Source organism: Equus asinus, chromosome 17 (genome assembly GCF_041296235.1).
Source record: "Equus asinus isolate D_3611 breed Donkey chromosome 17, EquAss-T2T_v2, whole genome shotgun sequence".
In the NCBI taxonomy this organism is placed as follows: domain Eukaryota; kingdom Metazoa; phylum Chordata; class Mammalia; order Perissodactyla; family Equidae; genus Equus; species Equus asinus.
In genome coordinates this window covers 1257709-1401887 of record NC_091806.1, presented here as the reverse complement: position 1 = coordinate 1401887, position 144179 = coordinate 1257709, and the positions used below count along the sequence as shown (strand labels likewise).

At 46.6% G+C, this 144179-nt stretch overlaps 2 protein-coding genes across 8 annotated transcripts; one reads left to right on the top strand and one right to left on the bottom strand.

Annotated features, from left to right (window-relative positions):
* Positions 1-42532: 42532 nt before the first annotated feature.
* ELF5 (E74 like ETS transcription factor 5) lies at positions 42533-85841 on the top strand. Of its 5 annotated transcripts, none has more exons than XM_044750124.2 (7): positions 42538-43225; positions 60273-60397; positions 72157-72390; positions 75432-75482; positions 82488-82556; positions 83805-84000; positions 84438-85841. In XM_044750124.2, the coding sequence occupies exons 1-7, from the start codon at positions 42720-42722 to the stop codon at positions 84532-84534; spliced, it is 1278 nt and encodes a 425-aa protein (XP_044606059.2). In that variant the 5' UTR covers positions 42538-42719; the 3' UTR covers positions 84535-85841. The 5 variants fall into 5 exon arrangements, with proteins under 5 accessions (XP_070343615.1, XP_044606060.2, XP_044606059.2 ...); XM_044750126.2 differs by lacking the exon at positions 42538-43225 and adding an exon at positions 53344-53579; XM_044750127.2 differs by lacking the exon at positions 42538-43225 and adding an exon at positions 55437-55603.
* A 6838-nt stretch (positions 85842-92679) lies between these two features.
* On the bottom strand, positions 92680-138130 carry CAT (catalase). Of its 3 annotated transcripts, XM_070487512.1 has the most exons (14): positions 138016-138130; positions 136135-136278; positions 113985-114156; positions 112837-112947; positions 111748-111878; positions 111186-111290; positions 110460-110585; positions 107296-107487; positions 106702-106854; positions 102569-102707; positions 99396-99526; positions 95322-95429; positions 93751-93834; positions 92680-93422 (listed from the first exon to the last, which is right to left on the bottom strand). In XM_070487512.1, exons 2-14 carry the CDS (start codon positions 136198-136200, stop codon positions 93357-93359), a joined length of 1584 nt encoding a protein of 527 aa, XP_070343613.1. In that variant the 5' UTR covers positions 136201-136278; positions 138016-138130; the 3' UTR covers positions 92680-93356. The 3 variants fall into 3 exon arrangements, with proteins under 3 accessions (XP_070343613.1, XP_044605743.2, XP_070343614.1); XM_044749808.2 differs by lacking the exon at positions 138016-138130 and having other exon boundaries at positions 136135-136293; XM_070487513.1 differs by lacking the exon at positions 138016-138130 and having other exon boundaries at positions 113985-114153; positions 136135-136277.
* Positions 138131-144179: the final 6049 nt, after the last annotated feature.

The following is a 144179-nucleotide window of genomic DNA, read 5'->3' as shown; positions in this document are numbered from 1 at the left end:
GAACTTCTCAGTAATTCGGTAGAGCTCTGGGGGTTATGGAAGCTGATAGTGCAACCTATTCTGACCAAAATCCAAGCTAAGATCACAATGAAAAATGATGGTGATAACAATCCAGTGTGCTGTCACGGTTAAGGCATTTTCACAAACATGACTATCTCAGGGCCGTGGTGTGTCAGAGGGAAGAGATGGCAGGGATCACCCAGGTCAGAGGGTTTCAGAGGTTCACTTTAACAGCTGAACCCCTTCTCCCAAACTCGCTGTTTCCTGGGATGCTCCGGTTTAAACAAGGGTGGAGAGTCCAGAGGCTTTTCCCCAATTCCTTCTCACCTCCTCTGACCCTTGAGACAACTGTGGAGACACAGGGCTTCACATAGGGCCTCGTCCATACACCCTGTGGCTGGCTCCCTGTGCACACCCCTAAGGGCAGCGAGTGGGAACCTTCGCAGACACCTAGTGAGCACGCACAGAAGGCTAGCCCAACTCTGCAGGACCTGGAGAAAGCTGAGCATTCAACACTGTCCTTGGACAAGCAAACAGGAGGCTGTTGGCGCTAGGTTAGGCTTTGCAGGATCGAGAGGAGGCATAGAATCTTAAGAATCCCCCCCTACCAGGAGGGAACAAGAAGCATGGAGCAGTCGTATCCATAGAAAAGGTCTGAAAAGCCTCCAAATCCCTAGCAGGGTTGACAGAAGGTATTTCTCTCCCAAAGCGAGTCAGTAAAGACTGGAAGAGGTGACTCCTTCTTCAAATGCAAAGACAGTGGCGTAAAGCTTTAAGGAACATGAAAAACAAAGAAACGTGACACCATCAAAGGAACAACGCAATAACCAACCCTGAAGAAATGGAGATCTGTGATCTGCCTGATAAAGAATTCAAAATAGTTGTTTTAAGGAAGGGTCAGTGAGCTATAAGAAAACACAGAGAAGAATTCAGTGAAATCAGGAAAATAATTCATGAACAAAATGAGAAGTTTAATAGAGAAATACAAATCATAAAGGAGAACCAAGCAGAAATTCTGAAGCTGAAGAATATAATGAACAGAAGGAAAAGTGAAATAGAGAGCGTCAAGAGCAGACTTGATCAAGCAGAAGAAAGAATCTGTGAAATCAAAGACAAGTCCCTTGAAATTATCCAGTCAGAGGAGAACAAAGAATAAAGAATGAAACAGAGTGAGGAAAGCTTACGTGAATTATGGGATACTAACAAGCAAAACAATCTACATATTATTGGAGTCCCAGAAAGAGACGAGAAGGAGAAAGAGGGAGTAAGCTTACTTCGAGAAACAATGGCTTGGAGTGTGTCAATTGCCAACAATAGAATTTGTACCATCAACTTACTTTGATGGTACTCTGAACGGTATTCTCCCATTTTATGCCTTTCTTTATGTTTTTTCTTATGCTTCCTTTTTGCTTTTAGCAGAGATCCATCTTTTACATTTACAGTATCATTTTCCTCTTCAGCAGAGACTTCTAAATTGTAAAATTAAATATAAAGTTAAGAAAAAAAGACATAAGTTAAGAATTAAGAAAATCTTATTTATTGAATCCTAAACTTAAACTTAGAAATAGCTTTATTTTCTTTGGAAACTTCTGAAGCTTCCTTTTTAATGTCATCTTTCTGAACCATTTTCTTTACTTTTCATCTGGAAGTTAGGCATTCTGCATCTTCAGAGCAACGTCTCTTCCTCTTCCCAGTTCTGACTAAAGGTAAGATGGATGCTTCAGCTCTTTCTCACTTTTTCTTCTTCTTTAAGGGCGGTTTTTTGGATTCAGTAATCTCTACTTTGGAGCCTTCAGATGTGGTCCTGGATCTTTTCGTTTAACAGACACTCTCCTTGCTCGTGTCCACATTTGACTCCCTGGTCTGGATATTGTCTTCCTTCTTCACTTGGCCTTTCTTCTTCTTTTTCTTTTCCTTTTCTTCTGTAACATGTTATCATTGGTTTTCATTTCACTTCTGCTGCATCTAGTTAAATATTAACATTGAATAGCTCACCAGCTACTTCAAGGGCAGGAAGGGGCTTATTTTTACTATCTTGTGCAATACACCAGGCTTTCTTCGAGCTTCTTCTGGTGGGTTGTTAAGAAACTGAAGTGAAATCAGCAAAAAGGTTTTGTTACTATTTAAAATGTCTGCTAATTTTCTTTGCTTTTTGTTACTATTTAAAACGCTTGCTAATTTTCTTTGCTTTTCTTTCTTTTTTAGGTTCCAGACCTAACTCAGCTTTTGCTGTTTGTTCTTTTGTTTCAAATTCTACAAAGGCAAATCCCTTTGGATCTCAAGTAGACTTATAATGTGATAAACTTGTATAAACAACATTACCGCATTTCAGAAATACTCTTTCAATCCAGCTGTGATTAACATTTTTGGGAAGTAACTGCTATGATAAATTAGAAGCAGTATTAAATATGTAAGAATTTTTACTCAGAAGATCAATAAATTTTTACTTGAATATTAAAAAAGAAAGAAAGAAAGGCTGAGAACTTTCCAAATGTGGGGAGAGATTTGGACATTTGAGCTCATAAAGGCCATGTGTCCCCAAAAAGATTCAACCCAGAAAGGTGTTCTCCAAGACACATTATAATAAACTGTCTAAAATCAAAGACAAAGAGAGAATTTTTAAAGCAGCAAGAAAAGAAATATTCCTCACATACACATATAGGGAACTCCTATACAGCTATCAGCAGATCTCTCAGCAGAAACCTTGCAATCCAGGAGAGAGTGGGATGATACATTTAATGTGCTGAAAGTAAAAAACTGCCAACCAAGTACGCATTACCCAGCAAAGCTCTCTTTCAGAAATTAATGAGAGGTAAAAGCTTCCCAGACAAACAAAAGCTGAAGGAGTTCATCACCGCTAGACCTGCCCTACAAGAAATGCTGAAAGGACTTCTTCAAGCCCAAATGAAAGGATGCTAATTAGTAACATAAAAACACATGAAAGTATAAAACACACTGGTAAAGGTAAGTATATAATCAAACTCAGAATACTCTAATACTGAAATATGGTGATGTGTTAGTCACTTAACTCTAGTATAAAGGTTAAAGGACAAAAGTATTAAAAATAATTATACCTATGATAATTTGTTGATGGATGCACAATATAAAAAGATGTAAATTGTGACCTCAGGAACAAAATAAAGGGGGAGTAAAAGGGTAGAGTTTTTGTATGTGCTTGAAGTTAAGTTGTTATCGGCCCAGAATAGACTATTATAACTACAGTTGGCCCTCCATATCCCATGTTCTGCATCCACAGATTCAACCAACCACAGATCAAAGGCCGAGGATGGCTGCACCTGCACTGAACACGTACCGACTTTTTCTCGCCATTATTCTCTAAACAATACTGTATAACAACTATTCACATAGCATTTACCTATATTAGGTATTATAAGTAATCTAGAGATGATTTAAACTATATAGGAGGATGTGCACAGGTTTTACGCAAATACTACACCATTTTAAATAAGGGACTTGAGCATTCCTGGATTTCGGTATCCATGGAGGGTCCTGGAACCAATCTCCCACAGGTATTGAGGGATGACCGTATAAGATGTTTTTGCTTTGTAGGTTTTGCTACAGTAGATACACACAAGATAAAGAGAAGGGAATCAAAGCTTACCACTATGAAAAATGATTAATTCACAAAGGAAGACAGCAAGAAAGGAACAAAGGAACTACGAAACAGCCAGAAAACTCTAAGATATGGTATTAGTAAGTCCTTACCTATCAAAAATTACTTTAAATCTAAACAGATTAAACTCTCCAATCAAAAAGCATAGAGTGGCAGAATGGATTAAAAAAAAAAAAAAGACGCAACTACATGCTGCCTACAAGAGATTCACTTCAACTTTAAGGACACACATAGGTTCAAACCGAAGGGATGGAAAAAGATATTCCATGCAAACGGAAACCAAAACAGAGCAGGGGTGCTATACACTCATGTGTCACTTAATGGCAGGGATACATTCTGAGAAACGTGTCATCAGACAATTTCGTCATCGTGCAAACATCATAGAATGTATTTACCTAGCTGGTATAACCTACCACACACCCAGGCTATACAGTACTAATGTTGTGGGACCATTATTATATATGCAGTACGTCATTGACTGAAACATCATGTGGCACATGACTGTACATATTATCAGATAAATAGGTTTTAAGCCAAAAACGGAAGCGAGAGACAAAGAAGATCATTACATAATGATAAAGAAGTTGATTCATCAGGAGAATATAGTAATTGTAGATATATATGCACCCAACATCAGAGCACCTACAAAAGCAAGTTCTAACAGATTTGAAGCGAGCAATAGACAGTATAATAATAGGAGAGGACTTCCATATCCCACTTCAACAACGTAAAGATCATCCAGACAAAACGTCAATAAGGAAACGTTGAACTTGAACTAAACTTTAGACCAAATGGACCTGACCCATATACACAAAATATTCCATCCAAAAGCAACAGAATACACATTCTTCTCTAGTGCACATGGAACATTATCCAGAACAGATCTTATGTTAGGTCACAAAACAAGTCTTAACAAATTTAAGAAGATTTAAATCATACAAGTATCTTTTCCAACCACAATGATGTGAAACGAGAAAGCAATAACAGGAGAAAATTGGAAAATTCACAAATATGTGGAAATTAAACAATACACTTCTGAATACCCAATGGGTCAAAGAAGAAATCAAAAGGGAAACTTTTTAAATCTTGAAACAAACGAAAAGGGAAACATGACATACTAAAACTTATAGGGTGCTGCAAAAACAGTTCTGAGAGGGAAGTTTATAGCAATAGATGCCTGCATTAATAAAAAAGATCTCAAATAAACGATCGAAGCTTATACCTTGAGGAGCTGGAAAAATAAGAATAAACTAAGCCCGAAGTTAGTAGAACGAAGGAAATAACAAAGATCAGAGCAGAAATAAATGAAATAGACCAGAAAAACAATTTAAAAAATCAACAAAACTAAGAGCTGGTTTTTTGAAGGATAAACAAAAATTGAAAAAACCTTAGCTAGAGCAAAAACAAAAAGAGAGGGGCCAGGACAGTGGCATAGTGGTTAAGTCTGTGTGCTCCACTTCAGCGACCCGGGGTTCACTGGTTCAGATCCTGGGTGTGGACCTACACATCAATCATCAAGCCATGCTGGGGCAGTGACCCACATACAAAATAGAGCAAGATTGGCACTGATGTTAGCTCAGGGCCAATCTTCCTTACCAAAAATGAAAGAGATGACTCAAATAAATAAAATCAGAAATGAAATGAGAGACATTACAACCGATACTACAGAAATAAAAAGGATCATAAGAGACTTCTATGAACAATTATACACCAAAAAACTGGATGACCTAGAAGAAATGGATAAGTTCCTGAAAACCTGCAACCTACCAGAACCGAATCATGAAGAAATAGAAAATCTTAACAGACCAATAATGAGTAAGAAGATTGACTCAAGAATCAAAAATTCCCAACAAACAAAAGCCCAGAACCTGATGAATTTGCTGGTGAATTTTATCAAACATTTAAAAATGAATTAATACCGATTATTCTCAAACCCTTCCAAAAAACTGAACAGGAAGGAACACTTCCAAATTCATTTTCTGAGGCCAGCATTACCCTGATACCAGAGTCAGACAAGCACAATACAGGAAAGTAAAATTACAGTCCAATATCCCCGATGAATATGAATGTAAAAATCCTCAAGAAATACTAGCAAACAGAGTTTAACAGCACATTAAAAGGATCATACACCATGACCAAGCTGGGTTTATCCCTGGGATGCAAGGATGATTCAACATATATAAATCAGTAAATGTGATACCCTGCATTAACAGAATGAAAGATGAAAATCATATGATCATCTCAATAGATGCAGAAAAAGCATTTGACAAAATTCAATATCTTTTCATGATAAAAACTCTCAACAAATAAGGTATAGAAGGAATGTACCTCAACATAATAAGGGTCATATACAAGAAGCCCACAGCTAACATACTCAGTGGTGAAAAGCTCAAAGCTGTTCCTCTAAGATCAGGAAGAAGGAAGGGATGCCCCCTCTTGCCACTTCTGTTCAACATAGTGCTGGAAGTCCCAGCCAGAAAATTAGGCCAGAAAAAGAAATAAAAAGTATATGAATCAGAAAGGAAGAAGCAAAATTGTCTCTATTTACAGATGGCATGATCTTATACACAGAAAATTCAAAGGCTCCACCAAAAAACTGTTGGAACTAATAAATGATTTCAGTAAGGTTGCTGAATACAAAACCAATATACAGACCAGTTGTGTTTCTATATGCTAACAATGAACTATCAGAAAGAGAAAGTTAGGCAGCAATCCCATTTACAATAGCATCGAAAACAACAAAATACTTAGGAATAAATTTAACCAAGGAGGTGAAATCTGTACACTGAAAACTGAAAGAAACTGAGAAAGACACACATAAATGGAAAGATATCTTGTGCTCACGGATTAAAAGAATTAATATTGTTGAAATGTCTATACTGCCCAAAGCAATCTACAGATTCAATGAAATCTCTATCAACATTCCGTTGATACTTTTCACTGAAATAAAAAAAATCTTAAAATTTGTATGGAACTACCAAAGACCCCAAATAGCCAAAGAATCTTAAGAAAGGAGAACAAAGCTAGAGGCATCACACTTCCTGGTTTCAAACTATATTACAAAACTACTATAGTAAGCAAAATAACATGGTACTGGCATAAGAACAGACACATACACCAATGCAACAGAATAGAGAGCCCGGACGTAAACCCATGCATATATGGTCAACTAATCTTTGACCATGGCACCAAAAATACACAAGGGGAACAGGACAGTCTCTTCAACAAATGGTGTTGGGAAAACTGGATATCCAAGTGCAAGACAATGTAAATGGACCCCTACCACTCATATGTACACCACTCACAAAGATTAACTCAAAATGGACTAAAGACTTAAATGTAAGACCTGAAACCATAGAACTCCCAGAAGAAAACATAGGGGGTAAGCTATTTGCAATGATTTCTTGGATACGACACGGAAAGTTCAAGCAACAAAAGCAAAAACAAACGAGTGGGACTACATCAAATCTAAAGGCTTCTGCACAGCAAAGGAAACCATCCACAAAATGAAAAGGGAACACTTGGAATGGGAGAAAATATCTGCAAACCAGATGTCTAACAAGGGTTAATATCCAAAATATATGAGCAACTCCTATTACTTCATAGCAAAAAAAAAGGTCTAATTAAAAAATGAGAAGCCAGCCCCATGGCCGAGTGGCTGAGTTCGCGCACTCCACGTCAGCGGCCGAGGATTTCACCGGTTTGGATCCTGGGCGCAGACCTAGCACTGCCCGTCAAACCATGCTGAGGCGGCGTCCCACATGGCAGAGCCAGAAGGACCTACAACTAGAATATACAACTATGTACTGGGGGCCCTTGGGGAGAGGAACAAAAAAAAGTGAGCAAAGAACCTGAACAGACATTTTTCCAAAGAAGACAGACAAATGACCAACAGGCACATGAAAATGTGCTCAACATCACTGGTTATCAGGGAAATGTAAATCAAAACCACAATGAGACATCACCTCACACTTGTTAAGATGTCTTTTATCAAAAAGACAACAGATAAGAGTTGGAAAAGATGTGGGAAAAGGGAATACTTGTGCACAGTTGGTAGGAGAGTAAATTGGTACAGACATCATAAAAAAGAATGTGGAGGTTCCTCAAAAAACTAAAAATAGAACTACCATATGATCCAGCAATCCCATTTCTAGGTACATATCCGAAGGAAAAATGAAATCAGCATCTCAAAGAGATATCTATCTTCCATACTCATTGCAGCATTATTCATAGTAGTCAAGATATGGAAACAACCTAAGCGTCTGTTGACGGATGAATGGAATACAAAGATGTGGTACATATATATAATGGAATATTACTCAGTCATGAGAAAGAATGAAATCCTGCCATTTGCAACAACATGGATGAACTCAGAGGACTTTATACTGAGTGGAATTAGCCAGACAGAGGAAATGCTGTATGATCTCGTTTATGTGTGGAATCTGAAAAAAAAAGTCAAACTCAGACAAAAGCGAGAATAGAATGGTGGTTAGCAGGGGTTTGGGGGATAGAGGAGATGAGAGAGGCTGGGCAAAGGGTGCAGGCCCTCGCTTACAAGATGAATAGGCTCTGGGAATCGAGCACACAGCATGGCGGCTGGAGTTAACCACACCATGTTGTGAACTGGAAACCTGCCGAGAGATTAGACCCTAAGCATTCTCGCCACAAAATAATGGTAACTTTGTGAGACGATGGATGCTTAATTAACAAGATTGTGGTAATCATTTCACAAAGTGTATGTATGGCAACTCTTCGTGGTGTACACTTTAAATACACACAATTTTATTTGTCAACTGTACCTCAATAAAACTGGAAAAAAAACAAATTGAGGTTCCCTGAGACTCTGACCAGCGTTGCTCTGTGGCATCATGCCTTGTAGAGAAGGTTTGTCTTCCTGAGCCATCAGGGGCCCCCCTGAGTATCACAGAGTACAGTGTGTGGAACTGGCTGCTCGGAGCAGGGGAGTGTCTGCACGGCTCACAGCATTTAAGATGTGAGAGACATGCTTGAAATGAAATCTAATGATTGGTATTTGCTTTTATGGCATGGTTTATAAAAATACACAGTTCTCATCAAGAGTATCCATTGCTAACCAAAAGCCTGTTAAGTGCCTAGAGATTTTATTTCAGAGCCAGCAACCTGAGTTCCTCACATGTCTCTATTAATGATGCCCTGTGTGAACTTGAGCCTCTAGCTTAAATGTCTGTGCCTCATTTTCTCTGTCTGTAAAAGGAGATAATGACACTAGCTGCTAGATCGTGTTGGCAACCTGCTTAGCGATCCCCAGATCAAAGGTGCTCTTCCTGGACCAAACAAGATGATGGCGGTGCTTGCCATCATTAGTGTTGTTATTATTGTTGTCGTTGGGGGTGGCCATGTTGCAGCCAGGAAGCAGGCGTGACTCCCACGGCTGATTCAGCACCAGGGCAGAATGAAGAAGCATTTTAACGCTGCGGAAGCCGTTGATATAGAGACCACCCATTTCATTGGCATCACATGTTGGCACATCCCTGAGCTCCCACGTGGTGTGAGGCATCGTCCTGTCTCAAAGTAGGACCCTGACTAGAGCATCTCCAAGGGGCAAATATCTGTCTTTGGAGCAGGGAGGCCAGTGAGGAAGACCCACCATCTCTCTGGTTATATGGCCCCCACCATCCCCCAGCCAACTCCAGAGCCCAGGGATTATGGCTAGGAGGCTTTAGGTTCGAGACCCAGCTCTACCATCTAGAATCTTGTGGCCTTGAGCCTAAGCCATAATTTCTTAGAATTATCATTCCCTGATTGTGTGTGTCACTAAAGTGACCCCTTGGTCTCCTAGTTCTGATATTTACAGTTACCCTAAAAATCACAACAGGGGATTCTGCCCAGAGAAGGCCTTGGTGGCACATTTCTGCATAGTTTAACGACCGTATCAGTCACTGATCTTCCAACAGGCTGCTGGCCCCTTGCCCACACTTCAGCAGGAATGTCCTAAGTCTGGGACAAGGAAACGTACTGAACTGGTTTTGAAATTTACCAGCAAACTGAGGACTCAAAATAGAAAGCCAAATTCTAAGTCCTGGTAAACACTTACTGTCATGTCAAAGCACACTCCCGCAGGACCATCACCTGTGTACAAAAGGAGCCCTATCTGGGTGAGTCAGTTTCAAAGGAAAGCTCCTCTGGGTGCGCTCTGCTCTGCGGACACACAGCTAACAAGCAGACTGCACTTTATGCAAAGAAAAAGCCATCCCTATCCCCAGGTGGAGACAGGCCTGTCCCAGAGCCCGAGACTTCACGAGCCGAACGTGGGCTGCATTTCAACTCCCAAGAGGTCCCTTGGTCAACACTTTTGTGCAGTGTGCACACTGCATAACCAGACATGGAAGCCCTGGATCTGTTGACTCCTAGGGGTTCCATAGAGCTCTCCCATGAACCCCGGAGGGTAGATGGGAAGCATCGTCCCCCACCACACTAACTGATCTTTACTGCTTTACATGATATTGGCCATCATGAAAATTTTCATTTGAAGAAAATGGGATTTTAAAAAGTTTGATCACCACTGTGCATACATAACATAGAAACAAATAAAAGGAGCTTTGGTTTGGAGATATGTAAACATTCAAATCTGGAATGTATATTTTCTTAGGCCATGGTAATTTAGAGAACTAAGTATAATTGATATGAATTTTCAGTCAGTGTGAACTCAGGACTGCAAAAATTCCTTTCTTTTTTTCCCCCTCTTTCTCTAATTGGATGTACTTTCTACCTGGAATCCCTATTCAGGCCAATGTAGAATAATTAATCTAGTTACCTTCAAGTAAACTAAGTTAAAATTAGGGGTTTTTTTGTTGTTTTTTTTAAAGATTGGCACCTGGGCTAACAACTGTTGCCAATCTTTTTTTTTTTTTTTTTCTGCTTTATCTCCCCAAACCGCCCCCATACATAGTTGTATATCTTAGTTGCAGGTCCTTCTAGTTGTGGGATGTGGGACGCCGCCGCAACATGGCCTGACGAGCGGTGCCATGTCCGCACCCAGGATCCGAATCCCGGGCCGCCGCAGTGGAGCACACGAACTTAACCACTTGGCCACGGAGCCGGCCCCGGAAATTAGTATTTTTAGTCACCATTTTAGTTCAGCTTGTGTGCACACGTGTGTGTGTGTGCTCATGCATGTGTGTGATAGGAATGTCACCCTATGTTACCTCGTGGTCTGCATCTGTCTTGATCCCATGCTGGCCTCCGGCTTCAAATGCAATTCATCTCATCTGGTCCTTAGTTGTGTCCCATGCTGGTAAATGCTCTGAGATGCAACCAAGTCCTCATCAGATGGTTGGAAGGATGACCCACCCACCACCCTCTGCCATGGGCTCCACAAGCATTCAGGCAAGGAGCCCTTGCAGGCCTCCCAACTCTCATTTCTCATTGCCTCTCTCTTCTCTTCTCTCCTCGCCTCTCCTCTCCTCTCCTCTCCTTCTTCCTCTTTCTCCTCCTTCTCTATACAACAACTTGATGACACAGGGACATTCAGATGCCTAACCCTTGGGACTCTGAGGCCTTGGGAAAATTAGAAGGCTGCCCTACACCTCTTTCTTCCCACTGGACATGCCATAATACCATTTCCACTCTATTGCAGCCCTTCTATGATGAATGGAGAACTCACCTGAAGCATCCCCAACTGCACAGTGGGAAGCATGCCACAGGCAGGTCCTCTTGACTTCAAGGAAGGTCCTGTCATGCCCACCCCCCAAGATTCATCTCAGGAGGTGGAGGGAGGGACGCACAAGGTAGGGCCACTCACACTCAAGTCTAGTCCTCTTACTTCGTCTCTATTTCTCGTCTGCCCCAAGGGTCAGAGGTCAGTGATGAGAGAAGGACATAGCTGATCACATCTACTTCCAAAATCTTCCATTTGAACCCTCAGCATTTGAACTTAAATGCAAATACTTGCCATTTCAGTTTGGAAGTTCCACCATGTTGAATGGAAAAAAACCCTCCGGATGTACACAAGTGGAATATGGAGGGCGTCACAACATGTGCATTAATTTGTCACATGTCATCCTGCCACGAGCTAGCACAAGTGGACAAAGAGAAGCAGAGGGCAGGCCACAGGCTGGACACCATTAGTGCTCAGTGAATGAGAAAGCTCTGGAGCAGAACAAGAGCTAAGCAGTGGCCTGGGCTCCTACAACTAGAAGCAGGACGGGAAGGCTATGTAAAGACGTGTAGCAAAAGCTCTTTTTAAGAAAATGTGTGTTCCCTACAGCCCAGCACTCCCACTCCTAGAGGGTTATCTCAAGATAACCAGACAAGTGTGCAGTGATTATCTGTAAAGATGTTCCACACAGAATTGTTTACAGTGGAAAAAATGGAAAACAATCTACGTGTTCAACAATAGGGAACAGATATGCAAATAACCATGCTCTTGCAATGGAATATTATGTAACCATTAAAAAGTGATGATCTGAACTGTGCTTATTGAAGTAGAAAGATACTGAGATATCTGGTTAAGTAAAGAAGCAGATCACTAAGAACAAGTACCACAGGGTCGCATCTTCATCATAAATATATATATAGTATGTAAATATGTATATGGTATGTAAATATGTACATGGTGTGTAAATATGTACATGGTGTGTAAATATGTACATGGTATGTAAATATGTATATGGTGTGTAAATATGTACATGGTATGTAAATATGTACATGGTATGTAAATATGTATATGGCATGTAAATATGTACATGGTATGTAAATATGTATATGGTGTGTAAATATGTACATGGTATGTAAATATGTATATGGTATGTAAATATGTACATGGTATGTAAATATGTATATGGTATGTAAATATGTACATGGTATGTAAATATGTATATGGTATGTAAATATGTACATGGTATGTAAATATGTATATGGTATGTAAATATGTATACAGTGTGTAAACATAGCAGTAGCTACTCTGGTGTGACAGCCTCTGTGTTTTACTTATATATTTTTTCTAAATTTTCTACAAAGAATAAGTATTCCTTTTTTAATAAAAAAAAGTTTCCGCTTGTGTTCAGCAGACAAGCTGCGTGGTTTGGAGAACACAGAGGAAAACCACTCATCGGCACAGCAGAGGGCTACCAATCCTCGAAAGTTGTTGATAAGACCAGCATACCCACTTCAAGGACAGCTCCGCTGTGCCCTGGCCGTTCTCAGAGGAATAATGTATCCATCAGCGTTCTTCTTTGAAAACCATACAGCCCACATGGCCAGTTTCAGCAGAAGGGGAATTTATTAAAGGATTTGGGGACGTCCACTTTGGGGAAGACACAATAGACATTCTTCTCCCCATTCCTCCAACTAAGTACAACTAAAAACCATAGACGTTATGTAGAAAACAATCATAAGAAGATAGTAAAAGGTGGAGACAGGAAGGCAGACGGGCTAGAGACTTGGGACCCAAGGAATGACTTGCAGGTGAGTTTTCTGGGTTTTCCTTTTGTCTCATATATCCCATCCTGGGAGGTAAAGAAGCCAGTAACCCAGAAATGCAAATGAGCACAGACATTAAAAGCCAGCTTTCTTTAGCCAAAAACCGGGAAAGGGGCAGGGTAACAAAACAGGAAACTTTTAGACAATAACTGCTTTACTCCAGCCAAATATCACAGAAAAAATTGTGCCTACCCTCACTCAAGCCAGTAAAGATAAAATGAGGAACTGGATTTCTACCCTGGCCAGGCTGTAACGAGGCTCTCCAGCCCCGCGCCAGTGTTGTGTCAGAGAAGGCCAAGTAGGGAGCTGGGACCTTCATCCCACCAAATGCTCACAAGCACCTGCCCCACCTCGGTGTCAGTGGAGCTGTCATGGGGAAGCTGGGCTGCCACCCCACCTAGCAGTATCGAGGCGCCCTGTACTCTCACCATGGAGGTGGTGTTGGGGGTGGCTTAGGAAAGAGTCAGGACTTCATCATCACCCAGAGGCAATGAGGCCACCTTCCTTTACTGCAGTGTCAGGGGAGGATATGTGGTAAGGAGTAACAAGGCACTCCCACCCCTTCCAGCCAGGGTGGGATCGGCAAAGGCCTAATGGGGAACCAGAACTCCCACCTCCACCCTAGTGATGAGAAACCCCTCCCCACTCGGTGTCAACAAAGTGGGGAACCTGGAGTGTCACCCCACCTCTTCAAGGGGGAGTACCTCCCCCTTCCCCTGGCAGAGCAGCGTCCAAACAAGTCAGCACAAACAGAAGGGAGAAATAAGATCCAGAGTTTCATAACACAAGAGCTGAAAGATCTAGTTCCAAGAGAAAATAACCCTTCATGCCAAGAACCAAGAAAATTTCAACTTGAATGTAAAATAGATGATCAAGAGAGGCCAACACCAAAATGACAGAGACATTAGAGTTAACTGACAAGAAGTTTCCCTGCAGATATCATTTGAATGCTTCAACATGCAGTTATGAATATGCTTGAAACAAGTGAAAAAACAGGAAGTTTCATCAAAGAAATAGACTATACCAGCAAATAAATAGAATATATAAAAGAGAACAAAATGGAATTTTACAATTGAAAAATGTAATAACTGAAATTAAAAACTCACTAGGTGGACTCAACAATGGAATAGAGGGACAAAGAAAATAATCAGTGAACACGAAGATAGAATGATGGAAATAACCTGGTCTGAACAACAGAGAGAAAGCGACTGTAGTGAAAAAAATCAAGAGAGTCTCAGGGACCTGCGGGACAAAAAAATCTAACATTCACATCAACCGAGTTCCAGAAAGAGAGAAGAAAGAGGACAGGGATGGAAAAGCATTCAGACAAAGAATGTCTGAAAACTTCCCAAATTTGGCAAAAGACATAAACCTCAGATTTAAAAAGCTGAGTAGCAAGCTCCAAACAGGATAAACCCAAAGAAATCCACTCTAAGACACAACACAGTCACACTTCTGAAAACGAAAGTCACCTGAGACAAACAACAGCTCACCCATAAAGGAAACACAATTAAATTACCGTGGATTTCTCATCAGAAGCTGTGGAGGCCAGGAGGGAGTGGCATAACATTGTTCAAGTGCTAAAGAAAAGAACTGTCAACTCAGAATCCAGCAGAAATATCCTTCAGGAATGAATGAGAAATCAAGACATACTCAGATGAAGAGAATTTGTTACCAGCAGGCCTACCCTAAAAGAATGACTAAAGAAATTTCTTTAAACAGAAAGAAATGACAAAAGAAGGAATCTTGGAAGTAAATACAAAATACAATGGTCTTTCCTTCTCCTCTTCAGTTTCCTAAATTATGTTTTGTGGTTGAAGTAAAAGTTATAACATTGTCTGATGTGGTATGAAATGTATTTGGAGAAAAATATTTAAGGCAACTGTATTATAAATGGAGGAGGATAAAGGGACTTAGAGAGAGATGCGTGTCTGCACTTCACTTGGTCTAGTAAATGCCAATCCCAATAAACTGTGACAAGTTACGCACATATGTTGTAATATCTAGAGCAACCACCAGAAGAGCTATCAAAGAGATACAGTCAAAAGCACGACAAATAAATCAAAATACACTTCTAAAGAAATGTTTAAGTCTCCCACAGGAAGGCAGATAAAATAAAACACAGAAACAAAAAATAGAGAACAAACAGAAAATAAAAAATAAACGGCATACTTATGGCCTATCATACCAATAATTACATTAAATGTAAATGGTCTAAATACAGAGATTAAAAGAAAGAGATTGTGAGAGTGGATTTAAAAACAAGACCCAACTACATGCTGTCTCACTTCAAATAAAATGAAACAAGTAGATTGAAAGTAAAAAAGGATGGAAAAATATATGTCAAGCAAACTTTAATCGAAAGAAAGCAGGGTGGCTATATTAATATCTGACAAAGCAAATTTCAGAGCAGAGAAAATTACCAGAGGCAGAGAAGGACATTACTTGATAATTTTAAAAAGCCAATCCACACAAAAGACATGGCTATTCTGAAAGTGTATCCACCAAACAACAGATCTGGAAAACACGTGAAGAAAAATCACCAATACAACTTGAAAGGAGAACTAAGACAAAGAACTAGATAACTAAAACTAGACAAATCCACAATTAGAGGTGGAGAGTTCAACACTCCTCTCTCAACAACTGATACAACAACTAGACAGACTATCAAGAAGAATCCAGAAGAACCCAACATGACCACCAACATCTGTAGGATGCTCCACCCAGCAACAGCAGAATACACATTCTTTTCAAGCACCCATGGAACATATACAAAGATAGACCATATCCTGGGCCATCAAACAAAGTGCACTCGATTTAAAGGCTGTCGAGTGGCTCACAAATCTCCTGGAGGGTCAGAGAGTCAGATGTGAAAGCTCCGCCACCAAGAAGAAGAAGAATACCATCCAAGCCCTGCCACAGGTCTGCTCCTGCAGAGATGCCCCTGCCACCACCATCAGCCACAGACATCACAGCTGGCCTGTGCCACACACTGACTCTGCCAGGACCCCAACCACTGCTGCTCCTGAAAATGGATCCTTCGCAGTGCCACTTTCCTCACATTACCCCCTTCGAGATCAAAGTCTGCTTTGGGGCATCTCCTTGAAGGAGTCTAAGTCATGAGTCCCCACTCAGTTGCAAATGGGTGCTGAGAAGGCAGGAGTCCCCTCTGCTGTCGGGAAATCAAGACTCAGAATCCAGACACAAACCCTAGAAAGGTATCCCCAAGGGCAAATGCTATCTGCATGGGAAGTGCCCACTACGGAACGAATGGCCCCCAGAAGCCCACGCCAGCAACCACAGCCCACCATCTGCTCCTGGCCGGGGCCTGGGCTCCTGAGAATTCGCAGGCGAAGGCCTCAGCTCTCCTGGAGAGCTCAGTGCTTTCCCAGCTTCCCGCACACCCCCGCAGAGCTGGGCGCGCTGCCCACCCATGAGAACTCTTGGGTGGAATCAGTCACCAGTTGGAATGAACTCTTTGCTAGCTCCCAGCATCTCAGCCTCCAGTCTTGCTTGAGTGAATCCTTATCTTCGGGCCGGGGTTGTTTTTCACTAGAAATGTATCGAACTCAGGCAGAGGACCAGCTCTCCGTCAGGAGGACAAGTAAGGGCGGGACACACACATGTACACACACTCACACATGACAGAGCTGCTCCTGCCAAGCCAAGAGACAAAGACAAATGACTTCTTTACACTCTGCCCCAGACACACTGTACGAGACGCCCCTGGTCCCAGGTGTAAGAAATTGCAGGCGCCCAGTGTGGGCAGGGAGAAAATAGCAACTGGAATAGCTCCCTTTGACACCAAATCATCCAAGTTCCCGCCCATCCATGGGACACATTGGACTTCAGGACGAAAAGAAACAAGGGTGAGGAGAGAAGCGGGAAGCTGCCTGGAGAGCGGGTGAGAGCTTCGCTGCCAGGCAGACGGGTGCTCAGTTCCAGCTGGGCTGCTTACTGTGTGCCTTTGAAAAGTTAATCTCTCCACACTGTTTGTTCAACCACAAAAACAGGATAATCAAAGCCTTCTCCTCAAAACTGTTAAGAGGGTTAAATTGAGATGATGTTGTCAAGTGCCGACACGTGGCAAATGATTGATAAGTCACTGTTGCTCATCTTATTAAGGCAGAGTTTGTTTCCTGGTGTTTGGTTTGGTTTTCAAGTAGAGACTATGAAGCCCAGAAAGAATGCTACTATACTTGCACCCTCTCAAAAGCGAGGGGACTGGGTTAAAGTCTTCAGAGGAAAACGAGATTGTCCCCTCCCTGAAACACAAGGCCCGGGAGCACAGCAGTCGACCGACACCGCGCCGAGCCCGGGCTGGAGTGCCGTGCCCACTGCGGCAAGCTCTCCCAGGCCGGAGCTGGGCTGCTGGCTAGTCGGCCAGAGACACCCCAGCGTTCTCCAGCCACCCGGGGCGGGATTTGGGTTTAGCTCCTGGATCCAAGGTTTGGGGACACAAAGGTGGCTGCAGAGGACAGTGTGGCTGAGAGCACGGTGCAAAGGCACAGGAGAGCCACCTCCTGCAGAGGGAGCCCCGCCATTAAAGGGGGCAGGGAAGCAGCAGGTGGGCCTGACTGCCCAGCGAGCGAGCGGGTCAGGGCCATGGGAGACGAAGCCCACGTCCGTGGGAACCTCCAGGCAGAGAAGAGCGAGAGCCCTCTCAAACTCACTCTGAGACTATGCACACCAGGAACAGCCGCTCCTCAGAAGGAAGCGGCCCCCGTGAATGCTCCCCATGGAACACCTCTCGTGGGAGCTGCCAATCAGAAGCCAGTCAGGAGGTGCAAAGACCATAGCTCCTGCTTCCAGCGAGTTCTGCCAAGTGGCTTCTGGGTCTGGCGGCTCGGTTCAAATCCTGGCTCCACAGTGACTAGCTGTGTGACCTTAGGCGAGCTGCTGAACTGATTTGTACCAGTTTCCCATCTTCAAAAACAGGGAGAGTAATCATCTCAGCCGTACAGGAGTGTTGTGAGAATTAAATGAGATAACGTCTGTTGAGCTCTTGCGACAGTGCCCAGGACGTATTGAGCACTTGGAACACAGTGTTCAATGTTCGTTAGAATTATCTTTATTATTATTAATATTAATATCAGGGCTGCTCTCCTCCCAACGTGGCTGCCAAGGAACCAGCTTAGGACACCGCCCTTTCTGTTTGTTGCGGGACCTGGAACATAGGGACGAAATCCATGAGGAGGTGAGAGAGTGAGCTGAAATCACAGAGGTGACCTCATTTCTCAGGGTCAACAGGACACAGTCAGACCCAACAAGAGCAAGAGGGCAGATGCTTCCTGGGCTAACCAGACTTGCTTCAAAGTCCAACTTAAATGCTCACTCTGTGACATGGGGCACATGGCTTAACTTCTCTGAGCTTCTGAATCCTCACTCCCAAAATAGAGAGAAAAATCCATAACACCTCCACGGGAGACTGACCCCTGTGGATTAACTAAGGCGCAAATGCACACAAAAGAGGTTTGCCCAGTGCCTAGCACATAGCTGGTCCCGGTGAAAGTTGGTTCCCACCCCCAGCTCCCAGCAGAAGCCAGCAGCTTCCGGCTTAAGTGAGTCAGGGCGATGAGCACAACATCCGCGGCAAGAGGCAAGGTCTCCCCCTCCGCGGGTCGTCTCTCCTCTCCTCCCGGCTGAATTCTGAGCAACACCAGGTAAAATCTAGTAGCTTACCCCTGTTGACCTCTCCCCGTGGGAGGCCTGAGCTCAGCGTCCAGCTCCTTCGAGGACTGTGTAACATTGGACACATTTCTTCACTTCTCTGGGCTTCAGGATCCTCATTTATAAATTGAGGATAATGACCCACAACAGCCAGTTTGCTGATTGAGTTCTATGGGTTCAATTACGTATGATACATAAAAGGGCCTTCACTTAGCGCTTGGCACATAAGCGTGGGTGCCTCACATTTTGCATGATCACATCACTTAATCCTCACAACAATCCTATACCCCCAATGTTTCAGCCTGAAACTAAGGTTCAGAGATTTTATGCCACTAACTCAAAGTCACACAGCTACTGTGCCCAGTTTAAACAGCGGTTGCCAGACTCAGGTTTTGGGTCAGCCTCACAGAGAAAACTGCTTTGGCTGCCCCTCATGGACAGCAACTCCAGGAGACCCCCGTGCGGGCTCGGAGCACTGCCTGCGGCTCCCCCTGCCAGCATGAGAGCAGCCCCTGGCTCTCAGGGAGCCCCACTCACCACACGGGGCTTCTCTGGGCGTCTGGGCCCACGGTTCACTTTCAGAAGCCGGGTGTGTGCCAGTTTCACAAGGAGATTGCTGGCAGGCCCCCGATCTCTGTTACTAGAGACTGAATTGCGGGTGAAAGAGGCCCATTGTGCGTCTCTGAATGAAGAATACCCCATTTAGAGAAAGAAGACAGCGCTGGTGAAAAGAGAGAACAATGCAGACCATTCACCAGATCAAAGCCAGGTGACCAACCGGGTGAAGGGCCGCACAACTGGACAGGGCTGAGGCCACGCTGGTGAGCGGGAAGAGGGACCATCGGCTGAGCCGTCGAGATGCAGAGGCGCGAGGCCAAGCCCTCACTGTCCACCGCGGCCAGCTTACCTCCTGCCCATCGTGGCTAAGTCGAGGGCGTGGGCTGGCCCCAGCTTCTGCTGTTGGCTCAGTGGAAATACTTTTTGCACTAGATCATCTGTACTCAGCTGGGTCTCAACGTGGCTGTGCACGGAAATCATCTGGAGAGTTTTGTAAAATGCCAATACTTGGTCCCATTGCCAGGGATTCCGATTTCACTGGTGTGGGGCGCGGCGTGGGCACTGGGAATTTTTCAGAGCTCCCCAGGTGATTGGAAGGTGCAGCCAAGATTGAGAACCAGTAAGCCCCAGGGGCAGAAATGGCTTTGTCCACAGCGAGAGCCAGAGCCGAGCACAGGGCCTGCTGCACACTTGGTGCCCAATAAATACTTGTGGGATGAATGGGTGCATGGGCTGCTCCAGGACACCGGGGAGAAGCCACTCTGCCCCAGCTTCAGTGACGGCAGCGCTGTGTTTGTCACTCCCTCATCTCTGGGGATTTGGTACGAGGTTTCATTTTTTCCAAAGGTTGTCTGCTTTAAACACTTGAAAAAAAACCACTGGATCATAAAATGTCTAGGATTCTTTCCAACCCCAAAGCAACCTGATTCCAGCACCAGAAATCCCTTCTTGCCCTTTGAGAGCAGAAATGCTTTTCGGATGAATTCTCTGGGCGGGCGGGCAAGTCCTGGGAGGGGGCACCTCTGAAGACGGCCCTGCATCCCGTCTGCCAAGGCCAAGGACCCATCCCACAGCAGCCCCTCCTTGTCCTGGGCTGGCCCCTTCCTCAGCCTGCCCCTGTAGTCCGTGCTCCCCAGCGTTCCATGCTTGTTCCTCTCCCACTGCACGTCCATCCTCTCAGTGAACTCCACTGCTCCCCAAGTTTTAACTCTCGTTTATGTAAGTCAGCAACTCCGAATGAGTACCTCCAGCCAGCCCTTTCATTCTGAGCCCCAGACTCAGTTATCCAACTGCCTGCTGGGTGTCTCCACCGCAGCTTCCCTGAGGCACCTCAAATTCAACCCCAGGAATTAAGTAATGATCTTCCCCTCCCAAACCTGCTCCCCCTCCCGCCTCCCTATCTTGATGAAGAGCGCCACATCCACCCAGTTGCCCAAACCAGGAAAGGGGACTCATCTTCGACCTCTCCCTCTTCCTCTCCCCTGCTTCACACCCCACCCTCTGAATTTTATCTCTAAAACAGCCACTGACCGATTCCTTCTCTTCTCCTTCTAATTTCTTTGTCCTCTACAGCACTGCCAGAGCATCTTTCGAAAACTCAGATCCAAAGATACCCTTAGGAATGAAGTTCTGGTTCCTTAGGAGGAGGACAAGATGGGTAGTCCACCCCACGGCATAGGCCACTTTCCATTCCCTCTCCCGTCATTCCCTGTCACCTCCCTCCTATCCTCACACCCTGACCACACTGGCTGACCTGAGACACTGCTAGTAAGAACATATTTGCCGTTGATCGTGCCTCTCATGCATGCTAGGTCCTGGTCAGGGGTGAACACATGATCGTTCACCCTCGTTCTTCCAACTAAAATGCCCTGCCACTCTCTACACGGCAAACACCTACTCACCCTTCAAGGCTCAGATAGCACCAGCTTTCAAAGCTTTACCTGGCCTCTTACAGGGCATGCCAGATCGAGGGGCTTCTTAATAACAAATAGCAAACACTTGGATAGATGTGTTCTATGCCTGGCACTTTTCTAAGCACCCGACATATTTTAACTAATTTAATTCTCACAACAGCTCAGTGAGACAGTGACGATAATTACCTCTATTTAACAAATGAGTAAACTCGGATACAGAGAGATGAAACCCAGGAGCTAGGACGTGAACTCCCTCAGAAGATGCTTTGAATCACTGCCTCCTATATCTGGATGCCTGCTTTACCTGCCATAAAGCAACAGCCAAGACTCGGAAGTAACTCAAGCACTTGTCAATGGATGAATGGATGAAGAAGACGTGGTATATATGTGTACACACACACACACAACAGAATATTACTTAGCCATAAAAAAGACAAAATCATGCCATTTGTGACAACATAGATGGACCTTGAGGGTATTGTGCTTAGCAAAATAACTCAGACAGAGAAAGACAAATACTGTATGATTTCACTCATATGTGGAAGATAAACAAACAAACACATAGATAAGGAGAACAGATTAGTGGTTACCAGAGAGGAAAGGGGTGGGGAGAGGGGAAAAAGGGGTGAAGGGGCACACGTGTATGGTGACAGATGGAAACTAGCCTATTGATGACCAAAAAGATGCAGTCTGTACAGAAGCTGAAATATAATAATGTACACCTGAAATTTACACAATATTATATACCAGTGACCTCAATAAAATAATCTTTAAAAAAAAAAACTCTTACCACATTTTTTAGCTGAATACTCTTCTCTTCAATCAAAATCCTACACTGACGCTCAACCTGTTGCACAGAAAATAAGGGGCTAAAGACAGTAAGTGGAGAGAATGCAGCTCCCACACTCCCCCACCCCAGCATCTGTATTTGAAAGAATACCAAGGAATGCCCAGGCTCCAAAGAGAAGTGTTTGAAAAGCACTGTCCTAAGACACGTTTTGTTTGTCATTCTGTTGTTCGTTGGCAAGATACCCTCCATATCCAAAAGTGGTTATGAGATTTCAGGACTGTCTCCAGACCAGCAACACAGTTTCTGTGTCAAAACGTCCCGGGAGCACCTTCCTGAATGAAGAATCCTGTGCTGTTCCAGGTGGCTGAAGCTATTCCATTAAAAGCCAACAGGTTTCAAAGCTTTGTTTTCTTAGAGGATGCAGGTATAGTTTACCCTCCTAGTAGCCGGCGCTCCTTTTGAGCGCCAGCTGTTGGCATGTGCAGGAGCACCCGGCTCCCTGAAGCCCTTCCGCCACACTCTGAGCGTACACGTCCTTGAGCACCAACGGTGCGCTTCGTTACTCTCCTGTCCCTGTGCCTATCGGAGGGCCAGGTATTAATTCTGTTTTCAGTAGTCTTATCTATAACAGCTTCTTCCCCACCCGTTCTAAACTGCTCTTTCTAAAAGGCTATGGATTTTCCAAAAATCAAACTTATAATTGTGCCTAAAGTAGAAACACGTGTCTGGAAAGAAATAGGGACAGAGAGGTTTCCTCTTAGTAACAGGATTGCCCTTTGGTGTAATGACTTTGAGACTTCTCTCCTGATTCTTATGAGGTCTTTTCCCATCCTCTTCATTCACTTAATACTTACTAGGCACACATTATGGACCCAAAAACTGGGCTGGATGCTGAGGACAAAAATAATAAGGCGTAGTCCCTGTCATCAAGGGCTCACCAGTTTAGAAAGAGAGACAAGTAAACAGAAATGATGATACCACCATAGTATAAGCCCCACGACCGCAGTATCTACAAAGCGCAAAAAATCACTTGACTCTGCCTTGGGGAGTGGTGGTGGTTAAGGAAGTCTTCCTGGAGGAGGTGGCATGTGAGCCAATTTCTGAAGCATCTATTAATAAGAGATCCACCTGTCCCACCACCACCAAAGGCAAAGACAATAGACTGGGGAAAGGGCATGCTAGCCAAGTGCAGAGACGAGGAGGTTGAGAAAGCCCACCGAGTCTGGGAGCTCCACATAGCCAGGCTGAAGCGTGTGTGTCTGTAGGCAGGAATAGGAACAGGAGCTGAGTGAAAGCAGAAACCTTGGCAAGTAAATCGCTCATGACTTGAAGTGCTAGAAGGAAAGATAATGCAAACCTTCCAGGGCAGATTAACAATTGACTTTATCACACCCATATGCATACAATGAGCCAAGTCAACTTGCTGCAGGGACAAAAAGAAATACTGCCTAACATTGAGCAATTCCCATTTGCCAGACACTGCCGCAGAATTTTACGTGTATAATCTCTTTGAATCGTTCCAACAACCCTGCGGGGTGGGAATGCATTTTACATTTATAAATGAGGAAACTGAGGCAGGGAGAGGTTAAGCCACTTTCTCAAGGACCCAGAGTAAGAAAGCGGCAGTCTGGCCTCGGTGATGAGGCCTGAGCATTTTGGTTTCCTTGGAGTTGAAACAGATGAGCTGTTAGGCCTAGAGAGCTGACAGTGAAGAAGGAAAGAAGATCGGAGAAGGAGAGAGAGAAGAGAGAAAGAAAGAGCAAGAGAGAGAGCCGGAGAGCACACAAGGGCAGAAGAGGAGGAGGAAGAGGAGTTGTGGCCGTAGTTTCCCACGGGAGACCCTCTGAGCTAAGGTCTAGGGCTGGAGGCCCCACCCCCCAGAAGACCCTTTGGCTCAGGCCAAGGGAGAGTGGACGGAGCCCCGACTCCCATGGGTGGCGTCCAGGGGGAGAGCTGAGCCGCAGGCGGAACAGTGGGCATGGAGTGGAAACAGGGACAAGCCACAGCCCGGGGATGGTCAGAGCAGATGCCACCAAAGGACTCTGGACTGGGAGAGCCCTGGAGAGCCAGCCGACGCCAGCCCCTAGGTTTTAGCTAATGAAACTGGGAGAAGCTGGTTGATTCCTTCACAGGGCCCAGAACTAGGGCGTGCTTTTTCTCTCTTTGCCTAAAATGGCCCATCTGGTCAAGGAAGAGGCAGGACCAAAATCCAAGTCTTTTCATCTCCTGGAGTTCAAAGATTTGTCACCACCCCTCCCTTCCCACGGGGTCAACTGCTCAGCCAAGGAGACTTGAAGTCTAGAAGTCTCCCTGAAGAAAGGGGAGGGCTTCCAGGCAGGGGCGGAGGGGGTGGGGGCGCTGCTTGTGCAGTGAGCCTTGGCCAGCCTCGGAGGACCGGGCGTTCGTCTGCGAGGTGCATCCACGCACTGCAAGAAGAGCCCCCATGTCCTTGCTCACTCTTTTCTTGAACATCTCGACTGTCATTGAACGAACAGAATAGAGGCTTCTGGGAAAATAAACAGTGAAGCCTGGGAGCAGGAGGCGAACCTTTTGTGCAGAAACTTCAACGTTTGGTCATGAACGACGACTAGCTCTCGGGCGTGCTGAAGCGCTCTGCACAGTGACCCCCCAATGACGTGCAGCAGCATCTCCTAGTACTGCCTTGCTGGCTGTTAAAATTCAGTTGACAAACAGATGCTGTCCCCCATTGTCCCCTGCCTCCCTGACTCCTGTTCTTGGGACGCCCCCATACTTCCCCACAAGCCAACGACTGAAGACTGCTGTTCAGCAAGGGGCCTCCAGACGCTCCAGGATAAGTGCTTATTGGTCAGCACTTGCGCAAGTTCAAATTGTTAAATATTTTGAATATTGCCCTTGCTTGCCAAAAAACTCTGCAGTTCAGTTTGACTAAGTTATGCAAAATTAATGTCTTACTACATAGTCTTTCCGTCAGCTTGGTGCAGATATCTATTAAGAATCCACTAAGGGTCTAGCCCTGTCCCAAGCACCAAAAAACAACAGTGAATACAACCTGACATGGTCTGTGCAGGGTTCATGGAGCCTCTGGTCTCAAGGGGCAAGCTCCACGCTCATCTCCACACCATCGTCCATCCGATTAGATGCCCTGCCAGAGACACGCTGTATGATCTCGCAGTTCTCAAAGAGGGTGGGGCGGTCCCCCTATGGGGCTTTTGGAAATGGGAGGAGGCATTTTCAGTTGTAATAACTGGAGAGTGTGACCGGCTTCAAGTGGGAATGCAATGGACAGTCCCGCAAAAAGAGTAATCATTCTACCCAAAATGCTAGCAGCCCCTAGATTTGGTAAAGAATTATGAGCAATCAACCTTGAGCTGCTGGCAGATGGAATGGTCTGCATGCTGAATCACAGCCTGCCAGAGCGTTATATGAGCTTGCCATTGAACGATTGGCCGGACTCTAAGCGGCAAACAGAATTTAAGGGGGGAAGTTCTGTTTACAGAATCCTATCCCACAGTCAGAGTGTTGCGTGTAACCAATGTTCCTCCACCTAGAGTCAGGCAAAGGGTTTAAGATTCTGAACACAATACCTGCAGGACCAATATATATATATTATATAAATATACATATTTACTGAACACTATACTGCCACTAGCCAAAGACTGTGGATTATGAATACAGAACTTCAGCCCAATACACAAAGAGTTAAGTCCCTTTCTTGTTCCTGTTTAAAAAAAAAAAAAGTGCAGTGTGTACCTCCTAATCCTTGTGGTTTCATTCCTCACCGGCCAGAAAGCATTGTCTGAACCCACACGCTTCTTTCTTAAGCTTCCTTTAGCGTCCCTCTGTTTAAGAAATAGCAGAAACAGGAGTATTATTTTCATCCTCAGCATTCACCTAAAGGAAAGCAAAGATCTCTTGTCCCTGACCACAGGGCTGGGAGCTGGCGAAATAAATTCTAGTGAAAAAATAAGTAGTTTAGAATGCTAATCCATCATTCAGCCAAAGCTGCAAAACATTTTCCTGGCATTACTCCTGTTCCCACCACATGACTGTGGGAGCCATAACTCATGTATGGTAGACACGGAGTAGACAGGCAGTGAATATCTGTTGAGTGAACGAATCAAATGACCAAAAAGAAACTTACAGAGGGTCACAGCAAGGTCCAAGTACTGCCTCATGTCACCAAGAAGTCAATTCCACGTGAGGCTCAGAGGCTGAAACCTGAAACTCTACTCTATCTCCTGTTAGATATTCAATAGATTTTTACTGATTTATCATAGTAATGACAGCTCATTGTTACTGAGTTCTTCTTATGAGCCAAGCACTGTTCTAAATGCTATACCTGGATCATTTTATTTACTCTTCTCAGCAATGCTGAGCGGTAGGTTCCTCGTTATCCCCATGGTACGGATGAGGAAAGTGAGGCAAGGAGAAATTAAGCTACGTGCTCAAGATCACACAGCTCGAAAGGGCTGGAGCAGGTTTCCAACCCTCGTGTCTTATCTCCAGAGTTCAGCCATCCTGCTCTCCCGAAGAGGGACGGTGAGTCACTGACTTTCCATTAGCCGGAGCCCTTAGGATCCCAACGTGTTCTGCTGGGCAGTTTTTAAAAGTTGTCTCAGAGAAATGGGAGTTGAGAAAGCTGCTTCTGAATCCTGGAGCATCACCATCAAATACCTCCGGAGCACTGTGCCCGACACCGTGCCAAACGCTCACCACTAAAGCCTGTATGAAGGTCCCGAAGCCGCCAGGCTATAGAGATTCCAAGGCCTGAGTGAGGGAGTCGGGTCAGGGCTGGTGGCACTGACGGCCTTGGAAGGACACCAGGACTTGGAGAAAGAGGAAAGGCACGGAGGAGAGACAACATCACGTCTTCCTGCCAACAGAAAGGAGAGTGACCTGCCTCGAAGAAAGAACTTAATCCTTCTGGCAACTCGTTCCTGCTGTTAAGAACCAGGGGCCGGGTCGAAACCCAGGAAAAGCAATCGGCACAGCCCAGAACAAAGTCTCTGGGGGAATTCTTAAGAAGGCATTCCCAGGGTGACAGGAAAGAGCCTGGGGCTGGCCGCCATGATGAGAGGGGCTTTGCTAATGCCAAGAACCCAAGGGGCAAGAGTGGGTGTGCACAGGTGCTCGCACGGAAAGAGGCTACTCCTCTGCCCCTTTGAACTTAGAGGATTATACAACAGAAGCGTATACATCTCTCCAGAGGTTCAGCTTTCATGGGATCCTTTAATCGCTCCAATTGGCACCGAATCCCAACTTATTTATTCATGTGTTTTCTAGAGTTTCTCACACAACTCCCCTGAAGTCCCCAGGCAAACCTGGAGCTCTGTTCAAGATGAGTCACTCGGGAGCCCCAAGGGGTTCCCCTGGGTTGAGCCACTTCTGCCCCCAGCGAGGGATGCTAAGAACAGGTGTAGGGTGTGTATCCTTGAGTCAGGGCCTGGGCAACTTCAGAGGTCATGGAGGAAGAGGGCGGAAACACTGATGAGGGTGACTAGATCATCAAAGGGCCAGCATTTTGAACGTGCTCATTAATAGTAATTGATGAACAAGTCTCCTCAAGGATGTTCTTAGGGATGTAGGGTTAGCACTATTGGTGTTCTGCAACAATGAAGTTTTGAAGACTAGGTTTGTAGATTCTGTGCTGCCAAGAATACTGTCCATTATATGGGTCATGACTCTTTGATGCACATAACAGAAACCCAACTCAAACCAGCTTAAAACAAAAAAGAAAGGGGGAATTATTGGCTCATCTAACTGAAAACTGTATGGGAGGTTCAGGCACGGCTGGATCAAAGAGTTCAAACAAGCATCAGGATTTGGTCTCTCGCTGGCAGCTCTGCTTCCTGTGTGTGGGTCTCACTCTTGAGCAGTCTTCTACCATGTGACAGACACTCAGCAGCTCCAGGCTTGTAAAGCCAGGTAAAAGAGAAATTCTTTTCAATTGCTCCAAGAAAGACCCTGAAATTAAGTCTCTCAACAGCATGATGGCTGATTTCCAAAGCAAACATTTCAAAAAGTCACTACAATAGTCATAGGCCCATCTAGACTCAAGGGGAGAGAATCTGACCCCAGGTGTCAATGGGAGAACGTCAAAGTTACAGTGTAACAAGAGCATGTGGGCTGGATATTTTGTCGAGCCATCTCTAGAAAATATGGTGTGCAGGTGACAGGTATGCACACTCAAATTTGAGAGCCATATCCTACACCAATTTTAGGCTCACTACTTATTTGATACTTTGTTTTCCAAAGTTCCTAGTATGTACGATGAACAAAGAGTCAAGACATTTATATTGAATACATAGCAAGAGGAAAACGTGGGGTATTTTCTAAGTAATGTCCTATTTTCACTCATCCTTTCACCCAGGAAATATTCACAGAGTGTCTCTTACGGTCAAGGCACGGTCCTAGGCGATAGAGCCGTAAACGAGATGGAACGGCCCCTGGTTTTGTGAAGCTTCAGTCCAGCAGAGAAGACAGTTCTTGTGAAGCAATTGCGGCTATAATGCATGTAATGACAAAGGAAACAAAGGAGCCATGGGGACCTAAAACAGGGAGCACTCACCCAGTCCAGGGGGTCAGGGCGGGCCTGGAGGACGAGCAGGAGTTAGGTGGTCAGCTGTCACTTTGTCTTTAAAATTTGTGACAACAGACCCCCCCCACACACACACCCCTATTCCCCCTCTCAGCATTATTTTTCTCTATAGCTCTTTTCTTCACCTGACATAACGTGTATTGTATGCACATATTTTCCTTTATTATCTGTCTCCCTTGACTAGGATGTAAGCTCCATTGTCTGTTTGTTCACTGTGCTGCCCCCAGCACCTGTACAAGTGCCTGACACATACTTAGCACTCAATAAATATTTGTTGGATAAATGCACAGTCTTCCAGGCAGTGGGACCAGCATGTGCAAAAGAACCTGAGGAGAGGGAGAGTGTAGAGCATCCCAGGAACTGAAGGAGAAGGCAGCATAGCCGGGACACTGGGGGAGAAGGGTCCACGCCAGCGCTTCATTCATTTCCTCACCAAGAAGGATTGAGTGCCTCCAGAGTGCCAGGCACTGTTCTAGGCATAAAAAACAAACCTATTTTGAGTACTCAGTAAGAGGCAGAATTCATCAATAGTCCTCAATCAGTAACTAGGATTCATATGAACCTGTAGTCAAGACACTGTCACAGTTATGTCTCTAAGCTCGCAGATGCTCACCGTGTGCTCCTGTGTCCTGGTCCACGTCAGTTTTAGAGCCTAATTCTCCCCCAAGAGCTCTTGGAGCACAGCAGCTGGATGGCTGAAATGCAGCCATGATGTATGCATCACTTCCTCAAGCCTCCTGGCAGAAAGTGGACAACCGTCAAGGCAGCTCTACAATTCACTGCGTACTGGATGCTCCCACACGATCCAGTTGCTGAGTAATACATTTTTGAAGGAGTCCAGTTCTTCTTCAATAACCTTGTACGTTAACAAGTCACCTTTAGACTCGAAGTTTAAATGGAAATATATATTAGCTTATTAGCAGAAGACATTCAGAGGTGATTGGACTCTAGACAAACTGGAGTTCCATCTACATATGAGTATTTGCACATAGTTGGGTGAAGGTCAGTAGAATGAAATCTAGAACCCAGAGCTTTTCGTGATCCCTTAGGATGAGAAAAACAGCTAAATCGTCCCTGAGGCGGACATGCCAAGAGTACTAGAAATGAAGCTTGAGCATAAATGCCAAGAAGACCTAGCTCCTTGACACCTCAAGAGAAAGGGGATGCCTCTCCCCAGCCATTCCAAGGGTCCTGGAGCTTTCCCAACTCAGACCCCCGGAATTCTCCACTGAATTTGAGAAAGGAGAGCACTGCCTTCCTACACTTCTGAGGTTCCTCACGGGGCTAGCCCTGTTCCACAGAGAGGACTGTGGGCAAAACAGAAGACCCAGATATCTGTCACAGACCGACGAGCACATCTGAGTGGAAGTCACAGACAGAAGCCCATCCTGGTGTGGAGTTGCACTGGAGGTCTTTCCTGTCCTCTGTGACCCACTGAGCTGTGACGGACACCACCGTCCCACCACAACAACCATCACTACGCTCTTGAATATTCTTACCCAGGAGCTGCTTCACTTTGGGAAAGGCAGGCACCTGAAGACAACGACTAGGTCAGGACTCGTCCAGATGCTCGTGGTCGACCCCAACACAAACTAGTGTAAGAAAAACTCATATGTCGGTTTTCATAACTTAAATGTCCATGGGTACCTGGATTCGGGAATGCTGGATCTTCGAGCTCAGATACAATCTCACTATCTTCAGATCTCTCTCTCTCTCTCCTATCTCGCTCCATCCATCTCCACCACTCTCCAACTCTCAGAGTTCTTCTGTTGGCACGGTAGCCTCCTTCCCTCATCTCAAAGAGGGCTTCCTCCATGCAGCCAGGAAAAACGGCCCCACGAAGCACCAGGTTCACTGCCCTTGGTGTTGCTCATCTCAGAGGAACAGAGGTCCCCCATCTCAGGTCCATACCCACACCCCGGGAGATGCTGACTGGCCCCGTTCTGGGAGATGCCCCCTCCTGGACCCATCACAAGGCCCAGGAGGCTGGAGCCCTCTAACTGGCCAACCCGGGGAAGGGCAGAGCCGTGATTGGAGCAGAGGACGGATGACTTTACCAAAGGAAAACTGAGAAGCTATTACCAAGAGAAGAGGACAAGAAAAGGAATGCTGGGCAGACAAAATAATAAGAATCCCCCATATCACTCAATGACTACTTGCTCTCAAGCCAGAAGGAAAAACCTAAGGACTAGGGCTGTATCTTTTCTGGGACCATGATTTCATTACAAATGAGAGTTCCATGAATTCATCCTCCTACCACTCCTCCCAGTGCCCACACTCTGCCCAGCCTTTGTGCCTTTATCCTATTACTACCATGTCTGTGAGGCCTTGCCTGCTGGCCCCAGATCAAGGGTGGGCATCCTACTGACAATTATCCAGCACTTGCTATGTGCCAAGAACTGCAATAAGCACTTTGCCTATATTATCTCATCTAACCCGCACATCTCCACAGGATAGGTCCTATTATTGCCCCCGTTTTAGTTTGCTAAAGCTGCTGGAACAAAGCACCACAAACTAAGTGGCTTCAATGACAGAAATTTGTTGTCTCACAGATCTGGAGGCCAGAAGTCTGAAACCAAGATGTTGGACAAATTGGCTCATTCTGAGGGCTAAGGCGGAGCATCTGCTGCAGGGCTCTCCTCTAGCTGCTGGTAGCCCCAGGCATTCCCTGGCTTGTCGACCGCATTCTCCTTGTGTGTCCACATTGTTTCCCCTCTGTACATGTCTGTCTGTGTCTCCAAATTTCCCTTTTTTTTATAAGGACACGAATCATATTGGATTAGGATCCACCCTAAGGACCTCATCTTCTTGATCATCATCAAAACTTTATTTTCAAATAAGGTCACATTCATAGGTACTCGGGCTGAGGACGTCAACATCTTTTGTGGGGAACACAATTCAACTCACATCTGCCTTTTTTTTTTTTTTTGCATTTAAAGTACCACTCTTTTTTATTTTTATTTATTTTTTATTAAGATTATGATAATTTACAACCTTGTGAAATTTCAGTTGTACATTATTGTTCGTCATGATGTAGGTGCACCCCTTCATCCTTTGTGCCCACCCCCCACCCCCCTTTCCCCTGGAAACCACTAATCTGTTCTCTTTGTCTACGTGTTTAACTTCCACCTATGAGTGGAGTCATACAGAGTTCATCTTTCTCTATCTGGCTTATTTCACTTAACATAATACCCTCAAGGTCCATCCGTGTTGTTGTCAATGGGACGATTTTATCCTTTTTTATGGCTGAGTAGTATTCCATTGTATATATATACTATATCTTTGTTATCCAATCATCAGTTGATGGGCACTTAGGTTGCTTCCACGTCTTGCCTATTGTGAATAATGCTCCAATGAACACAGGGGTGCATGGGACTTTTGGAATTGCTGATTTCAAGCTCTTTGGATAGATACCCAGTAGTGGGATGGCTGCGTCATATGGTATTTCTATTTTTAATTTTTTGAGAAATCTCCATACTGTTTTTCATAGTGGCCGCATCAGTTTGCATTCCCACCAGCAGTGTATGAGGGTTCCTTTTTCTCCACAACCTCTCCGACATTTGTTACTTTTTGTTTTGGTTATTTTTGCCATTCTAATTGGTGTAAGGTGATATCTTAGTGTAGTTTTGATTTGCATTTCCCTGATGATCAGCGATAATGAGCATCTTTTCATGTGCCTATTGGCCATCCATATATCTTCTTTGGAGAAATGTCTGTTAATGTCCCCTGCCCATTTTTTGATTGGGTTTTTTGATTTTTTATTGTTGAGTTGTGTGAGTTCTTTATATAGTATGGAGATTAACCCTTTATCGGATATATGACTTGCAAATATTTTTTCCCAATTGGTAGGTTTTTTTGTTTCAATCCTGTTTTCCCTTGCCTTTAAGAAGCTCTTTAGTCTGATGAAGGCCCTTTTGTTTATTCTTTCCATTGTTTCCCTTGTCTGAGAAGACATGGTGTTCTAAAACATCCTTTTGATACTGAAGTCAAAGAGTGTACTGCCTATATTTTCTTCTAGAATCCTTATGGTTTCAGGTCTTACCTTTAGGTCTTTGATCCATTTTGAGTTTATTTTGGTGAATGGTGAAAAAGAATGGTCAATTTTCATTCTTTTACATGTGGCTATCCAGTTTTCCCAGCACCATTTGTTGAAGAGACTTTCTTTTCTCCATTGTATGCCCTCAGCTCCTTTGTCAAAGATTAGCTGTCCATAGATGTGTGGTTTTATTTCTGGGCTTTCAATTCTGTTCCATTGATCTGTGCACCTGTTTTTGTACCAGTACCATGCTGTTTTGATCACTGTAGCTTTGTAGTATGTTTTGAAGTCAGGGATTGTGATGCCTCCAGCTGTGTTCTTTTTTCTCAGGATTGCTTTAGCAATTCGGGGTCTTTTGTTGCCCCATACGAATTTTAGGAGTCTTTGTCCTATTTCTGTAAAGAACATCATTGGGATTCTGATTGGGATAGTGTTGAATCTGTAGATTGCTTTAGGTAATAAGGACATTTTAACTATGTTTACTCTTCCAATCCATGTGCATGGAATGTCTTTCCATCTATATCGTCACCAATTTCTTTCAGGAAAGTCTTGTAGTTTTCATTGTATAGATCTTTCACTTCCTTGGTTAAATTTTATCCCAAGGTATTTTATTCTTTTTGTTGCGATTGTGAATGGGATTGAGTTCTTGAGTTCTTATTCTGTTAGTTCGTTGTTAGAGTATAGAAATGCTACTGATTTAGGTATGTTGATTTTATACCCTGCAACTTTGCTGTAGCTGTTGATTGTTTCTAATAGTTTTCCAGTGGATTCTTTGCGGTTTTCTATATATAAGATCATGTCATCTGCAAACAGTGAGAGTTTCACTTCTTCATTGCCTGTGTGGATTCCTTTTATTTCTTTTTCCTGCTGGATTGCTCTGGCCAGGACCTCCACTGCTATGTTGAATAAGAGTGGTGACAGTGAACACCCTTGTCTTGTTCCTGTTCTCAGAGGGATGGCACTCAGTTTTTGACCATTGAGTGTGATGTTGGCTGTGGGTTTGTCATATATGGCCTTTATTATGTTGAGGTACTTTCCTTCTATATCCATTTCATTGAGAGTTTTTATCATAAATGGATGTTGGAGCTTGTCGAATGCTTTCCCTGCATCTATTGAGATGATCATGTGGTTTTTGTTTCTCATTTTGTTAATGTGGTATATCACATTGATTGACTTGCTGATATTGAACCATCCCTGTGTCCCTGGTATAAATCCCACTTGATCATGGTGTATGATCTTTTTAACATATTACTGTATTCACTTTGCCAGAATTTTGTTGAGGATTTTTGCGTCTATGTTCATCAGTGACATTGGCCTGTAGTTTTCCTTCTTTTTGTTGTCCTTGTCAGGTTTGGGGATCAGGGTGATATTGGATTCATAGAATGTGTTAGGAAGTGCTCCATCTTCCTCAGTTTTCTGGAATAGTTTGAGAAGGATAGGTATTAAATCTTCTTTGAATGTTTGGTAGAATTCTCCAGAGAAGCTGTCTGGTCCTGGACTTTTGTTTTTGGGGAGATTTTGGATTACTGTTTCAATTTCTTTACTTGTGATTGGTCTATTCAGATTCTCTATTTCTTCCTGCTTCAGTTTTAGGAGGTTGTAAGAGTCTAAAAATTTATCCATTTCTTCTAGGTTGTCCAATTTGTTGGCAGAAAGTTTTTCATAGTATTCTTTTATAATCTTTTGTATTTCTGTGGTATCTATTTTGATTTCTCCTCTTTCATTTCTAATTTCATTTATTTGAGTCTTCTCTCTTTTTTCCTTAGTGAACGTGGCTAAGGGTTTGTCAATTTTGTTTATTTTCTCAAAGAACCAACTCTTTGTTTCATTGATCCTTTCTACTGTCTTTTTTGTTTCAGTTTCATTTATTCCTGCTCTAATTTTTATTGTTTCCCTCCTTCTACTGACTTTGGGCTTTGTTTGTTCTTCTTTTTCTAATTCTGTTAGGTGTTGTTTGAGATTGCTTCTCTGAGATTTTTCTTGTTTATTGAGGTGAGCCTGTATTGCAATGAATTTCCCTCTTCAGACCACTTTTGCTGCATCTCAAATGAGTTGGTATGGTGTGTTTTCATTTTCATTTGTCTCCAGCTAATATTTAATTTCTTCAATGATCCATTGGTTGTTCAGTGGCATGTTGTTTAATCTCCACATTTTTGCCCCTTTCCCAGCTTTATTCTTGTAGTTGATTTCTAGTTTCATAGCATTATGGTTGGAAAAGATACCTGATATTATTTCAACCCTCTTGAATTTGTTGAGGCTTGCTTTGTTTCCCCAGATATGGTCTATCCTCAAGAATGTTCCATGCGCACTTGAGAAGAATGTGTAACTTGCTGTTTTTGGATGGAGTGTTCTATATATCTATTAAGTCCATCTGGTCTAGGTTTTCATTTAATTCTACAATTTTCTTGTTGACTTTCTGTCTGGATGATCTATCCATTGGTGTTAGTGGGGTGTTGAGGTCCCCTACTATTATTGTATTGTTGTTGATATCTCCTTTCAGTTTTGTTAATAGTTGCTTTCTGTACTTTGGTGCTCCTGTGTTGGGTGCGTATATATTTATAAGTGTTATGTCTTCCTGGTGGAGTGTCCCTTTTACCATTATAAACTGCCCCTCTTTATCTCTCTTTATCTGTTTGGCTTTGAAGTCTACTTTGTCTGATATAAGTATGGTGACAACTGCTTTCTTATGTTCATTATTAGCTTGGAGTATTGTCTTACATCCCTTCACTCTGAGTCTGTGTTTGTCTTTGGGGCTGAGGTGTGTCTCCTGGAGGCGGCATATTGTTGGGTCTTGTTCTTTAATCTATCCTGACACTCTGCGTCTTTTGATTGGAGAGTTCAATCCATTTACGTTTAGTGTGATGATTGAAATGTGGGTGCCTAATGCTACCATTTTATCACTTGTTTTCTGGTTCTCTTGCATTTCCTTTGTTTCTCGTCCCATGATTTTTGGACTACTAATTCAGGGAGATAGTTTTCTATATTGGCTTTCTTCTTATTGGTAATTTGTGTCTTTATTCCTGTGATTTGTTTAGTGGTTACCATGTGGTTTGTATAAAACATTTCATATATGAGATAGTCCATTTTCTGATAGCCTCTTATTTCCTTAGATTAAGCCATTCCATCCTTTTCCTCTTCCCCTTCTAGGTTGTTATTGTCAGATCTTTTTTTTTCTTCCTTCTTGTGTTGTGAGTTTGTGGTTAAAAGGACAAGATTATATTTATTCTTGGTGTTTCCCTTCCTTTTATCTTTAATGTTATACTTAGCATTTGCTAAGCTGTTCTGATGGAGAGCTGCAACATTCTGATTTTGTCTTTCTACTTACCTCCTTTGCTCTGGGTTTTGTAACCCCTTTCCTTTTTTCTTTTTTTTTTTCAAGTATGTGGGTCTTCCTGAACATTTCTTGTAGGGGTGGTCTTGTAACATCTGCCATTTTTTTAACATGAGGAAACTGAGTCTCAGAGGATTTATGTAATTTGCCTGGGTTACAGAGTGAGTAAGCAGCCTAGACACTAAGGTCTTCACAACTTAACTAGGTCTCTATTCTGGTCCTTCTCCAGAACTCTCATCTCTCTTCAGGACACTCACCACTCCACCTTGTCACCACTACTCCAGGATCTGTGAGTAATTTTGTGCCACCCTTCTAGACTATAAGCTCCTTAAGTCAGGGGCTTATCATGTCTATTTCTGTTGTCCCAACGCACCTAGCAAGGACTCCATTGATACCCCTCAGATGAATGGGGGTGAACACCAAGGCTGGGGGCAAATCTGACTGTTGTTCTTCATAGATCATTTTACTTATGAACCAGATAAGGCTTATAATGGAGAGTTAATTAAATAAAACAAAAACTTTCATTGGCCTCTCTGGCTTAATTCATTCATTCTTTCAACAAATATTTAATGAGTCCCTCCTCTGAATGGAGCACAGTGCTGGGTACTGAGGAAACAGATAAATCAGATAGAGTCCACACCCTCCTGGAGCCCATAATCTGGTGGACAAGACAGATGAGTCAAACACAGAGTCGCAGAGTAAAGACTGTCTTGGTGTCAGTAGTTCTTAGAAAAGTAATGAAGACAGGAAAGCTAGGACCCACACAACTTCTAAGAAGCTGGAGAAGAGACTCTACCAGCCAAAGAGCATCTTAAAATACTGAACTTGAATATAAGAGAACACCAGCAGTAATTGCCCCCTCCTGATGTGGCCGAGAGCCGAACTGACAGGAGAATGGATAAGAACCTCTGACCCGGAGCTTGGCTGAAGCCAATAAGCCGTAGGAAAACCTCACATGAGCTACAAATCCAGGTCAAATTGGGGCTCTGCTCCTCATCAGCTGTGCACAGTTAGGCAAACCTCTTAACTTGTTAGTTTCCTTGTCTATAAAATGGAATAATAATAATAACAAATTGACCAGGTTGTTATGTAGATTGAGTGAAACAAATATGTAAAGCACATGCTGTAGTCGTCGAGTCTCCAGAAGTGTAATGAAAGCGGATTCTGGGCTGCCAGACCTGGGTTTGAATTCCAGCTCTGCTCTCATGCCACCTTGCAAAGCTACCAGACCTCACTGAACCTCAGTTCCTGCCTCTGTAAAGTAGGGAAAGTCGTCGTCTACCTCCTAGAGTTGCTGCGGCGATTCGTGAGACGGGTGTACAGGACGCTTAATCAAGCCCTGATGCGTCAGGGTGGGTAGTCGTTCTGTTAGTTCTGTTCACAAGGCCCTTGGTCTCCCTCTCACCCTCTGTTCTTGTCTAGGACTCCTAAAAGAGCTCTTTTGTTTGAAATACATATAACAGAAAATTTACCTTTTTAGCCATTTTTACTTGTACAGTTCAGTGGCATTCAGCACCTTCACATTGTTGTGCAACCGTCACCACCATCCATCTCCAAAACTTTTTCATCTTCCTAATCTCAAACTCCAGCCCCGTTAAACAAGAACTCCTCGTTCCCTGTCCCCCTACGGCCCCTGGCAACCACCACTTTCCTTTCTGTCTCTATGAGTTCGACTGCCCTAGGTACTGCCCGTGAGTGGAATCATACAGCCTTTGTCCTTCTGTGACTGGCTTATTTCCCGGAGCATCATGTCAGCAAGGTTCATTGTCATGTTTCATGGTTGGAGCATGGGTCAGAATTTCACTCTCTGTCCCTCTTTAAACTCAAATGCGTCTGCGGTTCCCACCTCAGTTTAGGTCACTGTCCCCCAGGTGGAAATATGGAGACGTGCTATTGCATGAGACAGTGTCTAGATGTGAAAGAAACACACAATGGGTTTTTCCTGATTACAAATGCCAGGGATATTCTTCCCTGTAGGACAGTTGGTGATCGCTGTAAATTCTTCTGAAGGCCACATCACCTTCCACGGCCTTTTTGAGGAGAGATGTGTTTCATGCAGGAAATAGCTTCACTGAGCTTTGCATCCCATAGGGTGGGGCAGGGCTGAAGCAACAGGCAGCCTCCAGCCAATGCTTACTCTGCAAACCCCATTGCACGGCCGTAAATCTGCATTTGCCCCGGTCACCAGTCTTTCTCTGAATCCAAAGTTGAAAACATCCTCCTGCTCTTCTCAGTTGGGTCATAAATCTTTCCTTAATCTTATTCATTAAAAAAAGAAAAAACAAAGTGTTATTGTGGGTTTTAAAGCCGCTCCCTCATGCTAATGAAGTTGGCTTGTCAAGGCCTCCCCTGCCAGTCAACGGCTCGCTGGCTCACCCCACTCCAGGCGGTGGAGAGGTGCCCTGCCCCGTTTGCTACTATCACAAAGATCTGCAATGGTGTTTGTAACAGTGGAAAACCGGAGACAACCAAAACATCGATCACAGGGACATTAAATAAATTACAGCACATGCATGAGACAGAATAGGATGAAAGCCATTAAAATCATGTTGAAAAGCAACAAGTCACAGAAAGGTGTTCAGGATCGTGAACACACAGACATTGCGTTTGTGTATGTGTGTGTGTCTTAACTGCAGCATTACTAAGTGTGCACTCTCTGTGACTTCTCTTTTTTTCGGCTTTGTCTGCATTCCGCTGAGAATACCTGTTACTCTGAGCATCACTTCCTGCGGATGTCTTGACAAGTGACCACAAACTGGCTGCTGTACAACAACAGAAACGTGTGTTCTCCCAGTTCTGCAGACCAGAAGTCTGGACGAAGGTGTCAGCAGGGCTATGCTCCCCGCAGAGCTCCACAGGAGGTCCATTCCTGCCTCTGCCAGCTCCAGGTGGCTGCCAGCACCCCTGGACTTGAGCCCGCACCACCCCAATCTCTGCCTCCATCTTCACATCTCTTCTCCTCCTCTGTGTGTCTGTCTTGAAAGGCCCTTTGCCTCCCTCTTATAAGGATACATGCGATGGTACGTAGGGCTAATCTGGATAATCCAGGATAAGCTCCTCCTTAACTTAATTACATCTTATTTGCTCTTCAACGTATAACATAATAGTCACAGCTTCCCGGAACGAGGACGTGGACATGGCTTTTGGGAAGCTACCTTTAGGCCCATTACACTTGATAATCAACAAAAAGAAATCTTATGTTTTCACATACTCACCACTCTGTGAATTATTTTAGCCCAGGGCCTAGTGCCTGACTCATGATAGACACAAAGTAAATATTTGTTGAAGAGGTGAATAACCTGCCCAGTAGGATAAGGAATTATAAATGATTTCTTTCCTTTTTATTTTTCCTTTGTTGTTTTTTGTTACTATAGCTTTCAGATGCCACTGAAAAGGTATTTCCTTCTTTTTTTTACCCATCTTCAAATAATTGTCCCTCTAAAGCTAGGAAGCTAAAACCGTCCCATCGTCCAATATTATGGCACGGAAGGAGGTGGAGTTTTCTTGGCTTGGGCTCCACCCCCAGGGGCTAAATGAAGGATGGACTCCCACTCCCTGGTGCCCTCCTGCAGCAGCTTCTTTTCTGCAGCCACCCCAAGGCAACATGGAGCCAGAGACTGACACCTTAAGAAAGGCTCTTTCCTATCGTCTTCCCTTCTCCTTTCTGGCACGGGGAACATTCACGGGAACCATGCTCAGAGGCTGGGCACCCGAGAGTGGGCTATATTACCCAGCATTCTACTGGAGAACTCCTTCAGTCCTAGACATCACTTAGCCCCATCGGAGCTAGGAATGTGGAACCGCTGCAAGGTCTAGCTCAGGAATGGCAAGTAGATGCGCCTATGCTCTGCCTGCCACACACACACACACACACACAAGGAAAACATTGCCAATAGATTGTGACAATCTTTACACACAGCATCAGGATCCTTCTAAATATAGCTCCTCAGGCAGCAATAGCCATCTGTCTAATTTGGCATGTGAAATAGCCATTTTCCATTCCTTATCTAGTCTGTGTTGGAAAATAATCCTCGTCATCGACAAACATCTATTGAGCTCCTAATGTATACAAGGGATTTTGGTCTAGGTGTGGCTTTAGGAAAGGAACAAAGAAGAGATACAAGGCAATGCCAGGTAGCCTGTGCTGAGGGCCAAACACGTGATGGATCCACGTGTTGGAGGAGCTTAGACATCGGTGGAGACCCAGGAGGGCTCCAAGAAGACTGTTGGAGGAAATTAGACTGGAGGAGACCATTGAAGGAAAACCTGATTTAGATAAATGGAGAAAAATGGAGAGGAAAATCCAGACTTAAAGGAGAGTGTGATCTAAAGTCCGGGGACAGACAGGAATGCATGGAATGTCTTTGGGGAACGGAGAGCCAACCCAGTTGGCTAACCCAAAGGGCATTCAGGTGACATCCAGCTCCAACGTCACCTCCTCAGAGAGGCCCTCCCTGACCAGTCCAGCTAAAATAAGGATCTTTCTTCACGTTTATCTAGACGTGAGCTCTACTAGGACAGGGACCCTGCTGGCTTGGTTCACCTTCGTTCCCAGCACCTGGAACAGGGCCTGGCATATAGTAGGTGATCAGAAAATATTTACTGGAGGAACCAATGGACCAGGGTTCCTGTAGGGGAACTTGCGGGGAGCTCAACATGGAGAAATATGTGGGCTCAGTAGTTACTGCCTTTGAACCTCAAGCACAGGGCTGTGGCCTCCTGAGGAGTATTCCCAAGCGCTTCCCAACCACCTCCATCAGATGTACCAGGTCAAAACCAGGAATTTCAGGTTCAAATGCATTTTTGGATCACGGGGCTAAGCAAAGTTTAGCAAATTACTTTACTGTAATTTTTTCTTTTATCTCTGCCACATCCAAATGTTCCCCAAGCATTAAGCCACGACATTCTTCTTTATTTTCTTTAAATACGTCACATTGGATTTAGTGTTTCCTTGAAGACAATTTGGAAAATGGACCTGCAGAATCTTCAAAGGTGCTGGAATGGGAGGTTTATGCACATGCAGTGATGTTTTAGGAGGATTGATCTGGTAAGATGGACTAGGAGGCGGTGAGGCTTGAAACAGGAACCCCGTTTGGGAATCAGAGGAGGAGTCATTCCTGCAAACCTTATGCCACAAATATAGTGTGCCAGACACTGTCCTAGCCAACAGGGAGAAAGCAACAAACAAAACAAAGTCTACCCACACGGACACAGGAACCTTATGCTCTGGTTGTCCAGGACAGTCCCAATTTTGGTCTGTTGTCTCCACACAATTATTAAATAGTGCCAATATTTATTCTCAAAATTGCCTGGCTTGGGTAATAAATTAAATGGCCACCCAATTCACGGAGCGCACATTCTACAGAACAGGCCATGAAGGCACGTTTTTGTAGATGAGACAAAGTGTCGCCCGCTGGGTGGAGGAGCCCACAGGTGCACAGCTGGACAAGCAGTTATCCCTCATGCAAACTGAAGACAGCATCCTTCTGCGGAGATGCAGGCCCTTCCAGGACTCAGCTTGGAAGGCAGAGCTCAGGCTGTTTTTCCCCCTCCTCCCCTGCCATGGGCGCGGGTTTCAGTGTCAGTGTGGGTCCAGGAATCACACAAAAAGACACACATAATGCCTGGCCAGCCCTCTGGGGCAATGAGCAACCTGCACAGCAGTTAGTTGATGCCCTGGAGATGATCAATAAGCAAATAAATATCTAAGGAAATACAACGTTAAGTAGCGGAGAGTCCTGCGAAGAAAACTAAGGTGAAATAGGGCCTGAGAGTGCAGGCAGCCACACCGCGTAATCCCAGCAGGCTCCATGAGTGCTGCCGTCTGTGGAAGGGGCGCCCCCCGGGGTGCAGCAACCCCCCGGGGTGCAGCAACATGGCCACCCCCGTAGGAGGTGCTATTGTAAAAAGGGTGGTCAGGAAAGGCCTCTCTGCAAGGTGGTCCGTCATTTGACACTGACTGTAAGAAAAGAGGACAGACAGGAGAGAAAGGTGGCAGAGGGGGCAGTCAACAAGGCACGGTGGCTGGCTTCGGGCAAGGGCCCTGAGGAAGGAAGACTCGAGACGCCCGCAGGCTTTCACGCTCCATTCCGCCAGCCCACCGAGCCCGCCGTGAGCGCGGCTGCAGGGACAGCCAGCGAAAGAGGCACAGACCCTTCTCCTGAGGAGCTGACCGTCTCCATCAGGACTTCCCAACCAACGCATGGCTGGTGGGACACCAGCTGGGTGGAATGCTAATGGGTGTTACTAGAAAAGTTGCTCAGTAAGTTTGGGAACTTCTGGGTTAAGCACAATTCAATAAGTTTCTTTCCTGGCAGACTGCTCAGAGCTTCAACAGGCGAACATGGTCTGTGAATCCGGGCAAGGAATACAGAGGACAGCCTGTCCTAACTCAGCAGCCCGAGAACCTTTTTGTTCACACAGTATTTCAGGAGACTGCTGTTGCCCCAGGGGGACACTGTGCTCTAAACAAATGCCAAACGGGCCAGAATAGAAAGCAGAGTCAGATAGGGCCACGGCGAGGCAGAGGTGGCCGAGATAAGGTGGCCCCGAGGAGGACAGAGGCTCCTTGGGGCCCACCACTGCCCTGGGGCAGGCCAGCTGTGCTGTCCCCACAGGCTGGGCTTCACCCAAGCTCCAGGGGTAACCTCTGAGTCACCCCCTAAGGGCCAAGTTTAGCCTCTGAAGGACTGGCTAAAGCAGTTGTCTGGCCTCCCTGGGCCTCCACTTGCCCTTCTATAAAACGGGGATGAAAATATGGCCCTCCCTCTCCCGGGTGGCACGCGGCGCCGTAATTACTGCTTGGCACAGTGCGGAGGCGCAGACAAGCCACGTCGGACACGCTTCTCCGGGCTCCTCCAGACACGGGCTCACCTCCGAGGAGGCCGGGACCGGGCCCCGCCACGCCGACCCCGCCACCACGTGCGACGAGCGAGCAGGTGGCCCTCCCGGCTCTCTCCGTCTCTTCTGCTTCGCCCCTGGCAAGACAGGAGACTCGCCGAACCTGAGGCTGCCCCCCGGGCATCACGGAGGTGGGCAAGGCCCTGCCGGCGGCCAGCCCGGGCCCCTGCAGCAGCCGGGCAGCCGCGCGGGGCTGGCGGGCCCGCAGGAGGAGGCCGCGCCGGCCCGGAGGCAGCCATGCGGCGGCCTCGCCGACAAGCAGGGGCCCGGCCTGCCCGGGCCTTCTCTGGTCAGGGTGATGAGCACGTCGGAGGACCCGAGCCCAGCCCAGCCTGGCCGGCCGGGCGAGCTGAGGTGGGTGCTGCGAGTCTGCGCGTGCCGGGGAGCAAAGGCTGGCATCCGGGGCACAGAGCTGGCCCCAGCCTCCCAGAGCGGGGCAGGGGTGCCTTCTCTCCGGTGCCCAGGACGTGTGAGGTCCCAGACACACACTGAGCCAGCCGCCAGCCTCCTCGGGGAGCACGGTGGTCTTCCCCAGCTGCCTCTCCCCTCCGGTCTGTCTGTGAGATCCACTTGGCCCAGTTTCCTCCAGATGGGGAACACTGGGGAGCCCGCAGAGCAGCACATGGCGCCTCGAGTCTGGGCTGGAGGCCCTTGGGACGGCTCTGCAGGTGACTAAAGTCACGCCTGGCCCTGAGCAGAGGGAGGGCAGAGGAGCGCTGTTGGATCTCCCCGTGCGATTCTGAAACACCCGTGTGCTCATGTGCAGACCGGAATCATCGTAGCCTTAAGCCCACTGGGTTGGCGGGTGTGAGAACTCGTTCTGTGTATGGAACGTTTTCCTGTGATCCGGCTGTCCCTTATTTCTGCACAACCTGCTTATTTGTGCCTTTTGCTCAGCCTGAAAGCATCCCCTTAGAGAGCAGGCTTCTGCTTTCATCCTTGGCTGAATTCAGCTGCTATAAAACTCAAGAGAGAGCTGAGACCACACAGATGCCAGTCCACATCTCCAGGCCTGTGGCATCGAATGCCTGTTTAAACTCAAGATCTTTTAATTCCTGGAGGTGAGGGAGCTGGTCCTAGGGCCCGGACTGGATTAGGGGATGACAGCAGGGGCCCGGCTAGCTCAATCTCCAGCCCCTGCCTTCTCGAGAAGCCATTGCTGTCTTTACCCAGCGTGTTACCAAGTGACCTGTCTGTCGATGTCAGAGGAGCCGCGCAAACAATCTGTGGCATGTTGTTAACCTCATTCCAACATGTAATTAGCCTAAAAGGCTCCTCGCTGCCTCCATCCAGCGTTACATCATAGAGAATCAGCTATTTTACTATTTGCAGGGCACTGTGAAGACTCTAGAGTTAATTATGGCTCACTGGAGCCTGTCTCCAAGAGCCCAAGATCCGGGAATTAAACTGCTTATTTTCAAGTGTCAGGCTTGAAGACAGCAACACATCTGTCTTCCTGGAGGCTGAGTGTGACGTGGGTTTGAAAGTGGACCCACTGTGCTTTGCAAGCGTGGGTGGAGGAGTGGTTTGATTTGGGCCTTCCTCCTACTTTGGGCCATGTGTTTTCGGAGATAGCATCTGTACAGCACTGCAGAGAAAAGAGAACCAAGGAGAGCTGGAATTCTGCTTACCCTCTGGTTCCGTGGGGCGAATCCAGCTAAAGCCACTTGTAATCTCTGAGCTGGAGAGACCAGCAGTGCGGCCAGAGTTCAAAGCGAGTTCAGGCCTAATCTGGATGTTTCAATCTGAGCCAATCTAACCATGCAGGCTCGGAGGACATTATTATCAGTCAAGTGTAATTATAGATAAAATAGTTTTACTAATCAGCTTCCTAAGGAGACTGTGTTTATCAGATGGCTGTGTGTATAATGTGTGCATGGCGTGGGGAGAGTCTGTGCTGTGTGCGGTTGGTCTGTGGGGAGGGCAGGGCGTCTCGGGGAGAGCATGGTGGGTATAAGAGGGAGGTTGTGTCTAGGTGTCACGTGGGCTTGTCCACGAGGGATGTGAGGACATGCGGTGGCACTGATGGCCAGTGTGTGTGTGTTTGCTCAGGTTTACACAACTGGACTTGAAATTGCTCCTGTTTCTCTGCTATACTGTGAATTTGTCATAACTCTTTCCTGTAAAAATAGACTTTTCACTATTTGTACTTAGCTGGAGCCTAGAGAGTTCCTAATTACAGATTTCACCTGCAGGTGCCCTCTTTACCCACTAATTGTCAGCCAAATTTTCAGCCAAATTTTCAACACCTGTGTTGGCTTGTCTTGAATGTCCATGACCTTAAACCACTTTGTCAGCGGCAAGGGATCTGAAAAGAGTAGCCATCCTCCTGAATGTCGTTTGGCCTGATCTGAAGTCAAGTCCACTAAGCTCTGGACAGGAGAAATGAACTCTGTGGGGCCCAGCCACTAACTGTCCCCATAAAGTCTTCAGTTCTGATTTAAAACGGTTAAACATCAGTGATCAGATGGGTGTCAGGTGACACTCCGAGGCTAGGTTCCCCCTACAACAATGGGGGAGCAACTGCCCAGAGACCATAGGACAGGAACAGTGCCAGCCTGGCCATCTCTGCCCTCCCCCCATCTGCTCGCAACATTACGCCCCTGGACTGGCCCTCTCTTGGCACAGCCATGTCTGCCAGCCGATTGTGCAACTTGTCACTGCTTTAGCTGGAACACTTGACCCCAGTTGAATATCTGCTCCCTCAGAAGGCCTTGTGCAGAGTCTGCTCTCTGCCTTAACGCAGAGGTGCCGCCGGAGCTGTGCCCAAAGCTGTATCCCGGGGAGGATACAACCCGAACGCGGAGCCCTTCCCCGGGAGGCAGCTGGTATCCCTCTCCCCCGGGAACGCGGAAAGGTGAACTCGTGCAAGCTCTGCACAGAGCGCGTGGGTGGAAAGGTGTGAAGCGGGCTAGCTGGGACCTTCACGGCCGCGTGGCAGATCTGCTGGGCACTCTGTGAAGTGCGCTATTGGGATTCCTGGAGTTTGTTTGCTCCCAGAAGGGCACAGCGGTGCTCGGAAAAAAAGTTTGAGTGAGGGAATACACATCTTATAAAAGTATTGCTCTGTTTAAGATAATTAAGGACCATTGGCCATATAGAATGGCCTTCTCCTAACCCCCGAGGCTGATAGACTTTTGCTGGACACCAGACAAGAGGCTGAAAACAATAAGCGATGGATGGATTTCTTCTCCGTGCCAGATGCACACACTGTATTATTTCAATTAACCTAGTTAGTAGCTATTATTATCCTCATTTCGCTGGTTAGAAGACTAAGGCTTAGATAAGTTGTTTAATAATGATAGTAGTTAGTAGTAGCAGTGGCATAGCCATCGCTTACTGAGTGTTAATATGTGCCAGGCATTGTGCTAAGCACTTCTTAAATTATATTGTCTCATTCAATCCTCACCAGAACTCAATGAAGTAACTATTTATTTACCCAGGCTTTGAGACAAGGAAGCTGAGGCTCCAGGAGATAAGCACCTGGCTCCCACGCGGGAGCACTGAGCTCCAAACACACATCCCTCAGCCTCGGAGCCTGGTGCTCTTTCTAGTCCTGGCTTTTCCTCAGGCACCTTCTCGCCTGGCTTTTGCTCTCAGCAGCACCATGTTATCTCTGTGGTTATTGCACCACCTGAAAACGTCCAGCCGTGTCCCATAGCTCACTGGCTCTTTGGAGCCAGAAGGATTGCTGTTGATTCAAAATAAAAGTGAATCCTGGAGCCAGCCCCAGGGCGTAGTGCTTAAGTTCAGTGCACTCCACTTCAACAGCCCGGGTTCACAGGTTCGGATCCCAAGCACAGACCTACACTACTATCAGCCATGCTGTGGAGGCATACCACATACGAAATAGAGGAAGATTGGCACAGATGTTAGCTCAGGGCCACTCTTCCTCATAAAAAAAAAATCATTTCATAAAAAGAAATGCAGGCAAGAGTAATGTCCAGAACTGAAGAAGACACTTGCCTTCTCTCAACTCCAATAGCTCACAGACAGTGTCCCACAACGTTGGCCCTGGACGCGCACTGTGGGGAGGGATGTGTTCCTGATCCGAACCTTCTCAGGTTTGCAAGTTCACAGATGGGTCCATGTTGATGTGATCGCTTGGTGAGGCTGGGCAGCCTCTCCAATTTGAGAGCTCCCTCCTTACATCTGTAAGTCCCAGGAATCGTTGGGTTTCAGTTAGGATATGATGGAAAACTCTGCAATAGTGATAAATCAGAAAGCTTCATAATAGCGATAGACTGGAGTTTTGTACGAAGCACAATGTATAAATCCTTATGCTAATTCTGTGTTTACAACTGAGACTGTTTCTCTGAATTAATTCCTGAACACAACCAAACTCAGGACATTTGAGTATGTAATTCAGACCTCTGTACTTTTTAGTGGCAAATTAAATTGTGAGAGATAGTAAAAGAATACAAGGAAACAATGGCAAAGAAAACAAGATTATTTCAGAATTGGTGGAAGAGAAAAACCCAGCAACAACCTCTGTAAGAAATAGCAATATGATCCCGGAAAAATACATGAGCAAGGAGTAAGAGGAAAATCGAGGGTTTTGACCATGTCTCACCTTGCTGTCCTGCACAGATGTGCCCCTGCAGAGCAGACAGGGTCCCGGGCCTCCTCGGCCTCACGGTCCCCGTCCACGTGCCCACGGGGGCTGGTACCCTGGACGCCACGAGTCAGACTCCAGGGCTGCGGTGTGGGGACAGATGTAAGACTTGAGCCAGCCTTCACATAAGCCTTGGGCTGTCCCACACGCATTCGCACTCCTGTCCCCCTCCAGGGGCCTCTGGTTTGAAAGAGTCTCTCCTGGTCATCCCAGGGCTTTGAGTCAGACAATCCTCACATCGAACCCTGGCTCTGCTACTTATTAGCTGTGTGACCTTGGGCAAATTACTGAAGCTCTTTGAGCCTCAGTTTCCCCTTCTGTAAAATGGGGATAATAATGGCCCCTGCTCCCACAGTTGCTGTGGGACACATTCCAGTTTTTCATGGCCCAGTTCAAATGTCACATCCCACAGGATGCTTTTTCTGGCTGTTCCAGCTCTTACTGACCTCCCTACCACTGAAGTCCTGCAGCCACTAGCTCGAAATTTGGCTTAGGATCGTATACTACCTTTAGCTGTTTGCTCTTGAATTCTGTGTTGTGGTGTCTACTACTTGAAGGTCACAACCAGGTCTTACTCTTTTTTATGTTCCTGACAGTACTGGCCTGTTATATACATATGTTTTCTTAATTACTATATTTACCAAATTCACATTTTAACATTTCTGAAATCCAGATAAGCTTTATAATCCATCTGCACATTTAACATAGTGTCTTCTCTCCAAAGTAATTATATAAATCAGTGATACATATTATGACCACAGCATCTTAGGAATGAGACTTGGTTGGTTGATGAGGATGGATCTGCATGGATCCAGTCGCAGATTTCCCCTGGCATCCTTCCTCAGCCTCATTCAAGCTGACCCAAAGCGTGGAGCCTTTGGTTCGGTCGACGTCCAGTATCTTTATGGGAAGAAGGGAGACTAGAAATATAGCCAGGCAGTTGTGTCAGCTGTTTCATAAACATTATCATAATTCAATCTTATATTGACAAAATCAGTATTGTTATCCTCATTTTCATTATGTTTCTGCCAACCGTTGACTTTGCCATTGTTTACCCTCCACGCTGTCTTCTGTGTTGGAAATCACACAAAGATCCGTTGCTTCCTCGAGGCTCATAGTCAAGGGGGATTGTCAGGGGAGCTACCTCACTGTTGCTATGGACTGAGTTGGGGCTCCCGGTCAGGAGGATGGACAGCGTGAAGCCAAAGGGTGAGTTCAGTACAGAAGGCTGGGAAAGACACCTGAAGAAGAAGTAAACAGAAACCGCTTGAACACTAACTGTGCTGACGTCCACCCTGAGTGTTTTAGGGGACAATATGGTCCTTGTCCTTGCTCTCAAGGATTCCACCAGCCATCTGGGATGCCTAAGAAAACTGGTCTCTCTTCACCTTAGATTCTGCCTCCTCCAGAGGTACCAGATGATAGCAGAATGGCGAAGCGTGTGGACTCTGGTGCCAGCTGCCTAGCTCTCATCATGCTTTTTGTTCTATGAGCTGTGTGGTGTTGAGTAAGCCACTTAAACTCTCCAGGCCTGTTTTCTCATTAGTATAGTTTAGACACCTACCTCGGAGGAACGATGTAAAGATTAAATGATTTAATGCCTGTAGCACGCCTAGACAGCTCCTGGCACCTCGTAAAGGCCGGATAAACGGCAGTGATTATGACTATTCCTTGCAGAAGGGCAACAGTATCTGAACTCCCATGCATGGTACGGTGGTGCTCAGAGGCCGGCCGTCTCAGTGGACACCTGCCTTCTCTGTGCAGACCGCCACAGTCGCCGTCAGTGGGAACGCGCTCCGTGCCAGGGCTGCAGGGTGCACTTCTGCATGAGGGGGCTGAGGCCCCACAAAGTTGATGCCTCAGGTAATGTCTTCCACGTGGCAGGGGGCAGGAGCCTGTTGTCACACATCCCCACTGACAGAAAACTTTTCCGTCTTAAATATTTGAGCCAAAAGAGCATAGAAAAACGTAATTTCTCTAACAGACTCTTTTCTAGAAATAGTATCAGGATAATGGAGACAGGAATCCTAAGACAAACCTCATATATTTCACCATCACCCTGCAGATCTCTCCTGCCCATGGCATCATCTCTGAATTTACCTAAACGCATTTTTTGACTCACTTTGGTTTGCAGCCTGTGCTGCCTGTTGGGGTGGTAGTGAGGGTGGCAGACTGAAGGAGAAGGGAAGCAACCATGGAAATGTTGGCCTCGGTCAAAGGGGACAGGTTCAAGGATCAGCATGGAACTCATTATATGTGGCAAAAACAGCTGGGGAGGAGCCTCTGGCCTTCGATCAGCTGACTTGTCTTTCAATTCCCTGCCGTGATCCAAGTGTTTATGGAGTGTCTTCTTTGTCCCAAGAACCACACTAGGCACCAGGGAGTCAGCGAGGTCAGAATTTCCACTCTGCACTGACACTGAGAAACAACTGTGGCTGCGACACCAAGAGAACCAGGGATGTTGAACCCACAGAGAGGGAAAGGTCCCGTCTGAGGCCAGTGCTGAGGCCAGAGCAAGAGGAGAGAGCCAGCTTGAGCTCCTGTGTCTATCGTGTGGTTTGAACACTAGGCAGCCTCGAGTTCAACCCAGGTTTGGCCACTGCCCAGCTGGCCCAGCAAGCCTGGCACCTCTGTTTCTTCGTGCTAAAAAGAAGACAATGATAACTACTTCCCAGGGTTGTTGTGAAAAATAACCAAGATGAGACAAGCGAGAGAGCCAATGCTTGCACATGGTAGATGGTCTACCCATGTGTGACTCCCTCCTCCCTGTCCCACACAACCACCCCAGGAGCATCCAGAGATGAGTTAGCATGGTGGTGAAGAGCACGGGCTCTGGAGGCAGGCAGCCTGGACTAAAATACTTTACCACTTGTTAGCTGTGTGACCATGGGCATGTTCCTTAACCTCTCTGTGCCTCAGTTCCTTTATCTGTAAAATGGAGATAATAGGTAACCTCCTCATCAAAGAGAGTGAGAATTTAATGTAATGAAGGTATTAAAAGATACGCTGAGGCACATGAACGTTTTCAAGTGTTTCTTTGAGCAAACATCGATCCCAATGGGTATCGCCACACTGGAGGTGGTTAGGGCTGGGGGAAAGGTTTTTACAGAGCAGACAGGAGCCAAGCGAGGAACTCCACTGGCTGCCTCCAGCTTCAGCAGCGCCTCAGTTGGGAAAGCCTAGCTGGCTGTTCGTGGTTGGTTGTCTCTCAGTTTCCTTTTCTCGGATCCGAGCACGTTTGTGATCGACTCTGCTGAGGCCTCCTCGGGCTCGCGAGGGCAGCCCGGGCATGAGCACCACACAGTGTCGCCACTGTCGCCAACGGAACAGGCCGCGCCAGATGGCGGAGCCCTCGCTCTCACCAGGGCGCAGCTCATTAACTCATCCAGAGACCCGTAAGAGACGGCGTTCTTGTCCCCACTTTACAGAAGATGTGAGGATGCTAAACGCGCCTCCCAGGCCCCCCGCCGGCGAGGGGCAGAGCAGGGATGCAAACCTGAGACGCCTCCCTCTGGAGTCTGGGCTTACTCACCACATTGCTTTTGTAACTAGTGTGACCTAATTTGTGTCACCTGTTGTCACTGTGTGGCTGAGACACCAGGAGGAGGACAGGCTGAAAATTCTAAAATGCTCCATCCTTTCTTCTGGCCCCCCTTCCCCACCCCCAGCCCCCCGCTCTTGTGTTCAGCTGGCGTTGATAGTACAGTTTTTATAAGCTTAGGGTTTGATATCACTCAAGATCTCCACTCCAATCAAATTTAGGTTCACTGTGGTAATGAGACTTAATTAGCGTCAAATTCCTCTTTTATTTTGGTTTTACCTTTTTTTTTCTGCTTTTTCTCCCCAAATCCTTCCAGTACACAGTTGTATATTTCAGTTGTGGGTCCTTCTAGTTGTGGCATGTGGAACGCCACCTCAACACGGCCTGATAAGCGATGCTATGTCCACACCCAGGATCCGAACCAGCGAAAGCCTGGGCCACCCGAAATGGAGCGCACAAACTTGACCACTCTGCCACGGGGCCGGCCCCTTTTATCTGCTGGTCCAGGAGCCTGCAACCTCCCACATGGGCGCTCAGAGATGCCGTATTATACATTCAGGACCATGAGACAAACATTTTGCCGTCATACACACCCACTGCCAGAAGACGTTTCACTCTGAAATAGTTGAGCCAAGACAGCCTAAAAAACATGGTTTCTCCCAGAGTCTTGTCTAAAAACGACAGCAGAGGAATCTGTTTTCCATGAAGACCCATCCACTGAGAGCGCATGTGGGCAGACACAGACAGGAGAAGCACTTCAGAGACCAGCGACGAGGTGGGCAAGTGGCAACAGTGGGGGCTGGAGGGGACAAGCCGGTCCCCCGGGCAGCGAGGAGGAAGAGGCAAATCACAGAGTTTTAGAGCTTCAAGGAGACGCAAAGCCCATCTAATCCAGGTCTTTGCAGGCTCTTTTTAAATGCAGATTCTTTTGTTCAGATGAAATCTTACCCTGAACCTGTGTGTAAAAGCTGAGATGCTCTTACCGAACCAGGGAGGAGAGGCCCAGAGCCTGACCCCTCGGCTCCTGTCCTCTCACCCGCAACAGCCCTTACAAGGGATCTGGGAACCCCTGGGGTTCCTCGGAGCACAGTTTGAACATCACTGTTCTCAGCCGACCTCCTCCTTTACCACTGGGGAAAACGAAGCCCAGAGAAGCTACCTGACTTGCCTGAGGTTACACAGCAAGTCAGTGGCCTGTGTGGTCCCCTCTCCGCCTTCAACCATTTTTCCACAATGACACCCTGAGTTCTCTAATGAACGGGCTTTTGTTTCTCCAGACTGTGTTTGTAGTTGTGTGTTTGTACCCGTGCCCAGCGTTCCCAAGAAAAGCTAACAAACCAGTCCCTGCTCTCACTCTCAAGCTTGGCGTCTGCAGTTTACCCGCACTTCTTGGCTGCCCGAGAGCAGGACACACGTGCAGAAAGGCACAGGTTCTGGCGGCTGTCCCGTGGCCCCAAGGCCCCCGGAGGCTGGCCTCCACCCGGCAGGGTGCCTGCTTGCATGGGGAAGTCCTACCGAGCGGGTCGTTTTCCCAGAGACACCTGAGAGTGGGCATACCCGCCCAGTAGCTGTGACTGAGCCACTAAATCGGGTCGCTTCTCCATCTGCAGGGGGAGGGGACAGGGCGAAAGCCACCACCTGACCATCCCTTTCAGAGATGTCACAAGTTGCTTAAGCTAATGTGTCCACTGCCTGTTGGTGCTTTGAGGGAAAAAGTAGAAGAAAGGCCCAACAATGGGTCTACGAGCGGGCTGTTTCCTTCCCCTGGTCGAGGGCACAACGTCAGGGGGAATGGTCGAGAAGGGGATTTCTGAGTAACGTGCTCCGTCAAGGAAATGCTATGACCGCAGTAGCTAATGCAGGGCTTACTCTGCTCTGCCCCGGGGTTCCTTCACGTGCCCCTCGCAGCAGCCCAGTGGAGAGGCACTGTTATTTGCGTTGGGTGATAAAGCTCAGATGCGCTAATCAAGCTATTTATGGTGGCACAGCTAGAAAATGACGGACCTGGGATTTGAACCCACAGCCATCAATAGAGCTGCAAAGCCTCGATGCCCCATCCTGCTCCATCCTGCCCTTCCTCCCTCCACACAGGAAAAAGCGAGGATGACGTGATGCATAAAAGTGCAGCCCAGGAGGGAGCCTGCAGGACGGGCGCCTGGGCTGGCTCTCGGAGCTGCCCTCCAGCCTGCAGAAACCAGCATTCCCAGCAAACCCAGATCCCGCAGAGCTCCGGGACGCAGGAATTCTCGGCTTGTTTACCGAGTCCCCGGGCGGGGGTGGGGGTGGGGTGGGGGGAGCTGGGCACAAAGGCAGGATAAAGGTAAACTTTCTGCATGGGAGAGCCATTCCCCCTCGGAGGAGCGTGTCACACTGTATGTCACCGTCATCAAAGGGGCTGTGCATAAACCTGAAAAACCAAACGGACCTGTCTGTAGGTGTTACTTATACACAGGGCTGCAGGTGCCCTTATTTCCACTGTTCACCGTGCTGGCAGCGCCTGCCTTCTCTGGCCACAGAACCTCCTCCTTGGACCTACTCTCCGCTGTCCTCACGTAAGCACCTTTTCTTTGCTCTTTTAGATGAATTGGAAGGGGTGTCAGGGCTCAGGGCTCAGGCTGGGGTCCCGGTCTGTCTATCCATCCAGCTGCAGCTCGCCAGCTCTCCTGCCAGTTTCATCAGTCACCGTGCCTCCCGCCCAGGAGCTGTTTGACTGGGACTGAGCTGCCCGCGTGAGAGACATTCTCGCCTCCGCAGGCCACGCAGCCACCCAGCCCCTCTGCCGCGCCCCCACTCCCCTGATGGCTTGCTGAAGCCAAGAGGAACTGAGAGAGAATGCATACAGGCGCTCATTCTCTACCCTCCCCAAAGGTTCCTAAAGCCCTGTCTGCAGGAAGGGGAGCTGGATTCCACGCCTGAAAATATTCCGATTCAGGAGAGCCCACCTGCCCTGGCTGAACTCCTCCTTCCCCAGCGGCCTGCTCCTGGCCCCCTTACGGAAAAGAGAGCTGCTTTATTACAGTTTGCGGCATTTTTCAGGAATTAGTCTGCACAAAATGTCTTAAAAGCAATGCATTTTGCCCCCTCACACCTCCTCAGGATAGAATGCTTCCAGAAAAGCGGCGGTTAGGGTTTTCCACTGTGTTCTCGGGCCTGTGCGCTCTGCGGCGTGTGGGGTCCGCGCACTCGCCCCCTGCTGGCAGCCGCCGGTGGCACATGCCCCCATCCTGTGGAAGCGGGCCGGCTGGGATGCGCAAAGGTCACAGCCTGCAGAGGAGGGCAGAGGTCATTAGATACGACCTCTTCACGGCACAGATGAGGAAACGGAGGCTGGGAAGGGCAAGTGACTTGGGAGGGGGCTTCGTGTTAGAGTCTAGTCTAAAGCCCGGGGAGAAGGCTCTCTGCCGTCCTGCGCTCCCTCCAGAATGCTTTTCTGAGCGAGGTGGGCTCTGGGGGGGGGGGAGAGGTCAGTGTGGGTGTCTGCTTTTCTCAGCAGTCTCAACCTTTCAGATACATTGATGACGATTGACTTTTCCTCCTCTGTGGTAGAATGTATTTGTGTACCATGCCCGTTCCTCTGCGTGTATTATCCGGTTTTGTTAAATCCTCAGGACACCCTGAGGATCACGTGTTAAAATCTCCATTCGAGACTTTGGCTCAGAGAGGGTCCTGGGTTTCTGCCTACTGCTCCTTGTAGGAAACAAAATAGAGAATGTCGGCAGGCTGGCAGTAAGCAGTGTGTCCCACACCCCTTGCCTTGTGGGTCACAGAGGCAGGATTTAACCCCAGTGGAACCCAGTTTGTCCAAAACTGATGAGCCTTGCGTGGGAGCCCACAGTAAACCGTATGGCATACCTTCTACGGGTCTTAGCTGCACCTTCAGAAAAACAACGAAAGACAAGTGAACAAGCAAACTCTCTAAGCAAGCTTCAGAAAAACGAGGAGTTTGTTGGCAAGACGTCAGCAAGTCAGTTCTCACAGCTGGTCTGGTTTCTCCCAGAAGAACAAACACTCAAGCACCCAGCCCTCAGCCCTTCAACAGCAAGTGTCGAAATAGCCCACTGGGCTTTCCTCCATGTGACCCTCCTCAGGGAGGCTGGAAGGGGGAACGGCCCGCCTTGCCCACGGGGCTCGGGACAGGCGAGCATTGCAGGGTCGCTGAGGCTCTGGAGAAGGAAACACATTTTCCTTCCCGAGGAGACTGCCCAGCTCATGGGATCAGGGGAGGCCTTTCCCAGCCTGCCTTTCCATAGTTGACAGCCTTGTGGCCTCGTTGGGCCTGGCGATGTTTGGGTGCGTGAGTAGCCAATGTGTAGATGCTTAATAGGGTGGATTTTTGGTCACATGCCCAGAGCGAAGTTGATGATCTCTGAGAGGGTCAGGGAGGAATTTTCCTCCTCTGGCAAACTGGCCAAGGCTGGGTGGTTTGCTCCTTCCTCTCTCTGGAAGGCTGAGCAGAGGGGCCAGGCTGCTCAGGCCATGGGCGCCACACCTTCGATTGCTGCCTCTGACTCGAGGCGGGGCAGGAAGCCCACAGGCCTGTCCCTCTGACTGTGCGGACCCTCCCTGTGCACACTTGGTGAGTGAGCCGGCTCTCAGGAGGATGAGGAAGCCCCTAGAGGCAGCGGGGACCTCAGCTTCCAAGCCATCATTGTCTCATCCCCAAAGGGACCTGCGGCTGGCCTTTCTCCCGTGACGAAGGGAGCCCACCTGACTCCTCTGCCTTTGTGGGTCGTGTTTGATCCTTTCCTGCTTCCTGGGCAGCTATGACAGTGACTACATTTGGGGGAAACTGATGCCAACAGCTTTGGGTCTGTTGATGGGCACTGAGGGGGTCCCCCGTGCTGGAGGGGCCTGGCCAGCCCAGGCAAAGAATATCCAGAGCCCACTGCTGAAAGTAGTGGGCACAGGAGGGAAGGGGGCAGAGGAAGTCGGGGCCTTTGCAGAGCTCAAGTTTAATCTGTTTGTAGTGGTTGGATTTACTGCAATTTGGCGAGCTTGCTTGACCACAATACCCAAGTATAGCCAAGGTATATGCATATGTGTGTGCGTGCCCACGTTTCGATGTGTCGGCCCAGTTGGGCGGGTGCCTGCAGAAAATCGTAGAGCTGGGGCACCTCTGCAGGCCACCTCGTGACTGTGTCCATTTCATAGATGAAGGATGGAGGCTTGGAGAGGTGCAAGAGACAGAATCAGGACTCCCAGCCCAGGGCCCTTTCCATGATGACAAACCAGGGAGACCCTTGAAAAACAAAAAGGTGTGGCTAGAGCAGCATGCCAGGGCCCCTCCTACGCATCCCCTCTTGTCCTGCTGCCTCTAGGTCTAACCCAGCACTTTGCAGCCCATTGATCATTGCCACCCCCACTAAGTAGCCTTTTGAGATCATTTTTTCTTAATTGTCTCCCCCATGAAAAGTTAATACCATAAAAATACTGCGTATCATTTATGTGCTGTGGCCCTTTGAAGGGTCATGAAAAATAATTTCTAAGATCTTTCTGATGCCCAAGAACCATTTTTTTCCCTCTGGGATCACCCTCGTTGGGAATGGGTGGTCTGACTTCAGGCCGGGCTGACATATCACAGGGCCTCAATGGCCTTGCAGAGAAATGGCGCCCCAAACAGCTGCTCTTTCCCACCCACATGAAAGAAATCTTAAGAGCTAAAATGTTCAGTTATTGCATGGACTTTAGAGGGCCTAAGAAACTGGATACAAAGCAGCATTGTCCCTGCCCTCTCACACCTAGAGCACGCTGGCTAAGCGGCCGAGGGCTTTTGTGGAGAGCCCAGAGTTAACGATACTACTGTACTAGCACAAAAAATACACAATCTGCTGCTGCTTTTATAAAGGACATTTTTTTCCTAAAAGCAAGAAATAATTACAAAAGAAAAATAGCATATTGTATACCTGAGAGAGCCCTTTAAGAAAACCTAATGGAAGTAATTTGCCATGGAAGGAATCACCGAAGGGCCTCAGGTCCGGTGCTGCGGACAGCGGTAGGGGTTGCAGAGCGCGTGAATGGGCTGGGGTGGGGAAAACATCCTTCAAGGAGGTAAAGATCCTATGGATAAAAACTGTTCCTAATTGTTATATATCAAATTCAATTTACCAAATGACTTTTGAGAGCGACATGTCAGGTGTAGGTAGAGAAGCGTGCACTCTTGCGGTCGAGTTTTCTATCTGGCGCATTTCTAACTGACGTTGATGACCAGGGAATGTCTTCTATTTCCTCCCTGTGGAGTGGAGCTCCCCTTCCTCCAGATCCCCCGTGAAGGTCATGGCAGAGCTCTGCCGTCCTCTTCTGCAGTTTTCTGAGCCTCCGGCCCAGAGGAGAGGGGGCATGTTTATCTGTAGCCCTCACTTGGGGGAACTTTTCTGAGGTCAATTCCAGAAAGCAGAAGGGGCCTTGGATTTCAGGGGTCCCTCCCTCCCTCAGCACCTCCCACCCCATCCCTCCTCCTCCCACCTCCCGCTCAGGTTATAAAACCAGCCAATCCGTGGGAAAATCAGAGCCCAAATCAAGGCAGCCTTGACCTCTGCCTAATGGCACTCCCCGGAGATGCATGAGCCTGATAATCTGCCGGCCGCTGTTAACCCTTTCCGGGTGCGGGAAGAAGGCTTCCTGGTGGGCTCCGGGGACCGATGATGGCCCAGAAAGGGTGCCTCCGTGTAAGACTTTGAACTCGGTTGTTTGTCTATGTCAGGAGCACTTACGATGGTGATGATGATGGTAGATTTGCAAACACCCTGAAGAAGTGGTCTTTGGTTCTGGAATCACACAGCCCCAGCCCCTGTCAGTATCGAGGGCCTATGTGATGTGTCATGTGTCTGTGTCTGTGGGCTCATGCACCTGTGAGTGTTTTCAGAAAGGGAAGCAGGTGGGCCGAGAGTCGGAAACTTAACTCTGCAAGGTGACCCTGCCATCCGCTGTGTGTGACCTTGAGCGAGTTACGCAAATTTCCTGGGCCTTAATTTTCTCAACCGTAAAATGACAGGATGAGGGGACAGACTGGACCAACTCAGTACTTTCCAGCCTGTGGTCCTCACACCACTTGTGATGCAGGAGGTAAATCGGGTCAGGAGTGGGCAAACTGTTTCTTAAAGGGCCAGATAGTAACTATTCTAGGATTTGTGGACCTACCGGCAAAATCAAGGATATTTTGTAGTTACTTACACAGTAGTCCCCCCTTATCCACAGGGAACACATTCCAAGACCCCCAGAGGATGCCTGGAACCACAGATAGCACCAAACCCCGTATATGCAATGTTTTCTCCTGTACGTACCTACAGTACGGCATGGGTATGCTGGACACAGGGATGATTTGAGTCCTGGGTGGGACGGAGTGGGACGGCGTGAGATTTCATCACACTACTCAGCATAGCATGCAATTTGATACTTATGAATTGTTTATTTCTGGAATTTTCCATTTCATATTTAAGAACTGCAGTTGATCGTAGGTAATTGAAACCGCAGAAAGCGAAACCACTGGCAAGGGGGGACTACTGTAGTGGTCCGTGGAACCATTTTAAATATAAAATCACTTTTAGAGGCGGGCCATTCCCGAATTAGACGGCGGGCGGGACTGGGCCTGTGGGTCGTAGTTTGCTAACCACCAATGCACATGGGTCGTGGGGGATCAATTTTCATTTAAATGCTTATGTCATCATTTTTATGTATGTTAAAAGAATACTGACTTTCCATTTATAGTGATGATATAAAGTTTTCCTTTTAAATAAGTGTAGTTTGTTAAAACAAAAAAAGGAGTTGATATTTTAAAATGTGTTAAGAAATTATCATGGTGGGCAAATGACCAAAGTTTGGGCAACACTGGACTAGATGATCGATAAGCTCCTGACCAGCTTAAAGCTCCGTGAGCTTAACGTCCCCAGACGCGGCATCTAGCCTGTGCACCAATACTCACCAGCCGTGTGATCTGCAGCTGCTGGATCCCCCGTACAAAATGCGGGTGGAACCAACCTGTCTCATCAGCCCTATTTCGAAAATCGGAAAAGAGAAGTGCGGTGAACAGATTTTTCTATTCTGCCAAACATGGATGTTTTTCCAGAATTGTGGGACTGTGGGAAGCAGCAAAGAGAAACTTGAAAGATGAGACTGGCATGGGCCAGAATGCTTGCCAGTGGGGGCCCCGGGCCCATCCTCTTCTGCCCACTTTCCAGCGCCACCAGACACCTTCTCCCAAGCTTCCCACTCAGCCACGTGCGCGGGGGTAGAGCAGGGACTAGGGTTGTGGGCTTTTTAAACAGACAGCCCTGAGTTGTCACCCAAATTCCAGCCCCTGCCCGCCAGGGGGCGTGTTGCCTGAGCATCCTTCCCTCGTCTGTAAAACGGAGCCACTGCCAGAAGCTTCCCAGAGTGGTGGTTCTGGGGAGACCTCGAATCATAAATGGAAAGGACTAAGGTGCTCAGCACGGAGCCCAGAGGTTTGCTACCGTCGCCACAGGTCCCCGCTCTCTTTTCCAAGATCCTGCTGCTAAATGTGCTGCAGACCCCAGAATCCTCCAGGGCTCAGGGAGGTTACACAGTGTGCACACTGCAGAACACAGAGTACTCGCCCCAGACACTCTCTGCTGGGCTGCTCAACATGTTACATTTCTGCAGTGCATCCTGTGAGCATTCACCAAGTACAACAATTACGATTACAATTATAGTGACAAAACTGTATATATATAGTTTATGTGTGTGTAACATATATAAAACTGTATGACATCAATTCAGGACTTGTTTGAATAAGATAAGTTTGCAACAAACACACACATATACTTTGAGTTTCAGAGCTGTCGGATTGGAGAATTGTGGATAAGGGTCTGTAGTATATCCGTTTATGGCGATTGTTGGCCTATTTTCAGGAGCACGTTGTCGGATGTTAAGGTCGGATGTGAGTGAATAGAAACAGTAGAGAAAGAGGCATATCGCATAGTAAGACCCTCCATCCTCAAACCCCAGCTTTGCCACTTACTGACCATGTCACTCGGGCAATTGTCTCAAGCCCTCTGCCTTAGTTTGCTCATCTATAAAATGGAATAGACGTCCAAACCTCACGGGATGCGGCAAGGATTAAATAATGTCATCCTGGGAAGCATTGAGAGGGCTGCCTGGCTCGTAGGGGACTGCGTGTCAGTGTTTGTCATCATTATTAACAAGCAAGCGTGGCTCTGCTGGGGGCTCCTGTACGGTGTGGCTCCCAGGAGCCGTCACCCACCTCCTCACAGCCTCTCCTACCATTGCAGGATGATGTTGGACTCAGTGACACACAGCACCTTCCTGCCCAATGCATCCTTCTGCGACCCCCTGATGTCCTGGACTGATCTGTTCAGCAGTGAAGAGTATTACCCTGCCTTTGAGCATCAGACAGGTGTGTACGTCTGGAGGAGCCCATCTGAGCTGGGACGGGCTGGGGCAGGAGGTGGTGCTGGGCTTGGGCGGACAACAAGGCCATGCTGGGGGCCTGAAAATGCCAACAGAGGACCAGGGGAGGTCCAGACAATAGGGAGGGCAGTCCCGGCAGAGAGGAAAGCACTGGAATCCTTGCCCCAACCTCTTCCCAGCTTTCCGGTCTGAGGGAACTCCGCTAACCTCTCTGAGCCTCACTTTGCTAACAAGTAAAATGGAGATGATAACGCCAATCTCTCGGAGTTATTATATTTAAACCATGTAATGGGAAGAAATCCTTAGTCCAGAGCCTCGTCTGCTGTGGTGGCTCGATCAGCACGGTTTTAGCTAACATTTGCTGAATACTCGCTATATGCCAATCTATGTGCCACATGTCCATCTCGTCTTTATGAGAAATGGACAATTATTATTCCCATTTTATAGATGAAGAAACTGAGGCACAGAAAGGTGGTGACTTGCCCAAGGTCTCATGGTTAGTTAAGTTTCATGCAAGTTGACTTGAGCACCTGTCTTCTTAGCTGTCCTACGTGGTCATCTCACAAATGATGTAATGCTGTGCTTACTGGTATTGATGCACATTGTTCTCTGAGAGTCTCTCTCCTTATCCCTTAAGCAGGAATGATGGGAATTACCGTGAGGATTAAGGGTGCCAAAATGTGTAAAATATATAGCCTGGCACGGAGTAAGTGCTTAGTAAACATGAGTCTCCTGACTGTCCCCCCGGCCACCCTCCCCACCTTTCCTCCTCTCTTGGGCCAGTTTCTTTCATGTGAGAAGGGAGCACAGGGCCTGTGCAAATCCCATGCCAAAGGGAAGCCTGCTGAGCTTTGCCCCAGCAGCCCTCTGAGGGCTGAGGACCACTGCCCCTCACAGCAGGCCAGGCCAACTGCTGCAAGGCGGGTGCATGCCCCGCGGGGTGGCGATGCAAGTGCTAGTCAAGCTGTCACTCCTCCTGAGCCTTCACCCAGTGCACCCCAGGCTGGCAGGAGGCAGGATGCAGGCAGCGTCCAGGAGAGGCTGAGCCTCCGAGGATGCTGCCAACTGTCCACTACCCCAAGCAAGGCCCTGCCTCCGGCCAGAGACCAGGGCTGCACAGACAGACTGGGGCACTTGCGGATGTCATTCAGTCCTGGACCCACTCCCATCCCCCAGGCACATACATGCACACATGACGTCTCTCACCCTCGTCTTAGGGTTCAGAGAACTGCATCTGCACTTGAGTCATCCACATACATATTATAATTCTCCTTGAAGCCTAGAAAGCACTTCATTTTCCAGAAAGACATTGAGAAATGTACTCGACCCCCTCCCTTTAAGTTGGTTAAGAAGCTAAATTTGAAGGAGGAAAATGAAGGCTTTCACCGCCTGTCCCCTCCCTTGTGTCCCACGATGGTGGGGCCCAGCTCCTGGTCCTTCTCTCCACCCACGCCATCCTGGGGTCCCTCTTCCTGTCGGTTCTGCCGGGCGGTGGAGGGACGGGATGACCCCACCCACCTGTCCCACACAGTGTCCCAGGCGTCGGAACAGCAGCTCAGACTTTGGCACCGGGTGTCCTAAATGCAGTCTGGCTTTGACCTTTGATACTGTGCCATCTTAACCTCTCATGCCTCAGTTTTCTCATCTGTACAATGGAAATAGTAACAATGCCTGCCTCGTAGAGCTGTTGTGAGGGTGAAATGAGTTCATGTGTGCGAAGTGTTTGGGACATGGTCAGGCACGTGGCAGGCACACAAGCGTTTAACAATGAAGAATGAGTTTCAGTTTTAGAAGATGAAAAAGTTCCAGAGATGGATGGTGGTGATGGTTGCAAAACAGTGTGAATGTGCTTAATGCCACTGGACTATACACTTAAAAAGGGTTAAAATAGTCAATTTTATGTTATGCGTATTTTATCACAATAAAAAAAATGAAGAGTTAACAGAAGCGATCACCACTAGGATTGCCAACGTTGCTTAAATCTAACAGTCTTAGATATACAAACACAGCTTTCTCCTGTCTGAGGCCTCTGCATTTCCATCAGTGTAATGAAGGGTTGACCCAGGTCATTGTTAGGATCCCTTCCAGAAGCTTCTCTGATTCCTGAATCAGGCAATATCTCAGATGTAGCCTTTTCCCCCCATCACCCATTCATTGACAGAATAGAAATTCCTGCCAAGGCATGAAGCCAATGAAATACAATATCCTCCAGGAGTGGTCCAGCTTCCTAACAGTCCCTGAGGGGGGAGCCAGCTTTTTTCTTTTTTTTGAGGAAGATTAGCCCTGAGCTAACATCCCTGCCCATCTTCCTCTCTAATTCATGTGTGGGATACCTGCTGCACTATGGTTTGATAAGCGGTACGTAGGTCCGTGCCCAGGATCCCAACCAGTGACCCCCCGGAGCCACTGAAGCAGAGCATGCGGACTTAACCACTGCGCCACTGGGCCGGCCCCAGAGGAGCCAGCTTTTGACTTGCCATCTGGCCCTCTGGATTTCAGAAGGAGCTGAGTGTGTCTCACCTCCTGAAGGTCAAACTTAGGCGTGAAAAGTTAAGTCTCGAGCAAGCACCTGGGCACCAGGTGAGCCTCAGGCCCTTGCTGTCCTCAGAGCCCCACCTGTGGGACGACTGTCCGGTGGTGCCTTCAGTCTTTTTCTCACCCAGCAAGGCAACGCATCGGTCTGTGTCTGCAGAGCCCTCTCAGAGAGGGATGTGTCGGGGGACAGCCAGGTTTGCCTCTGGGCACTGCTCCTCACGGTGCGCATGCTCAGTGGCCAGCCGGCTCTGAGACATCTCCTGCCTCACGAGAAGTTGCATCTCAAATTCAGGGTTGGCCCAGTGGCAGCTTCCTATTCGAGTCTACGTTGGGAGGCTGGCTCTGCCACTTAACCACCCCGTGACCTTAGGCAGGTTTTTCTAACTTCTCTGAGATGGGCTTTCCTCCGCCGACACAGCGTCTGCCTCCTGGAGTTGAGGAATGACGGAGCTTCCACACGTACAACGTTTAGCCCAGCGCCTGGCACACAGTAGGCACTCACCGTGGCCAGGAACACTGCACGATTTGCAGTCTGGGGGAAAACAGCTTGCTCTTGTCTTCATTTTTCATACTGGACGAGAGCAACGCAGGTCTCCATCTCAAGCTTTCCAATTCAGAATTTTTGTCAACTTAGCTCCTTTGAGACCAAAGGGAGGGAAAGAGAGAGAGAAGCGATGTGCCCACTAGACAAGTGATGTCTAGGAAGAATACTCAACCCAGCTGGGGAAACCAGCTGTCTCACGACCTTTCTCAGTGGCTCCAGCAGAGGGCAGCTGACCGGCGCCCCTGTGCACTAACGGCCGAGGGGCAGCCTGCCCTGGGAGCAGGACTTCTGCTTGGCCACCCTGCGGGCTGGGGGTCAGCCACAGACTGCAAACTACTCTCGAATTTCATTAGCTCACCCTGGCCTCTCCTTTGGTTCTTTTAAAATAAAAAGCTAAAAATACTGGAAAAATGTATCGAAGTGTGGAAGGGGGCTGCATGTATTTCACAAGCTTACAATATTTTTTAAAGATTATTTCTCCAATCAAGCTCTGCTAGCCCCACGTCTGACAAGTCACGGAGAATCCTGGCCGCCCCCCCTTCTTTCTGGAACTGGGGCCTGAGCCTCTGCACACCCACACACCCTCCCCTGACTGCCACACTGGCCATGCCCCCAGGAGCGCCCCTTTTGCTTTGGAAGCCTATTTATGCTTTGTCTGCAGCAGAGATTTCTAGGTTGGGGCAGCTCTAGGGGACCCAGGGACCTGGGGTGGCAGCTGAGAAAGCCAGGCTCCGGCTCCCTCCCCAAGCAAGGATCCTGAAGACAGGACAGCGTGGCGGCTATTATAGCGGGGCTGCAGGAACGCTGCCCTGATACGACCCACTCCTCGCTCTGCCACTCCCTCGCTGTGTGACCTCAAGAAAGGGATTTCACTGTCTGTGCCTCACTTTCTCCATTTATTTTGTAAAATGGGCAATGTGAGCATGGCATTGTGTGGAGGACAACCTGAGAAAACACGAAAGGTGTAGTGTGGAAACTGGCACGTACTGTCAACAAGTGTGTCAGCTGTCATTACACAACAGGAGGCTTCAACTGAAGAAAGAACCTTAAAAAAAAAAGTGCAAAACCCCCTATGTTGGGTGTCAGCATCCGGGAGATCTGGGAGCAAGGAGCTGCATCCCACACGGGCTTTTCTGAGCTGGACTCGTGTGCTGAGTATAGAAGTTTGAGAGCAGACGCAAGACCAAGAGTCTAAGAACGTCCAAATCAAAATAGATAAATAAAAAATCCTCTGAGAGGCTGCGTGAGCCCTGGAGCAGCAGTCACACCCCAGGTCACGCCCGGGAGAGGCCTCCCACGGGCCACCTCCTAACTGTCCATACGGGCAGCGGTGGCCCCAGCACTGCCCAGGGATTGGCGCACCTGCCCTCCCAGCTGCAGGCGCCCGGGCCGCGGCTCTGCCCACACCCAGCCGGCCCTCCTGTCTTTTCTCTATCCAGTTTCTTCCGCTGCTCCAGCTTTTTCTCCTTCTCTTGGTCTAAATCATTCCACAGGCCAGGAAGGAAAGCCATGAAGGACCATCGGCCGCGGCCCGACTGGCCCCGAGAGGAAAACTGGAAGCAATTGATCATTTCCGGATTCTCCTCGTAAAGCCCTTCTTTCAGTGACAAAGCCACAGTTGGTGGTGCCCATGCTACCCAGCGCCCCCGCCGGCTCTCTTCTGCACGGCCCCAGGCAGAAACCTCCCGACCCCCTGCGCTGGGGACTCCTGCTGGTCATGGCCAGGCCGTCTGACCCCAGCCACCTCTGACCCAGACCGCCTGCCTCCCCTCCGAGCCCTGGCTGGCTTTGCTCTGCTTGTCCCTTAGTGAGACTGAGGCCCTGGTGGGCAAGGCCTCATTTCTCTGGGAACAAATGCAATCTCAAAATAATAGCTAATGACAGGTGACGGATATCAAAGCTTAACTGTCGCCCAGGGAACTGGGCTCGTTCCTTATGTGCATCTTTCCTTTTCCTTTTCACAGCAAACTTCCCAAGAGGTGGACACTATTATTATTCCCATTTTACAGATGAAGGAAGCTGAAGTCCAGAGAGGTTAGGAAACTTTGTTCAGATTGCACAGCTAATAAGTTGAAGAGCCAGGACTTCAAATCAGCGTGGTCTGTCTCCACAGTCCAAGCTCAGCTACTCCCCACAATCCCACAGCTCCCATTGGAGGGTCCCCCCAATGCCGGGTCACTTGACAGAACCCTAGAGTGGAGGATGGGAACACAAGTCTGACTGAGTCCCTGCAGCTGGCAGGTTCATCCAGCGTCACTTTCCCATCCATGCTCCCCGATCAGCGGAGAAGCCTTGAGTTCTCCCCCAGAGGGTCTGGAGACGTAATGCAAAGCTAGTATCCCAAAGTACGCTTGCAGTCTGCAGATTTTGCATTCTGCTGAATAACTCTTTTATTATCATTTTTAAAAAGTCAATATCATCCCCCAAACTCTTGCTTCAAGTGAGGCTCCAAGAAAATGAACAGTGTTGGCTCCAGAATTTCTATCTAGGAAGGGCTGGTGGGCAGCAATCTAGTTGGAAGAGATGGGAAAGGGACTTGGCTGGGAATGTTTTTTAAGAGCACTTTGCGTAACACTGAGAAGACACAGATGTCTGTAACCAAGAATGGAGGTAGGGGATTAAAGGACCCCTCTGGCCTTTCTACTGAAGACGCACAGGTGTTATCAGGTGGCCTCAGTTACCCCAGCACCTTCTGTCCACCCTGGGGACTTCACCCCTGCCCCTCCACCCCAGTGTCAGAAGCACAGGTCTGGTGTGTGTCCTGATAGCCAGCATTTTACAAAGTCACACAGACTCACCTGTGTCCCCATATTTTGAACAGCATTGGCCACCTAACTCATGCTGGCAATTCAAGGACAAATGAGCATGGTTAATAATATAATTTCCTAATTTTCCTTAAGAAAATAAATCCAAAGCTCTGGGAAGGAAGAAAGCTACTGACCCACACACACAACATACTGGCAGTATTTGCAGAGACCCACACACACAAAACATGTTGGCAGTATTTGCAGAGACACACACACAAACATATTGGCAGTATTTGCAGAAACACACACAAAACATGTTGGCAGTATTTGCAGGGACACACACACAAACAAATTGGCAGTATTTGCAGAGACACATACACAACATATTGGCAGTATTTGGAGAGACACACACACAAACATATTGGCAATATTTGCAGAGACACACACACAACATATTGGCAGTATTTACAGAGACCCACATAAAACATATTGGCAGTATTTGCAGAGACCCACACAAAACATATTGGCAGTATTTGCAGAGACCCACACAAAACATATTGGCAGTATTTGCAGAGACACACACACAAACATATTGGCAGTATTTGCAGAGACACACACACAACATATTGGCAGTATTTACAGAGACACACACACAACATATTGGCAGTATTTACAGAGACACACACAAAACATATTGGCAGTATTTACAGAAACCCACACAAAACATATTGGCAATATTTGCAGAGACACACACACAACATATTGGCAGTATTTACAGAGACCCACATAAAACATATTGGCAGTATTTGCAGAGACCTACACAAAACATATTGGCAGTATTTGCAGAGACCCACACAAAACATATTGGCAATATTTGCAGAGACCCACACAAAACATATTGGCAGTATTTGCAGAGACCCACACAAAACATATTGGCAGTATTTGCAGAGACCCACACAAAACATATTGGCAGTATTTACAGAGACCCACACACAACATATTGGCAGTATTTACAGAGACACACACAAAACATATTGGCAGTATTTACAGAAACCCACACAAAACATATTGGCAATATTTGCAGAGACACACACACAACATATTGGCAGTATTTACAGAGACACACATAAAACATATTGGCAGTATTTGCAGAGACCCACACAAAACATATTGGCAGTATTTGCAGAGACCCACACAAAACATATTGGCAGTATTTGCAGAGACACACACACAAACATATTGGCAGTATTTGCAGAGACACACACACAACATATTGGCAGTATTTACAGAGACACACACACAACATATTGGCAGTATTTACAGAGACACACACACAACATATTGGCAGTATTTACAGAGACACACACAAAACATATTGGCAGTATTTGCAGAGACCGACACACACATATTGGCAGTATTTGCAGAAATTCGAGTAAGCAGAGGGACGGGCAGCCCCAGGAGTAACCAGTGCAGACGGATGGTTGTAAGGAGCACCGCGCCGTGCCCTGCCTGCCCTGAGCACCTCCACGCGTCCACTCACTCCATCCTTTCAACAGCACCAGCAGGTCAGTCCTCTTATGCCCATTTCGCAGACAAGTCCCAAGGAGGCAGGACCACTAAGTGTGAAACCACAGACCCTTTCAACTTTTAGGAGGAATCCTAATAACAGGAACCCTGGTCTCAGATTCTAGAACAGTGATTTTCAAGGAGACTGCTGGAGCTAAGGAGAGGAGACCATCTCGTACCTTTACCTCAACTCCCAGTAGAGCAGGGCTGCTTTTTTCCAGAGTTTTAATTTAAAGAAAATACTTTCCAACTAAAAACATTAGAAGTCTCAGCATGCCACTCGAAACAATAATCTCAAAGGAGACAACTGCCAAACGCATGTGAAATTCTCCATCACAAAGTGACTGGAGGAGTAGGAGCTTGGCCCTCAGAGTGGTTTGTAAAACTTGAATAACTTGCCAGCACTTAAAAAATCATGAGATTTCACGTAACAGTCTGGGCGTGGCAACACAGGGCCCATCTTCCCACACGGCAATGGCCAGTTGGAGCTGGGCAGCCACTGCCCACTAGGCATGAAGCAATTCCCACTGTCCTCACCAGGGCCACTTCAGGCATGGGCATTGCCTGTGACCCTGTGGCATTTGAGTGCACCAGCCCAGCTCTAAGAGCTTAAGCCCTCCCTCCGAATTTAAACACATCCCAGGTTATAACATTACTTGTGAGAGTTGTTCCAGGATTGCTGAAAACTCCCTTTAGCACCTCAGTTTTTCTTCCCAGGGCAGATGGCTCTTAAACAATTGTCTTGACCTACTTCCGACTTCAAAGGAGCTGGCCAAGCCTGCTGCTTAATAGTGGCCTGTGGACATTTCTATGAAGTCTAGCAGGCACAGGATCCCGTCTGTCCCCAGCTGGTAGCCGTAGGCAGACGGCCTCACAGCTCAGCTTCTCCAGAAAGTTTAGATTCGTTTTTGGATGGAGTTTGAGGAAAATGCTTACATTTCCAGACAATACAACCTATTAAAGATAACATATTCTGTGGGTGTGGCACCCTTTCTTTTATTTGCCCTGAGTTCATCTCTTCCAAGTAGCCAAAGGGTCTTCTTCTGTCATTCACTGAGGTTGCTAATGCTGTCATCACCAGTCTCTCCATTCTTTTTCTAATTTTTCAAAACCAGATTGTATATATATATATATTTATGTCTGCCTTCATCCAAATCGTTTTCACTCAGTCTTCGAGACATGTGCCCAACTTGGTCCTCCTCAACCAAGAAAAGTGAGAGATGATTATGACTTGAAATTCCCACATCCAAAGACAGTAGAGTTGGTGTGGGGCCCGACTCTTTACTGACCAGCCGTGTGACCTTCGCAGAGTCACGTCAGCTCCCAGAACTTCAGCTTCCTCATCTGTAAAGCGGAAATTATAATCATCGGTCATTCGGCTGGTCAGTCACCCTCGCTGAGCACCCCCAGTGGGCCAGGCTGGGCTCCAAGCCCTCCTGACTCAGGGGAACAGAGCAGAGCTGGCCCCACGTCACGGAGCTCAAGGTGGGCTGCGGAGGGACGGGAGACTCCCTGAGGGGCGAGTGAGCTGTGATCTTGAGAAAGAGCAGGAGTTAGTGAGAAGACAGATGGTCCCTTCACCTCACTCCCTCGTCTGGGCCAAGGGAATGGCCCGTGGGAAGAGGCTGAGCCGGGAGGCAATCCTGAGGGAGTGATGGGGAGGTTGGGGCCGGATCAAGCAGGCCCTTCTCCTCCGCCAGCCTCGCCTCTGTGGACTGAAAAGCGCCCCGCGTGCTGGCTCCTTGGCTTCCGTGTCACTGCGTTCAGCCATTTTCCTCTCAGCTCTGGGGCTGTGGGAGGGACTTTCCTGGTGAGGAGAGGCCGCCATGCTTGGCTCTGGCCCTGGCCTCCCTCCGGGGGCCAGAGCCACACAAAGCCTGCTCTGTGGGTAAGCTTCGACGGAGGGAGCCCGCCCGGCGACACCTTCCTGGTGTCAGTGCCACCCCACACCCAGCATTTCTCCGAATCCTTTAGGCCCTCTTGGCTACCAGAAACAACGTGGCCCTCTTCAAGTGCCAAAGAAAATAAGGAGGGGGTGGAGGTGGAGAGGGAGTGAGATGGAGACTTGGCCAACGCTTTCCATGAAAAGAAGTAAGTTGTGTCCTCCACCTGCCCTGCACGATGCCATCCCCAGGGGCTCCGCTCAGGACCCCACGGGAGAATTTCAAGGCTCACAGACATCTCTCACCAGAGCACCAGGAAAGTCAAAGGCCCCAGGTCTGCTTGAGCCAGAAGTCAATGGACGAGTGAACAGATCAGGCGGGAGCAGCCACCCTGTTCCCAGGAGACCCCACTGGCCATGAGGGCCCTCACAGGCTGGTGGGCCGGCTCTAGCCAGCGGCCAGGGAGCAAGAAGAGAGGCGTTGGCCTCCCCAGCCCTTGCTGTCCTCATCCACCAAGGAGAGGCGATCATATCAGCCTCAGCCATCCTGGCAGAATACCAACTCCTCGATCCACATGCGTATAGAATTCTGATTAAAATTTTAAAATAAATTAAAACAAATCTGTTGTTTGTTTGACCACAGCTCAATCCACTCCATGGTGGGAAAAGAGATTTCTGGAACCGCTCTGGGTTTTAGGGGGAACCTCAGTTTCCCCCTTGGTGAAACAGCCCAATTGTACCTATTTGGGAGGATTCGAGAACTTGAGAAGCTGACGCATGGGGTGCTCAGAGAGCGAACAGCTGCCAGGGCAGAGGACCCATCTCCTGCCTGGGACTGGAAGCTCCATAGCTCCACGGGGGGGCAGAGGCAGCAAATGCAGCATGTAAAAGGGGAATCCGAACCGCCTCGTTGCCATTCGCTGTGGAGTCTAAGTCATGAGTGACCCTATCTGTCGTCCACACAGCCTGAGCCAGTCACCTATGCCGTACTCTGCTCTCTGCCTTGCTCCGCAGGCCTTAGCCTCGCTCCAGCACTCTGTCTGCCTCCGCCTCTCTCTCCACGTTTCCTCTCTTCCCTGTGCTGACGCTCTGAGGACCAGAATGATGGAACAGGAACTGCAACGGCTTTCAAGTTCAGAGTGGGGTTCTAATCCCAGCTCTGCCACACACTGGCTGTGGGATCCTGGGCAAGTCCTCCGTGACCCTCAGATTCCTCGTTTGTGATCTCCTGAGGGACAGGGACCAAACCTCTCCTTCACCATGAATCCTTAGCGCAAATTTGTTGCTTCACATACAGTAGGTATTGAAGGACAACCTTCCTAATAGCATTAAAATCTTACAGGCTGTGTTCTAAGTACTTTTACATGTATGAACTCATTGAATCCACGGAACGACTCTGTGATAAGGGTGCTGTCATTGTCCCCACCTTAGCAGTGAGGAACTGGGGCTAACATTGAATGAATGAATGAGTACCATGTCAGGTGCAAGAATGATTTATGTCACAGAGCCTGACCACGTACCTGGTACCTCACCTCTTCTGTACCCTGTCACCACCTTTCCTGTTTCTCCTGGCATTGGGACTGAGCCCTTGAGCCCCAAATCTCTGCCCTGGGCCAGGTATGGCCAGCCCCCCAGACCAGAAGGCACCCAGCTCTGTGTGGGTGAAGGGGTGCTGGTCTCAGGATAGAAATTCTTCAAAACACCACCGAAACCACGAAAACAACAATACAACCAACTCCCCCGCACCCCCTTCCTTCAGGAGAGCCCACTGTGGTGATCCACGGTCTGCCAGCCTCTGGGCAATGTCTCACCACCTCAAGGCCCTCAGCATGAGACGGCTGAGACGGCGCACAGACCAACGGCTAGTGCTGGCAGCTGTCCAGAGGGCAGAGGGAGTCGAGTCGGCGGCCGGTGGTGCCCGACACGCAGCAGGCATTTAACAACTCCTGAATCGACTGATGATTTTCTAGGCACCACACGGCCTATAGACACTACCTAACCCAAACTGCATAATGGCCCCGTGAGCTGGACATACTACACCCATTGTACAGATGAGGAAACTGAGGCTTCCATGACTGTGGACCCTGCCAAGTGGAAAGCAGCAGCGCAAGGGTGTGAGCCCAGGCTTGCAGCCTCCAAAGCCTGTGCTCTTGATGCCTGAAAGGCCCTGCTCTCCCCTCCCCATGGGCTCCCCTCCTCTGAGCGCCAGAACCAGGCGTGGGTGCTCCCGGGCCATGACGGGTGAGAGTCCGTTCCCTGTCCTGCCCCGAAGTCCCCCGTGGGATCCAGTCCCTCAGGTTTGCTGTGCAGTGGAAGGTGAGCGGGGCCCCAGCAGGACCCCCCCAGGGCAGCAGGCCCTTTCTGCTCGGTGGACCAGCGGTGGGGATGGTCACACAAGCAGAGCCTCCTTCGGGCTTCTTCCGGAGGCTCTCCTGGGCCGTTGTCCCTCACTTCTCTCTCCTCTGGTGTAGCCGGTGACCCCTACTGGACGTCGGTGCACCCCGAGTACTGGACGAAGCGCCACGTCTGGGAGTGGCTCCAGTTCTGCTGCGAGCAGTACAGGCTGGACGCCAGTGGCATCTCCTTCTGCCACTTCAACGTCAGCGGCCTGCAGCTGTGCAGCATGACACAGGAGGAGTTCAGAGAGGCGGCCGGCGTCTGCGGGGAGTACCTGTACTTTATCCTCCAGAACATCCGCGCGCAAGGTCGGTGTCCAGGGGGCCGGGGCCCGGGGTGGGACCAAGGGACCTCGCGAGGCCCTTCCCCGCCCTGGGACTCATACAGCAGGGTGGTCAGCCGGAGTTCTCTGTTAACCACAGTCCCCTGTTGACCAAACCCCTCACACCGGGAAGCTCGAGTTTGCTAGAATTGGAGACTGTAGGTAAAAGGGAGCAAGTTACAAGGAAGCGAGTTTGGTCCATTTTTCAAAAGAAAAGAAAAGCTAAAGCCACATTCAGGGCTCGCCCAGGACCCAGGCTGACACAACGAGATAATGCATTATGTTCATAAAGATTTGCAGCCATAAAAGGTGGACAAAAGAGCGGTGTGCTTGACGCTCCACAAGCAGGAGGAGAGGAGACCGCCCGGAGCCTCTCCCTCCGCGTTTCCGGAGGAGGCCAGCGGCTTGGCAGTTCCTCCTGTCACTCTCTGGGTGAGCAAGGACCGAGCGGCCGGGAGGTGGCGCCAGGAGCCTGAGTAGAGGTCCGCACGGGCGGGAGGAGAGTGCCAAGGGACAGGCTTTTGAGGACATCGAGTTCTGTATCCCCTCGTCACAGATACAGGAACTAAGGTCCCGAGCAGTTAAGTAACTTCAGGTTACACAGACACAGGGTCGACGGTGGAAAGTCAGGGCAAAGCAGGGGCTTTGAAATCAGAAATAGCTGCGTTCTAACACGGGCTCCACGTCTTCGGAGCCAGAAGACTTCTGGCAAGGGCTGAACCTCCACTGCCTCGTCTGTGCGGTGGGATAATGATCCGCATCTCCACAGGTTTCTTGAAGGGTCCAGTGGAATATTACCTGCATAGCCTATGAGGGCACAAATGCAGTAAATGGCAGCATTTTTGTCATCATGAATATAACCAAGAGGCAGAAATTTTAAAAATAAAGGAAAGATATCTCAGCTCCATTTTAAGAAAGGCCTTTCTAATAGTTACTACCTTCTTCTGGAAAGGCAGCTTCAGAAGGTACCTAAGGTAGGAAGCTCCCCATCACTGGAGATAATCAAGCAGTCTAAGAGCCCTCTGATTGGTGGGGATGCTGTGGCAGGGATTCCTGTTTGGGCAGAACACCGTAGATGAGTTTCCGGCTCTAGGACTCTGTTCCTCCCCTTGATCCCCCCCCATCATGAGTGCCTGAGGGCGGGAAAGCTGAGGATGGTCGGGGGGGGGGGGGGGGGCACTGTTCAGCTTCTGCCATGGGAGCCACGGCCCACCAGGGGCAAGGAAGGGACAAACAGACCTGCTGTCCATTGTTGTCTAGCGTCTGCTTAATTACAGCCAGGGACAGTGACCTATGCTTAGAGTGGGCCCTCCCTGAAAGGGGGCAAGTCTGAGCAAGTCACAGGGGCTCGGGAGGGGCTCAGGCTCCGTTCAGAGCCCTCCCGAGGGAGCAGCCTTGCCCAAGAATCCCAGGGCCACGGAGAGGGAGGTGTTCCATCCGGGAAGAGGATGCAGCTTGGCGTTGCCAGCAGTAGCCAGACGTCAAGTGAGTCAAGTTTGCGTGCAGGCCCCGCAGCCCCTGACAGCACCTCCCTTCCCTCCCTGGCACTTGTTCCCCCAAAATCTGTGTCCCTGGTCCTGTTGCCTCAGGGGCTGTCCGGACGAATATGCTAAAAACGAGCTGTTTCAAAGCAGGCCACAGGTTGCCTCTTCTTCCGAGGAACCCCTGGAGCCCGGAAGCCACCTCCAGTGGAGGAGTGTCGGGCACCGACAGGCCAGGGCAGCCACCGCGCTGGGCAGTGAACCGTGTGCTCCACCGCCCGCCCCACTCTGACTCCTCCTTAACTCTTCCTGAGGTGGGAGTGTGGCTCATGTGTGGAGATACAGGCAGTGTGACCAAGTGACAGTGTCCCAGTGTGCCCGGGACACACTGTTTCCACCTGGAATGATTTCACCATTGTTATCCTGGAATAGCTGCTCTTAGCACTGTCGTCCGTTCTCAGGAGCTTCTCATGTGGACGATGAATTATGTGGCAAACCGGTTATTACCTAGTTAGGCCTTTCATTACTCCATAGATCAGGGCTCTGCAGGCGAGGACAGAACAAGTCAGTCTGGGCCGGGAGAGGAGCTGGGGCTCCAGGGCCCGGCATGCTGGCTGGCTCAGGAGCTAGTTCAGCAGGATTCCAGGGCCCAGAAACTTGGGATGCTGGCCACTGGAAGGTGAGGTGTCCGGGAAGGGTGGAGGCAGCAGCTGGCTTCCACAGCGTAGGTGAGAAGCGGGCCCCTTGGCGGTCCCCCATCCTATTCTCGGGTGGCCCTTGGGCAGAGTGAACTGAGGGGCCGTGTCTGCCCAGAACCACTTGGAAAATAACCCTAGGAGTAAACTGTCACCAACGTGCCCTGTCTCAGTCTCCTTAGTGAATGAAATCAGGGCTCGCAGTGGACACCGAGCTAGAAAGCAGGTGTCTTGTGGCCTGTGCTGCTACAGAAAACACGGTCCCAGCCCCTAACTCTCCCCATTCTTCAGAGGAGCTGACCAAGGCCCGCACGGCTGCCCCAATCCTCATGGACCCCTCACTCGGGTTTCGCACTTCTTGTGGCCCCCTGTGCCCCTTTTCCCCTTTGACCAGCTCATGACAGGTGTTCAGATCTCCAAGGGATCAGAGGCCAGGTCAGAGATCACAGACTCTTCGAGCCAAAGGGCAGCTCGGTGAGCAACACGAGCCCGAATACTGAGTGACGGGGCAAGGCCGCACAGGTCAGCGGCACAGCCCGGCTCAGAGCCCAGGCCTCCTGGTCCCGTGCTGGGACTCACTCCCCAGTGCCTGCTTGGAAAATTCTAGAGGCTGCTGGAATGCCTGGCCCTGGAGCTCTCTCTGGGTGGCGCTTAGAAACCAGGAGATTGTCACCTCCCAGGGTTGGCTTCACGGGGGTCCCATAAGAGCCAGGTGGTCTCCAAGCTCCTTCTGAAACAAAACTGCCCCGCCGAGGGGAGAGCCCCTCCCCTTCTCCCAGCACCTCCGCCCCGGCCTGGCCGGGGATACCAGGATGGCATGTACGGTTTGTGGATTTCTCTTTCTTTCCCAGGTTACTCCTTTTTTAACGACACTGAAGAGACCAAGGCCACCATCAGAGACTGTAAGTACCGAGTTCAAGCCACCCCAGGCCGCGCCAAGGCCGCTGTTGGGCTTGACCGTTGTTTAGGACTACACGGAAGGGTGAATGACCTGAAACAACCACAGACTAGAGAAGACAGCAGGAGGAACGTGGTGGACAGAACATGGGGCTGGGGTCCATGGCGTCAGTTTCTCTGCCTATAAAATGGGTGTCGTGAGTTCAAGAAGCCGTGCACAGGAAGTGCCTGGCATGTGCCAGCAGCATGGGGGCTCCAGAGACCGGTATCCGGTGGCAATAATAATCGCCGTTACTAACCCTTAGAGGCCTTGTGGTTGATAGAGCCTCCGGGGAATCTGAACTCACAAAGCAGGTGCAGTCAGAGTTACGGGTGATGGAGGGTCTCAAACGGCCTGTTGATTCTGGAAATTAACCTTCCCTCTTCCACTTTTGCAGATGGAGAAGGTTTAGGAAAGGGACTCTTGGAGCTTGTGTTTTTTAGAGATGAGGATGACGATGATTGCCATTGGTTACTGGGGGGGCCCAGGAGAACATGTGGGTCCTGGCGGGCCCCGTGCTCCGTGGACCTCAGCTCTTTCCCCTGCAGAGAGAGGCCAGGGCTCACAGTCACTCCAAAGGCCTCTGAGAGTGCGAGCCGACGACAAACACAGAGGGCCGGTTTCTTATGATTTCTTTTTCCCTCCTTAAAGTCCCAAACAATCACCTGAGGCCTCAGTGACTCTGTTAAGGAAGGGTTTTGTTCAGAGCGTGGCGCAGGAACAGCCAGGTCCACGCACCGCCCGCTGAAGCAGGCGCGCCCGCGGGGCCCCGGCTGCCCTCCAGAGCAGTGGTGTCTTCCCCGAGGGCTCCCGCCGGGCGCGGGCCAGAGCGTCTCCTCCTCCCGGGGCCGAAGCTCCCGCAGAGCTTCCCGCTCGGTCGAATCCCCTCTCGTCCATCCGCAGCAGCGGGGCTGCAAAGCCCAGCTTCCACCCCAGGCCCGCTCCAGGCAAAGCCCCTGGAAGAAACGAGCCCACCAAGGCCCAGGGGCATGATGGGGTCTGTCTCCAAAGGCCTGAGCCCAGGGCGGGCGCTTGCTCTGCTCTCGAAGCAGCGGTGAGTCTGACCTGACTACCCTTCCTCAGGGTCAGGGTCTCCACCTATAAATGGGCATCTTTTTGCCAGCCCGCCTTCCTCCCAGCACAGACGATGATGGGCCAGGAAGAGAGTGTCCCGTAAGTTACCTGAAAATAGAACCAGCCCCAATAGAAGCAGCCCCAGTTAGAGTCAATGCTATCATCATCATCATCATCATGGCAGCCAGCATGCACGGAGGGCTCGCTATGAGCCGCACCCCATGCTGGAATCTCGATAGACGTTGTCTCAGGTAATCTTTCCAGTACCCTTTAAGACGAGTCCTAGTACTGAAGCCTTTTTAAAGGGGTAGCAACTGAAGCTTAGAGGTTAAAGGGGACAAGGTTAGAAAGTGACAGATCACCCTAGTGTGTCGAAATCCAGAGCTCTTAACCCCTTTCTCCCCTCATCCATTTCTTTCTTTCCTTTTTCATTCGTGCATTCATTCAACAAACATTTATTAACACCTACTTTGTGCCAGGCCCAGAGCTAGGCACTGTGGCTGCAGTGATAAGCACAACTTAGGTCTTGCCCTCCTGGAGCAAGGGAAGGAGAGAGACATTAAACAAATAATCCCAATAATAAATATGTAATTGATAATCATGATGATATTACAGAGGAAAAGTGCAAGGTGCTTTGTGTGTAACGGAGGAAAGATCGCGTTAAATTAGGGACCAGGGAAGACTTCCTGAAGGAAGAGATATTTAAATTAGGCCTAAAGGATGAGCAGAAGTTAGCCAGGAAAAGAAGGAAGAAAAGGTTACAGGGAATGAATGGCAAGTGCAAAGGCCCAGTGGCAGGAACAAAAGGCTGGAAGGTTTAGCACTAGGTGGTTCAATAAAGTAGCCACTAGCCACATACGCCTATTAAATTTAATTAAAATTTAAGTTAAAATTCACCTCCTCAGTCACACTAGCCACGTTTCAAGTGCTCAATAGGCATAAGGAACTGGTAGCTACCATACTGGACTGCTCAGATTTCCATCCTCATGGAAAGTTCTCTTGGACAGCACATTGGTAGAGCATCAGCAGCATCAGCGCAGGGAGGGGTGGGAGCCAAGTCCCCGAGCAGGGCAGGGGCAGGTCAGGGGCAGCTTTGTGGGCAGTGGGGTTTGGAGTTCATTCTGAGCAGGCTGGGAAGGCACTGAGGTGTGGCGACAATGGCTCCCGCTGCCCTGCAAGAAGATCCCTGGGCTGCGTGTCTCAGAAAGGAGCCCAGCTAGGAGCCTGCAGTCCAAGCGAGGAGGATGGCGGCCGGAAGCAGGAGACAGCACAGGGTGGAGAGAAGTTTCTGGAGGTCGAGGGGGCGAGGCGAGGGCTCCGAGCTGGCGTCCCTGGAGCACAGGCTCATGGAACAGCCCTCCATGGCTCGCGCTGCCCCAGGCTCTGCCCGGCGTGGGCCCTGCCCGGCCTGCCCCAAGAGGCACGCTTTCCAGACTGAACTCAGGCTTGAGGAGTCCGGTGAGAGCTCCTGAAAACCAGCGCCACAGGCTCTGCCGCCGGACAGCCTCCCCTGCCACAGCCAGGACCCCGCGGCCTTCCCGCTGGGCCCCGAGGCCCGTCTCTGGCTCCCCCACAGCCCTGACGACCACCCTTTCCCAAAACAGAACCCCTAATGCATATTTGATAGGTGCAAGGGCAGGCGGGAAGATGACAGGCTGGGGGTTCTACAACAGGCCTGTTCTAGGAAGTCCAGGGCCTACGGTCACGGTGCCTGGGGCTCAGGTGATGTGTCACAGTCCCAGACACCCCCCGACCCGGAAAGGACGTGTGCCATGCCTGGGCCCAAGCCTGGCCCCCTGGGACAAAGTGGCATCCCGGGGCTTTAAGCGATGTTCGGTTGGTCTCCGGCGAGGATTAGTGGCTCTCATTGCCATGGCGAAACGCTTGCTCTCTGACAGGTGCGGTGCCCGCCGTGTATCCTGCACACGTTCACTCCTTTACTCCTCGTGGCAGCTCGCTCGCTAGTCCTGTGACCCTTGTCTGCCTCCGAGGAAACCGGAGGGGTGCTAACTTGCGAGTAGACGCAGAGCGGAGGTTCTAACTTGTTCTCTCCAAGTCTGTGCTCTTAGATGGGGTGCCATTCGCTGCACGCGCACACACAAATGCACACACCCCCCATACCCTTGTCTTCAGTCTGCTGCCCACTCAGCGGAGCCCCGAGGCCCAGGACTCCTCTGGGTCTGGGCCCAGTTCCACAGCAATTCAGAGCGCAGGATGATTTTCGCCTTAGCACCCGCTGAAGGGCCCAGGCCCAATAAGCTAGGAAACCATCAGCGCTGGCCCGGGTGAGGCCCCTGCCCCTCTGCACTTGTCTCTTCTCTCCCCGCTCTCCTCCCCTACCTCCACCGCAGAGATGCCGGTGAACAAAGCCTGCTGCGGGCCTGCGTTCGCTGCCGGGCTCCCGCTGCCGCTGAGGCTGAGCTTTTCCACGCCCTCCGGATGTGGGGTGCAGGCTCTATGGCACCCCGAGTGTGGTGGGGACATGATAAGCTTGTCTGGGGAACTCCGCCACTCCAGCCCCATGTCAGCTTCTGGAGGACAGTTGACCATGATTTCAATCAACGGCTGAGAATATACCTTTTGGCCACGTTTAAACTGTCTCCAGTTTCAAGGCAACCAAACTTTCCAAAGCCCACAGGCAGCAGAGAGCCAGGACCGTGCGCCCCCCAGCCCACATCAGGGACACATTCGAGATGGGGACAGTTGAGACAGGGAGAGTCCCCACCAGCCAGGCTAGGGCCTCCAGTCCAGTCGACCCGTGAGGACCTGCAAAGCCACCCCTGAGAACAAGAACAGACAAAACAGGATCATCTCCGGCAAGACCCGCAAGGAGGAGGTCCCAGTGTCCCCATAACCGCCTCACGCCCACCTCTCCTGTATCCATCCTCTCAAGCCAAATGGCTTCACTGAAGCATATGGAAGAAATCATAACAATTAGAAGGTTGACTTTTTCCTCCGTCTTCTTGCCATTTTGGCATTTCAGTGAAAGCTTGTTGTCTATTCATCACTTAACAATTCCCTCTGTTTCTCTTGGCCGCTCCATTTGTCTTCTCTCTTCCTGAAAGACTACGTGAGAACAGTGACCAGTCTGCATGGCAGGAGACGCCGGGCGGCATGGCGTTCCATCAGACGGGGCAGAGCTCTTTCTTGGCCCTGGTGGGCCAGCTGTCAGCCCGGCCCTCCTGCCTTCCCCTCCCTCCGCCTGGCGGTGCCTCCGGATTCAGCCGATTTCCCCTGGGCTTCATCTGTGGTTTGCGGGCACCGGCCTGTGTGGTGGGCCTGTTCTTCCACATCTGAGCAATTGCAGACTGTGACGTATGAGGGTGGAGAAGAGGCCTGGGGGCCTGAGCGTGAGGTGTGCGCTCACTCCAGTGACCAGCCCAGGGAGCGATGCCCTGTGGGCGGCCGTCAGCATGTTTGGACACGATTTCAGCTCCACTGCGGGCCTGACGCTTGACCTGGTGCACGCCCCCCAAGCGCCCCCAGGCTCGCTCCTCTCCTGCTCTGCATAGCTCCTGGTCAGACAGCCTTCTCTGCTGTCTCTGGCTGAAACTGCAGCTTTGCCCGCCCCTTCGCGTCGCCTCCTCTCCTCCCCCCCTGCTTCATTATTCCCCGTTGCATTCACCACCCACTGAAATGGCCCATATTTGCGTGTTCGTTGGCTGTCCCTGCCCATCTGGCTGCAAATCCGCCGGGAGGAGAGACTAGATTCGTACATGCTGTACCCCCGTGCCTGGCACAGTGGGCACACTGCAGCTCAGCACTTGCGAATGAGAGAGCAAATGACCCGCAGTGGGCTGCCCAACCTCTCCATGCCTCCGTCTCCCGGTCAGTAGAATGGGGACAGCACCAATGAACATCACAAGGGCGGGTGACACTGAGTGAGCACACAGCAATAGCAACCGCTCAACAAACTTAGCTAATTATTCATCAGGCACCCAGGAATGCCTGCTGCGGAGGCGAGGTAATGACAAAGCAGTGACTGTGAATGTTAGCTTTGGAATGGAACTGCCCTGGGGCCGGAGTCCTGGCTCCACCACTCTGGATAAATTCGGAAACTCTCGGCTTCAATTTCCTCCTCAATAAAATGGAAATAGCAGTAAGACCACACTGGGTCATTGCAGAGATTAAATGAGGTGCTGTCTGTGAAGCCCTTAACAAGTACTCAGTAAGTGCTCCATAAATATCAGCTAGTGAAAGAGAAGAGATGGAGGAAGCAGGAGCACACAGGTCCACAGGACAGAGAGGGACCTAACCCAGAGGGCCAGTTCAGAGAAGCCTTCCTGAAGAGGTTTTGTGAGAAGGAAAGTCAGCTGGGTGGAAGTGGGGAAGCTGTGCAAAGGCACTGAGGCAGGAGAAGCCTCGGCCCACTGGGATTGTCTGACCTAAGAGAAGAGAAAAACTGGGAGCAGTACGAGATGAGGCTGGAGGGCTGGGGGGCAGGGGTCAGTTTGTGAAAGGCGGGCCTAACATGGCAGCCTACATCCTGGAGACCACAGGGAACCACTGTGGGATGGATGTTAAGCAGGGCGTGACCGGACCCAATGGCACTGAGAGAGGCCACCCTGGGCAGCGGAGTGCACACAGGACGCGGTTCCTCCCCGCGACATGTGCTTGTCTTTCACTCAGCAGAGAGAATACAGACCCAGACTGTAGTCGGGCTGCTTAGTGGAGCAGCGCGTACAGCACCCCGGGCGCTCCAGAGTACTTCCTGAGCACCTCCCGTGTCAGGCACTGTGCCAGGTGCCGGGGAATACACACGTCCCTGCCCTCGGGGGTTTAGACAGACGGTGAGCTAAACAAATAAATACATGACAGAGCATGTTCGATGGCGATCAGTGGTACAGCACAAAATAAAATCAGGGAAGTGGATGTGGAAAGCTGGTCGGGGTGAGTGTGTGCGACCCCAACGCAGGCAGTCAGAGAAGGGCTCGCTGGGAAGGTGACAGCAAAGACCGAGAAGAGGGCGGGACCCCGAGGTCTGCAAGAGCAGAGCCCCGGGCAAGGGGAGCACGTGCAGCCCGCCGGACTGCCGAGTTCGAGTTTGAGGGAGCCAGCGTGGGCGAGGCCGGGGCTGGAGGGCGGGCGGGTCTGCACCGCCTCCCGGAGCATCGCCCCCCCCGCAGTGGTGCTGGTGCTGGCGCCTTCTCACCCCAGGGCTGGAGCCGCGCCGGCTTTCTGCTCTTCGTAAGCTCCCGTCTCTTGGCTTTTCCTTGCCCCGTCCAGTGTGTTCTCCACACACTAGCCAGGGGGATCTTTTTAAAATGTGGATCTTGTCAAACTCCCAAGTCTTCGCTGTATGCTTTGAGGGAAATCCCGAGTCCTGCGCAGCCCGCAGGAAGGCCCCAGGCCACCTGCTTCCCCGCGTGCTCTCCGCCCTGGACACACCGCGGGTGCTGGCCCCTCGCACGGCCTGCTCCTTCCCTCTGGGATGCTCCGTCCCACCCCGCACCGGCCCCTCGCCATTGTCTCAGCTAAGCCTGCTCTTCATGAGGCTTCCCGGCCACCCAGCCTATGAGGGACTTTCTCTGCCTTCGTCCTCTGTCTCACGGCTTGCTTCCTTCGTCACACAACGCTGGGCCGTTTGTTTGTTTCCGTTGTGTTTCACCTTGCCCATGAGTCCTCAGATCCCGTGGGAGCAGGACCCAGTCTGTCTGTGCACTCTCGTCTTCCCAGCACAGAGCCCAGAAGCCGGCAGAGCGTTGAACACAAACACTCCTTAAAGGCAAACCCCAGTCTTAGGCGGACTTGCCCGGCGCCTATAACTACCCCGGGCACCCAGCCCGGTAATTCTACCAAAAAGGGGTTCAGTTAACATTTGCTCACTTTCGTGTGATCAGAGGTCAGAATGTGGCCTCTCGATTCCTTTCTACTGCTGTAACTCATTCTGTTTCAGGTGCTGATTCCAACTGCTTGAAAACAAGTGGCATCAAAGGTCAGGACTGTCCCAGCCACAGTCGAGCAAGTAAGCGGGAGACACCACTGTCATTCCTAATTTCCTAAAAGGTTCATGAGACAAAGGAGTCTACTCTCATAAGCTTCAAAACTGAATGTTTGAGTGGACTCGTTGTTTCCCAAAGAATGTAGTAGAGAAACTGATGATTGCTTTTATTTTTTTTTTTTTTAAAGATTTTTTTTATTTTTTCCTTTTTCTCCCCAAAGCCCCCCGGTACATAGTTGTATATTCTTCGTTGTGGGTCCTTCTAGTTGTGGCATGTGGGACGCTGCCTCAGCGTGGTTTGATGAGCAGTGCCATGTCCGCGCCCAGGATTCGAACCAACGAAACACTGGGCCGCCTGCAGCGGAGCGCGCGAACTTAACCACTCGGCCACGGGGCCAGCCCCTGATGATTGCTTTTATAAGCGTAATCAAAATGCGGTGTATTTCTTTTTACTTGGAAATGGTCTTGTAAGAGCTAAAGTGAGGCAGTGATGGCATTTTCTCACTATGCTGACTTTCTGAATAAGAGTCTGTTTCTCCTGGTCTACTGGGGGTCCTGCTCGCTGAAGAGCTCAGGAACTATCGTGCAGACACCTCACGAGACGGCTACTCTGTTAGCCTTTCCCAGCACGGAGACAGGTCCAACCGGGGCAGAACCACGCCTGCCAGGCAAGGCTCTAAGCACGTGATGAGTACTGAGTCAGAATCCCCTAACCCCTGCTGTGAGGGGGCACTCTTAGTAACCCATTTTACTCCATAGATTATGGTTACAGAGCTAGCAAGAGGAGAATTCAGGACCCAAACCCAGGCGGTTGGACTTCAGAACTAGTCTTAACACCATATAATGGAACAAGAGAAATGCCAGCTTTTCATGAAAAACGTAACTGTAGGGTTGCTCCCCCCGCCCCGACAGTTGCGGCTGTGGGCTCCGAGCACAACCATGCTGCCTGCCTAAAAGAAGGAGAAGGTCATTTGACACTCATTTCATTAATTCCGTGAGAATTAGTCCATAGCTCCTGAAAGCGAGGAAGCTCCGTGAGCCACGGTGGTGTTAGTCAGGGGAATTTGGCGTCTCTGTATCTGTGTTATGTACTCGCTTTACTAGAAGACACACATTTCACAGCTCGGTAAGGTTCCAAGTGGAGCACCTGGTCATAACCCTAGGAAATAACCCTTTAAAGCAGTAATTCTCAGGGATTCATAAGAAGTTGTGCAACTCTCCTCTTAAAATTAAAAAAAAAGAAATTAAATAATTTTTTTTCCTTCTCCAAAGGCCTCCAAAGTTCTCATCTATGGGAATTTGTGCGAGACCTGCTTCTATCTCCTGAAGAAAACTGTGGCATTCTCGAATGGGAAGATAGGGAGCAAGGTATTTTTCGGGTCGTTAAATCAGAAGCCCTGGCAAAGATGTGGGGACAGAGGAAGAAAAACGACAGAATGACGTACGAAAAGCTGAGCAGAGCCCTGCGGTGAGTTGCAGCGTGGACCCTTCAGGCGGAGTCACACAAAAGGGCCAGCGGTAGAAACTGACCTATCTTTGCAGCTTTACACTTGATAATGGAAAGGTTATGAGACAACATGGTGGTTCTTAGTCACAGAGGGGATTATGGCTTGTAAATTGACACGCCGCCCTTTCCATTCTTGGCGGTGTCCCCGGGATTGCTCCGAACCCAGGCCACGTCACACACACACACACACACAGAACACGCTTTGAACTGACTGTGGTGAGGTGCCATCTCCAAGCTGTCTGGGAAAGGCTGCAGTGTAAGTTGGTATCGGGGTGTGAAAATACCAGGGTAACCAGAGACCAGCCTTGTCACCTGAGAGGAATGAGGAGAGGGTTTGTACTCTGCTGTTTTCCCAGGGTGCAAACCCTCCCCCCTTTCTCTTCTGCTATCCTTCACAGGTACTACTACAAAACGGGGATTCTGGAGCGGGTCGACCGGAGGTTAGTGTACAAGTTTGGAAAGAATGCACACGGGTGGCAGGAGGACAAGCTATGATCTGCTCCGTCATCAAGCTCGTTTTATGGATTTCTGTCCTTTAAAACAATCAAATTGCAATAGACATTTGAAAGTCTTTGTTGTTTTTTTTTTAAAACCTGTAATACATACTGATAAAATTTCCCCACATCTCAGCTTACATTTGGATCCAGAGTTGCTGTTATCTGCTTGGGGCGATGGCAGCAACCCTTCAGAAGTTCTTTTTCTTCCACCTGAGGGAGGAGGGGATGACCTTTTGTGGTTCCTTGAGCAAACGTTACTTCCCTAATAAGAGCTGCAGACCCACAGCAGCCGGTGCCACTGGTGCTGCCCAGAGAAGAAGGCTCCAGGTCTGCCCTCGGAGACTCATCCGCTGCTCCCGTCCCAAAGGCTCGAAAGTTTTCACGTATTTAACTTTGGCAGCTCACAAAGGAAGAAAAAGTGATAGTTTGTAATTCATAGAGTGGGAGGGGGTAAGACATGAGTAAGACAACTGTAGATTTCAAATTAAGGTTAAATTCCATAGAAAAGTCTCTTAGTAAAAGAGACAAGCCCTCAAGTGGGACATAGCTGGATATTTAGCATCGGTTAATAGTAAATTTCTTCACCAGAACGTGTTTTTGGCCGCTCAGCAAAACTCCCACCGCCATCCTTCTAGAGTAACACACTTGAAATTAGGCACACTACTAATTCTTGCTGAGGTCATCCCCATCTTCTCCTACTGGTGGGGGGCCTCAGGTATGCAGAGTTAGTCGACAGACACTCCCCTCACTTTCCAAATCACCAAAGTTTCTATGACTCAAGCCGTCAACACAATAAAATCGTAATTTATTGATTCTTTCTGTGGCCAAGATATGAAACCTTTGAAGAACTGGAAATGTCCTGACAACTCTGTAAAGGCCAATTAAATTATGAGTCTCTTTTGTTTTGTCTTCCTACCTGATGTGTACTCAAGCTCTAAAACACATATTTCCTTGACAAAAATAGCGGCAGTGAATTACACCAGTAAAGCTCTCGGGTAAAGCCTGCACGGACATTTCCCATCCGTCACTGGTAGGGAGCCGTGCGCGGCCTGGAGTCAGTGGACTGCCCCTGGGACGTCCGCTTCCCCAGAGCAAGAAGCCCCGTGAGACAGGCGCTGAACCGCCACACAGGCTGAGCACCCCTGTGCCGAGAGCCTAACTCCAAAAGTAACTTGTTTTTAAAAATGTGAATTACTGTAAACTAATCTATTTTTGGATTCATGTGTTTTACAGGCAGATATAGTTTGTAAACTATGTGAATAAAATATTTAACGCGTTAAACTGTCTCTGTATTGTTAAATCCAGCCAAGTGTTGACAACCTGTAAATCCTTTGATGACCTTCCATTTCCTAGCATTTAGGAGATGCGGAGTTTTAAAGAGCCTCAAAAGAAGCAAGAAATCTATGGAATGATGCTACCCACCACCTTTGCAGCGTAAGACAGCAGTGCCCTCTCAGAATGGAGCGCATGGGCCCCCAGGGCCCCACAGATACGTTTCTCTTTGGGGCACACACAAAAAATCATTTATTGTGCTTGTTGTTTTGAGGTTTTGTTTTGTTTCTTACTCTAAATTAGTTGCCTTATTTAAAAATCAGGGTGCTGGCCTGGTGGTGTAGTGATCAAGTTCATGCGCTCTGCCTTGGCGGCCTGGGTTCTCTGGTTTGGATCCTGGGTGCAGACCTACACACCACTCCTTAGGCCATGCTGTGGCAGCGTCCCACATACAAGATTGTTCAGGAACAATCTTCCTCACCAAACAAAAGGAATCAGAGATACAGAAAACCCCAGATTTCCAGCTTCTTTTAAGAAACCAGATCTGGTAACACCAGTCTCTCAGTGCCTGGAGGTGAGCAGAAGCTGCCCCTCTGGGCAGAGATTTGGTCACCACGGGTATGTGGGTCGTCAGCGCCCAGTCCACTTTGTTCTTGCACTGCCGTTTTCTTCATACTTTCAGAATGCTTGCATATTTTGGATCTTGGACCCCTGTGCTGGCCATCTGCAGCAGTGAGTACCATGTCAGCAGGCTGGATCCAAGCCCATAGTCTGGCTGGAAGAAGAGATTGTCCAGGAGATTGGAAACGACCTGGCAGGAGGGGCACTGGCAGCTTGAAGGCAAAGAGCTTGGCCGTGAAGGAGAAGCAGAGCCCGGAAGCTCAGGGGGACAGCAGGGACTGAGGGCACGGGGCTGAGGAGTGACACGGCACCCACTAAGAGACGCTGCCTCCAACTCCACAGGGGCAGCAAGCAAGTCAGAGAGGAAAAAACAAATCCTTCTGCGACTCAAGAAGTTTTCCGTTTTTAAAACTGTTAAACCAGCGTCTTCTTCCTGTGAGTTTCCTAGGCCTGCCCAGGACAAATTACCACGCTTGGTGGCTCAAAAGGACAGAAATGCATTCTCTCACAGTTCCCGAGGGTGGAGGTCTGAGGTCGCGCTGTCAGCAGAGCCGCGCTCCCTCCACGGGCTCCAGGTGTTTCCTAGCTTGTGGCTGTAGCATTCCGGTCCGCGCCTCCATCTTCATATGGCCTGCCCCTCCTGCTCCCCTCTGTCTCTTAGGAGGACACTTACTGGATTTACGGCCCAACTGGATAATCCAGGATGATTTCATCTCGAGATCCTTAAATTAATGACTCCTGCAAAGATTTTTTTTCCAAGTAAGGTCACCTTCACAGGGCCCAGAGATGAGGATGTGGACACCTAAGGGTGTGGGGCCATCACTCAACCCGCCACACTCTCTGAAATGTGAGTGTTACCCTAGTGTACAGCTGCATGACACAGTTCATTCAAGACCAGAAAATACAACGGACTGTTTAAAATACCACACTTGAAACAAACGATACCAAAGCAAAACAACGAACAATAAAAACAGACGACGTCAAATTCCCTTATCAAATAGCGAAATGAGGGAATAAGCATCTGCTTCATAAAAAGGAGCACAATGGAACTTTCTATAGCAAACTTTTGGTATGCTAACATGGGATTGTTAAAATTCTCAAAAATTCAAAAGTCTGCAGGACTTTTCAAGTTCACGTCTACTAGCTCTTCACGTCTTTAAAAGCTCTGATAAGATTTGCAAGCCTTCATTTTGGCTTCTCAGATCATTTCAGTGGAACTCTGCCGTTTGCCTTTTGGTGACACTGTGAACTAAGACACAAAGAGATGGCCCAAGCAGCTTGCCTGTTGCTTTTCTCTCAGAGAAGCAAGCGTTAGGAAGTTCTTAAAACTAATTTCCTTAGCAGAGATTGCAAAGTGGAGCAATGACCGTTTATCAGGGAAAGAAAAAAATCAATGTGTTTTTAAACCAAAATTCTGACATTGAATTTGAAGGTGATCCTGCAAGCCCGGAACAAGGCCTCCTTTCAGAACAGCAAGTAGCAGACTTTAAAATACCCAGACTCAAACTTCAGAATGTGCCAGAGGGAGGGAAGGTGAGGCTGTGAGAAAAGAAAATGTGCCTGTAAAAAACACACAGACAAGTGTTCACAGTGGCAATATTCACAATAGTCAAAAGGTGGAACCCACCCAAATGTCCACCAACTGAAGAATGGATAAATAAAACACAGCATACTCATACAATGGACTGTCACTCGGCAATAAAAGGAAATGAAGGACTGATACACACTGCAACGTGTGAGGACCTTGACAACACAGCGCGCCATTCCACTCCAGCGGAGTGTGCACAGCAGGCACGCCTACACACAGAGAGCAGATTCATGATGGCTCACAGTTGGGGCAGGATTCAGTTGGTGGAAATGGTGCTCATGGGTACAGAGGTTTTTGTAGGGGTGACAGAAATGTTTTAAAATTGATTGTGGTGATAGTTACACAATTCTGTGCGTATACTAAAAACAATTGAATCGTACACTTTAAATGGTGAGTTCTATAGTATGTAAATTATATCTCAGAAAAGCTGTTCTTTTTTAAAGAAAGTGCCAGTGATCAACTGTGTCGCACCCTCCTGAGAGGCCGCATCAGAAAAGGAATGAGAACGGACCATTGGGGTTTTTTTCTGTGTGGTAAACAACACAAAATTCAGCATTTTAACCATTTTTAACTCTACAGTTCAGTGGCATTAAATACACTCACGCTTTTGTGCAACCATCACCACCATCCATCTCCAGGACTTTCTTATCTTCCCAAACTGAAATTCTTGCAACCATTAAATAATAATTCCCCATTTTCCCCTCCTCACAGCCCCTGGCAGCCACTATTCTGCTTTCTGTGTCTATAAATTTGCCTGTTCTAGGCACCTCATGTAAATGGAATCAGACTGTATTTGTCCTCCTGTGTCTGACGAACCCCACTTAGCATAATGTCTTCAAGGTTCATCCATGTTGCAGCACATGTCAGAATTTCCTTCCTTTATTTTTCACTTTTTTTTCCTTAAAGATTGGCCCTAAGCTAACATCTGTTGCCAATCGTCTTTTTTCTTCCCTTCTTCTTCTCCCCAATGCCCCCCAGTACATAGTTGTATATTCTAGTTGTGAGTGCCTCTGGTTGTGGCATGTGGGACACCACCTCAGCGTGGCCTCATGAGCGACGCCATGTCAGCGCCCAGGATCTGAACCCACGAAACCCCAGACCACTGAAGCAGAGCTCACGAACTTAACCACTTGGCCATGGGGCCGGCCCTTCCTTCCTTTTTAAGGCCAAATGATACTCCATTGTGTGGGTAGACCACATTTTGTTTGTCCATTCATCTGTCAGTGGACACCGGTTGTTTCCACCCTCGGCCATTGTGAAGAGTGCTGTGAACATGGGGGGACACACATCTCTTCGGGTCCCTGCTTTCACTTCTGCTTGATATTTTCCTAGATGTGGGATTGCTGGATGGTACCGTTGGACTTTAGTGGCGTGAAAGTCATTGGTGACCTTGGCAAGGACGGCCTAATTGGAGTAGGTTCCAGAAAGCACAGAAGACCATGGGGATAGCACAGAAAGGCAACTCTTTAAGATCTTTTTCAATAAAGGGGGCAATAACAAGAGAGGCTTATGAGAAGAGAGGAGTTGAGGACACTTGGAACAGCAGGTTTGCATGCTGAAAGGAAAGGTGCAGAGACAGGGAAGGACTGGCGATGCAGAGAGGCCAGGGATAATCCCAGAGCAGGCAGGAGCCCGTGGGGTCAGCGCACATGGGGGCGACTGACCTTCAGTAAGAGCAGAGCTCATCTCTCAACAGGAAGGAAAAGTGAGCACACAGATGTTGATGCTGGCAAGTTGGAGGGTTTGGGCGGAGGAGAAGATAACGAAGTTATCCTATCCTGGGTGAAACAAGGAGCTGAGAGGGAAGGGGAGAGACGAGGAGGAGAGTTTACGGAGGAAGAAAAGAAAGACAGATTTCCAGGCAGTGCTGAGGGCCCACTTGAGGTTTGGGGTCACATTTTTAAAAGCCCAGCCAGAGGGTTGTATTTCACTCCAGCCGTGTCATTTCCGGTACAGGCAGTGCGTCCTTCACCAAGGCCGGATTCTGGAGTAATTATTTTCAACTACATAAAATCTGAACAGAGTAGAAGGGAAGTACGGACAGGAAGAGGGTGATGACCAGTGAAAAAGAGGAGGGTCAATGAATTGAAGGTTCTAGTAATGTTGAGGAACTGATGGGAGGGGAAGTCTACGGTAAATCAGATTATCGTTCTGATCTAGTCAGACACACACACAGTCACCTCCACAGTGGAGGACACTGCCTCACCCTTGGACTTTGGGCTTAGCCATGTGACTTGCTTTGGCCAATGAAATATTAGCGGGCATGATGAACAAAGGCTTGGGACAGACCTGTGCAATTGGGGTAGCACTCTTGCGATCCCAATTTCCTGAGAAAGGAAAAATAATAGGTTTCCTTTTCTTGCATTCTTGCACTTCACTATGGGCTAGACATCACCATGGGTCCCAGAAGGATGAGAGACATGGCACAGAGCCACACCAGCCAATCGCCCCAGCTGAGCCCAAACTAGGTCAACTTGGACAACTTGGACACATGAGTGACATGCGATCACTGTTTTAAGCCACTGAGTTTTGAGGTGGTTTGTTACAAGCAAAAGCTGACCAAGATAGGATCCTAGGGGCATTCAGCTGGAAAGATGTGGTGGTCAAGGTCAAATATACTTAATAATCATCACCCAACCCTGGGGAGATAAGAACAATTATTGGTCCCATAGAGAGGAAGGAACTAATACTCAGGGGGTGAAGCAACTTGCTCAAATGTCCACAGGTAGGAAGTGGCAAAGCTTGGATGCGAATCTAGGTGCGTCTGGTTCTAAAGCCACTATAACATGCCTCCCCAATTTTATCCTACTTACCAATTTGGCTCAGGAACTCTTAGGACATATCTTAATGTCACCTTGAAGGAATATATTAGATAGTACCTCCCAGGAAGTAAAACCCAACTGGGGGAAGTTGACCTCAACAATACTTATCTTTGACAATTACAATTACAGGTCTCCAGAGCAAAACTGGAGACACTTCCGTGTATCAGATTTTTACATACAGGAAACATGTTAGATACCTGTGATTTTTTTTTTTTTTTTTGAGGAAGATTAGCCCTGAGCTAATTGCTGCCAATCCTCCTCTTTTTGCTGAGGAAGACTGGCCCTGAGCTAACATCTGTGCCCGTCTTCCTCTCCTTTATATGTGGGATGCCTCCCACAGCATGGCTTGACAAGCGGTGCCATGTGCACACCCGGGATCCAAACCAGCGAACCCCAGTCTGCCAAAGTGGAACGTGCACACTTAACCACTGTGCCACCGGGCTGGCCCCGATACATGTGATTTTAACTACAAACTTATTTTTAGACTACAGAATAGAACAAAGCAGCAAATTATCTCAAAAACTTTGTTTTTACATCCAATATTCAAAAAATAAACCCCTTCCCATTGTCATATTTTACTAATTTGTATGAGTTTATCTTATATATTGAATACATAAAGAGATATAACTATAGTAAAGTTACTATATTGAAAGTATTCATCACTGGGTACAAATGAATAAATTTATTTTCTGTATCTGCAAATATAACAGTTTCCAAGCACACTCAAATATAGGAGGAATTTAGGAAAGAGAGTTTGACAGGAGAATAAAGAGGTTTGAGCTAAAAGATCAAGAGTTTCTGTCTATAAGTGGTCCTATGGTTTCTGGAAGCCCAAAATCTCAGGGAATTCCTGAGAGTGAGGACAAACAGGTATTGAAGATCTAGATGAAGGGAATAAGGATTTCCAAGGAAAATGTTTTCATTGGTATTCAGAATTCACCGTGAAATTGTTCCATGTGATTTTCAAGCATGATAGGCAAATATGCGTTTAAAAAAAGAAAACAGCTTAAAGTTCCGAGGTCTTATTTTAAAAATTCATAATCAGATAAGGAAGTGAGCTGATGAACAAGAGATCTAAGCATTTTCACAGTTGGGAAGTCTGCTATTCTCCCAACGCAATCAAAGTTCTGGTCCCTGGTATCTCCAACAGCTCTGTCTAAAAGGCTGTTGGTTTAACCAAGAACGTAGTATCCTCACGATACTGGCATTTTCTATTTTAAGGGTAAGCCTCTGATAACAGGTGATATTCAGATTAAGAGTCTGGTGGTGTTACCGGCTATAAACATAGGTTCTTTACCTGCCACATAAGAGGGGCCAAATAAAAACTGGAACGCCAGGCTTACGGGAAGGAAAGAGTTTTTATTTTGGGTGATGTCAGCCAGGAGACAAGAATGACCCCTCAAATTTGTCTCATATTGTCTCATCATCTCCCTGAAAGATGGGAGGCAAGGGGTTTTAAAGGTTTGTGAGAAATGTGGCTGCTTGCAGAGAGGGGGGATAAGGAATTCCATAGGTTTCTGTCCTTGGTTGTCTGTCTCTGTGGATCCCATGCCAGAAAGCTCTGCGAAGCTGTGGTTTCTCGATATTCTCTGGACATCAATTTCCTTGTAATAAACTTCAAGGACCTGTGATTAGTCAGAACTTCAGTGTGAGCCCAGCTGAGCCCACGTGGGCTTTAACAACTTTAACAATGTGTACCTTCTATTTGGTTGTAAAGCTCAGGGAGTCAAAGGTTAAAGAGACAGACATTTACATATGAGTGCTTTTGGTTTTAACCCCGTGTATGGAAGGGAACTGATATCAGTGGGACATTCCAGGTTATACATGGAGCCAAAAGGAATCAAATATCATTCTTTTATTCTTATGTACAGATTATTTTATTGTAAAAATGTAAGCAATCACAAATCAGTCTGTTGCAAAATCAGTGCTGTATTAGCATAAATGTAATTCCAAGATTTTTTAAAAATCTCATCAGTTCCAAACAGGAATAAGCATTAAGACATGATGGTGCTGAAGTTATTTTCAAGAGACACCAATGCATTGAGTGTGTTTTTCATATAAGGAACTTAGAAAATTTAAAATTTCTAAACGAATTATCTTTATCTTTTCTTCTTATATAATTACAGCCATATTTCTATATAATAGGCTATGAGATGATATGTAAACATAGTAATTTCACCAGAATTGTTTCTTATCAAATAAGATCATATTTTTGCTAAAAACTTTCATTCCAGTCATTTTAAGTGAATAATTCAAGCAACTGTCAAAAGCAAATACATGTTTCTTTTAAATGATGGCTAGGGCCTAACCTTCATTTTCCCCAAGGGAAACAGCATTAAAGATCATTATTACATTATTTGCTGTAGAGACGTGGATTATCATTTAAAGACATGAGCTTGCATTTGCGCATCTAACACAGAGAATCTTCCTTCCAGTGCTGAGCAGGCTGCGTGTGGGAACACCTGCGTTGCTCCCCAGGTGGGGAGCAGCTTGGTGCAGGACCAGGGCCCCTGGCCCTCACAGATTAGCTTTTTCCGTCGCAGACAAGTGGGACCCAGACTGCACAAAGGTGTGAATCGCATTCTGTTGGAAAAGAACAAGACCAGTGTGTTAATGAACTCACTCAGCGGCAGCAACTCGGCATTCATCTTAGCTTTAATTTGTGCTCAAATGAAAATAATAACAATTCAGAATCCATTCACCTTAAACTAGTTTAAATTGTCCAGAGCTAAAATGAACAGCGTGTGTTCTGCAGGTGAATTCTTTACATCTCGAGAGCGTTTCTGAACAGCTGCTTAAGAAATGGGATAGTTGTCCCTGAGGAGGATCACGAAAGGAAAGCAAACTCTGCCTCGTCTAACCCAGGACACACCTCCTCTGTCACAGCCATCCGCGGCTGCTCCAGACTCACCTTAGGTTTCTCAGCATTGTATTTGTCCAAAAGAGCCTGGACGCGGGCCCCGTAGTCAGGATGGACATCACTGAAGTTCTTGACCTGAAACCAAGTGAAAATAATGTAAGCACACCCCAGCCCCCTACGAGGCGAGGGCCCCGCGTCTGTCCCCGGGTTTGCTCTACAGGCGAGAGAGGACGCTCCCACGGGAGGCAGAACCACACAGCGAGTGGAAGAGCAACACGGGGTAAGACCGGGGCCCCGATGAAAACCTGACATATACTGGCTGAGCAACCTCCAATAAGTCATTCATCTGAGCTTCGGTGTCCACTCCCCATAAAATGAGAGAAATAATTGAGCCTACCCCATAGAATATTGTGAGAAAAGCACATATGAGGTGAGCTCCATTCACTGCATGTAAAGAGCTGACCCCAGAGTGACTCAACAAGGTCTAGAGATTTGTACTAAGAAACAGGCCCAGACGCTACCCGAATTCAGAGTGCGGTGTACAAAGACGCTGGCCCTGCTGGGCAGCTCCACATACTCAGCAGGAATTCCTGACCGTGGCTGATGCGAAGCAGACCGCGGGAGGAGGTGGGGCATCATGAACCCCCACAGCGCTCACAGCTCCAGCATACGTGAGAGAACACGCCAAGGGTCTAAGCCAAGTTCTGCCACCTCCGAGCTGTCTGACTCATTCTCATCAGTGAGATGAGAGAAAACCTGCGCCACCTATTTCACAGAGCAAGTGTCAGGCTCTCTGCTGGGGTGAGCAATAGGAAACAGTGCCATGGGGATTTAAAGGATTATTTTTCACACCACACACATGGAAGACAGTTATAGATATAGAACGTTGGCTCCAGAGAAAGTGCCCAGCCTGCTGGTACTTGTCTCTAAGCCTTGGGACACATGGCAGACAGTTGTTATCCTAGGTACCCCTTTGAACAGAGATGCGGCAACCAAGAGACAAGGAAATAGCAGGTTCCCTAACTCACCAGAAGCCTGCCCCTGTGGCAGGCCAGGAGACCAGGCTTCACATGGCACAACGAGCTGCCACCAGAAACACCCTGGCACCTTAGCTCCAAAGTTCAGCCTGACTTTTGGAAGCAGCTCAGTTCTCACCCCAGAAAATGTGCGAGTTTCTAGTTGCTTCTGAAGGAGGGTCAGGTGTCGTGACCTCCAGTGGTCAGGCAGGCTGCAAACCACAACAATGTAACCCGTATTTCTTATCTCCTAAAGTCTAAGCAAAATCATGGCAGGACCCACATTTTGATATTGGACATGGTTCTCCTGCACAGACCTTGGCTGTAGTCAAATTAAACAGCCTAGGAGAGAGTTCACCCTGAACTCAAATAATTTATGACACATTGGACAAAGAGCTAAGGGTCACTGGATATGCTAAAGCCATTGGAAACAAATCCTAGACAGAAAGCATCAGAGGTTGATTGGGGATTAGCACTAATTTTTTTAAGTCCACGTAGCTCAAGTGAAATAGAAATGCACCTTCTCATTTCCAAGGTTCTCTCACCCAGCTGCACTCTCGCCTCCTGCCGGCAGAGGTCCCCTTCAGCTCACAAAGCCCCACTCACCGCTTTCTTCTGGATGAAAAGCTGCGCGTCCTTCAGATGGCCGGCGATGTTCTGGCACAGGCGCTTCCTGTGCTCTTCATCCAGCACGTGCAAGTAGAAGGCACGCACCTGCTCGTTGAAAACAGAGCATCCAGCTTATCACCAGCAGAACTCACCCACATGCCACTTTGGCAATGAAAAAGCGAGATTTCTTACTGGCATGAGAGTGAAAAACTTTTTAGAACTCGAAAATAATTTAAAATTAAAGTTGAAACTGTCATTTGTGTTGAGTTCCCCACTTTCCATTTTATTTAAAGCAAAACAGGAAGAATTCGGTTGCTGATAGTAGCTCATAACCGCTTTGTAATAATGTCCTTTGTAGTCACTGCTTATAAATCTCTTACAAATAGAAGGCAGGACAGCCTACAATTAAAACTCCCACCACACCTTAATATACCAACAACTCCAGAATGCGCAAACTGTTATCGGATGTAAACTGGGCCCACTACAACCTTTGTTCAGTTCACCCAGAGCCACAGAAGAAAGACACTCAAATTCGTTAATATATGTCCTCAGTTATTCGGAAGCCAGGATTCCTGGAGAAGACAGATGTTAATAGTGATTTTGCTAATTTTACCTCTGAATGATTTTACCTTTAAATCAATCTCACTAGGCTATCCACAGACTAAAATGAAAGATAGGAGCTTAGAATCAGGCATGTGAGTCCTGTCAGCCTCCGCTCACTTCTGAAATCAGCCGTTTCTAGATTACAGCTATAATTTAATCTAACATTTCATTCACTCATTCAACAAGTACTTCTTTATTGAGCACCTCAGTGTACCAGGCACTGTTCTATGTACTGTCCTATTAATGTTTATAAAGCCCCCAAATATCCAAAGAATGAAATTCATAAAATAGAGATATTCATAGCTTTTCTAAGTAAATTAGCAAATATCAGACTATATTAACCTTTTTTTAAAAACTTTTGAGCACAGTTTAAATCTGATACCAATGTTTAAAAGTCAGACTTTCCACATTAACACAGTGCAATCAGAGTACTGCATTATGGGGATTTCCTCAGATCTACCTGCAATGTACTAGCCTTCTCTTCAGCTGTATCCAATCTAGTGTTTAAACATCCACTGAGCCACTATATCTGCTGGATTTTTATTTCACAGATTGTCTGCTGCATTTTTATTTCAAAGATTGTTTTTGTTTCTAGATATTTCCATTTGGTTCTTTTTCAAATCTATCTGTTTTTGTTTTCTCACATCCTATTCTTGTCTTAGAGATAATATTCCTTTCTGTATGTCTTTGAATGCTGTGTACACGCTTATTTTAAAGCCCCTTCTGGATTATTCTATCCTGTGTATGACTCTTCCATCTAATGCATGTGCAGTTTCTCAGGGCACTGGACTCCCTTGTATGTGTTGTAATTTTTCCCTGTGGCCCATCTTCCACAGGAGTTATCCTCTGCAGAATTACCACGTGTCCGAGCTGTGACAGTGTCATACATGGTGGTCCTTTTGGTCATCTCTGCAGAGGCCTAACAGAGCTCACTGATTCACTTGTTTCTCGGTTCAGGGCTTCCATGTGGTCTTAAGTGGAACAAGAATGCAGGGACGTCACCCGAGCACAGCACAGGAGAGGGGCCCCCAATTTCTCAGGATTGATTACTCCCATCTACAGTCCACATGCTTTCAAGCTGCATCCTTGGCCTGGTGGGTAGCTTTCCCAAGGGAGAGCTGGTTCCTGGTTCTCATCATTACGACTGGAGCTCACGTCTAGCTTCTGCAACATGTGAAGCCTTTTAAACCCATTTACTAAATTCCTAATCTAAGTTGTAGCATTTGCCAGTTCAGTATATCCATTCAACTCTTCTTCCATAAATTAAACTTCTCTTAGTAAATTCTCCATGCCGTCATCTATTTTCTTGAAAATATTAATCACAGTTGTTTTAAGATCTTTATCTGACAATTCCCTTATCTGGATCTCTAACAGGTTTGTTTCTATTAGGAGGGGTTTTTCCCCTCATGGTTTTCAGTCATGAAGTCTTATGTGTTAAGTATGCCTGATAACTTATTATTAAATGCTGGACATCTGAATATGAAAAAATATAGAGATAATTTGAGACTCTATTTTCCTCCAAAGATTTACGTTTGCTTCTGCTAGACAGTTAAGATAGAGGGAGATCGCCTTAATCCAGGTGATCTGAGGCTGAGCTGATGCAAAACCGTGTCTCAGTTTTTGCAGGGAAAGTTTACTGCACGTTTGCCCTTATTCCTAGGCGTGGCCCTTCCGGGATTCCAACTCAATGCTTAGGATGCTAACTAAAGGCCACCTCCTTAGCAGGCCCTGAACTCCAATTTTTATCCCTCCAGACCCAGAAACATGCTATAAACTCTGCTCAGCATCTTGGCCAACGCTTACAAGGTAATAATCACCTCATGAGGAAAGGACACCAAACGTCAAGCTCACATCTCTGCACTTCTTTTCTGTCCAAGACGTCGGCCCTGCGCATCCTTGCTGCCTTGTTAGCTCTCCAGCCTTCAAACAAGGCTCTCTGTAGTTTATCTAGATTTCCAGTCTTCTCCGAGAGGACAGGGCTGATACAAGCTGGCCGGCCATAAGCCAGAAGTGGAAGTCCCAGTTAACTGTTTTAAGAGTATAAATCTGGACCTTCTTACTTATTTTCCATGTCACTCTTACAGTTACTGGATAGTACTATGAACCTATAAGCAGTATCATGACTGCTTAAAAACATGAGTTCTTTACAGTGATAAGAAAATCAATAAAATAAGAATGATCAAACAAATTTTAAATTTCAATGTGTAAGCAATAGCCTCATTATCTAAGTTAAATTTTGCAGAGGATGTATTAGCTAGTTTAACACCAGAATAACCTCATGCAGGCACAGTTCTTTGAGAGGCAGAGATTGGATTCTAACATACTCGCACCACCAGGAATAATGCAGTTACTATGAAAGGCTTCCAGGATGTTTAAGCTCATCTAAATATGGTTTACATCCTACAATAATTTCCTTTTTATAGACACAAATATACATATACACACATGCCTTTCAAATAAAGATCTCTCCACAGTGAATTAATTCACGTATTTAAGTCTATTTTACTTGGAAGCCACATTTACAAGTTGAGGCACTAGAAACTAGAAATAGGTCCCATTCTAGTGTGAGTACTAAGCTTAACACCAACTACCCAAGCAGACCTCCAGGACGACGACACTTTTTAGCTTTATTCTTCTCTTGCGTGTGGACTGGACACATTAACGAGGTGGCTGCCCCTCAAAGTTAAAGGGCCTCTTTCACTGCATCCATCTACTGACAGACAGCCCTCAGGCAGCCTCGGGTGACTGGAAAGAGGGTGGCACTTGACCCGGGGCAGTTCACTATAGGCCGGCCAAAGGCCAAGGATGCAACCCAAAGTGACAAGATTAGTCAAAGCAATCCGATTTCCTCTCTCCAGAATCTCATACAGAAGTGTTGAGAGAAAGAGAGAAAAATGGCCCAAAAAAAAAAAAAGTAATACATGGAGAAAAAAGCCATAAAGAAGAGTTAGCCATGGTCATAGTAAAGCCACAGCAAAGTTCAAACAGAAGCTATGAGGCAAAAAGGAGAAAAACAGGAGGACATGGTAAGGATAAGCAGTTGGGACTGGAAAGCAGAAGCCGGCAGGCGGAGGGGGGGTCACATAGATAATGCGCCCTGTAAGGAAAGAGCTGCTCCGAATGGAGGTCTGGCCCTTTAAATCCGGGCTCTCCTGCCCAGATTCTTAGGTTGGGCTGTACGTAAGCTCCATTTGCCCATTTCTTAGATTTCTATGAGCTCACTGCTTCCCCAGCGGCCCCCACCTGTATCCCGTCTACAAACTTCGAGGGAACAGAGACGAGCCTCCAGACCCTGCACTGAAAGAGCACAGTAACACAACTCCATCTACTAAGGGACTGACTGATGACCAGAGACGTCTTCCCTGAATTCAATTTAAGACATATTAGACACTTTAAAAGGGGAAAATATGCAGACGTGGACAAGGAGCATGATCAAGCCACTCCCAGGGCAGACAGAGAAGCCATTACCTGAGTGACGTTGTCCTCGTTGGCACTGTTGAAACGCTGCACGTCCGGAGAGCACTGGCTTTTATGTTCCAGGGCAGAAGGCTGTTGCTCCGGAGCGCTGAAGCTATTGGGGTAGTAATTCGGAGCACCACCTTTACAGGAAAACCACACGGATTTACTCAGGGAGACGAAAAACGAAGCAAGTCTGCAGTCAACGTGATAAGAAATAAATTCAAGTGGCGAGTGTATATATATGCACACGTCTATACACACCTGTACACACACACACGCACATGCCACGAGCATATTATTTTTAAGGTCCCAGGTTTAGCTACAGGCAGGCCACAGCTTCTTAGAGAATGCTGCCATCTCCCAAAGGCTCCCATGGGCTGTCTCACTCCGAGTCTTAATGAGGACATCTCAAACTCCCTTTGAACACTTCAACTGACTTCATCTCTAAAATCTTCTGATGCTTCCCAGTACAAATATATTTATACAGGTTTGATTTGGCCCCCACGGAAGATGAGACCCAAAGACATGTCTCAAAGTTGAGGGTTTTATTGGGCTTGGGCTCAATTCAAACACTGAGTCACAGAACCCTCGGGAGCAGCAGAGTCCCAGCTGCGCCCCTACCAGCTACAGACACATCGACTGAGCCCTGAGGTGCTAACGGGCTGCTGCCAGGGCCCACGGCCGTCAGGGGTCCATCTGAGCTCTGGGTTTTTGTCTGTGCCATTCCAGCACATCCTACATCCGCGTTACAGTGCTCTGCTTTGCTATTCCTTAAAGGTTTTTAAGATTCTTGAGGTATCTTTCCTTTACTGACCATCACTTTATGCAATTCTAGCTTGACTTCCACTTCCCTCCACGGATAAATAAAAAAGGATTTTTAAAATTTGATATTTCTAGTATGTCAGCACTCATTTATCTGGACTATTAGAACAAATGACAAATACAATCAAAACATTTTTTATGACTTCTGGAATAAATTATGAGGCTTTTTTTTTTCATGTTGGCATATTTATTTTTCTAACTATAACTCTGCTTTGGCTGATATTAGCAGAGCTTGAATTATCTGAGCACACTCTGCCGAAACAGAAGGAGTGGCCTGGGAACATATTAAGGGGTTTGAACAAACTGGTCTGGGGCTGCAGCTTGACCCAGCTCACTGCCAGAAGAGGTTATCCAGAGTGGATAACCAAGAGGCACATACATAGCACACAGATCAGGGCAGCAAGTGCATGTAGGAAGAGTGAGGACACCACGCTATCATGGGGCCCAATGTTTAGCCCAAGAAATTCATTCTAGGTCAGCCACATCTATATGAAAAGCTAGGTGCTCCCACAAACGGCCACCACAGTGGTTTTCTGAGTTAAGAATAAGCTCTTTGAAATGTGCCTATTTGAGGAATTTTTAAATTCTCTTTCCAAACAAGCTCTGACCTTTGCTCAAAGAGGGAGCTGTCCGCAAGTCACCGACTACTGGAAATAATGAAGCCTGTTTATCGAACTCCAAGGGCACAGTCCAAATGCTCTACTTTGTCTTTCGGGGTTTTTTTGCTGAGGAAGATTCACCCTGAGCTAACATCCATGCCAATCTTCCTCTGTTTTTAGTGTGTGGGCCACCAGCACAGCATGGCTGCTAACAGTGTGGTCTAAGTCCAGGCCTAGAACGGAACCCGGGCTGCCAACGCAGAGCGCACGGCCCTAAACCACCAGCCCCCCGCAGCTGGCCCCCAAATACTCTGCTTATAAAACTAGGCAAAGGTGCGTTTTAAAATACACCCTTAAGTAGTTTTTTCATGTATATGTCACTATAGTGAGAAACAAGAATGGCAAACAGGAAGCAATTACTTATTAATAAAGTTTCAAAATACACTTGAACCTGATACAGCCAGTCCCAGTAACAGAAGGACTGAGGAACATGAATGAAAAAAGTCACTTTAGAATAAAAACGCAGAAGACAGACACAGAAAGTATCAATGATTTGGGGCAATAACACACCTCACACCTCTGTGAACCTCAGAGAACAGAAATATTGCAACCACCTAATATAATTGGTGAGTGAGTGTGTAAACTTATCAAATACATGGAAAAGGCTTAGCGATAATTATAATAAATGCAAGGCACAAAATTATATATATAAAATAATCTTAAGCATATAAAAACATCTTCACAGAAAAGACTGGCAGGAAATCTAGCCAAATGCAACAGTTACGGCTTTTGCGTGTTGGGACTATAAGCGGGTTTTTCTTCTCCCTTCTCTCCCTTCCCTTACATTTTCCAAATTTCCTTTAGGGCACATATATTTTTTTATCATAGAAAAATAAACGTTGTTTGAATATAGACATCCATGGCTATAAATATAAACCATCATGGAGATTTCTGAAGGGATCAGTGTAAGCAGCCTATTCGTAAATAGTGTCCTAAATAGGAAGAGGAAAAAACCCTAAGAGCTATATGAAACTGTGGAATATTAAAAGGAAAAAAACATTAACCAAACATGCTCTAATTAGAGAAAGTAATCAGAAAGAGAGGCTATTTGTACATGGCACCAAAAAAGAGTAGTTAAAAGAAAAACATCATAAATTTGATAAACGACCAAAAAACAAAATGCAGTGGCGTCTCCTCTCACCAGTTGATCTGCATGAGTTCGGCTACATTCACTTAGAAAAAAAGGTGGCCGCGAACACCCGATTTGCTGTCTCCCCACCCTAACCTCGGCTCCCCCTCCACATGCTAGCTAGACCTGCTCCCCCATGGCCCCAGCAAAGGGCAGAGAGACAGACACAAGCTCTTTGCACTTCCAAGAGTGGAAGTCCTGGCGATTTAAGAGTGATTTGAGTCCGTCCAGCTCGGGAAGAGTCTTTGCAGCCTAACCCCCTAGCCAGATGCTGCTCCGCAAGCGTCAGGGTGAGAGGGCTTCCTCCCCTCCTTTCTGCACTGGATGGACAGCTAGTGAAAGCTGAGTGGGGCGCTCTCACCACATAAAACAGATGAATGCAGGGCGGGTCCTCAGGCAGTTTAAACCTGCATTGCTGGGCAGAAAGGACGCTGTTGGCAGGATCACGGGTGGCGCATCTGCACAGAGCCGGAAGGCCCATGGGGCCAGACTGAAACCCAGGGGCCTGGCCGGCATCCCGCCCTCTCTGTGCAGCAGGCCCTCCGCCCTGGGCGAGCCGCTGCCTCACCTACCCTGGTTGTCGAACATGCACATGGGGCCGTCGCGTTGGTAGTTGGCCACTCGAGCGCGGAAGGGACAGTTCACGGGTATCTGAAGATAGTTGGGTCCCAGGCGGTGGCGGTGGGTGTCAGGATAGGCAAAAAGGCGGCCCTACAGTTATAAAGGAACAGATGATGACTGTGCGCCTGACGTATCAAATAGGAACGGTCTGTAAACGTCATTCTCAAGTTTCAAGGGCAAAGCACTCCGGATGTGGGGTGAGCACAGAACCTGCCTCCCGTCTCCCGCCCCCCGCCCGATGCCCCGCGCCCTCCTGAAGAGCAGAGCTCTGCTCGCCCATGAACGGTCCTTAATCTTCACGCCATATGGCCAAATATCCACACATCTTCACATTCGTTCTGGACAACAACTCCTTTTTTTCTCAGATAACAAGTTAGTGCCATCCCGCATTATTTCCCATTCCCAAGGATGTGTCACATTCTAAAATCGATTTGCAAGAACCCAACGAACTGGAATCACGAGCTGATTCCATTCTTCCCCGTTCCCCGACTCCAGGGGAGGGATCGACCATCCGCTCTCAACAAAATGAAGCAGATTTCTACAAAACCAACCGTATGGGAAATTGTTTAGAAAAGCGCCTCCCATGTTGCATTCTGAATTGTGTCAGTATCACTCTGAGCTCTGAGCCTTTCTAGATATAAATAAAATACTACACGAAGAAAACTCTGGTTCAGAATGATGGCCGTATAATGCCAAAGTCCAGAAGCAAAGATTAAACTAGATTGTTACATATTTACCAAGGCAGGATGGTAACCTTTTTGCAATCTCTTCCAGTTAGTGTTGAAACAAAATACTTTATGACTAACTCTGCATTAATTTTGGTATCAATTATTTATATATTCTCATTATTCAAAGCTCTACTCTATGAGCAGTTTTCTTGCATTGACTTTATCATTGGCCTTGAATCTGAAAGATTATTATACCCCTAATTCTATGAGCCGAAATAAAAATCAAGTTGAATAGGGCAACTTATGCAATTATTTTGTACCAAACCAGTCATACCAACATGCTTAATTCAGTCTCAGCAATCTGTCAATCATTTGCTCTTGGCTGAGTGACTCTACCTCCCACCTTATTTCAAACATCCAAGGTAATACTTAGATGACTGTCATGCAGCCATGACTAAGAGCCTATTGTCTAGAAGCTGGTTGCCTCCTTTGGATTAAAATAGACTAAGTTATGTTCTAACTTTACCCACAGGATAGACGATATAATGGAGCTCCTGGATGTAGCCTCCAGCACGTCCTTCTGGTTTTGTGTCACCTTATGTTCATAAGGCTGCCCTCCCTACCTGTGGGTGGAGACCCATAAAGTCAAGGTTGGGAAATGGGCACAGCCAGGCCAGACGCTGACACCAACTTGAATCCAGGCTTCACCCAAGGCCCTGTGGCTGAGCTCCCTGTGGACATGGGTGAAAGGCAGAACAAGGCTCTCCACTCCAGGAACCGGGCGACTTCCCCACTCCTGCCAACTGCAGAGCCTGGCAGTGAGGAAAGGAGGCACCAGCTTCATCAGGGACCGGGGACAGTCTCTCCGAGACGGGCACTGTCCTGCTCTGTCCTTCTCACTGTGGTCTGGCTTATCACTTAGGATTTCTAATCCTCCTTACTGGCTCTCCACTTCCAGTCCCTCCTCCAAAACACCACCTGACACACTCCTGCCCAAAGAGTCTTCCTGAGGCCCTACAGGGATCCTGTCTCCCGCCCAGAAACGTTTACTCCTCACTGCTCGCCAAATGCCGAAAGAAGGACGACAGCCCTGCCTGCCATGCGGCTCCTAACATGCTCCCTGGTGTCAGGATTCACAGCTAAATATCCCAAGCAGTTGTAGGAAAAACTAGGCTGGGAACTGATATTTTGACTGAACCCAATAAGGGTCTTTCACACACTTTCGTAAACTCACTTAAAAAAACTGTAAAGACAGCATATTACATTTAAAATATGTGTTTGCCATAACTGAAATTAACACTGATAGGAATTATATGATTAATCCTTCTAATTCATATACTTCAATTCACTAATGGAATTATATGATTTCCATTTATCATCCTTTTTCAGGACTCTCTTTCCCACAGTTTCAATGCCATGCCTGACACCTTTGTTTTTTGTTGTTGTTGTAGAGAATATGCATTTGCTATGCGGTCCTTTTCCTATGGGGGCCTAGGCCGCCATCCAGGGCATCGGCACCCTTCTAACTGAATGAGTTAGTGTTGCTAACTGCCTCCAGGTCTCCGTGTGGTCCAGAGACTCATGGCGACCTAGATTCTCATGAAAGAATCTTGTATTCCTCAACCTGTGCCCTCAATACCAAGACTACGCAGCCTTAGCTGTACCCTCGACGATTCCCAGCCTTGGCAAATCCCATTAACCTCTGCTTCACACAGTTCAGCTCCCTCCAGCCGCCAGGCAGGGGAGGCTCAGGGCCGAGGGTCACGTTGTCTTGGCTTCCTCTGCTCCCCAGTTCAGGGCAAGCACTTCTGCCCACCCTCTGTAATCCTATCCATGTCACTTCCCTTTCTATTGCCAACCCCCAGCTCCCTCTGTTCTATTTATAACCAACAGGAGTGATTCTGCTTGCTATGTACCAGATCACAGTTCTCAAAACTGAAGAAAACTTTTCTCTTCCTAGAAGCAACAGCTGTAGCATAAACTTCTACTCAAGCATTCAGGTCCCCTCTGACATACGCTCAACGTACCTGTCCAATCTTATTTCTTCTAACGCAGGAAAGAGTCACTGTTTACAGTTTAAATACACCCAACATGGTGTGCCTTTGTGCCTACACTCCTCTCCCTCTCCTGTCTCACTTATCTCTATTAAAAAACAAAATCCCTGGGCCGGTCCCATGGCCAAGTGGTTAAGTTCACACACTCCGCTTCTGCGGCCCAGGGTTTCACCAGTTCAAATCCTGGGTGCGGACATGGCACCACTCATCAGGCCACGCTGAGGCGGTGTCCCACATAGCACAACCAGAAGGACCCACAACTAAAAATATGCAACTATGTACTGGGGGGCTTTGGGAAGAAAAAAGAAAAACAAAATCTTTAAAAAAAAATCCTATCTATTCTTAAAAAACCATCTCAAATGCTACCTTACTCTGGAAACTTTGCCATTGTCCTATCAGACAAGATTTCTCCTCCAATTCACCATAGCATTCTTCTGTATCACAGTTATCCTGTGTTTTAACATCTGTTACAGTACCCAGGACACTCTATCACACACAGTAAATAAGTATTCCAGTTACATTAAACTGAACTAAAAACTAATGAAAAACTTATTTTCTATAAAAGCCTCAGATGTTCCCAATGTCAAAGCAAAAAAGTTATTATTAAAAAAAAACAAGGGAACCTTAGCTTGCCTGCCGGGACAGTGACACCTGAACTGGAATCAGACGCTTACATAAGAAGTGGCCATAGGTCACTTTGGCCTTATCTAGGATGTAATCATTAATCTGTGTTTCGTGGTCATAGTCCAAAAACACAAAAGATCAATCAATTAACTCAATAATTATGAAGCCAATTATTTTCTACTGATTTCTGGTCCAAAGAATGTTTCACTCTTCGTACTCTTGAGAGAGCATTTTGGAGAGTGATAAAAAAAAATACTGATTGCCCAAAACATTAACAAGACAAACGGCTAAATTAACCCATTGCCTTAGTTCATAAAAATAATCTCCAGATCTCTTTTTACAGATGGTAAAATTCAAGCATCACCACGGAAGAGGAAGTAAATAAAGTTACGCTGACCACGGTGTTACAATCAATTAACAATATTCCCTCCCACCAGTTACAGACTCAACAAACAGTGCTTTACTCTGTAAACACAAGGCATCTCTAACATAACTTTTTTTAAATTAAAAGACTAAATATCAAAGTCTTAACATATTGAGGGGTTTTACAATGAAATTTGGTTTATATTGTAATGCCATCTAAGGATGTTTCAGTGAGTCCACAGGAACTAAGGACCCAGATTAAAGTCTAAGTGATGTTCTAGTTAATTCTTTGCATAAAGATTGTGCCAAATTACACAGTGTGTGTGTGTCACACGCGCACTCCTGCCTCAGAACATCTCAATCCATCAGGTTTACCTGAAGCATTTTGTCCGGGCTGGGCTCAATGCCAGGTGGCATGTTGTTTGGGTCAAAGGCCAACTGTTCAACCTCAGCAAAATAATTAACTGGGTTCCGGTTTAAGACCAGCTTACCAACTGGGATAAGAGGGTAGTCCTTGTGAGGCCAAACCTAAAAATAATGTCATAGTCACAATTACCAGACAACCAACTGAAGGAAACTAAAGTACCCATAAAAATTAAGCTTTCAAATGTAATGAAGCCAATGATAATAACTGAAAATAACAATTTTTTAATCCAATAAAATGATAACTTAAGGTGAGTACATTTGGTTGAGTCTTTCGTAACAGTGAACAGTAAATAGCGACACTTTCCCTGTGCAAAGGCACATCAGCTTTTCAAAATTGCTAAGAACGCTATATGGAGCCACCCAGATAAACGCAAAGAACTTATCAAACAGGAGCTGAAGTGAGATGAGGTGAGGACTCATTCACAAGAGAGGAACTCTAAAGTGGTACCACTGTATTCGTACGAGTTCCGTTATGAACACTTGACTGCAAATGTTCCAAAATCAGATTAACAACTAAAACTATCGAGTTGTTAACTAACTCACCTTGGTAAGATCAAATGGGTTAAATGGAAAAGTTTCTGCCTGATCAAATGTCATGACCTGGATGTACAAGGTCCAGGATGGGTAGTTGCCTGTGGCAATGGCGTTGAAAAGGTCCCGGAGGCCGTAGTCAGGGTCTTCCTGGGAGAGTCTTGCTGCGTCTTCAACAGAAAGGTTTTTGATGCCCTGGTCAGTCTACGGAATGAAAGAAGGAAGCACAAGCTGAAACTTACTGGCAAAGCTATCGAACTTTAATTAGTAATTCATTGAAGGGTTATGAGTAAGGCTACTCAAAGATTGGATTTTTCCTTGTACCATAATTCCACTGTTCAAGACTGATACAAATATAAATTTATCAATGAGAAATTCTACTGGATTAGACTGATTCCTTTAAGATCCAGGGAATCTGTCTATGCATTTCATACTTAAGATTAGTTCTATCTTTCCTTTATGCGTTCTATATCACAGTCATGAAAGGCATAATGATGTTTCTGTCAACAATGGACCACATATACCACAGTGGTCCCATAAGATTAGTTTCTTGTAGCCTAGGTGTGTAGGGGGCTGCAAGATCTAGGTTTGTGCAAGCACACTCTATGATGTTCACACAATGATAAAATCACCTAACAATGCATTTCTCAGAACACATCCCCATGATTAAGCAAAGCATGACTATATCTAAATTTTTTAATTATTGACATATACTTTATTTACAATTTTTCACCCATATAAAGAATGCTGCATGACTGTCTTCAGACAAACCCAAAAACATTTTGGCATAAAATATACATAACATAAAATTTACCATTTTAAAGTAACCACTCAGTGGATTTTTTGAGTCTATATCTCAAAATGGAGTTGCTGGGTCATATGGTAATCCTACATTTAATATCTTGAGGAATTTCAAAACTGTTTTCCAGAGTGTCTATTATTTGAATTTGTATACTCATTTTACTTTTTGAATCAGAAAACAAAATCAAAATATATTTAAAAAATAAACAAATGATTAATAAAATTAAATGGCTTCTCTTTTTTGCATGAAGTAGTTTTTTTTAATTCCCTGTTTTATAATAGCTCAAATCAATTACTGAGATTGTGCTCAGCTAGCAGCCCTCCACCCCTACTCTCCTCCTTTTTTATTTTAAACAAACTATAGAATCATAGTTCACAGAGCTGAGAAGAACTGCAGGACAGCCACTCGGAACCAGTTCTCTGATTCTAAGCAGGCAAAGTTAGTATTCTGACTTTCCAAACGAGCCATTAAGACCCACAGAAGTTAAGTCACTTTCACAGCTGCTCCCAGAGCAGAATGGCAATACTGCCCTTTAACAGATCCCCCACCTCTATCTTATTCTGAAAGATCCCCAACAAGCTAAGCACCATGGAAAGATTTCCTTAGCAAAAGTCAACTCTGAAAGGCTAGTCCATTTCTACCACAGAAATCTCAACGCTCTCTGGCCAGTGGCAAGATTTGAACCTTCTTACTATCAGACCAGAAGTAAAGCCACCGTCAGGGTTCAAAAATGGAGGTCACCATCTGTAGATCACCCAGAGAGCTAATACACTACATTGTGCAATAATATTGCAACATCTTTCTGATTTTAATCGAATCTCTTGGGTTTAGAAAAGAATAATCTCTGGTCAGAATAATCCAGACTGATGAAGGGCTGTCTGCTGAACAGACCCATAAGCAATCCAGTCTTTCTCAGACCATGGACAGCTGGTACTATCATCCCAGTTTTACAGTGACAAACCTGGAGCTCAGTGACTTCTAACAATATTCCCAAGTCACAGTTATCTGTAAGAGGGAAGACCTGAGTTCAGATTGGTCTAACCGCAGAGCCACCAACCATGCTAGCTGTCCCAGATAGAATCACTTCTTAGTCCTGCCCTACATGACACCACACTGCTCCTTTTGGCAATTACAAGCCAATGGGTCAACTGTTTCTTAAGTTGTTCCTTGCCAAAGATCACATACCCAAGCCATAGCAAAAAGAGAGGTGACAGTTTCCCTGTCTGCTATACCTACGTTCATGGTTCACATAAAGATTAAGACAGGACAGAAGAAAACAGGTCTGTGGGATGTCATTAAGAGGGAGATGGCATTTTTCATGAGTCCACTCCTGTCTCTGCTTATTTTAGCAGCAGTGTTGGGAAATAAGCTCTTGGGCAACTAGAGGTTTTTTAAGAACCTTCTAGAGTTCTCTGGAATATGGCTTATTCTAACAAATGCCAAGCTCACACTAAAAGAGAGCCCTTTAAAACACTTCAATTATTTAAAAGGTTCTCAAAAGCTTCCCCAAAGGTAACTGATTTGACCTGATTGTATGAAAGCAAACCAAAAAAAGAGAATTTTTGTTTTCTGACATTTGTAATTCACTTGCCCTGTTCATAGTATACCCTTAATAAATGGTAAATAAGTGGATAGATGAATTAAAAAGTTGGGAGAAATGTTTTTGGAAAGCCAGCATCAGATGTTGAAAGTGGTGGTGAGACTGGTATTTCACAGACGGGAATGCCCCAACTCTGCCTCAGTGCCCCCTCCTGGGCTTCGAAAGATAGCTATGCTCAGAGCACTGACTCAGGGCGAGGAAAGGCGAGGCAACAGAACAATTCACCGCTTGCTAAGTCTCACCTCCAAACTCCAACAAGGAACTCTAGAAAGCTAGGTTACAGGTAGAAATCTTTTGCCTATCCTGGAGGCCTGTATTATCTCCTTACCTTTGGGCCCACACCAAACCTTAAACCTTCTCACTCCAGGGAGAAAGAATTTCAATGTGCACCTGCCAGCACCAGAAACATTAAACCAGAGAGGCAGCACAAAGGAGCGTTTTTCCACCTATTTATGGCAGGGTCCCCAGGGTCCAGGAGAAGAAAGCTTGACTATTGACAACAGCCAGTGCTCTTGCTCTCTGGCCACATGAAAAGAAGAGACCAAAGAGCCCACACACAGTTCTTCTAAGTGGGCTGCGAGAATCTACTCACTCAGGCAGTGGTCAACAAAATATTCATGGTACTGAGCAACTAGATCAGTACTTCTCATCCTTAGGGGTGGAGGAGGTAAGGGAAAGGTAGGGGAGGTCTTGATCTTTGCCTAGTCCTCAGGAGAAGTAAGGAGACGTTGGTGGCAGGAGCCTTGTACCCTCTGCCCCATAGGCAACACGTACCTTATAATGGAATTTGCAATAAACTACCTCTCCCTTCGCATTAACCAGCTTGAAAGTATGTGATCCATATCCATTCATGTGCCTATGTCCATCCGGAATGCCTCGATCACTGAACAGGAAAGAAACCTAAGGAAGAAAAAAATAAAGCCTAAAACTTTTCAATTTAAATCAAAACATCCTAGATTTTTAAGACATTCCTAAGTTTCTAGAAACCCCTTAATGACACAGCCAAGTACCCAAGGAAGAGTTACCATATTTACATCTATAATAAATAACAAACAGAAGAATTTTAAAGCAGAATGATATATAAATTATTGAACTCATGGCTCAAAATTCTATAAACAAAAGTTAAAGCAAATCTGAAAACTAGCCTAACTTATTATTCAAAATTGATTTAAATAGCAAATTCATTTGGTACTCCTTTCCCCTCCTTTCCCTAATACAAAGAAGTTTACGACAGGCTTGAGACTTTAATCCTTAATATTGCGAAGTATCAAGGGATAATGTCTTTAGCACCACATAAGGTGTACGAATGGAAGAAGATCGACAAAATCAGTCACTATAAAAGTCTTCAGGGTGAAGAAATCTGAGAGAGCCTCCCAAAAAAGAAGGGCAGAAGCCAATTCTAATCAAAGAGCCCAACCTGGAGAAGGACATTATGAGGCATAATTACCAGTTCCATCCCAGGTGACATATGATAACAGAGTGAAAAAAGAATGCTCCCACCTGATGCAGAGACTCAGGACGCAGACTCCAGAAATCCCAGACCATATCCGGATCCTTCAAGTGCGTTTGAGGGTTTCTCTTTTGGCTGTGGATAAAGGACGGAAACTAAATGGGAAAAAAAAAAAGAAAAACTAAGTTAACAGGAATTATGGTGCCTGACATTATACATCACATGGCTAGGTTTATGGATTATAGTTCTGAACAATATAATCCTAGAATTTTAAACTGCAAACCCTAAAATGAAATTTACCCTCTACTGTTTCTAGGGCAAAGCACCTTTTTCTATTAATCTTCCATGCTCTGCAAGGAAAACTGGACTATTTCCATTAAGTCGGGGAATCTTGAAACTGCAAATCTAAGACCAGTGATAACTGTTGTTATTTGATACTATAAAAAGATACTAAATATGAAAAAATGTGTTTAAAAAGGCAATGCAGCCAACCTAAATTCTCTTCTTTCTGCCTTTCCGAGGGCCTCTCCTCAAATGCCATTCTATACGGAGTATCTGAAATCAATTTAAATCAACCAATATTGGTAGAGTGCAAAATACTCTATGGCTTACCAACATGGCATCCCTGATGAAGAAAATGGGGGTATTATTTCCAACAAGATCCCAATTACCATCTTCAGTGTAAAATTTCACCGCAAACCCACGAGGGTCACGAACTGTGTCAGCTGAGCCTGATTCTCCAGCTAGAAGATTCAAATGGGAAAAAGGAAGCCTAAGCCAGAGCTCTTTGCATCCAAGAAGCCTGAAGGCATAAAGAAACATTAGGATCTAACTGTTCCAATCCATTTCCTAAAAGTAAATTAGATATTTAAGTACCCAGGTTATTATTTCTACCACCTACCAGCTAATTTGGTCAACAAATTAAATAAATGAATTAATTGAGAGTAATAAGAGAGTACATGTAATAACAGCTGAAGAGATTATCCATTTAAGATAATAAGGTGGCTTTGTCCAAACGTGATTAAAATAAGGGAAGAGAATAATTATAAACATTAAGGTGGTGAATAAAGCAAATAAGTGAGTCATCAAAATGAGACTGATATTAAGAAAATGAGTTAAAATATAGGTTTATTCTTAATTTCATTTATTTTTGCATTCCACAGTATTTTTTAAATGCACAAACACAGACTCACACAGAAACAGAATTAATCATGCATTGTGGTGTGTTGAGATGTAGTATGATAGATCTCATTCCTACTACCCTGTACCATGAGAAAAACTCTGAAATAGAAATAATCTCACCTTGCAAAGTAAACCTATGGATTAGGAATAATGTTGGTAAAGCATCTACCCATGGTTGGCAGAGTAAATTCTCAATAAAGGGCAGCTGTTACCATGGTTACTGAATAAGGTCCTCACTCCATACTTCCGTGTGAGGCAACCACTCATAGAAAAGTTCTTTCCAAGTGTCACAGAACTGCAGAGGCAGCTCTGTAAACTGTGATTTCCTAAGACCTCAACAGAGTTATAAGTAACTTCCTACGTGTCTTACCTATTTTTCCACTGTAAAACCTTGCATAATTTGGAGAAGTGCTTATTTCCTATTGTCCTACAAGTTTTTCTTGAAATTAAGTTATAAATGCCCCAAATAAGATGCAGGGCTGAGTCCAGCAACACAATCATGCGAACAGACTGACTTACCAACGGTAGAGAATCGAACCGCAATGGGAGTCCTCTTGCCAATCTGGTCAAACACCTTTGCCTTGGAGTATCTGGTGATGTCATGCGTGACCTCAAAGTAGCCAAAAGCCCCTAACAAGAAAGACACAGAAATCTCATCCTGGAGACCATCACTCAAACCATCAGGCCCTCAATGGACATCTGGGTGACTAGAGAAACTGACGGTTTAGCACTGGCCTTCTGGGAGCTTCCAATATGATGGGAGAAGGGGAGATGTCCGAATGCAAGTGCAAAGAGCAGAATGCAAACCCCTGTTATCGTTCAGTGCTAAGCGGAGGGCTACACAGCTGGAGCCAAGAGGAGATGGGCAAGGCTGGAAGCCGCTCATCACGCAGGGTCTGAGAGGGCCTGGAACTCCACGTGGGACTCAGGAGAGAAAGAGAAGAATGGGGAGAAGGAGAAAACACAGAGAAAGAACAAACACTTAGAAAGGACGCCACAGAGCCACACCACACACCGAACAGCAAACCAAAGCCACAACGGAAAAGCCACACAAAGAACATTGGAGGAGCTGGAAGAAGAGGGGAATGAGACCAGGAAGTCCTCACAGGGACTGCAAGGGGGCAGCTAAGAGAACAACTTTCTCCTCCTTTCTATCAAGCTTTCTTTTTCCTACTGAGTTTTTAGCTTTCTTTGAAACACCACCCTCATCTTTTATCTCCGTAATAAAAGCAAGATAAAAATTTTACAGATGTCTTGACCCAAAAGGAAAAATCACCACAAACCCACCACCCTAACACAACTATCCTCAATTTTGCACAGCTCATTCCAGTATCTATCCAGCTAGTGCACCATCTAAATCGTGTTACAATTACAGGACATCTGGGTCTGTATTTCCATATTCTTACTTCTTCACTAAACTATATGATGGAAGAAAAGGAAGATTACCCTTATTTTTAGTAAAATAAAGTATGTTTATATATAATGTTCAATCCAGGGAAATAACCATCATTTCATTTCTAACTCCTCTGCTGATGGACGTGTTTTCCTTTCTCCCAGGAAAGGAGATTTTGGCCCTTCTATTAAAAGAGCTCCAGCCTTCTGAGAAATAATTTTTAACCCAAGTGCTATGAAACAATCCTTCTGCAACAAATAAACAGAGCTCTCACCTGCTCCTTTAGCATGCACGACTCTCTCAGGAATTCTCTCCCGGTCAAAGTGAGCCATCTCATCAGTGAAAACCACATCCTGAACAAGGAGGGGCCCTCGGGGCCCTGCCGTCATAATATTGAGTTTGTCTCCTATTGGGATACCAGCCCCGGTGGTCAGAACATCAGGCTGCTAAGAGAACACCAAAGGAAAAAGGGCAGGAGAGTCAGCACGATCAAACTCCTAATTGACACTGTCATAGGCTACACTGCTTTGCAATTTTTATACCTTCTGCCCAAATTCTTTTTAAACTTCCTGTGTCCAAGGCACTAAAATACTACAGATATGCTGTTTCCTGAAATTTATAGTCAGGTCTCAGAAATCCCAGATGAATCCCAAACTAATCTGCTAAGAGATCTGCTATAAGGGCAGAAAGACAGCAAAATACTCAGCCAACGTGCTCAGCATCTGCTCTGCATACAGCCAGCAGCTCCGCCCAGGAAGCCCCAGGTAGAGATCCCCAAAAACGGATCAATCGTGCTTCACGTCCAAACGAATAGGGAGGAGACGGTCTCTGCAGAAGCTACGCTAGTTAACGCCTTACTCAGAACTTACAGATGCTTTGTACCGTGGCGGATGTTAAGGTGGGCGCTGGCAGAGTGCATTTTCTCTGTGGATCCTCAGTGGATCCCAGCTATCTGCAACACCTCTTTTCAATTCCCAAAACAAAAGATCAATGGCTTTTATTGTCACTGAAAATTATGGCGTCAATTTTCTAAACATGTCAAATGTCTCTGAAATGGATAGAACTCGCTTTAATCTACCCAATTCTCCAGTTTTGGCTACATCCGAAGCCTCTCGGCTGTCCCTTCTCTAGGGTGCGAGCAGTGCTTTTTCAAGCCTCATGATTCTGGGCAGCTCTTCCCTGCATCTCCCGTCTGGTTCCATGGTCACACACTCTACTTTTGGCCACAGATACCTCCTCCCTAACGTCCCCCCTGGTGCCTGGGAGATGAGGGGAGAGTGTGGGTGCAGAAAGCTAAGCTGCCTCCATCCTGGGAGAATAACTCAAGAGGCCTCCTGACCAAAGTCAATGCTACCAGCTTCACAAACCCAGAAAAGCATTAAGCTCAGAGTTTCCACAAACCTGGAGCAGAGTATATAACTTCTATTCTCCATGCACGTCTGTCCTGAATATTAAAATAAAGTTGCTGCCTGCCTCTTTTCTGGAACGGGATACGGGGGGTCGGAGGGGGGCACTTTTAAGTACTATAGAAGTACTGTGTGAGCTCTTTGGGAAAATGCACTGAATAAAGGAGATCTTGGAGTTTGCAAAATTAGTAAACAAGACTCACACACTAGTACGTGCCCCTTGCCCACCGGCGTCCTGCTCACACTGGAATGGGAAGAGGTCCACAAGGCCCCGTAGAATCGTGCCTGCTGGCACCACAGACCCTCCCCCCTCCCGCTCCGTCAATCACCAGATGTGTAGTTACTAGCAAGTTACTTACTATTTTCTGAGTCTCAATTTTTCATCTGCAAAATGGACAAAAAGTAACTACTTCCCAGAGTTGATACACGGATTAAAAGAGCTAAATTTATACAAAATATGGACCACACCACTTACCAGCTGTGAGAAAGTGACCTGATGGCAGAAGCCAAGCATTTCAGGTCGTATTTTCCAGTAACTGGGCGGATGTGCGGGCCTCGGTCCACACTCTCACCCCACCCCTCACCCTCCAGCAGCAACCTCTTCCTGACCGCAAGGAAGTGAAAGGGTCCAGTCAACGGTCACCACCCAAGCACGCCACTCTCTTTGGAAGACACACATGCGCTGATCCATGTGACACTGTATACTTTTAAATTTAAAGTAGAAAACGAATCAGAAAAAGGACAGTAAACTTGCACAACTTCACCTTCAGTTTAAACCTGAAACCTGACTGTCAGCCTCGCTGCCACTGGAACCACCTGGGGAGCTTTTTAAAGCATAGTGGTGCCTGGGTCATCCTCCGGGAGATTTCTGATACAATTAGTCTGCGGGAGGCCTGGGGGTCGGGGTTTTTTTGAGCTCCCCAGGTGATTCCAAAGGGAAGCCAGGTGTGAGAGCCACTGACTTAAAGCTTTTGGATAATCCAAAATTAAAATAATAAGAGTCTAAGCAAACTAAATCTGTTCCCTCTTTATATGTTGTTTTCATCATATAAACAAGGCACCAAAGGAAGCCTAAAAAGCAATAAAGAGGCCATCTCATAAAGGAAAAGAGCAGGAGAAAGGGTGCCGAGAAGCTCAGCCAAAGGAAGGGCAACCTAAGGTCAGTGTCTACATCCCTGCATCCCTAAGGCAGGCAAGGAGCTGCCACTAAAAGAGAGAGGAGACCACACCACATGTCCCCTCCTGATGACCAGGTCAGGGTGATATGGTCAAGATTAAAAACGATGCCCAAAGGAAGGAGAAGCACAGGAAACTGGATAAGTGAATGGATGGCTGAAGAGCTAAAGAATGAGATGGTCTCACCTGAATCATGGAATCTTACTGCAGGAATGCTGGAATTTTGCCACCATTGGGCCTGCCTCCCACCCAACACGGGAATCTCCTCCATAGCACCAATCCCATTAAGAAAGGAAACCTGGGCTCATAGTTACAAATGTAGCATTCAGCACCTCTTCTAATTCCCTCTTCTAAGAGATCAGCTGTTCTCATTTTTAACAGCTTTCCTCACACAAGCTATTCTACCTGCACTTTGCCTTCAAAACAAGTGTGGCAGGAAAGCCTTCCACGGCCTCAGCAACACAACAGGGAGGCCAGTGGGCAGAGGCCAGAAAGGAAAGATCCCGACCTCGGGGGATGTTTAAGGCGACATTAGATCCGAGAAACTGACCCAAACTAAAGGTAAGAAAGTGTTTATTACAAGGTGAGGAGGAGGGCGCAGCACATTTGTCAAGATGCAAAGAGTTACGCAGCGAAGCTTTATTAAATAAAATGGCGGGGGGGGGATGGACTGTGGACAGCAAATTTTTAAAAATCATTTCTGAAAAAAGTACGAGGCTTTGGACAAGTTTCTACAAGATAACGAGGTCCCAAGGTGAAAAGAGGAACTGCCTCATATTGCCTCTGACCTCAGAAACATTTTCATGTGACAGGCACGCAAACATGGACTCTGAGTTAAGGCTTCTTCCTCAACGTACTCAAGACAAAAAGGAATGAGAAGCAGTTACTCAATGCATCTGCTTGCCTTGAGGGAAGCTACATTCTAACCACATCTCCCAAAATATGACAAAATAGACAACTTAATCATCTCCCTTGTGTGAGGGATCAGAATTTGCTACCCCAAAATGTGTCTCTTTGGCTTGTTTTTAAGAACAAAATACTCAGAAAGAAACTTTGACCTTCCCTGTAACTACCTAAAAGAATCTAAGATTAAAGGCCTGTTCCAAGAAGGAGCTCTCACCATAGATAACTCCAGGTGTGGTCGACAGAAAGGCACCTGGCGAGGCACAATTTTATCAAAGTAAGAAGGCCTAGTAAAGATTTGTTATTGAACATTTGCTTTTCCATCTCCCTGTGAATTGCCGTCCTCCCCTTGGAAGTCCCAAAACACTACCCCCAACATCCTTGTCTTTAGCTAAAGACGGTATTTAAGGTGGCACCTTTGGCAATTTTGGCGAGCTACTTAGTTTTCCTGAGTCTCTCCCATGTGTGCATGTTATAAAGCTTTGTTTGATTTTCTCCTGTTATTCTGTCTCATGTCAATTTAATTCTTGAACCAGCCAGAAGAACCTAGAGGATAAGGACTAGCTCTTCCTCCCCCACAGTTTGGCAATGAGGATGGGATAAAACTTCACTGGCTGGATGCTGCTTGCTCCTGGACTACTGCAGCTCAGAGATCCTGGATCCCTAAGAAGAGCCAGCAGGAGACAAGAGTTCTTACCACGTCAGTCTCCCAGATCTCTGCCTGCAGGGTCCAGTGGAAGCAAGAGTAGTAAGTTTTGTTTCCTTGTCTCAATTTAGACTAGCAGGAGAAAATATTGGTGAAGCTAGCTTCTTGTACTGAGTGACTCTGGGAAATTTGGTTTGGGTCCTCATTGGTTTATTGATCCTTCCCCACCCAGAGATGGTCACTATTTTTCCTTGTCTCTGTCTTGTTTGTCATGTGGCATAAAAAGGAAAAAGCACAGGGCAAGAAGCAGGCATCTCTACAAGCCTGTTGTCTGGGCCAGCCCTCAGTGAACTTTGCTGTGGGTTAATATGCACGGGAGGGGAAAGCTGTTGCTAAGGGGCATCTTGGAAGCCAAAGAGGGTGCAAATTTGGTGGACACGGGTGGAGCAGTTAAGAGCCATTAGGGCGCTCACCACCTCAAGAAGTCTCCTGTAATAGGATAAGTTGGTCAAGGAACGGGGTAGATGACACAGGTTTCCTGCCAGCCTCAAGAAAATTCCCATGCAACAGGAGTTGTAAAACAACACACACTCCCTAAGCCCACAGAACCTCCCTCCTAGGTATTATTCAGGCTCCAGGAGACCCAAGGCTTAGCTAAAGCTGTCCATGTGCATATAAGATGAGGTTTTTCTCTTTTGTCTTGTTCCGTATCTTGAGAGCTTGGCTTTGTGACCTTTCTGGTCTCTGCCATCGGGAGGACGCATGCACTAGCATGCATCTTGGCAGCCAGTTGAACAGACGGGTTCCGAGACACGCTCTCTTTGTCTGGCTGTCTCAGCTCTCAGGGGAGTTTGTCGTCAGGGGCCCCAGTCCATCAGGGCCTTTGTCATCTCAACCTGCATTGCTTGTTATTGCAGCACCTGCGCAACAAAAGCCTCTGCTTTCTTAGACCATTTTTGGGAGCAAACATTCTGGATCTGGTGAGGGTGGCTTCTTTTGCACTCTCTTTTGGGGACGTCTCGTATGTCCAGGGTTAAGCCATAAAAGCGTTAGCGAGCAAGGGCTTGCCTCCCAATGCGCACAGAAGCTGACACCGTGGCACGCAGCCTTTGAGAGAAGAAATGCTTTATTGTGCAATCGACTGGCAAGGAGACAGAAGGCCAGGTTCTCGAATCTGTCTCATGGGTCCAAAGTATGAGATAAGGGTTGGGGATCGGGGCGGGCAGGCTGGTCTGCAGAAGCACGGGCAGGATGAGTTTCAATTGGCAGATCAAAATTTTCTCTTCTGTACATGCTCCCGGCTGGCTCATGACCCCTGAAAAATAGCTTTAAGATCTTGTTGTTAAGACGGGGGTCAGTTATCGAAGGTTCCCGGGAAAAGCACAGTAAACAGGGATGAAGTTGTTATGCAGACTGAAGTCACTGCCTTCTCCATTAATAAAAGTTTCTGCAGATTTAGACTCATCCTCCCCTTCCTGGCACAGAGAGGGAGGCACCCTCACAAATGGAGACTTCTCTAACAAATGTAAATTTCCCCTACAAAAGGGTAACTTCAACTCGCTGTTCAGAGCTTTTCCTATGTCTAGCATTTTTTAATAATCATCAGCTCAAAACAGCCCTTATGCCAAAGAGGCATATTTTGGGGTGGCAGATTCTGTTCCTGGCCCTCTGGTTACAAAAGCCCTATTGGTTTGAGTCACTATTAAGATCCTACTCATCACCGCCAGACAATGGATCAGTTAAATTGGAAAAATTTTGAGAGAGCTCTCATCATAAACAGCTGTTTTATTGGTATCTATGAAAAAACCAAATTAAAAACAAAACACAAAGAAATAATGACTAGCCTTAAAATCTAATCGAATTTGGGATCTTTGTTTCCTCTCATAGTCTTACAGATGCTAATAAAAGCATTAAGTTAACTAAGAAAAAAATACAAACAGCAGATGAGAAAGTCAAGGGACTCGACAAGGTAGAAACTTTTAAAAGAGTTTTTAGGAAATAAGGTAAATAAAGCAAATATTAAAAGGGAAAAAACAGCAGAATCCAAGAGGGGACAGTCACGAGACTCACCTCCCCAGGAGGGAAGTCTGCAGACGGTTACTTTAAAAAGTGGGATAAATAAAACGGGCATTAATGGGATGAAAACAAAGGTTTAATTCAGCACTGCCTAAGGTTGCCTGGGCCAAAGGGACACTCTACTCGTCCCCCCAACACTGAAGGGCCCCAAACAGGTCTCCCCTACTTACCTAGTTTGGAAAAATTTAAAAACCCAGAAGGCAGAGATCACAATGAAAAACTTGCACTTAGGGCCACCATTAGGCCTCTTAACCAAGTAAAAGAAGAACAGAAGGGCCAGGGTCCCTCGGCTCAACCTGACGCTGGGGCCTCAAAGCCGTTTACACAGAAATGGGTAAAATTTTATAGGAGAATTGGTATATTTAAATGGACTGTAGGTGAAGTGATTGCATCTCTTTTGCCCGACCGTATTACAGATTGTACGGTGGGGATACACATATTTTCTCGCTGGGGAACATTTCCCCTGCCAGATACTGTAAAACAGCAAATAAATCCACCCTTCAGACAATGTTAATTAAACATGCTAAAGGAAGTCAACAGGGTTGCCAGAGCCCATACAATGGCCCATACAATAAAATAAAAACTAGAAGCTGATAGCAGGTGCTAATAAAAAAGATAATGAGAGCTCACCAACCCAGGGTAAATTGATCTAGGGTTGAATTGCACACAGAGGGCCTTTGTTAAATGTTTTGTACAGATTTTAAAGGTGTGATACATTGTTCTAAAGTTTTAGAACATTAAAATCTTTTCATTTACCTCTTAGCTAAAAATCTCCCTCGTATAAAGAAGCGATTGGAAAAATGTAGCTGGGTCAATGTCTTTTATCATTCAGACCATAATCCAGTTCTTTGGGGGCCTGAAGGCACCATCTTTGTCCCACAAATGCCTGCTGGGCCCGAGGCATGGCTCTTGGAAGCAGCTCAGAGTTCACTTGTCCTTCTGCCAATCCCCAAACGCCCCCCTATTCCCCTCAAAATGCTCGTAGACATTGGGACATTGGAAACTGATAATGCAAATATGCCCCAGAAACTCCATCTTGGAGAAAACCTCAATATTTTCTCTGCACCTCTGTGATGTAGGTTTTCTGCTCCCGTCTTCTCTAGGACCTAAGAGCATTCTTTAAAATGCAAAGTTTCTCATCAGAAAAAAAAAAAAAAAGGCCTTAACCATTCTAGCAGTTAAACTTAACCTTTCCAACAGCCAAAACAACATATGGATTGAACTATTTTATAAACCAGTGAGTTTTGTTTGTACCTGATTCATGGCAAAAATTTAATGGAGGGGCTGGCCCCATGGCTGAGTGGTTAAGTTCGCGCGCTCTGCTGCAGGCGGCCCAGTGTTTTGTTGGTTCGAATCCTGGGCGCGGACATGGCACTGCTCGTCAAGCCATGCTGAGGCAGCGTCCCACATGCCACAACCAGAAAGACCCACAATGAAGAATATATAACTATGTACTGGGGGGCTTTGGGGAGAAAAAGGAAAAAAATAAAATCTAAAAAAAAAAAAATTTAATGGAAACCAAGGTCTCTGTCTGTGTCTACCTGTATGTTCATGTGTGTCTATACGTATATTTTGCAAATGCAAGATATTTTTCTACCTGGGTTATTAGTCAAATCAGCTAATGTTATCTCTGTTACATTTGTCAGCAAAAATAATAACTTAGAATGATAGCTCATTTTGTCTAATGTCTCATGAAGTTTTCGTGGGTAACCTAAACATAATTGTTGGGGGCAAATAATTTAGATATAAGTGAGACAGAAGTTTATAGATAAACTTTTAGCAATAATTATATTTTATGGCATTTATATTACTAGGTGAAATTAAATAATAAAAAAATTCATTGAATATCTAGGTCATTTTCAAATAAGATAAAATACTGAAACATTAATTAAATATGTCTAAGTTTACCTACTTTTGTCTTACTACAGAGAAACTAAAAGATGTTTGAGTCTATTAGTAAACATCTCTTGTGCTCTATTAAAAGATTATACTATGACATAATATTTCTAAAAAGTATTTATAAATTTGCCAAGCCACTAAAAATTAATAAGGAAAACATCTTTGTATCAAGGAAGGTAAGATATTTGTTTTCAGTAAAGAAGGTATAAGAAATAAAGATATTTGTTTGTTAAAATGGTTATAGAAGGTTTATTCTTAAAAACTCTTGGGGGCTGGCCCAGTAGCATAGTGGTTAAATTCGTGTGTTCCACTCTGGCAGCCCAGGGTTCATAAGTTCGGATCCCGGATGCAGACCCAGCACTGCTCATCAAGCCATGCTGTGGCAGCGTCCCACATAGAGTGGAGGAAGGTTCGCACAGATGTTAGCTCAGCAACAACCTTCTTCAAGCAAAAAGAGGAAGATTGGCAACAGATGTTAGCTCAGGGCCAATCTTCCTCACAAAACAAAAAAAAGAACTCTAGAAAAGAGTTTTGTGCACAGTCAAGTTGGCTAAGATTGAAATGAATTTAATTGAGTTTTACTATGAAAAGTAAGCTGGTGCAAAATTAAAATTTGGTTTTCTCTCCTTAAAAGAATAATTTTCTTAAACTTTTGGTCTGCTCTTGATCAAGAAATTATAAAATGTTTTTCTTTACCTTTGAGTAAGTCTACATAAAAGAAATTCCATGTTTTGTCAAAATCATTTCCTATGTTCACAAAGGCTGAGGTCTATTAAGCAAACTAAGGGTTTTTTTGAACTCTATGTTTGCCTTAAACATCCTCTGTTGTCCGGCTGGTTCGATGGATATCTGACTAAGCAGTGGTTCACAGTGACCTATATCCTATTTGAAGTCTTCTGTCATTTACAGACAGTTATTGTTGTCCTCTGGTGCTTTTTGCAAATATGTTTCATCTTCATGGAGACAACCTTAACACTCAATCTAGAATACAGGTTTCTGATGAACTTTCAGATCATAAAACTGAACTGAGTAAGAAAACATAAAACTCTAACAGAGAAACTGATGACCTCATGAAACTGCTAACAAAGATTAAGAGTTGATTACATGTACCTGAATAAACTGATGAGAACGATTATAAGTTTTATGACTTTTGTTTGAATTACTGCTTTTTTTATGTCTTGTTTTTTACATATTTAAGGAAATCTTTTTGTCTTTTCTCTTAAGCTAACTATGACTTATGGCAATTGGGTAAATTGTACTTGTGTAAGCAGAATTGAAACATTTCTCTTTTTCTCCCTACTTTATCCCTCCAGAATTTAGAAACTCTCAATGAGTAAATATTCTTATTTTTATGGCAATATAGTTATTTGCACAAGTTCAATAAAAATCTGTTCACCTTATAACAGGGCACAATTAGAAAACATTGATTATATTACCAAGGCTTTGACTGAAATGTCATATTTGGGACAGAAATGCAGACTTGGATATGACCATACAGCTTTAAGCAACAAGGATTGACTTTATAAAACAAATAAAACTACTCGAAAATATTGGCCTGGTACCTTGCTTACAGGGTTCCCAGCAACCTTAGCTGGTGAGTAAATTACTTCCTGGGAGGCACAGAGAACCTCAGGATATTTGGGGGACCTTGAGAAGAGAGGAATTCACCCAAATCTAAGTTGTTGCAGGCAGAGCCTGATGACAAGTTGTTGGCTTTGCTTTCCTGGCCTCAAGAGGCTTTTAAAGTTCAATCTGAGATTCCTTATGAAAAGTTCCAGTAAAGTAGGTCTAAAAGAGCCTATATGATCATTATTCTTGCTGTGCTTATGTAAATAATTGGGACAAGTTTATTGAAGGTAGACTTATTTTGCACAGCAATCAGTCAATTTGGCTACCTTAGGTAAAAATGAGAGTGATTTTAGAGAGGAAAATCACATTTCAGTAGAAAACTATAATATGCATTTGTGGATATTAGATTCTAGTTCTGTTGCTTGTCTTTGAAGTTTTTGTTTTCTACCTGTAAACTGGACTGGATCCTAAATGCTTCTAGTTTCCTCAAATATCTGGCTACAAATCTCCAAATTAATGTTTTCAATTTTCTCCAACCTTTTCATTCAGAATCATTGAACTAAAACCTGACAACTGAAGTTGAACAACCTGATATAAATGTGAGAGACATCATCATGACAGCCCACGTTTAAACAATCTTCACGTCTACTGCTGTATAAGCCACTCAAAAGGATACCTGAACGCCCAATGGCATCATCAGAGACATCTCAAATCGCAAAAGATGCTTCAACCCTGACATCTAGAAATCTTCTTGACTGGCTGTCCCTTGGGCTCAGAAATTGGTTTATCATTTGCTCCAACCATTAACCTTGTTTTTCTTTTGGTTTCCATAGAAATCCCTTCTATTAAAGACCTGATTGCTTGTTTACACAATATAGGCCTAACTTTGGGAGGCCACCTGCACCCCACCTCCTGAAGTGAATTTAACTGGACGGACCTATTGTCAGGACTGAGAGACTGACTGGTGTCCAGTGAGACGGAACAACCTACCAACTCAGCTTCTGGACTGTGAAACTTTTCTCTTTTTTTTTTTTTAAGGAAGACTGGCCCTGAGCTAACATCGTGCCCATCTTCCTCTACTTTATATGTGGGACGCCTGCCACAGCATGGCTTGCCAAGCGGTGCTATGTCTGCACCCGGGATCCGAACTGGCAAACCCCAGGCCGCCAAAGTGGAACATGTGCACTTAACTGCTGCGCCACCAGGCCGGCCCCTGGACTGTGAAACTTCTTGAAGTTCCAAAGATGGGACTGTGGGGACCACAATTTGCCACCCCAAAATGTGTTTCTTTGACTTGATTTTTGTTTTTGTTCTTTTTTTTGCAGGGAAGGTGCTAACATCTGTTGCCACTCTCCCACTTTTTTCTTTTCTCCCCAAAGCTCCAGTGCGTGGTTGTAAATCCCAGTTATAAGTCCTTCTAGTTTTTCCATGTGAGCCACCTCCACAGCAAGGCAACTGAGAGACAAGTGGTGTGGTTCTGCAACCAGGAACCAAACCTGGGCTGCCGAAGTGGTGAGAGCACCGAACTTTAACCACGAGGCCATTGGGGCTGGCTCTTGATTGTTTTTAAGAAGAAAAAACTCAGAAAGAAACTTTGACCTTCCCCCTAACTGCCTAAAAGAATCTAAGATTAAAGGCCTGTTCCAAGAAGGAGCTATCACCATAGATAACTCCAGGTGTGGTCAACAGAAAGGCACCTGGTGAGGCACATTTTTATCAAAGAAGGCCCAGCAAACATTTGTTTACCCAACATTTGCTTTTCCATCTCCCTGTGAATTGCAATCCTCCCCTTGGAAGTCCCAAACCACTACCCCCAATATCCTTCTTTGTCTTTAGCTGAAGATGGTATTTAAGGTGGTGGCTTTGGCCATTTTGGCCAGTTACCCAGATTTCCTGGGTTTCTCTCATGTAGACATGTTATTAAACTTTGTGTGACTTTCTCCTGTTATTCTGTCTCATGTCAACTTAATTTTAGATCAGCCAGAAGAATCTTGGGGGTAGAGGAATCGGTCTTCCTCCCCTAAACTAGCTACTCCTCTCTCACTTTCTAGGGGTATTGAGAGACAGGAAGAAAGTGTAGATTAAGATTTAGACTAAATTCACCCAACAACATTCAAAGCATATTTACAGGGTGTCTACTGTATGTTAGGCCCTGAGGATTACAGCAGCAAACATCAAATTCCTGCCTCAAGGAGCTTACATTCTATTGAGGATGTTAACTGTTCTATTATTTATAGTATCAGAAGCTTAGAGACAGCTTAAATGTCCAAAAATAAAGGCACAATTAATAATGGCACATCCACAAGATGAAGTATCACCACCATTAAAAGTTTTACACACAGAAAAATTTTATTAACAATGACACTATTATAACATTTATGTGGTATCATTACAGGTCATTTTAATTTTCTTTAGATTTCCTTCTATTTTCTTTCCTAAAAAATTTTCAGTCAGCAAGTCTTTTTCTACATCTAATTAAATATCAGAAGTTTTTCAAATTATTTCTATTTTTATATTGACTTAATGAAGGCTATGTGAATCATATGCATGTAATAAACAGATAAAGTTCCTAAAAACATTTTTAATGAATATACTACATCACTGCAAAGGTCCCTCGTAATCACTTTGCTAATTACTTTCTAAAAATGTCCTACACTATGCTTAGTTTTCACTTGCCTGTACAAATTTAGAGACAAGTGAAATTTTTATTTGAAGTTACACACTACATCCTCAGCTTAAAATGCCTTCATAAAAAACAGAGACAGAGATACATACATAATCATTTTTAAGAGGGACGTCCCTACACAACACTCCTCTTTCTCACTCTCCTACTTAAGAAACATTTACAATTCACAGGGAAAGTCCTTCAGAGAATGAGCCACTGTTGCGCACAGACTCTTAAATAAATGGAAACAACTGTATTTCATCAATGGTAACATAAGCAATGTTTCATAATTTCAGATCTCTGAAGTTGGAGCAAGTCCTACAGCCTGTGGAATCTCAGCAATGGATCACGGTTTCGATGGGCAGCGTCCCTCTTTCTTAGTAGTGTCTACAACGGTGTGCATTTTACAGTGCATCACACCTCGGATCCAGTGAAATGTGATAGTTGGCTTAAGGCTGGGAAAGCACAATTTCAAAAAAGTGTAACTCAAAATGACTACATTTAGTGTGCAAATTCTTTTTTCAGGATTGATACACTGAAACTGTGGTCACTCAACACTGATGGGGGGGGCGGTGCTCCTGTGACCATGAGGGAGACTGACCTGGAAGAGGCACAGGAGACAGGCCCAAGGACAGAGCACCCAAGAAGAGCAGCGCCTCCATGCACCGCAAAGAAGACGCAGCAAAGGAAAAGCAGCATTTGAGGGAGGCAGGAAAAACAGAAGCTTGTCGTGGACAGAGAAACCTAGACACCTGGTGGTGCGGTGAGGAGGGCATCTCTGGTGACAGTTCCAGGACAGTTTTGATGGTAAATAAAATGAGAGAGAGACAGACATAGACCAGTGGTGACCTGTGTGACCTGAACCAAGGGATACCATCATGCCAACTGGGTGCATCTGAGGTCCTATCATAAAGACTTGTAAAAATTTTCTCTGACTTTATTTTTATTTATTTTTTTTTTAAGATTGGCACCTGGGCTAACAACTGTTGCCAATCTTCCTTTTTTTTTTTAAGGATTGGCACCTGGGCTAACAACTGTTGCCAATCTTTTTTTTTCTGCTTTATCTCCCCAAACCCCCCCACCCCGGTACACAGTTGTATATCTTAGTTGCAGGTCCTCCTAGTTGTGGGATGTGGGACGCCGCCTCACCATGGCCTGACGAGCAGTGCCATGTCTGCGTCCAAGATCCGAACCCTGGGCCACCACAGCGGAGCGAGCGAACTTAACCACTCAGCCACAGAGCCGGCCCCTCTGACTTTAAATCAGTGACGCTGGAGGTGTAGACAGAGTGGGCTAAGGATGAACAGGAGGGAGGGAGCAGAGGTCATGAATACAGTCTCTCTCGCGAACGCTGCTGGTAAACGCAGGAAGGCAGCGCCCTGGGGCCTAATTCCACAGTCGGCTCTGTGCAGTGAGCGCTGCCATCAACCCCAGTGTACATACAATCCGGTTTGGGGTTTCGTAGGTCAAACTTCTAGCGATCTCAAGCATTTAGAATACTTTTGGACTAGTAGGTAGGAAGCAGTGGAACCAGACCTCCAGGGCTACAAGCGACAACAAAAATAAGCAGGAAAAGAAAGACTTGGAAGGTGATACCTGATTAGATGGGGACAGTCAGAGGAAGTCACTCCCTGCACAAGCTGAGAGGGCAGAGGTGACAGGTGGGAAAGAAAGGAGAGAAGGGGGAAGATGAAAAGCCCACAGCAGCAGAGGCAGCAACCCCCTGGAATGGTGAAGTGAGCAGCCAGAAGGCAGATGTCAACCGAGGCCGGGAGAGAGACGGCTGAGGGAGAAGTAAGGCGGAGCTTGTCTGCAGGTCAAGGACTCAAAGAGCAGCACCTGGGTCACATTAGAAGTTCCACAATCCTAAGGCGGCCCCCTCCGCAGACTGGATGGTAGGGTCCGGGGGCAGTGGCTAGAACAAGGGCCCCTGTGGCATGCTTATTCCAACACTCGCTCATTGCTTCACCAGGCCTGGTTCCCTGTCCCTCCGTCCCCATGGACCACAGAGCCTGGTAAGAGACATCCCTCCGCTCTGCAAACACAACCTGAAGGAGGGGGGACAGAGCGCTCCTGTGGGATGGTGAGCGCTGGGAAAACACTTCACAGTCCTGCCCTGTAGCCTGCACCCTGGTTTTTAACAAACAACAGACAAAAGAAACAACATCCCATGATGCCAGCTCTGAGCTTCCTCTAGAGATATGACAGAGAGCGGCTATTTCTGGTCCAAAGCTAACCAAAAAGGACAAAGGCAGAATCAAGGCACTTGACTAAACTATACATGGTTTCTAATTTCCCTTTTTAACTACCATTTCTGGAGCACCTGCTGTATGCAAGGCTTCATTCGGCACCTTCCCACCGGTTATCTCACTTAAGCCTCCCAATCGCCCAGGAGATAAATGTCATGAGTCCCATTTCACAGGGGAAGCAGTGCGCTCAGAGTATAAGTTACTCTACACAGGCGTCACTGTTGCAGCACAGATGTACCTGTTACGTATAAGAAGTACAGATGGGCAAAGATATTTCTTCCGATTTGCTGATTATTGTTTTTCTCAACTCTGTGAAAGATCACTTTAGATCTGGAATTTTTTAAAGACAGAAAAGCTTTTCTGTGGCTAAACAATTGTAAGAGCTCTGTCTCTGGAAAAGCAGCATTTGTGCATGTTGACATGTTTCCATCTATCTGGCTGCTCCTCATTCCTGACATTCATGCAGGCTTCTCCTGCACAGCTCTTCCCGCCCCCACCCCACACGGCCCCTCAAGCTGGGTGAAGGGCATCTTCTTTGCCCCATAGAATAAAACATGATCGTTGCCTGTTTACTTCACTGTTTCCTCTCTAGACAGTACACTCTTTCTCCACCTGCATCCCTGATGCCTGATATGACGTTCAGTTACCAACAAGCGCTTGTGGACTCAACATTTGATAAATTAAGCTATGGACCAATATGAAATGGCCAAGGAAGATTATTTCTAAGTAGGAAGAGAAAGCAACAACAGTCTGCCCCTCTCCCACCACTCCCCGCAAAAGTTAGAAGGGAAACATCTGAATTTCTAACTTCAAATTCTGATCAAACGCCTTTAGACAAAGTTAGGAAAACTGTTGCAGACATTGGCGCCCTGCTGGGCCAGGTTGGCGCGATGGGTACCCAGCACTGGAACGTGTGCGGGGTATGTCAGCTGCGCCGACGTAAGAGGGGCTCCAGGGTCGGGGTTCAGAGTTTGGGCTCTTGAGCCAGTCTGTTTGGGTTCAGATTCTGAGTCTGCCCCTTTCTAGGGGGAGCAGGAAGAAGCCAAGAGCAGTGGGGGCCCCGTACAGGCCTGGGGCCTTTTCCCAAACTGCCCAGTCAGGAAAGTGTCCCCTCCCAGGACTCGGGCGGGAGACCTGGGGCTCCCCGAGACTTGGCGCCCGGGGCCCGTGCCGCGAGCTGACACCGGGCGCCTCTGACTCCCAGAAGGAAAGCAGGTGTCCGCACACAGCGCACCGCTCGTGCCACCAGCCCAGGCGTCAGCCGCTCACTCAGCCAGGGTCGGGGAGCCCTCCCGAAAGCCAAGGTCGGGCCACCCGCCGGGGCACAGGGCACACCGACCTGCTCTGAGGACAGGTAGGCATCACTGTCCGTTTTGTATATGCGATAACGGTAGGATTAAAGAGGCCGTACCTTTTGGAGATACGCCCTGAAATATCGGCTTCAAAAAGTGGACAGGGCAGTGGGTGAGAGAGAAACGAAACGGGGTCACTTGTGAAGCTGACGGACACACACTGGAGGGGCACTGTCCTCCCTACTTCAGTTCTCGTCTGACATTTTCCATAATATAAAGCTCTGTGTATCTGTTTTAATGAAGAATCAAAGAGAAATGTCTAATAAAAGAAAGAAGCGAGAAGGTGAAGCAAGGGAGAGCGGGAGAGAGCTCGTCCATGATGCTCGCCCGCGAGCGTGAATTCCGACCACGCTCTGTATTCAGCACTTTCCCACATTGACATGTCCAGTCTGGACCAAGAGCAGAATTCAGCACTAGACAGAAAATAGACTTCGGGCAACGGACCAGATGAGCAACACGGGCTCCTGCCCAGAGGACCTGTCATCACCAGGAAGAGTGGAAAACCCTAACTCCCGCATAGGTCATCTAGTCCTGCTGAAGTCTGGATTCAGGCTGATGTGCTTTTTGTTCTTAATCTTAAAACATTCTAAGCATCAGAGGGTGCCCACCTTAATCCACAGCACACTAGAGGGACCCTCAAGCACAAAATAAATGAATTGACAACCCTGGGAAGTTTTCTGATTGCCTTAAAGACTGAAAATTATGCTTTCTGGGCTATAAGCAGAGACTTCACCACGGGGCTGCCCTTGACCCTGTAAGGTGACTTCACCATGGATAAGCCACCAGGCGCCTCGTGCAAGTCAGTGCCAATCAGTCATTCTACGCTCAAGAGGAAAGAATGAGTCTTCACTATACCCTCTGCCTAGAGCACTGCCACTCAATAAAATATTAAATAATATCTAAGGCAAAAAGTGAAACTCAGTAAGAGTACGAAAAAATCACATTGTATTCTTGATAAGGATCATAAATGGTTCCCAGCATACCAAACAAAGCGCAGTGGAGGTGTCTACAGCAGTGTGCGAACCGCCACTGCACGCGCAATGTTTATGGCCTCTGCTAACAACAAAGCACTGAGCAAGGAACAAGATCTGTCAGGCAAGGAAAGAATTGCCTGTCCTCAGTGTTGAGCTGTGGGGCGGCGGGGACGGGAGGCAAGCGACAGAAGAAAATCAAAAATGATTCCAAGGGTCCCAGGGAAGAGAAGTGGTGGGTAGTTTTAATTCCAGAGAAAATGAAAGTTGCCTTTCACAAGGACGATAAATGTCGGCCTTCAAGGTCACATGGCTGGACCTCTGAGCTGGGACTGACTGAACTCACCTCCCCCTTCACCCAAATGGAAAGTAGCTGTTTTTCAAGCACAGCTGTTTCATATTATTTTGTACCAGAGTAAGCACGTCAAAATAGTTGCTAATGTTTTTTTCTTCTCTTCTTGGTGAGTTGTCAAATGTTTCCAGCAAGAAATGGTCAAAACGTTGCTACCAGTTTTCAATGATCAGCAAATATTTAAAATAATCCTATCAAGAAAAAAACCTTTAAAACATACAGAATAATAGCTATTGCAAAAGAAGTTTTCTCTGTCCTGAAACTGTCTTAAGTGGGAGCACTGAGAAGTCTTTCAAAAAAGTAGGGAATAAGAGGAAAAGAAAAAGACAGACTCGAAAAATGAAAGATAATTGATCCACAAACGTGAAAGATTCCCTTACTCTTTGTATTAGAAACCACAGCAGTCACAGTACTCAGAAAGAAAATAAAGACCAAAAATGAGGAGAAAATAAAAATTTGCTAGTTTTACATCTTGCAATCAGCCTCTCTCTTCTTACCTGGAGAAAAATATGAAGTGGTCTAAATATTGGGTAAAAGAAAGAAAAGCTTAGAAATTTTGATTCCACTTCTCCTGTCTCTTTTGCTGCCACACTATGACTCAGCAATTCCACTCCCGGGTGGTTCCCAAGAGAAACAAATACACGTGGGCACACAGAGTTATCAGTCACCCCCTCCATCCACGTGTCGGCAGCGTTACAGCAATGCCGTTACTATCAAGCTATCTTAAAAAACACACAGACCCTCACAGGTTCTGTCTTCTGACTCACTGACAGAAACAGGAGGGCTAAGACCGACCTCTCTCCCACGTCATGAGGGGACTGTTAAAAAAAGTAAGGCTTGAAATGTTCAAATTCTCCAGTTTTTAAGGGATCAGAGGCTACTAATTAAGCCCAGGCATCCAACAGGAAGAGCTCACGGCATTCTAAGCATTGAGCAACAAAGTTCCCATTTAAATTCCGTCCAAAGTGACTGGGAATGCTGACAGAACCAACTCCCTCCCCTCAGCGTATTTTGACAGAAAGAGAAATAAATATTTTTAAGAAGATCCAAGTCATACCTTTGAACATATTTGATTCAATGCTCACTTATTACAATTGACAAAGCTCCAAATCCACTTGTCAGCAACAAAAACTGACCATAAGGAGAGACGCCCAATAAACTGCTCTCACATTGGCTGACACTGTGGTTCCAGAGGAGGATAAACCCAGCATGGCGTTCCACATCTGGTTCTGGAGGGTCAGGAGACCACAGGGTGCCCTCCTTTGAAAGCTTTCACAGGCCAGTAAACTGGGAGGTGGGAAGCAGGATACTGATACAGAGCTGCCCACTTACATAGAAGCATTTGTCAAGCAAGGGGAGATTTTTTTTTTTAATCTGTTACTGTCACAATTTTCTAACAGAAAGAATATTTTAATGTCAAAAAGTAAAAAGGACATAATCTTTAAAAAGAGATTATATCTGTTTGCCCATCACCACATCACAAGAAAATGGCTGGATAGATTTTCAGCAAACATGAAATTTATGGTTTGGCTAAGGTACAGTCATGCACCACATATGGCAGACTGCATACATGACGGTGGCCCCCTAAGATTAGGACCATAGAGCCTAGGTGTGTAGTGGGCTAGACCATGTAGCTTTGTGTAAGTGCACTCTATGACATTTGCACAACAATAAAATTGCCTAATGACACATTTCTCAGAACGCACCCCTGTCGTGGAGTGACACATGACTGCAGTAGGGTCAGCTACCTGGCACAGGTAGACCACATTTCCCAGCCTCCCCCATGATTGCAGAAGGGTCAGCTACCTGGCACAGGTAGACCACATTTCCCAGCTTCCCCCATGACTGTAGAAGGGTCAGCTACCCGGACACAGGTAGACTACATTTCCCAGCCTCCCCCACGATTATAGAAGGGTCAGCTACCCAGACACAGGTAGACTACATTTCCCCTCACAGGTAGGCGTGGGTGGGTGACAGAACTCTAGCCAAAGGAATGTGAGTAGAAGTGACCTACACCACTTCCAGCCTGGCCCCCAGACCTCCCACATACGCTCCTCCATGCTCTTAACCTGCTGAGGCTGGACAGTGATGCCCAGGGCAACCTTAACAGTCATGTGTTGATAAAGGGGAGGCTCCTTCAGCCAGGAGCCCTCAGTATCTGTGGGGCAGCAGAGTACTCATTCCCTCTCCAACTTCAAACCACTTTGGTCCAGCACGTAACAGAGAAATACATTTCTAATATTTTTACACCATTATACATTTTGGGATCTAGTATTACAATACTTAGCCCATACACGATTTAACTTAAAACATGGGCTATGAATCAGTAATAAAAAGACAATCTAATTTTTAAAGGACAAACAATCTGAACAGATACTTCCAAGGAACATATACCAATGTCGACAAGCACATAGAAAGATGCTCAGCACCAATGATCATCAGAGCAATGCAAATTAAAACTGCAATGAGCTACCACTTTACACCCAACAAAATGGCTAAAATTAAAAGACTGACAACACCAAAAGGTGTCAGGATGTGGAGCAAATGGAACTCTCATACATTGTTGATGGAAGGAGAAAACGGTGTAACTACTTTGGAAAAAGGCTTAACAGTTTCTCATAAAACATTTGCATACCCTATGACCCAGCAATTCTACTCCTAGGTATTTCCTAAGGGAAATGAAAGCATATGTACACAAAAAAGACTTGTATGAGACTTTTCATAGCAGTTTATTCACAATAGCTACACACTGGAAACAGCCCAGGTGTTCAGCGACAGGATAAACAGATGGTGGTATATTCATACAATGCAATACTCCTCAGCAATGAAAAAAAAATTTTAAAAAGTAGTGATACATGCAACAACATGAATGAATCTCAAAACATTTTTTTTATCTTAAAACATTTTTGTTGAATGAAAGGGGCATTACACAAACAAGTATATAAATCAATGGTTAGAAAAGAAAATCAACAGTAGTTTCCCAGGGCAAGATTGCAGGGGTTGCAAGAAATGACTGGGAAACAGCACGAGGGAACTTTCCAGGGTGATGATTATCCTCTGTATCTTGATAGGGAAACAGGATTCCCAGGGGTATATACCATGAAACAGTCCTCTTAATATTTGTGTATGTCACTACTGTACATATTACCTTAAAAACATAAATAAACATTGAACTCTGTTCATTTGCATGCTTAGTGTTTAAGGGTAAAAATCTACTGATGTCTACAACTTACTCTGAAATGTGCCCCCCAAAAAATAGGTTAATGGGTGTTTGGAATAACATGTAATAAAAGATATGGAGCAAAACACTTACTGCAGAATCTGGATGGTGGATATACAGGTACACAGTGCACAATTCTTTCAACTTTTCTGAATGTTTGAAACTTCTCATAACAAAGCATTGGAAAATTATACAGTCTATGTGATATGCAAAATTTCTTTTGGAGGGTCCCAGGGGGTTCACCTCAAAGAAATAAGCAGTTTTCACTCAGAGCAGTTAAAAGTGAGGAATAAGGAGACATCAGTCTGACTGCCAATTAGGACAGCGTGCAAGTGCACTAAGAGGCCACGGGCAGAGAAGACAGCAGGACGTCAACGATGAGTCCTCCCACTACCCGCGTGCTCTGTGGGCCAGCTGCTTCTCGCAGAGGCATCCAGGTGGGGTGCATCGCCAGCAGAGTCTCCATGATTTAACAACAGTGAATGACTCTTGCAAACTATGACAAGGCAAGCTAGCCTCAGGCTAAAGGGAAGTCTTTTACAATGAAACTATGACAAGGCAAGCTAGCCTCAGGATAAAGGGGAGTCCTTTAACAATGAACAAATTTTGTTTTATGAAAAATTCACTACATTGTCCATATTTTTCTCAATTCACCAAGTATGCATGAAAACTTCAGTAAGAACCAGGATTTAACAACCACTGGATATGAAAAGAGTCCCGGCCTCCAGATGCTGAGTCTAATCTTGACTCTGCCACTAACGAGCTGCACGTCCTTGATTAATAGGACTCTAGGTCTCTCTGGTTCACTTTGATTAAGAGCTCATCAAACACTGTGCCACCTAATGGCATATAATAAAGGACAGGACAAGAAGAGAGATTTTTCTGGGCCCTTGGAGGAGAATGGGAGCCCTCTCCTAAGCAGGGAACCATAAAGCCATCCGTGGACACTGAGCATTAATAGCCCGGCGCATGAATACTAACCTGGTGTTGAGGAAAGAGCACGGGGCAAGATGAGGAAAAGCGCGGCTCTTGACCTCTCTGTGCCATGAACCAGGCACCATGGGAACTGGGCACGGCCCCTGGACTCCCTGCGCCAATGTGACCAAAGACTCAGACCAGATGTGCTCTCATCTAATCCAGCCTCCTCCAAGATGCCCTTTAGGACTCTGCCCCCGTACAGGTCAGGAGCGCCTGGCCCACCCCCGGGCCAAGATGCTACTCATCTTTAAAGCTCGTTCAGATGTCACCTGCTTCGGGAAGCTTGCCAGCGCGACGTCACTCCCTTTACATTTTACAAATAGACGCCGAGGGCCCTCGCCACGCTGGACAGTAGTCGTCTGTTTGTCTGTCTTTCCTAGCTAGACTCAGCTTCTCAGCGGTGCAGTTCTAGCTCCAGTGGGATTCGGACACTCCTCCCGGCACAGCACCTCGCACGTGCAGGCTCTCAGAGAAGACGTGTAAATAAGTGCACTCATCAACCCCTCACCAGCTTCTAGCTCTAAAATGCTAGGCTTGATGTTTTTAAGTGCAAATGGAATAACAGACGTAAAGATGCTTTTATTTCGCCGTTCAAGGCTGTGCGTACTAAGTATCAGTCACGGTGATTGGTGCTGGGGACATGGAGATGATGCACACGGTCCTGCTCCCACGGTCCCCCGTGAACACGAAGGCCTTGCAGTGACCGTCTGTGGAAGGCCGGGCCGGAGCCCGCTGCACTTCTCCCTCGCTTCCCCTCTCGCAGCCTGGGCTCCCCGCCTCTCCCCACGCGCCCTCCCTCCACCCCCCTCCCTCCGGCCCAGCGGGCAGAAACGCAGAGCTCGGAGCCCCCGCCGCCCCCGCCTGCAGCGGTCCCCCGGGACCCCAAGGCCCGCGCCCGCCCTGGGTGCTGCTGCGCCCGGGGCGCCCAGCTCTCGGCGCGGACCCTCGGGCGCCGCGTGTACCTGCGCGGCCCGCTGCTCCTTCCAGTGCTTCATCTGGTCGCTGGCTGGGTCCCGGCTGTCCCCCATGCTGTCCCACGAGCGCCCCAAGTCCGAGCGGCCCCGCTTCCGCGTCTGCCCCCGCGGCGGAGAGCGCGTCCACAGCCCCTGAAATAGGCGAGTCGGGCTCTGGCGATCGGCTCCGCCCCAGCCCCGCCCCTCGGAGGGCGCCGCTGACTGGCCGCTCGCGCGCCGGGCGGGACGGGATTGGAAGCCAAATGGGGCCGTGGGGGGGTGGGGGGAGGTGGCTCCCGGAGGGAGGCGGGCCGAGGACTGGGAGAGGCTGGGGTGGGGGGTGAGAAGGGGAGCCTGCCCTCAGACCCCCAAACCCCGGGGTTAGGGAACCCACGGTGGGCCGGCAGTACGGGGCGTGACTCTCGCCTCCTGTTATCGGCATCCTCGGGCGGGCCCGGGCCGCGGCGGTTGGTGGTCTGCCAGTTACCCTGACCAAACGCTTAGGCCCTGTTGGGTGAGGCTTCGAGCTCTGTAAATGTGCTCTCAGCTTTTAAAAAGTGAGAAACCTTGGGTTGCATTCCTCTGTGCAAAATGAAGTTTTGACACCTCCGAATGTTAGCATTGTTTGCAACTGAAGGATTCATGGGAATTTGGAATAACTACAAACACTGATTCTGCAATTGTCTTAACCAGTGATCTTACTCTCAAATGTTGCACTAGTTTTCTTATCACAGACTGTATGTACAGGAAAACGTACCTTTTCTAGTAACACAGGAAAATGAAACATGGACAAGTTCTTAATGGTCTGAATCGTCTAAAACCCATAGGAAGAAAGTTCAGTCTTTTCTGCTCCCTTTTGGCTCGGCCCCTCCCGTTCTGTGAGTGTCTCCCATGCCCCAGATGCTGCTAGATGTTTGCCAGACTTTGTGAGTTAATCTTCACAACAATCTCGAGATAAAAGTTTCATCATCCCCATTTTAAATATGAAGAAACTGCAGCTTAAGAGAAGTGGGGGAGCTGGCCGAAACTTAAAAGCTAGCCAAAGGTCAGAGCCTAGGTCCTTTGTCTTATTTCAAAGTTTGCGCCCTGAACCACTATGCCCTCCTGCCTTTTGAAGAGTAAGAAACTTTTAAAATTCTAAGAATTTTGAAAAACTCTGTGTTATGAAAGAGCCATGTTGAAAAGTAAAATATTTCATAAGTTGCGGACCAGTTAGTCGTTGTAGTCAAATGGATTGAATGATTTTTCCCCTCAGGTGCTAGGGTTTACGTTTAAACATCATGATATGAATAAATATACCATCATCTTCCAATTAAAGGCTCTCAACTTTTAAGTTTGATTTTTTTCAGTAAAACTACATATAATGAATGGGTGGATATACAACAGTGGAAATTTCAGATAGTCTTGATTTTACAAAAGTGCAAGAATCTGTCACAGAAGTTTGATTTCTGCAGCTCATTGCAAAAGCAGCCGACAACTCGATCTTTAGCGCCCTGTGGTTTTCCTTCGTTACACTTGACACGGTTGTAGAGATGCTGATACCTGTGTGGTCTGTGTGACATCTTGCACTGCCCGCTCCATCCACACCTTCAGCAGAGTGTGAACTCCATGAGGCAGGGACCACGTTTGACTTGCTCTCTGTCGTATTCCTGCACACCTAGAATTTACTAAGCACTTACTCTGTACCAGAGACTGCTCTAAGCTTTTTGTGTGCATTTGGTTAGTTAACCCTCCCGATAACCCTATGAATTAGGTGCTAATATTATCCTTGTCTTGCATATTAGGAAAATGAGGCATTTTTGTTAGTTCCATCAAGTCAATTCCAATTCCTAGAGACCCTATGGACAGCAGAGCGGGACCCTGCCTGCTCTTTCTGCGCCCTCCTCTCACCTTTCAGCGCTGTATCAGACAACACTCTGCTGCTATTCACAGGGTTTTCATGGCCATTTTTCTCAGAAGTGGGTGGCCAGGCCCTCCTTCCCAGTCTGTAAGCTCTGCTGAAACTGAGACACAGAGAGATTAAGTAAACAACTTGTCCCAGGTTACACAATTATTAAGGGACAGAGCCAAGATTCCAGCCTCGTCCATTTATCTCCCGAGCCCATGCTTTGTTGAATAAATAAATGTTAAAAGATTCAAACTAATTGTTTTCTTCATTAGCTAAAAAAAAGTAGCAACAAAATTAATGAAAAGAAACCTGGAGTCATATGTTAAGCTTTGCTCTTTATGTAGACATTGTCCTATGTTTCGGGGGTTTTTTCTGTTTTCCTTCCTGTTGGTTTAGATTCCTAAGGAACTGTTCCCAGTGAGAGAGAAATGGAGAAACAAGACACTTCCAGGTCGTGTCGTATGTTGCCTCTTAAAGTAAGGAGCGTGCTTACAGGTAATGACAGCAAATTTACATTGCCTACATAGGCAGAATTCTACTCATTGGCTTTATGACTATAATTTAACTGTAATTTAAGTGAACCTACGTCTACAAATCAGCCTCAGTTTAAAAATACCTTAAACCAAATCCGTTTGACCCCTAAAGGTAATTCCAAATGATTTGCTCGGTAAACAAATTTTGTCCTGATTTTTATATTTTACTAATATAAACACGTGAGTATTTTCGTTGGTATTGAATAAAACTGTTGTTTATAAAATGCTGATCTCTGATTGTTCAGAACCCAATTAAATAAAATGTATCTGCACGAACCGTAATGTTGTTAATCCTGTAAGAAGCAAATCTACCTCCAAGCTTGTGAAGTACACCGTATTATAAATGTTCGAGGGGGAAGGTTGAGCACCCACCTAGGAACCTTATAGATAAGTTCCATTAGTGTTTGGAGGAAAAGAATGGAGAGAATGAACTGTCTTGTTGGATGACAGGTCAATGCAAAGGAGTGTGAGGAGTAATAGAAATCAAGATAATTATTTGTTTCTGTGCTGATTCCACCACCCTCTGACAGACTGAGATGTTTCCATTTCACTCTCTTCACAATGGCCTTGTGCGGTAACCTCAGGGGTAGGGAGAGGGAAAGAAGAGAAGGAGAAAGAGAAGAGGTGTGTTGCAGTCCAGGTTGCCCTTTGAGGGAAGGGCGGTGAGCACCAGCACAGCTGCGTGACTCCAACCCACCGGGGACCGGCCTGAGCAGGCAAGAGACGGACGCGGAATGTGCGCTCAAGGGGACAGTGGGTTTCATTGTGAGAGTAGCACGGACCCCCTGATCTGCCTATGTTGCTTCAGCACGTCTTAGTCCTGCTTTAACAAGAACAATTACTTAGGAGGAGGTGGCCCAGATGTCCCTTAGGTCTGGTGATGGCCATAGTTGGAACTATCCTGAGGGGATAAATATCCATGTGCCTTTTCTCCCCCAGGCCCCAAACACCATGCTGTTGATCTGGGTGTTTGAGAAAAAGGAAATAGAAACAAGAATTTGGAATTTGTTATTACTTTAACTTTTTTTTTCTGATTTTAAAATTAACATATGCTTACTAATGGAAACTTGGAAAATACAGAATAACATATAAAATGAACAATCATCTATAGGTGGTAATAAATAGATAGCTTTCACACCAATATTTTCTCTCATGTGTATGTAATGTGTGTGTGCGTATGAAAGAGAGAGGTTTATAATGGAGCATATAGAATATATAATTTTGTGTCCTGCTTTTTTTAAATTTTCAAAACATTTTATTTCACCTGAATTTCATATGGTACCACATACTTGAACCTGTCACCCACAAGAAGGTTCTTTCCATTCTCCAGGACTACTTTCCTTCAGAGGCAAATAAACAAGAAACAAATCATACACATAGAGCATAGAGCAGTGCCCCCTTATCTGAGGGGTCATATTCTGAGACCCCTGGTGGATGCCCGAAACCTCGAATATGCTGAACCCTTACATGTACTATATTTTTTCTATGCAGTCAAGTGTCACTGAACGACAAGGACACGTTCTGAGAAATGCGTCATTAGGCGATTTCATCACTGTGTGAACCTCACAGAGGACACTTACACAAACCTGGATGGTGCAGCCTACCACATACCCAGGCTGTGTGCTGTAGCCTATGGCTCCTAGGCTAGAAGCCTGTAGAGTATGTTACTGTGCTGAATACTGTAGGCAATGGCAGCACGATGGTAAGTATCTGTTTGTTTAAATATATCTGAACACAGAAAAGGTACGGTAAAAATACAATATAAAAGATAAACAGTGGTGCACCTGTGTGGGGCACTTCCCACGAATGGAGCTTGCAGGACTGGACGTTGCTCTGGGGGGGTCGGTGAGAGAGCAGTGAGTGGTGAGTGAATGTGAGGGCCAGGACGTCACTGGACACTGCTCTGGACCTTATCAACACTGTGCACTTAGGCTACACTAAATTTGTAACAAATGTTTTTCTTTCTTCAAAAATAAATTAACCTTAGATTACTGTAACTTCTTTACTGTATAAACTATTTAATTTTTAATTGACTTTTCTGTAATAACACAGCTTAAAACACAAACACATTGCACAGCTCTACAAAAATATTTTCTTTCTTTATATCCCTATTCTATAAGGGTTTTTTTAATTTTTAAAATTGTTTTTTTTTTTTTTACTTTTTAAACATTTTTGTTGAAAACTAAGACACGAACACACAGATTAACCTAGGCCTACACAAGTTCAAAACCATCGATATCACTGTCTTCCACTCCACAGCTCGTCCTGCTAGCACTCCAGGGGAGTACTAACCTGCATGGAGCTGTCCTCTCCCATGATAACAATGCTTCTTCTGGAACACCTCCTGAAGCACCTGCCTGAGGCTCTCCTTGAGGAGCTGTCACTCTTTTCAGAAAAATGTCCATGGGGGTTTGCTTAGTTTGTTTCTTTTCTTCATCACAGATTTGCTTGTAAGCAGATAATGCACCATGAACATTCCTCTCTGTTAATGAAAACCTTTTGGTGTTGGAGTCTACGTTTTCAAGCTTTTTAAGGAGCTTGTTGAGGTCTGCAAAAGCTTCTGCTAAACCCTTCACTGTGAATTTTCTTGGGGATTCATCTTCTTTTTCTCCTTCAGTTTCCTTTTCTCTTGCCTCTTCTTCAGCTGTGTGTTCCTGTTCCAGTTCCAACAACTCCTTATCAGTCCACTCCTCGGGGACCACCTGTAGGAGCCCCTCAGTGTCATTCTCATCCTCACCCTGGTTCAAGTTGTTTGCCATCTCAACCACAGCCTTATTGATTTTTGCAACCTCCTCATACTTGGCAAGAACTTGGAAGTCGTAGACAAACTTCTTAAGTGTCTTCTTCCAGATGCCATTCACACATTCTTTGGTGACATCACCCTAAGCCTGAGCAAGGTTCTTGATGTCGTCACAGATGCTGGAATCCTTCCAGAATTGCATCAGTGTCTTCTCAGTGTCTTCCTCAGTTGCAGCAGTTGGGCAAAGGTCCTCCTCGGGTATCAGGGCTTAACAGCTGCTATAATTCCTTAATCCATTGGTTGGATCAAAGAGATGGTGTTTGGAGGGAGAAACACCACTTTGATATTGAGAGGAAGATCACCAATAAAAGGAGGATGACCAAGAGCATTATCAACCATAAGCGAAATCTTTAAAAGTCTGTTATTCTCCAAACAGTACTTCTCCATTTCTCTGGCATAGCAATTCAGGAGGGTAAGTCGGGAGAAGAGCTAGGTCCTCCCTGACTTCTCACTGCTCCTGGGGTGCACTGGCAGTGTGTGCTTGTCGATGTGCTTGAAGGCCCGGGGGCTCTCACTGTGCCAGGTCACAGAGTTTCAATTTGTAGCCTGCAATATTGCCCCCCAGCAAGACTGTTATCCTGGCCTTAGAAGCCTTGAAACCTGGCACTGATATGGCCTCCTTATGGATGAAAGTCCTTTCAGGCATCCATTTCCAGAATAAGGAGTTTTCATCCATATTGAACATTTGCTCTGGCAAGTAATTTTCCTCCACAATCAGCTTATCTAGAGTTTCCAAAAATTCTCCAGCTGCCTTCACATCGGCTCTCGCAGAGTCACCACTCACTTTCACGTTGCGCGATGAACAATGACTCTTGAGTCACTTAAACCACCCAGAGCGAGCAGTAAATTCAACATCATAGTTGTGTTCAGCCTTTTCTTTCAACATCGCAAATGAACTCTGTGCTTTGGCTGCGATCGCCATGGTGCTGAGACGGATACGCTTCTGTGTCTGGTCTTCAGTCAGATCATTAAAAGTTTCTCCATGTCTGATATGGGCCCTTCTCAAATTTTTGTTAGTCTCATTGCCTTCCATGAAACAGATCCCTTTACACCTTCCGTCACTGTGTTCTTGTTCTTGAAGGTCATAGCTATGGTGCAACGGGACATGCCTGACTGGCAAGCAATAGCCCTCACTGATTTTCTGCCTTAACAGCCCTTAATCAACTTTAATTTCATTTCCAGGTCAATCACTCAACGTGCCTCTTACTGGCAACACTAGAAGTAGATTTCGTACTTTTAGGGGCCATGATGAACAAAACAAAATGAGATTAAATCAAGCACCAGAGAAAATGATGCACTCAAGAGATGCAGTAAGCATGAAATGGATGAGGCTGCTGCCAGCGTAACAGGCATACGGTTTTACAGTAAGCTTTTTTTTTTTATTAGTAGAAAGAGTACACTCTAGAATAATGATAAAAAGTAGATAAAAAGAGTAAATACATAAAGCAGTACCGTGGTCATTTATTATCATTGTCTTATATACTACGCATAGCTGTATATGCTGTACTTTTATATAACTTGGAGCACAGTAGATTTTTTACAGCAGCATCACCACAAAAACATCAGTAATGCATTGAACTCTGACCTTACAATGACTATGACATCAGTAGGCAATAGGAAATTTTCAGCTCCATTATAATCTTATAGGACCACCATCGTATATGTGGTCCGTCTTGACTGAAATGTCGTTATGCAGCATACGACTGTACATAAACACCTATGATAAAGTTCAATTTATAAATTAGGCCCAGTAAGAGATTAACAACAATGACTAATAATAGAACAGAACAATTATAACAATATGCTCTGATAAAAGTCACCGTAGATCTTAGCAATGTCAGTGTACAATTTTTTTCTTTCCTTGTTAAGTCAGGAACTTTCACCTTTTCACTTAGAGGAAGTACTTCACAGCTTCTCTTTGGCATATCCAAATTGCCAGAATTGCTACTCTTGTGCTTTGGGGCCATGATAAGTAAGATAAGGCTTGCTTGAACACAAGCCCTGCGATACTGTGACAGTCAATCTGATAACCTACATGGCTACTAAGTGACTAACAGACGGGTCGTGTGTATAGTGTGGATCCGTGGGACAAAGGGATGATTCATGTCCCAGGCGAGACGGAGCAGGACACTGTGAGATTGCATCAGGCTACTCAGAATGGTTACCAATTTAAAACTGTGAATTGTTTATTTCTGGAATTTTCCATTTAATATTTTCATACCACAGGTAACTGAAACAGCAGAAAGCTAAACCATGGATAAGGGGGGATTACTGTACAAAAGATAGTTTAACTCTTGATTAAGCAAAAAATGCCAATATAACTTTTTTTCTTGTATTTTTAAGATGTTACTTCACTTGTAAATTCAAGTTTGGTTGAAACTTTTTAGTCTTTTTGCTCAATATTTTGAACACTTCCATTTTCTCTTTTGTAGAGTCTTTGAGCTTCTTCTCTCTCTTGTTTTCTCCTCTCAAATTCTTGCTTCTTAGTAGAACATTTAGCTTGTACCTGTTCACGTTTTTCTTGTGCTTTTTGATTTGATGTTTTCCTTTTATTTTTCTTTGGAATAGTAATAGAGTTTTCTCTTTGTTACATTGTTCTCCTGACTGAGGCTGGTCAGCGCTACAATGCTCTTCAGACTAAGCCTGGTGGGTTCTACAATGTTCTTCAGACCGCGCCTGCTCAGTGCTACGTTGGTCTTCTGGCATAGGCTCATAAACTTGGTATTCTAACAAAGCTGATCAACTTTTCTAAGTTGCTTCCTGAGTCTTTTCTCTTTAGCTCATTGGAGATGTTTCGGATGATCAGGGTATTGATCTGCGAATGGAGGTTTCT

Bases quoted from the DNA above. Each gene is read 5' to 3' on its own strand.
- ELF5 (XM_044750124.2), top strand. From the start codon at position 42,720: ATGAAAATATGGCCCTCCCTCTCCCGGGTGGCACGCGGCGCCGTAATT. The intron at 43,226-60,272 runs GTGGGTGCTGCG...CTACCATTGCAG, and splicing joins GGCCGGCCGGGCGAGCTGAG to GATGATGTTGGACTCAGTGA. The intron at 75,483-82,487 runs GTAAGTACCGAG...ATTCTGTTTCAG, and splicing joins CAAGGCCACCATCAGAGACT to GTGCTGATTCCAACTGCTTG.
- CAT (XM_070487512.1), bottom strand. From the start codon at position 136,200: ATGGGGGACAGCCGGGACCCAGCCAGCGACCAGATGAAGCACTGGAAG. The intron at 110,586-111,185 runs GTGGGAGCATTC...TTTCTTCCTTAG, and splicing joins GTCCTGAGTCTCTGCATCAG to GTTTCTTTCCTGTTCAGTGA. The intron at 93,835-95,321 runs GTGAGTGGGGCT...ACTTGGTTTCAG, and splicing joins TTTTCATCCAGAAGAAAGCG to GTCAAGAACTTCAGTGATGT.